A 144,179-nucleotide genomic window follows, 5' to 3' on the forward strand; every position below is an offset into this window, starting at 1 on the left:
GCCCTTAGGTCAAAGACCGGTGCCCTATTTGAGTCTAGTCTTACCTGCGTACGTTCTAGTTCAGCAGGAACTTATCTAACTTTTTCTTGAATCCTGGAGGGTGTTTTCCCCTATAACAGCCTCTGGAAGAGCGTTCCAGATTTCTACCACTCTCTGAGTGAAGAAGAACTTCCTTATGTTTGTACGGAATCTATCCCCTTTTAACTTTAGAAAGTGCCCTCTTGTTCTCTCCACCTCGGAGAGGGTGAACAATCTCTCTTTCTCTACCAAGTCTATTCCCTTCAATATCTTGAATGTTTTGATCATGTCCCCTCTCAGTCTCTACAGGACAGAAATGGAAACTGGATTGTAGCAACATTTATTAGTTTGATTATACACCTAGCTCAAAACAAATATATGAAAAAGTCTGGACTCTAAAGTTGATGTCTCTATATTAAATACCAATCCCACTCTCCTAATTTTTAGTTCAAAACTTTTTTTTATTAATCATAACCAATGATAATACAAAACAGGATGTAAACAATTTCCTCTATAATCTCCCACCCAGCATCTATCCCATCCCCACCTCTACATATGGGACAGTACACAAACCTTAGTTCTTTTAGCCTGCATGCAGTCATTTAATGACAAACAATAAATAGTGATTCCAACCGTACCACTTTCACACCAATCCTCAACCTCTCGCCTTACTTTAACCTTCCCTTCTGTTATGTGCCTGCCTATATCTGCAATCAGGAATTGGGACACTCCAAATTCTCACCCAACATATTAAATATCCAGCTTTGGGAATAGAAATTGGATGTAGGTATCCCAAACCTCTAAAAGAAATTTCCTCCTTTTAAGGATTCTCATATCCTGGAGTTTCCATGAGTTTCAAGTGTGAAACTTATTTCACTAGTACCAAAAGAAAGGCAATACATCCTGAGTCCAATATTGAAAAATGCACTTTTCCCCACTAACCAAGATTAACTTAAGAGGCTCTTCTGGCCTTTTCCAGAAATATGACAAGTGAGGATATATTCAAACAGGAATCCATGGGGGGGGGGGGGGGGAGCTAGAACTAATTTGTTGCCTGATTAATTGTTCTAAATATTGGGTAATACTTCTCCAAAAACATTGTATTACAGAGCCAGACGGCATGATCCAGCATATTTTACTCAGTGCCATACTTAAGGAAAATGAAAGAACCAACCCAACCTACCTTGTGAGCTTGTATTTTTGGATTTGGTACAAAACTCTAAACTGGCATTCATAAGAATAGCTTTACTAGGAAAGACCAATGGTCTGTCTAGCCCAGTATCGTGTCTTCATGGAAGCCAATCCAAGTCACAAGTACCTGGATGAAAATCAAAGAGTAGCAGCATTCCTTCTACTTCTCCCTTGTCTTTCTCAACAGCAAACTATGGATTTTTCCTCTAAGAACTTGTCCAAACCTTTTTTTAAAACCAGCTACATTAACCGCTCTTACCACATCCTCTGGCAATGCGTTCCAGAGCTTAACTGTTCTCTCTGTGCTGGATACCACCAAAGATATTACCATAAATGGGGGCTTTATATTAAGAGATACTGCAGAAAGCTGGAGGTCAATACTCCACCTGGTTAATCTAAAATCTAATCTAATCTAAATTTCTGTATCGCATTTTTCTAATATAGGTTCAAGTAGATTTACAAATGAAGAGGCCCATATGATGATATGGGGAGTTAAAATGACAATGATAAATTGATTACAATCTTGTGAGTTTGTGTAAGTAGTCACTTGGGCAGGATGTGGCCAAGGAAAAGCCTTGGGGTAGCAGTAGGAAGCACATGTCCATCCCTGAAATTGTTTTCAGAGCTTTATGAAGCAGAGAGACTGACAGCCCACCTTGAGTATTAGTATACAAAAATGCATGTAATTTAGCTGCAAACCTAGCATTAAATCCAACCACAAGTAGAGATTTGAGATAGACAAACTGGCCTCCCTGCTGAATCAAGGTCCTCTGTTGCAGTTTGGCATAGGTTGTAAGTTGGCCATCCTCCTTGAACAAGAGTTCCAACAGAATGATGCCAGATCATACCGAGTGTGTACAAAGCCTGGGTACAAAGTCAGTGTTAACATAAGAATTGCCATACTGGGACAGACCGAAGGTCCATCAAGCCCAGTATTCTGTTTCCAGCAGTAGCCAACCGAGGTCACAAATACCTAAGTAGTAAAACAGATTTTATGCTGCTTATCCTATGAATAAGTAGTGGATTTCTCCAAGCCATCTCAATAATGGCCTATGGACTTCTCTTGTAGAAAATTATCCAAACCTTTTTTAAACCCTGCTAAGCTAACTGATTTCATCACATTCTCCAGCAATGAATTCCAGAATACACATTGTGCTAAGAAATATTTTCTTCGGTTTGTTTTAAATCTACTACTTAGTAGCTCATTGCATGCCCTTTCCTCCTGTTTATTTTCTGCCTCTCCATATTTTTGCTACCTTGTTTCTTCCTGACTTCCCTGTCTTTATTTTTTAGTAGCTTTTTCTGTGTCCACTGTTGTTGTACTTTTCTTAGGTGGCGTTTATTTACTGTATATGTCCTGTACAGAATAATACAGGGTGGTGCGGTTCTTCTGCTGAGCTTTCTAGCAGTGTTCGCCGTGCCTCTCTGTCGGTTTCTATTTGGATAAAGAGACTACAGTCTTTTCTGGTCAGAACCTGATCTCCTTCTTCCCCCTTTTTTGCTTAAAAGCCCTACAAACCCCAGTTCTCAGGCTTGAGGCTATTTTCTGCCTCCCTCTTCCTGGCTGCTCTTTCGTTCTGTCTCCTATTAAAAAAAAATGCTTCTTTTCAGCAGCACATACAGTGTAGCCTTGGTTGCTTCCCTCCCGCTTCCCTCTTTCCTCTCTCAGGGGGGACAAAAGGTCATTGCGCAAATGATTAGTCAGAACTCAGTTGCTGTAGCAACCAGCTCATGTAAGTGGGACAGGCCTGTACTGAGGACACCAGAGAGGGTGAATGCTGCTGCCAGCTCACAGCCCTCCCAAACACTAGCCCCAGGCTGCCTGCTTAACTTGGGCAGCATTGATTTTTAAGAACTCATTTCAATGTACCAACTTCTCTTTTTCAAATCAGCTTTCCAAATATTTTTACTTTTATTAGATGGTTTATGTTTTTTGGACCTGGTTTCATTCCTTCCCTTCGGTTCAAACCCTGACCTTGCTCCGATGGCTCTGTTCTGTTGAAGCAGAAAGCAGCTGGGATTCTTCCCTGTCTTTAATCCAGACTCCTGGCTTAGTAAATAACTAAAATCTTTCAGTTCTTGTTCTTTTGCTACACATGTCAGAACTTGCTGCTCAGTGTTTCATCCAATGGGTGGCTGAAAAAACATCAAGCCAGAGAGTTTGTGCAGGAGTTAGACCAGGGGTCTCAAAGTCCCTCCTTGAGGGCTGCAATCCAGTCGGGTTTTCAAAATTTCCCCAATGAATATGCATGAGATCTATGTGCATGCACTGCTTTCAATGCATATTCATTGAGGAAATCCTGAAAACCCGACTGAATTGCGGCCCTCAAGCAGGGACTTTGAGATCCCTGAGTTAGACAGATCTTTCTGCACTTGTGGGTTTTCTATCTTGAGCAAGATCGTTTCATTTTCTTCCTGCATTTTCCCTACAATGTACAAACATAATCAAAGTTGGGCACATGAATAACCACTATCTGAAGACTACATTAAAAATGTTTAACACCACCACTTAATTCATATTCGTTGCTAATAAATATTGAATATAATCCCTCATATTAACAAGTTATTGCTGAAAATGTTTCATTCAGGAATTCCGGTAGCCATGTTGATTGTTTGTTTGATAGATTGATTTATTACAATGTATACTCTGCCTACAAAATGTAATCAAAGCTAGGGTTACCTGGACATGTCCTCTTTTTAGAGCTCTGTCCGAGTGCCCAGAGGGATTTACAAAACATGGCAGTTTGCCTGGGTTTTAGAGGTTCCCAACCTCAAGTGCAGACGTCAACGCGATGCATGTGACATTGCGTTGATGTCTGCACATGCGTAGATACCCTCCAGATGCAGTCCTGAGCATGGGGAGGTTCATGTGGGGGTGGGGCAGGTCAGAATGGGGTGGATTTGGTGCGGAACAGGGTAGGATCAGATGTACTCTTTTTTATAGAGGAAATCAGGCAACCCTAATCAAAGCAGAATACAACCATACATTCATTAAAATAAGCACAAAGATACTCCACTCTCACTCATTCAAGAACCCTTCTTAAAACTAGCTACACTATCCGCTCTTACCACAATCTCTGACAATGCGTTCCAGAGTTTAACTATTCTCTGAGTGAAAAAATATTTCCTCCTATTGGTATTAAAAGTATTTCCCTGTAACTTCATTGAGTGTCGCATAGTCTTTGTAATTTTTGATGGCATGAAAAATCAATCCCCTGGTACTTGTTCTACTCCACTCAAGATTTTGTAGACTTCAATCATATCTCCCCTCAGCCTTCACTTTTCCAAGCTGAAGAGCCCTACCCTTTTTAGTCTTTCTTCATACAAGAGGAGTTCCATCCCCTTTATCATCTTGGTTGCTCTTCTTTGAACTTTTTCTAGTGCTGTTATATCTTTCTTGAGATAAGGAGACCAGAACTGAACACAATACGCCAGGTGAGGTCGCACCATGGAGTGATACAGAGGCATTATAACATTCTTAGTCTTGTTAACCATACTTTTAAAAATAATTCCTAGCATCTTGTTTGCTTTTTTGGCTGCTGCCGCACATTGGGTGGAAGGTTTCATTGTATTGTCTACAATGACGCCCAGATCCTTTTCTTTGGCACTAACCCCCAAGGTGGACCCTAGCATCCGGTAACTGTGATTCGGGTTATTCTTCCCAATGTGCATCACTTTGAATTTGTCCACATCAAATTTCATCTGCCACTTGGACGCCCAGGTCTTCCAATTTTCTAAGGTCTGCCTGCAATTTTTCAGTCTGCATGTGTTTTAAGAACTTTGAACAGTTTAGTGTCATCTGCAAATTTAGTCACCTCACTTATCATTCCAATTTCCAGATCATTTATAAATAAGTTAAATAGCACTAGTCCCAGTATAGATCCCTGTGGCACTCCACTGTTTACGCTTCTCCATTGAGAAAAATGACCATTTAACTCTACCCTCTGTTTTCTATCCGATAGCCAGTTCCTAATCCACAACTGAACTTTGCCACCTATCCCATGACTCTTTAATTTTCTCAGGAGCCTGTCATGAGGAACTTTGTCAAAAGCTTTCTGAAAATTTAGATACACTACATCAACTGGCTCACATGTTTTTCACACCTTCAAAGAAGTCAAGCAAATTGATGAGGCAAGATCTCCCTCAGCTGAACCCATGCTGACTCTGTCTCATTAAATCATGTTTGTCTACATGTTCAATTTTATTTTTTTTAATTGTTTCCATCATTTTGCCCGGCACTGAAGTCAGGCTCACCAGTCTGTAATTTCCCAGGTCTCCCCTGGAATCCTTTTTTAAAATCGGCATAACATTGGCTTCCCTCCAATCTTCAGGTACTACAGACAATTTTAGCAATAGGTTACAGATCATAAACAGCAGGTCAGCAATTTCATGTTTGAGTTCTTTTGGTACCCTGGGATGTATACCATCCGGTCCAGGTGATTTATCACTTCTTACCTTGTTGATTTGGCTTAATATATCTTCCAGAATCACCAAGATTTTTTTTAGTGTCTCTGCATCATCACCCTTGAAAACCATTTCCAGTTCAAGTAGATCTCTTAAATCTTCTTCCGTAAAGACCGAAGCAAAGAATTCATTCAGTCTTTCTGCTATGGCCTTATCCTCCCTGAGCGCCCCTTTTGCTCCTCGATCATCCAACGGTCCCATGGATTCCCTCACAGGTTTTCTGCTTCTGATGTACCTAAAAAAATTGTTATGAGTTTTTGCCTCTTTTGCAAGTTTCTCTTCATATTCTTTCTTAGCTTTCTTTATCAATGCTTTGAATCTAACTTGCCAGTACTTGTGTCTCTTCTTATTTTCTTAATTCGGATCCTTTTTACATTCTTTAAAGGATTTCTTTTTGACTCTAATAGCCTCTTTCACTTCACCTTTTAACCATGCCTGCTCTCGTTTCCTCTTCTTTCCACTTTTGCTGATACTTGGAATACATCTGGTCTGGGTTTCCACGATGGTATTTTAAAATAACATCCATGCCTGGATTATAGTCTTAACCTTAGCAACTGACCCTTTTAGCTTCTTTTTAACCATTTTCCTCATTTTATCATAGTCGCCCTTTTGAAAATTAAATGCCTCTAAAGTAGACTTCTTTTGTGACGTCACTCCCAGTATTTAACTCAAATGTGATCACGTTATGATCACTGTTTCCTAGTGGACCCAACACAGTTAACTCCTGTACTATGCCTTGCATTCCACTAAGGAATCTAAAATAGCTCTCCCTCTTGCTGGTTCTTGGACCAGTTGCTCCAAGAAGCAGTCATTTATGATGTCTAGGAATTTTACCTCCCCTAGCACTCCCTGATGTAACATTTAAACAGTCAATCAGTACCACTCCATTATACTCTATAAGCACTATCTAAAGGAACCCCCCTGAATTGAGTATATGGCAAAGAGTGGCACAAACCCGTTCCAAAAAAAGACAACAACCACAAGGATGAAGCCCCAAGAACAAAGAGAAAAAAAATAGAGGAAAAAACTTCAGTTTGGTTTTATTGGTTCAAAAAACTCCACTTTCTCACATTTCTTAGTCTTATAAGATTGTGTCATCAATATTCCTCTAGGCACATAAAGTGAAAGCCAACACTTGAAATACAGGGAAAAAGATTCCAAATCTTCACAATATAGGTACAGTTAAAAAAAAATCTGCAAAACAGAAGGCAAAGAGAATGCACATACTTAGCTGCTGATCATGCTTGTCATGCTCATACTGTAACCCCAAATCTCCCGGAATCCTCACACAGGAGATAAAGCACCGTCAGGAGCAGACAAGTCCACACGAAGGACCCACCCATTATTATACTGTTGCTCAATTCTCCAGCTTTCCTAATCTCTGAAAACATATCTTTATCTGTCTGCTCATTTTGTCCCGGGGAACCCTACCTTTATATTCCTTCCCTTCACACATGGAATTTCTATCCATATGGATTCCACACTGCTATCTATGTCATGCAGAATGTTTACTCGATTTGATTCAATTCCCTCTTTAACATATAGCGCAACTCCTCCTCCAATTTGATCTATCATTATGCTTCATCCATTCTCCTACCAATTGTACAAAATATACTAACTGACCTTGAAACCTACTACCACTACTGCAATTTATTATTTCTTTAGCACTACCAGACGCACACAGCGCCGTATATCAAGCGCACAAGAGACAGCCCCTGCTCAAAAGAGCTTACAATCTAATTATGAAAGACACATTGGACAAAAATGGAGAATCAGTATATGCTGCAAATAATCTGCAGTGTGTGAAACAAAACATTCTTCAATAACAGTCTAATAACTGTCCATTTCATCTCACCAGCTGCCCTCTCAGCAGTAAGAGACACATTGATCAAAAATTAGGGGCCATTTCCTTTTTTACATAATCTAATCACCCAAACTAGAGAAAGCTGTACAGGATGTGAGATCTTTAATTTGGCATATCTGAGAATAATCCAAGATTTTCCAAATCCACTAAGGTCCCTTTTAATATGGGACTGGAAGAAGGAAAGTATTTATGTAGAGTTCTTCAGAAAGGGTGGAGACGGGATTAGATCTAGTGCTTTATTCCTTTTCCTCCTAATCCTGAATGAATAAAGAGACCTATGATCATAGTCTTAAAAATTCATAAACTGTGACATCTGTAGATTATTTTAATACTGGTTCAGGGCAGGGATGGCTTAACTGCTAGGCATACTAAGTGATCACTAAGTGTGGCTGTTCCCAGGGGGTGTCAAAGAGTATCTGATGTCAAAACAATAGTCTTTGCAGCCACAAACTCAAAGAACTATCAGAAAATACTTTTGCTTACTGGAAGCATGGACAGTTTTAAAGTAGCAGGATAAAAGTATTTTGGAAACTGCTCTTGTGAGGCCTTTTTATAACAGGATGTTTATGTGAAAAGTCCAAAATGGCGCTTGTCTTATGCCTAGGGTTGCCAGATTTTCTGTGGTAGAAACCTGGGCACATGGCCCTACATCATTCCGCCCCCCCAGCCCCGCCTTGTTCTGCCTCACATCCTGCCCTGCTCCAGCTCCAGTCCTGCCCCATTATGCCTCCAGCCCCACCCCCACAAATCCTCATCTCCCACCTCCAGGCTGTGTCTGGAGGGCATGTGATGTTATCTGTGCATGCTCAGAGGCCCTCCAGATGCAGCCAGAGGTCGGGGCTTTCCAAAACCCAGACAAACTACCAGGTTTTGGAAAGTCCGTCTGGGGACCCAGAAAGTCCTCTAAAAAGAGGACATGTCTGGGTTTTCATGGACGTCTGGTAACTCTTGTTATGTTTGTTTGATAAAGACCACATTAATGTCTATGTGCCTGAGTAAAATAGGATCATACAGTGGCCTTCCAGTGGCACAATACCCATAAGAACATAAGAAAAGCCATGTTGAGTCAGACCCAAGTCCACATGCCCAGCATCCTGTCACTGATAGTGGCAAGTCCGGGTCATAAATAAGTAGTTCATTTCCAGGAATGAACAATGGTTTTCCCAAGTCTACCTGGATAATAATTTTTATGTATTTTTTTATCCATGAACTTGATGAAACCGCTTATGAATCCCGCTTTGATAATCATCTTGACCACATCTTTCAGCAGCAGATTCTACAGCTTAATTAGGAGCTGCATGAACATAATGTTCTATGGTTTCTTTTCAATCATGGTCATTAGCTAATGGAGAGTCCTCATGGTTTTATGTTGTTTGAAAGGTTAAACAAGTGTTCCCATGATTTTATAAACATCTATCTCATCCTTTTTTCAGTTGCTTTTTCTCCAAGCTGAAGACTCTAATCCGTTTCAGCTCTGAGGCAGCTGCAAATGGTATGTGTGCACTTGTATGACTTACAAAATACACACATACATCATATCTCTATCCCTACTCCTCCCAAAATTCTTCCAGGGGATACCCTCATACAGCAAGCATGTGCACATTCGGCTAAACAATTTTATAATACAATACAATATACAATACAATACAATACAAACTTTATTTGTATACTGCAAGTAAAATGTAGAGATGGAGGTCTGATAAGTTCTGATCCAGGGCATCAGAACACAGGCAAGGTCAGCACACAGACAGTTCTTCTCACACACAGAAGCAGTCTCTTTAGCCACTCTGTATTTTAATATTTCTCGGTTCTATTAAACTAATTCCTGCACCTACAACAAGTATCAGGCGGTCGCCCTAACCTGTTTATAAGTTTGGCTCCCTGTTTGATGCTTGCATAACTTTTAACTGGTGTTCCTGAGGCTAACTGATCAGGGGTATATAGCCCTCCAGACTGTAAAGCTCTCCGTTGAGCCTCCATATTATTTTCACTATCCCACATAACATATTGACCCGTAGTCAATACCATGCGCATGTCTTTCCAATCTTGTGGTATTAAAGTATGCGCTCCAGCCATGGATTCAAATAACCTGGCTGTGAAATCACTTTCTGCCTTTTTTTTCCTGTAAAGGAGCTGGCGGTATGATTTTTGGATATGTGTTCTGACTTGAATAGTCAGTGGGGGGGGGGGGGAACGGTTAATGAAACCGTCGACACCTTGGAAGGCGCCTCTGTCCCTACCATTTCCAAGGCACACTCACATTAAGGCCATAACATTAATATGGCTGCCGAGGCCATAGGCTCAGCATACAAAACCTTCCCGATTCTAAGACAATCTTCTAATGTTAATAATCCCTTTTCTGAATACTGGGAGCAGTGGTCTCTTATCTCTTGTACTAAACAGTTTAACTGTGAATCAGAGGCCTCTCTATCTGTATGTCTCAGAACATATGTCAATTCTTTCACATGAGCACGCTGTAAATCTGACAGGGAATTGCCCATACTTACTCGAAGGGATCCCGGAGGATGAGGTGCAAGCAGGGTGAGGGTCGGCGAGAGTCCCTGTTCGGGCACCACTTGTAGGAATGCCACAAAGGAAACACACACATGTAGTCTTAGAATCGGGATGGAGGCATTAGCAGGGGCTAGCTCCGAGTCCCTTTTTATTATGCTTCTAAGCTAATGACATCATAGTAACTCCCTCGTTTACACATCTCATGATTGGTGGGTACAAAGGTACATGGTTTTACATTGGTGGATACAAAGATAAGTACATGCTTATACATCGTGATCACCCTCCCTTTATCTCGTGCTTTTGCCTCGTGATCATCCTCCAACTCAGCACTTAGACAAGGGCCTGATAAACACGTGGACAGTGCAATGCCTGTCAGCTGATATCCTTTTCCAAATAAGTACAGTTCAAATAAGATAAGCATGTGACAATCCAAAAGTTATAATGCATGTTTCTTAAGCTCTCTTGATTAGCCTTAAGCTCAGGGCCTGCACGTAGGCAAAATCTGATTGTTGCCCATATAAGGGATAAGGGTAAACCTGTGTCAGGTTAATATGTGATAAGGGTCTTGTGACAAAATGCTAGCATTTTCCTTTACTTAGAATGGCTGCATGGCAAGAAGGGAGAGGAAATGGGAATAATTCATAATTCTTTCACAGGGGTACAGATCCTCACATGAGGCCTAGATCCGTACACAGGGCCTAGAGCAGTGTGCTGGTCTGGCCTGGTTCAGAACTGCCTGTGTGCTGACCTTGCCTGTTTTCTGATGCCATGGATCAGAACTTATCAGACCTCCATCCCTACACCTATGAAAAGTTCAAAGTAGCTCACAAAAGAAGTAAAAACAATTTACAGGAATAACAATAATTATAAGGAAGCTATACAATTTGATCCTAAGACATCTTTTTTTTTCTTAAATAAATGTGTCTTTAAAGCCTTACTAAAACATTTTAAATTAATACTTTATCAAGTTACCCTATAAGCAGGACCAGTTCAAGAGGTTTGGCATCCTGAGCCAACTTGTGCTTTTGCAACGCCTTTCCATTTTTGGGTACACCGGTGATATCATCAGAGGCAAACATTTTGTGCCCTTTTTCTCAGGTGCACTGCTGTTTGTCTTTCCCCTCCCATCCAGAACTACCCTACTCCATGCTCTTTTCGCCAGCATTCTCTCCTTTCCATAATGCTTCTCCAGCCCTCCCTCCCTCCATGCTGTTTCTCCAACTCCATCCCCTCCCCCACTCTCCCTCTTCCAACCTCCAATGCTGCATCCCCTCACGACCTCTCTAGCTCCTGACTCCCCCACCTACCTTCTCCCTAGGCGAGAGGAATCAGCTATCTGCCTCACATGTCAGGCTTGCCGTTGACCCATGACTCCATTCCCACAGCCAGACCCCCGGTAGGTTTAAATTTTGATATTTTAAAAAACTAATTAGAGAAGTACTCAAGTGTAGACTTTAATATAAACAGAGACCCCCATTTTTGGGTCATTTTTTTGGGCCCCAAAATTTTGGTTTATATTCGAGTATATATGGTATGTTCTTTTGAGTAATTATGTCCCTATAAGAATGGCTTGAAAAATTGCTCCATGTTGTATATTTTTTTAATGTATTTAAAACACTTGTTTACTGACTTACTGAACTGCTATGATGACCAAAGTAGTTTTTCAAGCATATGAATTACGAATAGTTCTGAATTATGTGCAAATGGACAAGGAAAAGGTTCACATTTTTCTCTCAATTTCAAATTTACATTAATTCAATCCTTTTCAGTTAAAATATTTTTGAGAAATATGGTTTAAGCTTTTTTAAATAGTTTGAAAGGGTCCAAATGCTTGCTTGGAATTCAGATGTTTCATGAGACAAAGTCTGAACTCATCCTTCTGTGGAAGAACAGAGAAATTCAGTAACTCAGGTTGTTCTCCCTCACTACCCCTGGTATCTCTAATAACCACATGATATTTTATTTGGGAACAGATTGCAGTGTCAATTCACATTCTAGGGTTATTATTATTATTAAGATTATATCACCTGTCAAAAGCTCTGAGATCTACACATTGCTGTTTATTATATTTATTTTATTTCTTCCATTTGTGTGTCTCACATACCTATACAAGCTCTAGGAGACATTATAGAGGAAGGGGTTAGAAGAAGGTAGGGAGGACTATGGAGGGCAGGAAGGAGTGGAGAGGAGAGAAGCATGTTGAATATTTCATAGAAATTCCTAACTTTACAGATAGGAGTACCATCTATGTAAATGATATCTAAATGAATTAAAGGAATATGTAAAAAGGAATAGAAGGGAGGAATCGTTAAACCAGGGGTGCCCAAAAGATCGATCACGATCAATTGGTAGATCGCGAAGGCAACGCAGGTTGATCGCGTTGTCTTCGCATTCTACTTGCTTCCCGACTTCCCCCACCCAATGTCAATTCTGATGTCGGAGAGGAAGTTCCGGGCCAGCCAATCACTGCCTGAAGTCGGAGAGAGGAAATTTGGTCGGCTTGATGCTTCTGTGTGGGGAAGCAGAGAGAGCTTGGGGTGGCGGTGGTTTGGAGGCCTGTTCCCCGATGGCAGCGGCAATGACTTGGGAGCAGGCAGGGAGACAGAAAGAAAGAAGGGAAAAAGAAAGGGGGGACAGGAAGTTAGAAAGAAAGGGGGGCAGGGAGACAGAAAGAAAGACAGAAAAAAGGGGAGGGGGCAGGGAGAGGAAGAAAAAGTTGGCGGAGGAAATGAGGTCTGGAAGCATATAGCAGGCTGAAAGAAAGGAAGAAATATTGGATGCACAGTCAGAAGAATAAAGAACAACCAGAGACTCATGAAATCACCAGACAACAAAGGCAGGAAAAATGATTTTATTTTCAATTTAGTGATCAAAATGTGTCCGTTTTGAGAATTTATATCTGCTGTCTATATTTTGCACTATGGCCCCCCTTTTACTAAACCACAATAGCGGTTTTTAGCGCAGGGAGCCTATGAGCATCAAGAGCAGCACAGGGTATTCAGCGAGCTCCCTACACTAAAAACCGCTATCACAGTTTAGTAAAAAGGGAGGGGTATATTTATCTATTTTTGTATAGTTGTTCCTGAGGTGACATTGCATAAAGTCATCTGCCTTGACCTCTTTGAAAATCCACAGAATATAAATGATAATTAACATTTTCTTTTTGTACAGTGTGCTTTGTGTTTTTAAAAATTTTATTGTTGATAGATCATTTTGACTTGGTCATTTTAAAAGTAGCTTGCAAGCCCAAAAAGTATGGGCACCCCTGCGTTAAACAATAGAATTCAGGGAAATTTAATTAATAAAATAAAAAGAAGAGGGGTAAAAACAATTTAAATAATTCATAAACTGGAAAAAAAACCCCACAAAATCAAGTAAGTCTGACAGAAGTCAAGTTTCCTGAAGCAGCTCTGTTGCCTCAGCATATTTTAAATAATCCCATCAGCAAAAGTCCAGATGGGACAGATATCAGCTCGGGCTTTCTGACTCATCGCTTCCTGGCAGAAGATGCGCAGATATAGAACAATCCAGCGCCATCGGCAGACAACCGGGAGGAGGAGTCCATAGCATAGCCCCACTCCACGGATCCACACGCAGGTAGGAATGGCCTCTGCTGAAAATTAACCGTTCCAGGCCTTTAGGTTAGTAGACAGTTATGCTGTGATTCTATAACTGTCAAACTCCTCCTATATATGCCTAATCAGAAGCACACATTGCTCTGTGAGACCTGTGAGTGGATATTTTTTGTTGTAGGTTCAGTTCTATGGAATACTTTACTTTTTAATTTATGTGTAATTACTAATATGGCAGAATTTAAGAATCATCTAAAAACATATTTGTGCCAGCTTGCCTATTCCAGTGCTTAAATTACTTTGTGAATAATGTTAATTGAATATTTTGGTTTTAGATTTTGCCATTTTAGTATTTCTTATTTTGATGATTTAATTATTTTTATTTTAGCATGTTTTTTGGGTTTTTAAAAAAAATATTTTAGTATGCTTTATTTATTTATGTGGTTAGTTTTATATCCTGTCCTCCCCAACGAGCTCAGAACGGGTAGCAAAGTTGACATGCATAATGCATAGACAAACAGATTATGAATTTACATGTGTACATATACAGAGAGTCAAGTTTAGCATACAATTTGGCCATTTTAAGTTAAGATACATTTATTTCCATCTTCAGTTAACAAATAGAGTGGATCTAGTTCAGCATACATAAGGATACATATGGTTAGAAGGGAGTGACTGGATTAATGGGAAGAGTTAAGTTTTTATTGCTTTCTTGAAGTTCAGATGCCTTTTGAAGGATCTGATGTGAGGAGGCAGTTGATTCCAACAGTTTGGTAGGAAGTGGGAGTAGGATCGGCATCTGGCACTCTGGAGTTGGAGGGCACGACCATTTGAAAGCGCTATTAATAATTCATCGGGTGGATCGCTGCACCAACATAAAATTGAACATTTCTACATTTCAATCTCAGTTTTACCCATCTCTATTTTAAACTATGATAAGAAATTGTTCTACTGATTGTACTACTGTTTGACTAATTTTATAAAGAGATTATGTCCTTACCTTGATAACATCTTTTCCAGTAGATAGGTGAGTCATTCTAGTCATGTGGCTATCTCCCAATGGCCGCGAGTCATCTGCAGAAGGAACCCTCTCTCCAACTTTCCTCCACCTCAATGGGAGCTCCACTGCGACCTGCACAAAGAGCTCCATCGTCAGCATGTGAAGTAGGGTCACCGATGGGAAGTTTCCCAAGAATCAACTGTTCTACTCAAATAAGAAACATTAGAACAACAAACATGAACAGTCCACAAAAGCATGAAAGGAGCTCAAAAAGTACTCCTGCATGCACTCTGAAAATATATACGGAATTCTTCTAAGTTCAAAAAAGGCCGACTGGCATCCACGCACAAACTTGGAGAAGCATAAACGGAATGAGACAGTAGGCAGGCGCAGGAAGGATTTAAAATTTTAATTCTATTAATATGTTTTACTTGATGATTTTATATGGTTACTGTATTTTATTATTATGTATGTTTGTTGTAGCTCACTGTGACCATTGGATGAAGCAGGCTATAAATTTTGTCAGGTTTTGGACTGGAGGTTAGCACCCCCAAGGGGCAGGGTAGAGGCACAACAGGAAAGAGTCTGGGCTCTTGTAAAAAATGTCAAGATAGGTACAGCCATGCAGGAGCCCAGACTCTTTCCTGTTGTGCCTCCACCCTGCCCCTTAGGGGTGCTAACCTCCAGTCTAACCCCTCTGGGGTCCCAACTTACTGGGTCAGGAAACCATCTTTTCCAAGCTGCAACATAAACTTCATTCCCATCTCCAGACATATTGACCTAAGAGTGCCATGTGAGAGCAGGAATGGAAAAGGGGTTAAGCTTCCTGGCTCATCCTGTTTTATCCCTTACCTGCAGTCCCATCATGGCCTTCCCCATTGGCCCTCAGTGCCGAATTGGCAAGTGAGCACCACCCCTCAGCCAGAGAGAAGGGAGATGGAGGGCATTCCCTCACCAACCCCCTGGATAGGGGCAAAAGAATCTGATTATTAACTGCTTAATTCACTTTATCCAATTGGTATATTTAAAAAACCTCCACACATTCCTTTTCCCTTTATATCCTGGGCACTCTGGCCCATGGAGTTCCTTTAACCCCTGGTGAATGTCTGGTATTGTGAAGAATCCTGTGCGTAAAAGAAACAGGACCCCAACAGCCTGGAGAGAAACCACAATGAAATGTTATTTACACCCAGAATCATTCTCTACTGCAGAGAATAGAAACTTGATGTCACCTTGGATTTAGAACTCTCTTTTATACCTCACCTTTTCTGCTATCACCGGCTCAGATTTGTCTGTTTCTTTCCAGAATTCTTTTTGGGTTTGCTGGTTTCTGTTTGACCTTCTCTCTGTTTATTTTCCTGTATCCTCTCTGTTCTAACACAGTTAATGGTCCTGCTTTCTGTACTGCTGCAGTGTCTGCTTGGAATGATAAAACAGAGTCCCATCGCAGCATGTCTTCCATTGCCTTTAATGCAAAAATTCAATTTCAATTTTACTTTAAACATGTCTCAAATTGTACTTAGAGAATGCCAGATAATGAATCTTTAAATAACAAGCATATGAATAACTAATGGCAAATATATCGTTATACCTTCAAGGAATCAACTTTCTAAAGAAAACTGTTACGTTGCCTCCGTAGAAAGGAAAATGGGCAAAGCTTGGGGTGAAGCAGAGAATGGCATGGGGACAATATTTGTCCCTGTCCCACGCAAGCTCTATCACCATCGCTGCATTGTCTCTGCGGACTCTGTTCTCATTTTCACAAGCCTTGAACACTTATGATTTTATATTTAAATCTTTTTATTAAAGTATAAAATGTCAACAATATTCTGTACAGCTGTTTAAATCACAAATAGAGCCTTCCATTTCGATCTGGTTTTGGTACAACCTCCCCAAAGAGTCAGTTGCCTATGTTTTTACATCATCTGGGAAGGTAATTGGATTGTTTTTCAGACATAGGTATACAATAGAACCTAAACAAGGGCCGGATTCTGTAAACAGCGCCTAAATCAGTAGGGTCTACAAATATAGATGCCGGCCGCTTGTCAATTATGCTTAGGCACTGTTAATAGAATCACGGCTAATGACACCCAAGAAAAAACATGTATAGGCCAGTGTTTTACTAATCTACTACATTGCAGGCGTCTGTTCTTCAGTGAATCATGCCTAATGGTGCCTGAGTCCTGCTCTGCCCCAACCATGCCCACTTAGGCATAAGATGCCATTAGGCATCAAGCTGTAGACCAGGGGTGCCCAAACTTTTTGGGCATGTGAGCTACTTTTAAAATGACCAAGTCAAAATGATCCACCAACAATAAATTTTTTCTTTTAAAAAACACAAAGCACACTGTACGCAGAGAAAATGTTAATTATCATTTATATTCCGGGGTTTTTTCAAAGAGGTCAAGGCAGATGACTCTATGCACTGTCACCTCAGTAACAACCATACAACAAGAGACAAATATATCCCCCTCCCTTTTTACTAAACCACGATAGCAGTTTTTAGCGCAGGGAGCTGTGCTGAATGCCCTGCACTGCTCTCGACGCTCATAGGCTCCCTGCGCTAAAAAACACTATTGCAGTTTAGTAAAAGGTGGCCATAGTGCAAAATATAGACAACAGATATAAATTCTCAAAATGGACACATTTTGATCACTAAATTGAAAATAAAATCATTTTTCCTATCTTTGTCTGGTGATTTCATGAATCTCTGGTTGCACTTACTTCTTCTCACTGTGCATCCAATATTTCTTCCCTACTTTCAGCCTCCTGCATGCTTTCTCTCATCCAGACCTCATTCCCTCTGCCAACTTTTTCTTCCTCTCTCCCTGCCCCAACCCCTTTCTTTCTGCCCCCTTTCTTTCTGTCTCCCTGTCCCCCTTTCTTTCGTTCTGTTTCCCTTCTTTCCTTCTATCTCCCTGCCTGCCCCCTTTCTTTCTTTCTCCTTGCCCTCCCCCAAGCCACTGCCATCGGGGAACAGGCCCCCAAGCCACCGCTGCCCCAAGTTCTCCCTGCAGATTAGAAATGTCAGACTGACCAACATTCCTTTCCCTGACGTCAATTCTGCCGTCGGAGAGGAAGTTCCGGTCCAGCTAGGCAGTGATTGGCTGGCCCAGAACTTCCTCTCCGAAGGCAGAATTGACGTCGGGGAGAGGAAGGCTGATCGGCCTGGTAGATCACGAAAGTAACACGAGTCTATCACAGAGCCCGGGATGGGTTCCACAATCCACTCGCGTTGCCTTTGCATTCTACTGGTTGATCACGATCGACGTATTGGGCACCCTTGCTGTAGACACATTACCTATTTTTTATAACGAGTTTTAATTGGTTTTAAACAATTGGTCAATAACCAGATGATTAAAACCAATTAAATCAATTAGAGCACCTACCACCACCTAACCTACGGCACCATTTATAAAATATGGCCCGAAGTGTCTGTTAAATGTTGAAAATGTTCCTTGATACCAGCATGATGGATGAATCTGTTGCAGTAACAGTAAGATGCTTAAGCAGCTGGGCACATGATGAAAGGAGGAAGGACATTGCAGATGGTAGGAGTCTGATCAGCAGATAAGACTCTTATTAACACATCAAAGGCAGACAAGATACAAATGATGTCATTTAAGAGTAGTTCCTTTAAATCCAAAAACAGCTTCTGCAGATTATTTTAATCAATGAATTCAGTTGCAAATTGTCTAAGATGTGTTATGCTTTTACATATTGATACTAGTCTCAAGTTTAGAGAATGATATGGGACAAAGTTTGTCCCTGTGGGCTCCATCCCTGTCCCCATCCCCACCCTGACCCATCCCCACCCCATGGTTAACCATAGGTACTCAACTCTGTATCGTTCTCTACTCGTCCCCGTATTGTTCTCTAATGTGAAGTGAATCTCTGCTAAAAAAAAATGGCAGTTTTGGCAGACTTTGAAAGACATGTGATGTGTTGTGGGGAGGGATTATCATTTTGTATATTTCCATAAGGATGGGGCAGTTATATTCTGATGGAAGAATCCATTTGTGACTTTGCACAGCTGCTTCTCATGTTGGATTGGAAGTGGAGGGAGGCACAAGATTAAGGATGAATGGGGGTGGCTCTATGGCAGTGGTCTTCTTTCTTTTTTAAGCTGGGGCCACTTTGGGCTGAAGGAGAGCCACTAACTATCTTCCTATGAGAGGACTTGACACTTCTGATCAATTTATGTCAATGACATCTACCTCACCAGCCTGTCTTAAATTTTTCACTGGGGTATCTCCTCAAGGAGGTGACACGCAGCTCCTGATTGGTGAGGCCCGACTTTAGTACAGGAAGCATACCGTAATCGGAGCATACCGCGGTCGGAGCATACCGCGAGTGATTTCCTTCACTCGCCGGTGCTCCAGCTGCCCTCTCCTGCTTCCCCTTCGCAGTCGGAAAATACCGCGAATGACCGGGACTGCAGACCGCGAATTTGAGGGAGAACACTGTACACAGAGGGAGAGGGTCTAAAGAGAGGGGGATATACCAGACTGAGGGGGGGGGAAGGGAAAGAACTAATGGGTCTTAAAACAGAGGAGAGGTAAAGAGATGGTGGACAATGGAAAAGAGGGAGGGAAAAGAAAGGGAAAGAAGTTGAACCCAAGGGATGGTGTGGTGGGAAGGGGGATAGAAATACTGGATGGAGGGCGTGGTCATTATAGAAATACTGGACTGTGGGGATAAAGACAAAAAAAGGAGAGACGCCAGACCTCCGGGGGAGGGAAGGGAAACTGAAGGGGAGGACAGAGATGGAAGATGGATGGTGAGCATGGAAAAAGAAGAAAACATCAAATGGGCAGGAGACCCTAGCAAGCAAGCTAACAGAAGATAAGCAGAAACCAGAGCCTGGGATCAACATGATTTGAATAATGACCAGACAACAAAAGGTAGAAAATATAATTTTATTTTCTGTTTTCTGATTACAATATGTCAGATTTGGTTAGACAGCAAATGTGAGCTAGGACCTAACAGAGAGAGGAAAAGTCTTTTTTGTTTATTTTGTTTACACCACTGCTCCAGCGTGGGTAAGATAGGGCAAAGAGGGTGGGATTGGTGAAGAGGCTACAAAATAAATCCACCAGGACATTTGAAAAAAAACACCCATTTGGGCAGGAAAATCAAATTGAATCGAAAAATCAATTCAATAGGCCAAATCGAATCAAATTGAAAAATTTTCCCCTGAATTGGGCAGCACTAGTGGGAAGGAGAGGAGAAATATCCTAGACCATAGGAGGGGCAAAGGGGTAAGACAGACGTCAGACCATAGGAGAGGGAAAGAGAGGGAGAAGATGGTACACAGGGGTGGAGGGGAAGGGGAGAGAGGGAGCAGATGGTGTATAGGAATGGGAGAGATGAGGAAGGAGAAGGGAAGAGCAAGGGAGGAGATGGTGCATAGGGATGGGAGGAATGGGGAAGGTAAGAAAATGGATGAAATGTTGTTTATGGATAGATGGGAATAGGAGAGAAGAAAAAGAGAGAAGATAGTACACAAGGATAGATGAGAAGGGAAGACATTGAAAAGTAATAATAATAATAACAATTTATATACCACAGGACTGTGAAGTTCTATGCGGTTTACAATGATTAGAAATGTTACAGATTGAATGGAATAGACAAAGTACAGACTTAGTGATTGATAGTTCTAGAGATCGTTTGTTGAGGACTAAGATTGTATAGGTTGGTTTCCTAAGTATTTCAGGAACAGATGTGTTTTTAGGTGCTTCCTCTGCTGTACGAATCATTGTGTGTTAACCATGTGAGGTTTAGTCCATCATTTGAATCACGCTCACCCGTTATTAGACATTTGTTGTAAATTATCGTTGGTTCCCTGAAGCAGGAACGAAACGTGGCACGTCGGAACCTGCAAGCTATAAGAAAAGTTTGCAGTTTTCTTTCCATTCTAGACGTACACAAGTTTAGCCCTAATGACATGTTATAAGTTTATATATTTGAAATATTTGGTTCATCTGTATATATGTGATGATTGGGCGGTGAGGTTATGGTACCAGGGGGTTTTCTCCCCAGTTCCTGCCTCCATGATTTTGAGCGTAAAACTTAGTAAAAAGCTATGAATTACTAATATAGTAAGTTTACAAGCAACATAAGAGTGATTTTTTTGTATTTTGCAAAGATGAATGTAGGGCAGAAAATGAAGGAGAGAAAAACAGCAATTGGATAAGAAGGCCCTGGAAACATACTTAAGAGCATAAACAGAAGGAAGTGCAACCAGAGACTGGAAAAAGATGAATAGAAAATAAAATTACCAGACAACAAAGGTAGGAAAAGTGATTTTATTTTTTATTTAGTGATTGAAATGTGTCAGTTTTCAGAATTTACATCTGTTGTCTATATTTTGCATGTTCACAAAGAAATGTATTTCTTTCTATTTCTCTGATGTTGTACTGCACACAGAGCCTGGCATCTTAGGGTTTTGTTTGTTGTCCTGTATTTGCATAGGGTTTATCTGTGTTCTGCACATGTGACCATGGCCTGGTGTTCTGGTAGGAATGAATGTCATGAAGCATTATTGGTGTCATGGCCCTAAGTAGGAAGATATTTGTTGGCAGTTTGTCTGGGTTTTGGAAGGCCCTGAGCTCAGGGCTGCATCTGGAAGGCCTCTGTGCATGTGCAGATGTTGATGTGATGACATCACTGCATGTGTACATGAGCGTGATGTCATCACATTGACATCCACACATGCGCAGAGGCCCTCTAGACGTGTCCCGGAGCTCAGGTTTGTGTGGGGGTGGGGCTGGTGGTGGAATGGGGTGGGGCTTGAGGGTAGAATGGGGTGTGGCTAGGAGGAGAATGGAGCGGGGCCAAGTGTCCTCTTTTTTTTTAAGAGGAAATCTGGTAACCCTACCAATGGTATAAGTAATTTAAGGATCCAATCATAGAGAATATTGGATCACATATCTCATGTATTGTAGCATGTTTGAGATATTAGATGAGAATGTGAATTGGCTTCCCTGATGCAGTTTCCTTTGGCGAAACAGTGTTATGTCAGAGGCTTCTGCTGCTGCTTATGCCTACTCAAAGAAACTTCTTCTATGCGAATGCTGATTGCATTTACTTAGGATAAGTACTGATTTATGCATATTTTTTTACGTGCCATGAACATATATGATTGAGCTGCTATTCAAGATGTAGTCCACCTATTAGGAAGACTTGAGATTATGGTCTATTATAGTTTATAAATACACATTTGAGATGAACTATAAAAGAAAGGACTGATGATGATGATAAGATATGCAATCCGATATTCTCTGTGATTGGATCCTAAGGGAGAAGTCTTAGGTGCCTGGGCCAATCAGAGTCTTATGCCCTTCCCCGGTGCATCCTAGGATGCACTGGAAAGGGGAAGACCCACCATTTTGAAGAGGCGAGCCTGCCAGCCGGAGGGAGTAGACATCCCTCCGCCTGGCCTTCAGTGCAGAGGACTGTTGTGGGGGGGGGGGCAGGGGCAGGGGACCTCAGTGGGGAGGGAGTGGGCATCCCTCTTGCTGGAAGTGTTGGGGGTCTGTCAGGGATATCAGAGCATTGTCAGAGGGTGGGGGACCCCGGCAGCAAGAGGGAGTGGGCATCCCTCCTGCCGAGAGTGTCAAGGGGCTGTCGGGGGTATTAGGGCATTGTCAGGGAGCAGAGAACCCCAGTGGTGGAAGGGAGTGAGCATCCTTCCTGCAGATCTTATATAGGGTGTGGGGGGCCTGGGCAGCGGCAGATAAGGGGAGTTGTCAGTAGGAGGCAGCAACATTTCCTTCTGCTGCTCTCCCTATCGGTCAATCAGCTGAGCTGGCCAGACTTGGGGAGACCTACGACTCAGTTGATTGGGGCAGGAAAAGCAGCTTTGACAGAAGGGAGGAGCTGTGCTTAGTGATTGCTCTTTTGAGAAAGCACCAGGCACAGTTCCTCCCTCCCCCCATCTTTACACATTGATATTCTGCACAACTAGCATGCATATAATTTGCATGCTATTATGTATACTAAGAATCGCCCGTAAAATTTAAATTGCTCCCACTAGGGCCACTACATCGACTTGCTGGATTTTACTGGTGAGTTTTGAGAATCCGGCCCTCAGTCTCTTGTCCTCCTCCTCCTTCCCCCATGTAGATACAGGGGAACATATGTGGCTTCCATTAGCATCCCCTTGGTCTCTGGTAAGGTTGCCAACCATCAGTAAATAAAACAATCACAAAAAAGTATCTGTAATAATAATTTTGTGTCTTAAAACCATTGTGCGTTATGAGCTCTGTGTCTGTTTCTGAGGGCTAAGGCTCTGTGAGACTGTATTTCCATATTTAAAGGGTGCAGACCTGTCCTGTACCCTTGTTATCTTCACTCCATTTCAGAATGACCAGCCTCCCTTCCCTCATATAATCCTATTTTTCCAAAGGGAGGACAATTTAATTCCTTATTTTATTTTCCTCCCATGGAAAATCATGAGAGTCAGGCCACTCCACATTATTTCCTTTTACACAGCTAATTCTGGCAGCCAAATAGATGAAACCATCCAGTCAAATAAAATGACATAGAAAAGGGGCAAAGGCCCCTCTTGTGCCCTGCTCTTCCAATCTACAGAGAGCTATTTAATCTCTGGTTTTACCCTCCTCACTTTTCCAGCTGGTCCTCTCTGTTTATCCTTTAGAATTCTGTTACTGGGCTTCTCTGTCCCATCCCCAGGGAAGCTGTTCCATCAGTGCAGTGAAGAAAGATGTTTTTGATGATACTCTTCAGTCTACTGGCCTTCCCCCAGTCCAGTCTGGTATCATGGAACCTTACTCTAATCTAGAACCACCCCTGCCCCACCCCTCATCTATATATTGCAGTGACCTTAGTACGGAAAATATATTTTCATACAAAATTAGTTCATATTTTCCAGCATTCTGAATGGTTGCAGGGCTCCTATTTTTCTGCATATATCCTAGCAAAGAATTTTCAGTTTTTGGCTTTGCCTTTTTTTGCAGTGTGTGTTAAAGCATAGCAGAGCCGCATTAGGGCTGGAGTGATTTCAGCTGTCTGAGCATTCCTGTGAGATAAAGGGCTGGTTTGATGTGCGGTGGGGCTGCTTTTGCCTTGCTCTCTCGCTTTCTTTATTCCTGGAGAGAAGCCTGGCGCCAGCAGTCTGGAACCAGCCTGACAGGCATTTGAGTTATGGAGGGGGAGGGAGGGGAGAGGCTCAGAGGAGCAGGAGGCAGCTGGGCTGCGGGGGCAGGGAAAGACTTACTGCAGAACAAGGGCATGGGAGCAGTTGGACATTTCTTGAGTCTAGTTCATTGGAAAATCTGAACATGTTTAAAGGGAATAGGTTTAGCTCTGGTTTATGGTTTGCTGTGTGAAGAGGGTGGGGAGGGAGGGATCCGTTTTGGGAATAAGATGGGCCCTCCATTAATCTGCAAGGAAGTTTTAAAGAGATTGAGGCCCCGATGCTCTAAAATTGCTGTTAAAATCCTGTGGGTTGCTGTTGGGCCAGTAAATTGTACGATTTGAAAACAGCAATTGATGTTCACACAACTTCGTATGCAAATGAGTTTTGCAGAGGTCTACTGTAATTCCATCCGATCGGTCGTAGGAGAAAGCGACTGACACATGCACAGAATAGTAAGTGTGCGTATTCACCAGGAAAAGCTACGTCGTAGTTACACATGAGTGTCAATCAAAGGCGTGCTTTATTGTAGGGAGGGTCATTGGTGTGGGCAGGGAGGGTCATTGGTGTGGGTAGGGAGGGTCATTGGTGTGGGCAGACTTGGTGGGCCTTGGCCCTTATCTGCCGTCACTTTCTATGTTTCTATGTTTCTATCATAGGTGCGCATCAAATGCATCTATAGCTATAAGACACTCATATCGTGAAAGCGATTTTAAAAAACTAGCGCTTTTTCCTGTTCATCTGTGTTGTGGTCGTAAACGCGATTTATGGCCCTGTTATTTCAGTTTCTAGAATCTGCAGCCCAGACTTTCTGGTGTACACTTTGATGCACATGCACATGAGATGTGCCTTTAACACACGTGCCTGAGACGCACTTTTAACAGACTATCCGGCACCTCCAGATCTGTTGGTAATTTTGGATCATTAAAGGTCAGCGCTTCATTTAGTGCAGTGGTTCACAACAGGGGCGCTACCGCCCACTGCTGGGTGCTGAGAAGTCTAAGGGGGAATTTTATGTCCAAGTCATATTGAGGGGGCTGCCGCCCCCTTCAGCAATTGCTGAATCCAATGGCCACTGATGGCAGCACTGCCCCCAAAACTTCTCCTCTGATGCAAGCCACCCAGGTAGAAACAGGAAGTACGTCAGAGAAGAAGCTTTAGGGAAGTCGCGCGGGTCTTGGTGAGAACATTGACACGTCCGGACACCTCAGAAAGAGAAAATATGAAGATCGCCTGCGAAGGGGAAGGGAAGTTAGGAAGGTGGCACGATGAGGGGAAGAGGTTGAGTGGCGCTGAAGGGAAGTGGAGGGAGGGGGGGTAGGTAACAGACGCTGAAGGGAAGTGAGGAGGGAAGAGAGAGGGAAGCAGATGCTGAAGGAAAGTATGTACAATATAGTTTACCCAAGGGGGACGCTATCAAATCATTCACTGAAAAAGTGGGCTCTGATTCAAAAAAGGTTGGGAACCTATAATTTAGTGCATCATCAGGCAATGTTAGGGCATTGCTGAGTGCTCATTTTAATATTAATGACCTCATTGTACTACATTTGCATAGCTGGGTCGAAGGCTGCTACAAAGTATGGAAAAGACCGCGCGGAGCCATTATGAGCATCGATAGATAAAATACTTCAACACTAAAGTGGTTTGAACTGGTTTAGCGTCAACTGTTAAAGGCACGATACGTTTTAAACATCGAGGCCTGAAAGATTTGAAAGAAGGAGATTCAAAGTGGCAGCATGGGCTGTGTGTGTGTGAGGGGAGTGCAACAAAGCAAACAGAATATTAAGAATTATTAGGAAAGGAATAGAAAATAAAACAAAGAATATTATAAAACCTCTGTATTGCTCCACGGTGTGACCTCACCTTAAAAATTATGTGCAGTTCTGGTCATCATATCTCAAAAAACATAGCAGAATTAAAAAAGATACAAAGAATAAGGGTGACTAAAATGATAAAAGGGGATGGAAGGACTCTCAAATGAGGAAGAGTCTTAGGGCTCCTTTTACAAAGGTGTGCTAGCGTTTTTAGTGCACGCACCGGATTAGCGTGCGCTAGCTGAAAAACTACCACCTGCTCAAGAGGCGGTAGCGGCTAGCGCACGCGTTATTGTAGCGTGCACTATTCTGCGCGTTAAGGTCCTAACGCGCCTTCATAAAAGGAGCTCTTAGACTCTTCAGCCTGGAGAAAAGATAGCTGAAATGAGATATGATAGATGTCTACAAAGTCCTAAGTGGAGTGGAAGAGGCAAACACAAATTTATTGTTCACGCTTTCAAAAATACAAAAACTAAGGGATGTGTCATGAAGTTACCTAGTAATATTTCTGTGTAATATTTACCTAGTAATATTTTGCATCCAACCACAAATACCATCAAACAACAGATATAATACTTCATCATAGATCATACAATCTCCAACTATATATTCAATAATTACAAAGTGATAATCATGTGGCAGCTTTAAGGTCAAAACCTACTATCATACCCATCTCCTTTTTACATTTATTCCACTTCCACACGCTATTCTTAAAGATCCAGGATCTCTTGTGTTGTTTTTTCACAGTGATCCCAAAGAAAACTGCTACCTCAAAACTTTAACCCCACCACACAGTACTCGCAGCTCCCCAGCACCCTCCCCCACTCCCCATGCTCTATAGCAAACATTTAACAAATATCTTCATGCCCTGTGCGAAAATCCTTCACAGACAGGTGACCAAGACTTTTGAAACATCCTCTAGGGGCTCTAGTGAACCCCTTTGTTTTCAGTCTTTCTAATTTTAAGAGATGATATGGCTCATTGCTGCAAGTTTCAAGTTTATTTAGGTCTTGATCAATGTTCCCTCGAAGCTGAGCGCATGAGCGATCGCTCACTATTTTCATTGGCGTCGCTCATATTTTTTCTCGTGTCGCTCACTATTTTAAGTTGAAAGATGCAGTGGCGGCTCCTCTCAAGATCCCCGACTGCATCGGACTTCCGATGCAGGTGGGGATCATGAGAGGAGCCGCTGTGACGTCTACAGTGTAGCGGTGCGAGAGGGAGGGAGGGGTGGGAAGGGCGGGAAAGCAGCCAATCCACTGGCGCAGAGCCGGAGCCTGCCTCCTCGACGTCCGGGAAAGGAGGGGCTCCACCAATGGGAGCGCTCGCTGGCTTGAAGTGCTACCAAAGCTTGTAGTCATTTGTATTGGCAAGTCCTTTGGTGAAGAACGTAGCTTGCTTGTTCTCTCTTGCTTCTCTCTCTCTCAGCCTTACCAACACGCTAAAGTTTTGGGTTTTTTTTTTTCTTTTTTAAGGGACTGCGCAACAACGCGAACCCCAACAAGTCTCACTGTACTTCTCTTGAACTGTTTGTTGTACAGACATGTTGCGTGGAAAAATGTGGATAAAGCATCTCACACAGCCATCATCTGCCCTGTGAACTTACTGTTTGGCCACCTTTATATCTGAAAAGGATTTTTATTACTGCAATAACTCATTGAATGTAATTGTTCTTTCTGATTTATTTCCTGGATACATGAAGGATCAAAACCAGTGGCGTACCAAAGGGGGGCGGTCCGCTCCGGGTGCAGCCTTAGGGAGGAGTGCACAGCTGGCCAGGTCCGGATCTGACCGGCTGTGCACCCCCCCTAAGGCTGCCGTTGGAGAGGAAGTACGGGCCAGCCAATCGCTGCCTGGCTGGGCGGAACTTCCTCTCTGACGGCAGAATTGATGTCGGGGGAATGCTGGTCAGCCCAACGGTGGGAAGCAGAGAGAGCTTGGGGCAGCTGCAGCGGTGGCTTTGGGGCCTGTTTCCCCCGATGGTGGCCAGAGCCTTTGGTCACTCCACGGATGCACCATGGAAGGGCATCCCTCTGGCTAGCCATCGTAAGCAAGGTAAGGGGGGGGGGTGCTTGATATCGGCAACGAGAGGGAGTGAGCATTTCTTCCACTCACAGGGGGAATGTCAGGGGGACGTTGCTTGGTGGTGGGAGTAGGAATCTCTCTTGCTGCCAGAATAGGGAGGGGGTTAGCAATGTTGGGTGATTGAGTGATGTGGCAGGAGAGAGTGTGCATCTCTCCCACTGCCAGGTGAGAGGGTGTCAGGTGGGGGGTTGCTTGACTTTGGTGGCTTGATTTGTTGTTGTTGTTGGGGGGGGGGGGTTGTGTGTTTACTCTGTGCATTTGCTCATCGCTATCACCAGCGACGGGCTTATGCAAATTTAGCGAATCACTACTTTCCACCAACCTCATTTGCAAGAGCATTTTGTGGAGAATGACTTGCTTTTTTAAATTGATACAATATTGGCTGCGACAGCGGCCCATCGGTTTTTAACGTGAATTTTTGAGAATCTAGCCCTATGTCTTTAATATAATATCTTCTACAAGTCCATTGTTTCAAATATGATTTGGAATTATCGGTCCAGATGAAGATCTCTTTTGCCCTGCAGGGGAAACAGTATAGATTACTGAGGCGAAAGTTTCATCAGCTTACACAACCAATGCTACATCTGTCTCATAGATTTCAAAATGGGCTGTGGAGTAACGGGTAAAATGGTATGAGACCGCTGAGCATGCAAATAGGACATTAAGGAGTAAATTCTCTATTAGTACGTTTAACTTAGGCGTGCTTTGGACGTCCGGTAAACGTAAATAACAATTAACTATATTTAGGCGTGAGATAGACGTCCCGCAAAATAGACGTGCGCAAAATAGACGTCCCTCGTCGCGCAAAATAGACGTCCCTCAAAATAGACGTCCCTCGTCGCACAAAATAGACGTCCTTCATGGACCCGTGATAGACGTGAGTACGGGTTTGTTTTTTGTTATTTGTTTTTTTTTTAAAAATTATACTTTATATATACTCTTTATTATCACACATTCAGCATTGATAAGTATAGGATGATGAAAAACATAACTAAAACACTGTATCAGAATTGTACAATTTACCATTAATACAAGGAAAAGAAATATGTTATGTTTCAAAGGAAAACTAGAAAATGAAACGTACCGAGTGGGTGTTGAACTTACATTATCAGTAATGGAAGGTGGGAACCAGTAGATGTGTGCTATACAGAAAGCTATACAGAAAGCTATACAGGAATGTCATACTCACCTCCTATTAGAAGTGGAAAGGATAGGACTTTGAACACCATATAGACTTTTTATAAACTTCGTATAACTTCCACAAAGACTGGCAGGAAAGGCACCCTAACTCATCCAATAAGCTTTCTCTCGATTTGCCAGAGACATTATTTCAGAGAGGATAGTTTAGAAGTGATATCTTGCTCCAAAGAACACTCTCCTGGTCTTAAAACATTCCTACTATCAGCTCATTCTTCACAACAAGAAACACAATCAAAACACAGATTCAACCTGAATGTGGCTTCCAGTTCACAGGAAGAGGAAATAGCAAGCAGCACAATGCTGATCTCATTGTGACATCATCAAGGTGCACCTGGAAGGTAGATATGCCACAAGTAAAAGACAAGCCGGGACTTGAACTCACAACCTACAGATGATCGAGATAGTGCTTTTACTCACTGACCTACACCTGTGTCTCTAATTCCTCTGTCATAGCATACCTTAGTAATGTGCTAAAGTATACTCTACTTAGCTATCATATCACAGTCAGTTGAGGCTCAATGGTGTAAAGCACTGTTGTCACGGATGCAACACCCATATTCTTAAGTATGGTTCAATAAATGTAATACAGAGTCAAAATTATGCTGTTTATTTTATCAAACCCAAGCTCAACTTTTTAATGTATTGTGTATAGTCTCGCTAATGTGTTTGTGATGAAAATTAGATGTGATACGTGTATATATATAAACCCTAGCCACGCATGCGCACATACCTGCGTGCTTCTGTGATCTCTGCTCTGTGATCAGTAGGTCTGTGGCCAGCAGGAGTGCAGATGCAGCAGCCAGGTGACTCCCCCCCTCCCTCCCTCCCTCCCTCCCTCACCACCAAAATCACCACCGCCAAAGCTTCCTCCTTCTGGCCAGGCGGGAGGAGGGCTCCGAGTCGCTGAAGACTGTCCCAGATCGCTCATAAATTAACCTTTTCATCTGAGGTGTGAGGCTGCGGTGACCTTGCTCCCCGGCTCACTAAGGTTTCATCTTAAGAAATTCAAATGCATTGTAGAAAATGCAAGTGACTATTCTGTGTCATCCTAGACACCCCTGCAACACCCTCCTGCAGCATAAACCCCTCATGTTATAATCAAGTAAAAGACAAGCTGCGAGTTGAACTCATAACCTATGGATAACTGGTACAGCTTGTTTACTAACTGAGCTACCAAGCTACTTAACTGTAGCCCTAACCCTAACCATAAAGTAGCATCTGACATTATAGAAGCCGTTAGAATTTTGAAATAGTTTTGGACGTTCCTTGGGTGTTCTTAGATCAAATATACCTGTAGATACTTGCAATGATTACCCCTTGTCAAAGCTTGTACCTAAAGCCATTTCTGGAGACTCCCATTCCCAAGTCCCCAACATAGCTCAGTGCTTAAAAGCACTGCTTGTATCTTCCCCAAAGGTCAGGGGTTCAAGTCCTGACTAAGGTTACCAAAGACAGAATATTTTTTTTTTCCACCCACCCACCCAAACATGCATAGCTAAGCATGTGAACCTCTTCATTTATTTAATTTATAACGTCACTGTGTTTGGGGGGGAGGTGAAGTTTCATTAGGTTTACATGGTAAGCTTCTAAGCTTGTACCTAAAGCCATTTCTGGAGACTCCCATTCCCAAGTCCCCAACATAGCTCAGTGCTTAAAAGCACTGCTTGTATCTTCCCCAAAGGTCAGGGGTTCAAGTCCTGACTAAGGTTACCAAAAACAGAATATGATTTTGTTTTTCCACCCACCCATGCATAGCTAAGCATGTGAACCTCTTCATTTATTTAATTTATAACGTCACTGTGTTTGGGGGGGAGGTGAAGTTTCATTAGGTTTACATGGTAAGCTTCTAAGCGTTCTGCTGTACATTTTTGTATAACAGCGATATCGGCGTCGTTGCGCATGTAATGAACTGTATTGATGTAGAGTATAGTAGCTGCTTCAAGTACGCTCATGAGGCATATATACGTCATCGATGTTTTTTTCTATACTTGTTCTTCACATGCAGTTATTTCCTATAAAATGGCAGCCAGGACACAGCCAAACCAGGCTCTTCCTACCAAACGAGCATCACTACTTTGTAGTGCCTGGCCATCACAGGTCATATCTGCAATTGAGAAACTCCTGGATTTGCCTGACCTGGTGGTATAACAGAAGAGCCTCATGTCCCAGGGAAGTGGAAAGGATAGGACTTTGAACACCATATAGACCTCATATAAACTTCGTTTAGGTTCCACAAAGACTGGTAGAAAAGGCACCTAAGTCATGCAATAAGCTTTCTTTCGATTTGCCAGAGACATTATTTCAGAGAGGTTGCTTAAAAGAAGACTCTCCTGGTCTTAAAACATTGCAACAATCAGCTCATTCGTCACAACAAGAAACAGAATCAAAACACTGATTCAACCTGAATGTGGCTTCCAGTTCACAGGAAGAGGAAGTAGCAAGCAGCACAATGCTGATCTCATTGTGACATCATCAAGGTGCACCTGGAAGGTAGATATGCCACAAGTAAAAGACAAGCCGGGACTTGAACTCACAACCTACAGATGATCGATATAGTGCTTTTACTCACTGACCTACACCTGTGTCTCTGGTTCCCCTGTCATAGCATACCTTAGTGATGTGCCAAGGTATAATCAGCTTAGCTATCATATCACAATTAGCTGACACAAAAAAGTGGTAGGTCAATGGTTTAAAGCACTGCTTTCACTGACTCGAAATCCATATTCTCAAGTATGGTTGAATACATAGTTCAAAAGTGCTGTCTTGATCACACACAAATTCAACTTTTCAAATGTTTTGTATCTGGTATTGCTAATGTGCTGTTTCAGATGAAAATGAGATGTGATTGGTGTGTATCTTGTAATTTTATTCAAATGAGTATTGTGTCAGCTGAAGGAGTTGAGGGTGTTAAAACCGAACTGTACTACTGAATGAATCTATTCCGTTTAGGCGCTTAACATTCGCCGTCCTATATGCTACAATAATGGCATTCCTTTGGTAAGTAATCACAACATCCTTAAGTGGTTTAAGATTTTTATTGTAGAATATTATGTCATTTCATTGACACTCAAAAGTCCAGAAAAGCGGTGTGAAATTGTAACACATGCAACTGCAGTTTGCTGAGATGGATCACAGCTACACCGGTATACAGAGTAAGCCCCTCCTAGGTCCAAATCAACTCCCAGCCTACAGGAGGAAAGGGTACAATGTCAGTGCATGTGAAATATTAAGATTTGCTCATGGTAGGGTAAGGCAGGATGTAGGAAAAAGACAGGAAAGTAAGGAGGTCAGAGAATAAAGGCCAGAGGTTTATGCCAGAGAAGCAAGGGAAATAAAAGCCATCCTCCTTGTTACAGAGTCCATATGTGAGCTAATAACCTACACACACTGGTTGGAATGTTGAAGGTTAGTAGAAGTGAGCACAAATGTCTCATACCTACCTATGCACAAGTATCAGGAATACGTCACAGGATCCGCCCGTATCACAGGAACAGCTTCACGATGAGATGCTAGCCACATGAGGAGGAGGAGGAGATCAGCTGGGCCCGAACACCTGCAAAGAGGGGAAGCATGTTAATACATTGGAAAAGTCCCCCACCTCAAACTGTTACAATACCTACAGTTATCCTATAGCTTCAGTTGAACTTGAAGTACCAGCATGGAGAAGGGAGGGGGGGGGTGCTAGTCTTATTCTACACAGAAACTTGTAGACCCATACCATCATTAACTCCTACAAGGTGTGGAAAGCTGAGCAGCATATAGGCTTCTGATAGCCATAGTTTTAACATTTTAGCAGTATAACTCATCCAATCTGCTTTCTCTGAGCTCCCAATATAGATGTCATTTATACCTAAAACTAAGGGGGTGTTCAATCAACACACATGCTAACCTAACACCAGCATGTGTCGATATACAATTTGTTGTTGGTAAAACAACAAAAAACCAAGAGGTCCTAAACTGCTAGCTCATACCAGGCCATCGAGAAGCACATTACGATGCCCTTGTATGGTGACGATGAAAGTCTTGGACATCCAACCTGCAACAAGAGTATGAAAGCTGTTAGCTATTTGACATGTGGGCAATTCATCATAAAGCCTGCTAATGGAATGATATACAGGAGCAACATAGTGAATGAGGCCAAAAACAAAGATAGCTTACCTATTATTCTACCTTTAATACTTGAGCTGCTACCAATAACTTCTTGCTTTGCTGGTCAGGGACATCTGAACTTTAACTTCAGCCTAGAGAAAGAGGCATCATCACATTCACTCACATGAGACAGAGACAGACAGAGAGAGAGAAGCTGTTTGGGGTTCACATAAATATACTCACCATTATCCCAAGAAATGGGCTCTTATTAGGTTGTCCCTGACCACCTGCCCTCTCCTACGCTCTTCTTGCTCAGGTAGAGGCCTGCGTCTAGCTTGGATGTCCTCATCATCGTCACTGTCTTGGACCGGCTCAGGAGGGTCTGGCATCCGTCTTCTCAGCGCTAGGTTATGTAGCATGCAGCAGGCAACAAACATCCTGGACACCTTGTCGGGCCTGTACAGCAGTTGCCCTCCTGAGCGGTGTAGACATCTAAAGCGGGACTTGAGCAACCCAAACGCACGTTCCACGATGGTCCTTGTGGTGTTCAGGGCCCGGTTATATCGCTCCTCCTCTGGCTGTTGGGGACGCACAATTGGGGTCATCAACCATGTCCTCAGGGGATAGGCACGATCACCTGCAAGGAGAAACAATATTAGAAAAGGGGCACATATCTGTTGTCCATTGTTCTGCATCACCTCCAAAGTTAGCCATGACCCTGTGGTAAAATGAGAGAAAGGCGGTTAATGTAGCAAAGCTTTATCTGCAGTAGTACGTTAACTCACCAACCAGCCATCCACCTTGGATTTCACCCCTCTGGAACCTGCCACCTAGGCCAGAGTGGGCCAGGATATAAGCGTCGTGGCAGGACCCTGGAAAGCTGGCACACACATCTGTCACCTCCATGGTAGCACTACAGACCACCTGCATGTTCATGGAATGATATGCCCTCCGGTTCCTAAATTGCCTTTCAGTTTCAGCAGGTGGTCTGAGTGCTACGTGTGTGCAGTCTATAGCTCCCAGGACAGAGGGGAAACGTGCCAGTTGAGCAAAACCCCTCATTGTGCGTTGCCGCTCTGCCTCACTCATTGGAAACTGGATATACATAGCAATACGCCTTAAAAAGACTTCCAAAAACTTATTGATTATCCTGGATACAGACGGTTGACTGATGCCAGCCCCAGCTCCCAGGGGCCTTTGGAAGGTTCCTGTAGCCAAAAACCCCAGGGCTGTAGTTACTTGTACATAAACTGGAAGGGAATGTCCCCTAAGAGTGGTGCGCTCCAAATCCACCTGCAGTTGCTCACAGAGATGAACTATGGTCTCCCGATTAAATCTAAAGAGACCAATACACCGCTCATCTGTCATATCAAGGAAGTTTGCCCTGGGCCTATATACCCTGGGGGCCTGGCGTCGGCGTCGGCCTGGGCCTCTGCCTCCAACCTGGCCACGCCCCAGGGCCACAGCCGGACCTCTTCCTCTACCTCTAACCTGCCCACGCCCCGGGGCCGGGGCCAGGGCCAGGGCTGGGGCCGGGGCCGCCACCAGACCCCTTCCTCTGCGCAGCAATCTATCATGGGCCACCACATGTAAGACAAACTCAAACTCATCAATCATCTCTCAAACCAATACCAGACCAAAGACACAACTGACAAGTACACAACAAAAGGGAGAAGATGGGGGAAAGGAGAAACAATACAATCACAGTACAAAGTCACACTATCACAAATCAACCACCAGAAGCACGAACGCACGGGAGTCTAAAGGAGACAAAATAATGATTTTTTAAAGATCCTTATATACTCTCGACGCCGATGTAGCGTCTGACGTCATAACCGTTACAATTTTGAAATCTATTTGCACAGTCATTGGGTGTGCATAGATCAAATACACCTGTAAATACTTGCAATGATTACCCTTTCTCAAAGCTTGTACCTATAGCCATTTCTGGAGACACCCATTCCCAAGTCCCCAACATAGCTCAGTGCTTAAAAGCACTGCTTGTATCTTCCCCAAAGGTCAGGGGTTCAAGTCCTGACTAAGGTTACCAAAAACAGAATATGATTTTGTTTTTCCACCCACCCATGCATAGCTAAGCTAAAATATGTGAACCTCACTTCCCAATCTTCATTTATTTAATTTACAAATTGTCATTGTGTTTGGGGGAGGTGAAGTTTCATTAGGTTTACATGGTAAGCTTCTAAGCGTTCTGCTGTACTTTTTTGTATAACAGCTATATCGGCGTGGTTTAGGATATAATCTATAGTGTTGATGTAACGCGGAGCGGCTGCTGCAAGCACGCCCAAGCGGCACAAACACGTCATCGCGTTTTTATGCGTTGTGACGTCATAGAATCGCCCGTTCTTCATACGCAGTTATTTCTCCTAAAATGTCTGCCAGGAGACAGCCAAATTTCTCAACAGAGGACTCCAGGCTGCTGGCCAGGCTCTTTTTGGTACATGAGCACCACTATTTTAGAGTGGCAGGCCATCGCAGGTCATACCTGCAGTTCAGGGACTCCTGGAGCCGCCTGACCCGGCGCTACAATCGTAGAGCCTCCTGTCCCAGGGAAGTAAGTATTCCAAGTCAGGCCCTCACAAATAATCATGTAAAATGTAATGATGGAAACCTGTCTCAATCAAATTGTTCATGTTTTTGTGGGTAAATTTTGATTCCTTTTAAAAACTACAATTGTGCATAATAAATCTTTTACATTGAATACTGAAATTAAAGCACATCCCAAAGGAGCAGTAGTAGGATTTCAAATGACAAATTCAGCTCCTAGAAGGCATCTATTCCATTCACAACATGCACACAACTAATTTTTGGGTCACAAGCTTCACATTTGTAATCGAAACATCTTGACATCAACTTTCCCAAAGTGCTGCTATGTCATTTCAAATACCTTAAACACTCCTGTATCAATCTGCTGGTCTAGGGAGATAGTGGCATGACGTTTAAAGTGACAGCGTCAGTACCCTGACGTCAGGGGTTTCAAGCCACGCTGCTCCTTCTGACCAAACTATTTTATTGCCCCTGCTGCATGATTGTAAGCTCACCAGGACATGCTGTAATGTGGGGCAGTGCTGATAGGCTACAGCCTCAGCACCCTGGGGTTGTGAGTTCAATCCCACCTCCTCCTTGTGATGCTGTCCATGTCACCTCACACACCCCCTCCCCCCCCCCCCCCCCACTGTCCCAGGTACAGTAGAGAGATAGCGATGCCTCCAGCACAGAAAGGGGAAATGCTGGTGTACGTGAATAAATTCATGTAAAACATGTGGCAGAAGGGGGTGGAGGCAGACACCAAAGCGGATAGGGGCTCTTGGAGGGCAGTGTACTCCATTTTTTGTGCTTATAGAGGTCAATACTTAAGTAAACATGTTATGCCATAGTGCTAGATGGCACTCATCATATCCCTCCCTCTCTGTTCTTTCTTTCTCTCTATTATCCAGGTTGAGGATCTCAGGAAAAGGGGGCGACTGCTGAGGCGCCAGGAGCGGGCCTTCCTTGAGGGGGTGAGGGAGGAAATGCGTGCACAAGCCGGTGAGTAATGAGTCCAGTGTGTGTTTCTTTGTGATCACCAGAATAAATAGATGAAAATGCTTGAGTAGCTGTAAACCATTCTTAATCATAAAATCTGCAGTAAAGCTGCTATTGTGATATCATGTCACAATGGCTTTATGGTGTTCTACTTGCCTCACTTACTTACGCTACATTTTGATGTTTACAGTGGAGTAGGTGCTTTGCATCCTGTTATTAGCATTTGAAGAAAATAACGTAGTAAATAATGTCATGTTCAAAAGTGTTGTGGACATATCTGACTGTATCCTATTTCTCTCTTGTCAAGCAGCAGCGCAGGCACCCCCTCAGGAGGCCCCGCAGGTGATGGAGGGAGCCCCACCCTGGTCCTCGGCAGAGGAGGAAGAGGAGATGGAGGAGGAAGAGGAGGAAGAGGAGATGGAGGAGGAAGAGGAGGAGATAGAGGAGGAGATAGAGGAGGAGGAGGAGGAGGCCTGGCAGCCCTCAGGACCGCCCACACCACCACTGCCCCCTGGACCTCCACCACTGCCCCCACCACTGCCCCCTGGACCTCCACCACTGCCCCCACCACTGCCCCCTGGACTGCCTGCCCCACCACTGCCCCCTGGACCCCCACCGCCTGCCCCACCACTACCTCCAGGACCACCACCACCATCCCCTGTTGGACCTTCCCCTTCCCCCACCCATAGCCCTTCCCCTCACTCTCCTGCCCTTCCTGTTCCCATCCCACCCCCTTTCCTTGCTGTTCCCCCCCAGGAGCAGCCCGACCAGCCTCAGGAGGGGGTGGCCAGGGAGATGGCAGCCTACTCTGCCATCTTGGAGGAGGTGCAGGTATTGAGAGGGTGTGTGGAGAGGATGGAACATGCCCTCTTGCGGCTGATAGCCGAAAGAGGGCATGGTGCCAGCAGCCATACACCCTCTCAATGACTGCACCTCTTCTGCCCCCCTCGCCTGAGGTAGCTCAAGCTGCTCTTGGGGGGCACCCACCCTCTTTCCCTGTGTTATGTGTATGTAAATAGTTATTTAAAAAAAAAGTTTTCCAAGTTTTAAAAAGTTTATATTTTAATTAAAAAGTTGGTTATGGTTTAAACTTTCCTGTGTGGTTTTAACCTTGTAGCATCAGAAGTTTAGTGGACAGAGTCCAAGGTAGATAGGGGTTCAGGAGGGACTGCTGAATGGGCCCTTTTCAATATAACAACAAGGTGACATATAGAAAGTTTGACAATCTTTATTGGGGTCTGTCATTCATTCTATTACCTGCTAGCCACTTTGATGTCAAATCATTGCAGAATCTAGGAAAAAAGTAAGTGAATGCAAGGGTATATGCAACTGTAGGTAGATGACAACATCTCAGCTATGATGTGCAAAGTAAGCCAGTCCCTGTTCCAAAGTAAATGGCTACATAAGGAAGAGAATATAAGTCACTCTGGTAGATTTGTTGTTAAGGAATAGGGTTATTTCTAGTAAGAGTTGGCTCCACACCAGGAGAATCCAAATGAGACATGTGGGTTTTTCTTCATTTCACGGAAGGTGATGGAAGTAAAGGCCAGATACCTCAATCTATCCTCCTGGTTCAGGTGTGGAAACCACAAAGATGCTCACAGCTGCACTGCTCTCAGTACTATAAAAACTCCATCTGACAATACTGCACTTGCCTGTCTAAGACACCTGAAAACAGAAAAGAGGAGAAGCTGGTTTACACAACGTTCACAAACAGGGGGGTTCAACCCCCAAGGTCCTCCCTTCCCTGAAGCAATGTGTTAACCTCATATATGTTGAGCTGTTTAGATGTCACTGTGGTATAGGTGTTAAGGCAATAACCTTAACTTGCTGATGGTGTGGGTTAGTATCACCTGTAATCCTCCACTGCTACTGTTTAGAACTCATGTGAGGGAATAGACTAACTGAAAACAAAAAGTTTGTGTGCATATAACAGCAGGAATGCGTGCCATGGTGTTCTATGAGGCCAACATTATCAATTTACTATTGTTCCTGAAAGTCATTAAGGATACCTGTGTGAAGAGTGACTCAAGAGTAAGCAAATAAAGGTTACCATATATCATTCTCACCTACAACTGTTTGGCTAGGTGCAAACTGGTGTGCTGAGCTGCTGCTCTGGTCTGAAATGAAGAATACAGAGAAACTGTTAACAAAGACCTATGTCTCCTAAATTAAACACTGAAGTTGTGGCAGAACACACACCTAGAAGTAACAGAGCTGCTAACATACCTTTAGAATCCTTATTAAATATGGCAGCCATTAGGCACTCATTAGGAGTTTTCCACCTGAACCATGTTGATTGGATATCCATTGAATGGCAGTGTTCCCCCCCCCCCCCAACATACCCGACCTATTCTTATCAATGAGTTAGTACACAGAACCATTCCTCACCTGATTTTAATTTGCCTGTAATTAGATTCTACAAAGAATTAACTTTAACTCTGAGTAAACCCTCTCAGATGTATGAACACATCCATTTTACTTACATATCCATTTGTGTACCAGCAAAATATATACCAGTATGGTCTTTATCAGTCTTCTCAGTCATTTTTATCAGCCCTGTGGAATGGAGAGTAGGAGATATCAGAAATAAAATAACTAGTATAAACAATAGCACACAATGAAAGGCCATAAAGAGAAGTCACTTTTGGTTGGTTAGTTTCTTTAGTTCTATGATAGTTCAAAGTAGCTTACAAAATATCATTCTCACCTGGACTTACTATCTGAGCTGCTTCTAGAAAAGATAAAACCACATATTAGAATGGCCAGTATTAATGGCTCTGTGGAATAGAGGGAAATGGGAGGCAGAGATAGGGAAAGAAATGTAAAAGACTAAGACAGAGTAAAGTCTGAAACATCTGCATAAGCGATAGGATAGTATAGAAAGGAAACGCTGCTCACCTGGACCTTCTTATACTCATGCACGCCTATGTAGCGTGAGACGTCATCATGGTGGGAAAACTTTCTCTATGCCCATTGGGCGCCGTTCGGGTGCGGTTCCTTAGCCCGCTTCCTAACCACGCCCATCACACCTCATTGGGTGTTGTACAGGGGGTGTTTTTGAACGTGTTCTATAAGTAGCCTGAAAAGATGGCTACACCTTGCAACATGGCTTCAAAGCGAAAATCGAATTTCTTGCATGGAGAGTTGCAGATCCTTGTGGCCCAAGTTGGGGCCAACTATGATTCCCTCTTTGGGAGGGAAGCTGATAGGATTGGGATAGAAGGCCAGCATGCTATCTGGAGAAGAATCTGCAGTGACATAGATGCTGTATACCATCAGGGCCGTGATATAGAGGCTCTGAAAAAACGGTGGCGTGCCCTGCGGAGAGAGGTCCGGCGGAAGCAGGAACGAATTAATGCGCAGGGTCCTTGCGGCAACCTCCAGCTGACTGTCCTGGAGAGTGAGGTGATGGACATAGTGGGTCCTGGAATAGGTCCTGTTGTGGGAGCCATTGATACTTCCCTGGGGCACCAAGGTAACATCACTTTACATAGAAGCCATTGACTTGTTGGTGTTTTTTACTCATATTTTATATCTTTCTAAACTACAACAGTACTATACAACCAATGCAATTCATAGTAATATAATAAAAGCCATTGCCTGTTTTGATACTCTTGGAAGCCTAACATGTGGAATACGTTGCTAATGTTCCATATGTTAGCCTGCATAATACCTTGTAAATGACCAGATGTACAGTATTGTGACCTGTGATGCAATTCAAATGATGTTCTCAGATGTTACCGCTTTCAACTAATACCAATGTGTATTTTCTTGTCTTTTTGCAGAGGCGTCCCATCCTCCTTCTGCTGCTGCTAGGGATGAAGGGGATGAGGAGGAGGAGGAGGAGGAAGCAGTGGCTGGAACATCATACGCCACCCCTCCTCCTCAGAACACTGCTACACAAGCTGCACCGGCGCCCCCCCTTCATCCCCACGATGACAACAGGGCAGTAGAGGAGGGGGAAGAGTTGGAGGGGGAAGAAGAGGTGGATGAGGTTGGAGCCCTGGGGGAGGAAGACTTCCATCAGGGTGATGAGCTGGAGGCCCCCCCTGATGAGCTCCACCGTCAATTGGTGGAGGTGGGTAACCACCTCCACCAAAGACAAACTTTGCTCATCAGGGAGGTGGCTGAGATAAAAGAAGCCACACATGTAATGAACCAGCACCTGGCCTCCCTGGTGGCCGAGCAGTCTGCAACACGTGCTGTGCAGACTGCAATCCTGGAAGAACAGGCAGGGACTCGCCGGGCGCTGGAGAACATGTGTGGCATTCTTTCACAACTTCTCCCCCAGCTCATCACCCAGACTGCCTCCCATGGGGATCCTGGACCTCAATCCACCTCCCAGACCTCCTCCAGCCAGGCTCCCACCAGGCAAGGTTCCCCCCCGGCCACCCGTGGCCGGAGTCGAGGCCGTGGCCGGGGAAAGGGAAAAGGAAAGGACCGCCATTAGGACCCACTATGTCCTCTGAACACTCCCAGGCCAGTCATGCCGCATGGACCCTGGGGCTCCGCTGGACCTCCTCTGCATGTACACGCCACAGCCTCTATATCACGGTTCAGTCACTGCAGATCTTTCATCCAGATAGCATCCTGGCCTGAGTGCCAATCTTCATCAGCTTCAACTCCCATCGAGGGCATCATAGTTGGATAATAACTATTACACCCTTCCAAGGATCTGTAGCTCTCCAGGAGCCATGTTGCCGACTTCATCTTAAGGTGCAACCCGTTGCCATCTGTTGGCAGCCTGGACATTTGCCTGACTTCATCTTAAGGTGCAACCCGTTGCCATCTGTTGGCAGCCTGGACATTTGCCTGACTTCATCTTAAGGTGCAACCCGTTGCCATCTGTTGGCAGCCTGGACATTTGCCTGACTTCATCTTAAGGTGCAACCCGTTGCCATCTGTTGGCAGCCTGGACATTTGCCTGACTTCATCTTAAGGTGCAACCCGTTGCCATCTGTTGGCAGCCTGGACATTTGCCTGACTTCATCCTTGTCACAGGAAATGAAAACTTTTTTCTTTGAACCAGGAAGCATTTAATAATTAATTGCACACAGCACAGCGGGTTCTCTGAAGAAGCCTCCTTGGCAAAACGCGTCTGAACCCTGCCGGACCATCGCTGTATGGACTTTTAAGTTAAGTTTGCTTGCACGTTTTGAAAGTATATTTTTTGGAATCATTGAATACTCACCTATGTTATGGACATGCTAAACAGAATGAAGCACTTTCAATGACCAATCTCTTTAGGGGTTTGTTCCCCATCCTGAGTTTTTTGTATTCCATCCGTGGATTCTGAGCACCATCTGAGTTAAATAAGGTATTAAATACTTCTTCAGGCTTGTTCCCTTTTGTTTTTTGTGGTTGCATCCTATATTATGCATATTTCCATCTATTATGTACAACAGCAAGTCAATGGATTTATGTTTTACAATAAAATCCATCAAATAAATGAAACATATATAGCTGACAGTGTGTTTGTGTTTCAGCTTATATTGTATTCGTTAGGTGCTTCCCAGAGCTACATTGCTGTATCATGTGGTTTACAGAGGTATGTCCCAACAGTGTCATGAACGACCACTAGGCCAGTTAAGGGTTTGAGGATACCCCTAATGGATATGCATCGTGGTAGATTTGATGGCTGACACCTCCATTAGATGCAGGTCTCTCATGCATGCTCATTAGCGCTATCCCTTACAATCCTCTTATCCCACCTTTCACAACCTAGCTCCCTATGCATCAACATCTGTCCCTCTCTTTTGTTATTTTCCTTGATGCATACCAGGGGAGGGGAGGAGAGGGCTGGAACCTACATGCCATCTCTCCATTCCACCTCAAAACCTAGTGTTACTCCCTAATCTCCTTCCATCCCCAGTGGCAACCTTTCACCCTTTCTGTTAGCAAATACCCTTGCATCCCTAATCTCTCCTTGCCTCCATGACATCCTCCACCTCTTGCTTTTATCTTTTCTCATTCAAGACTACTATCCAGCATATCTCTGCTCCCCCCTCCTCCAAGTCTGGCCATATCTAGACACCTCTCCTGCATTCAACTTAAGAATCTCATTAATATGTATCCCATCTGGTGCAGTAGCTGCCTTGGTTGATGACATATTTCCCATATTTAAACAAAGGTTCCCATCCATTCCACATGGAGTTAATTGAATGTTGTAGGCCCCCTCTGCTCTTTCTTTTTGGTGTACTCTGCTACTATGGAAAATGGAGGTGGGGCAGACAATGACATTATGAAAGCAGGGAGAGTGGTGGGTGTGGGCATCTGTGTGTAACCTGACCTGGCCCCTTCTTTTCCCTAACAATTTATTCCCCTCCACACTTAACACAAAATTTAAGTCCCCAACAATCCCTCACACCAACACCCAGAAAAATCCATAAACTAAGGAAATACAGATAATGGGGGAGGGGAGGAGTGTCAAAGGCAGAAGGGAGTATAAAGGAGAACAGGCAAGTCATAGCACAAAGTTTCATCATTGAGGAAACAGAACACCACAAACACCAACTCACATGAGGGGGTCTTACATAGGCAAAATGGCTGTGCCAAAGCTTTCTATATACTAAGCACGCCTCATTAGCGGCGGACGTCATAGAAACCGTTAGGATTCAAATCTAATTGGATGTGCATTGGATGTGGTTTTGCAATATACAGCTGTAGTGACGTTGTAGTCATTTCCTTCACATCTCTAAGCTCTATGTTCTAAACAAAGTTACCTCTATAGCTCTATGCCTTAAGGCATTGCTTTTTTTCATCGTCCATACATCAGGGGGTTCAAGTCTTGAGTAAGGTTAGCAAATAGGTTATATTCATTTCTCAGCCAGGACACCTGGTAACTCTTTAGCCTTGCCTTTACATATCAATATTTTGCTTCAGCTTTTATTATGTGCAGCCCATTGTCTAATAGTTAATGCAACCTGTTCTCTCTCATGCTGAACACCCTCCCCCCACCAAAAACATCCCCCCCTAACTGGATCATTCTTCAACACCTGTCCAAGCCCTCTGAAGTTTGATTTAACTCATAGAAAACAAATATGAAATATGTATTAAAGAATTGCAGCACAAATAACGCCTAAACGGAACAGATTATTTACAGTCCTATATGCATTAGTACAGTGCTCAGAATGAAGATTAGCGTGTAAGAAAAACAGAGCTCCACCTCACATGCATTCAAGCACACTTGGGAATATGGGTTTGGGGCTCAGTGAAAGCAGCGCTTTTAGCCATTGAGCTAACACTCTTTTGTCTCAGCCTACTATGACATTATAGCTAAACTCCTTTTCCCTTAGCACTTCACTAAGATATGATATGACAAGGGAACGAGAGGAATTGGAGGTGTGGGTCAGTGAGGAAAGGCACTCTCTACCAATCGTGCGGCCTTTAAGGGTTCAAATCCCAGCCTGTATTTTACTTGTGGCGTATCAGCTTTCCAGGTGCACTTTGATGATGGTTTCCACTTCTTATAGGAGTTGAATATAACATTTCTCCATTTAAACATGGCATACGTTGTTAGTTTTGATCGTGGTAAAGTATACATTTCTGAAATGGTGAAGAAACAATAAGCGGTATAAGCAAATCCAAACTGCTATAAGCGCAAGAAAGCATTTGTAGCTCAACACGCTAATGCTCCTTTTCTGAGCTTTGCCATCTAAAACTCCCCGGTTTGACTCCCACCTTTGCTCATTTTAATAAGGTCCTCGTTTTTTCCTATTAGATCTTATAACATTTCCCTTTGCAGGCAAACCTATTTTCAACTTACCATGGCTCGGACATCCTACGCAGTGATGAGAGCACATTAACCAGGCGATCCACAAATGTCATCTTGCTGCTTATCACTGCTTAGGATGTCCGAGCCATGGTAAGTTGAAAATAGGTTTGCCTGCAAAGGGAAATGTTATAAGATCTAATAGGAAAAAACGAGGACCTTATTAAAATGAGCAAAGGTGGGAGTCAAACCGGGGAGTTTTAGATGGCAAAGCTCAGAAAAGGAGCATTAGCGTGTTGAGCTACAAATGCTTTCTTGCGCTTATAGCAGTTTGGATTTGCTTATACCGCTTATTGTTTCTTCACCATTTCAGAAATGTATACTTTACCACGATCAAAACTAACAACGTATGCCATGTTTAAATGGAGAAATGTTATATTCAACTCCTATAAGAAGTGGAAACCATCATCAAAGTGCACCTGGAAAGCTGATACGCCACAAGTAAAATACAGGCTGGGATTTGAACCCTTAAAGGCCGCACGATTGGTAGAGAGTGCCTTTCCTCACTGACCCACACCTCCAATTCCTCTCATTCCCTTGTCATATCATATCTTAGTGAAGTGCTAAGGGAAAAGGAGTTTAGCTATAATGTCATAGTAGGCTGAGACAAAAGAGTGTTAGCTCAATGGCTAAAAGCGCTGCTTTCACTGAGCCCCAAACCCATATTCCCAAGTGTGCTTGAATGCATGTGAGGTGGAGCTCTGTTTTTCTTACACGCTAATCTTCATTCTGAGCACTGTACTAATGCATATAGGACTGTAAATAATCTGTTCCGTTTAGGCGTTATTTGTGCTGCAATTCTTTAATACATATTTCATATTTGTTTTCTACTTGAAAACGTTCCAAATCTTTAGGCATTCCTTTGCTTAAACTTATTTGAGTTCATCCTGATATGATACCTAATGAAGCACAGACAGCTCAGTCAAACAGCTGTAGCTCTATCAGTTAGGAGCCCAGCCTATGCTGCTAACATCCAGAGGTTGTGGGTTCAACACCCACCACGTCTTTTAATTGTGGCATATTACTTTGGAAGATGCAGATTGATGAGGTCACAATGAGGTCAGTTTTGTGCAACTGAACACCTCCATTTTGCAATGAGGGAAGCTGGAATGTTAAGGTGTGTATCTGTTTATTCTCTTTTTAAGTGCTGATAATGTGTGCTGGTTTTTCTTTGCTTTCAAAAGAGAGCCGATTGCAGTGCTGTTTGTTGAGACAAAAAAGGGGGTTGTAAAAGCCATGGGAATATTATATTATGGTTTGGGCTGAAATGTGGTTTGTTATCCATGCAATATAATGTGTTCCATTGTTATGGTGTCATTCTATTTATTAGGACAGAGAAAAGATGAAACATACCTATTGAAATTTACTATTGGAATTATTGATACAAAATACAGCAGACGTCTGCCTCGCGTGTAACAAAGAGCCGCAATTACGATAGTTGAAACGGCATTGAAATCCAAGTTAGACCAGGGTTTTTTACGTCTACATAATTCACGAGAGTTAGACGCACGCGTTCGCCCAAGTAGCGCCTATCCAGCGTCCCCACTTGGCACGCCCATAGACCGCCCACGGAACGCCCACGTCCAGAGCTGCAGACGGGACTATGCTTTCGATAGACGTTAGTTCCTTATGTACTACCTAGGGACGTCTATGTGTCGTCTATTACCCAATTAACATTAATTAAGACCCTTAACTCCATGATTATTCACTTATATCCGACGTCCAAAGCACGCCTAAGTTAAACGCAGTAATAGAGAATTTAGGCCTAAGTGTATAAGACTAATAAGCTGCTGTTCTAGAGATGTAGACATAAAAATTTGTGTCCTTTGATCCAGTCCACCGTATATCTCATTAGACACATCACATTATATCTCCATAAGTCATGGAGGGCTAAGCCTTCCTGACCCATAGGTAGAGAAAGTTGTTGTAGATCGGCTCGCGGTTTCTTGTTATTCCACAGTTTAGGTGTCTGTTAGGAACACAATGGGAAAGTCTGTAGTACATATAACCTTATTAGAAACCAAACCATTTTGAAAGTGCAATGTGACCAAGTAAACTTAGTCCACAAAATTATTCATTTTATTTATTACAAATTTTCTATCCTGCTAAAACTACATAAACAGAACTAAGCGATTTACAGTCTAAAAATAAAGCGAAAAAGGAGATCTGACTCAGGAGCTTCAGGGTAAAATCACATTATTCGCCGATGACGCCAAACTATGCAACATTGTAAGTGAGAACACTTTACCAGACAGTATGATGTAGGACCTACTTCTATTGGAACACTGGTCCTTGACTTGGCAGCTAAACTTCAATGCTAGAAAATGTAAGGTCATGCACCTTGGCAGCAGGAATCCGTGCAAAACTTACACACTTAATGGTGAGACCTTAGTTAGGACCAAGGCGGAACGTGATTTGGGGGTGATCATTAGAGAAGACATGAAGACTGCCAATCAAGTAGAGAAAGCTTCATCAAAGGCAAGACAAATGATGGGTTGTATCCGTAGAAGTTTTATCAGCCGGAAGCCCGAAGTTATAATGCCGTTGTACAGATCCATGGTGAGGCCTCATCTGGAATATTGTGCTGAGAGTTGAGTCGGTTCAGCGAATGGCCACCAGGATGGTCTCGGGACTCAAAGACCTCCCGTATGAAGAAAGGCTGAATAAATTACAGCTATACTCACTCGAGGAATGTAGAGAGAAAGGAGACATGATAGAGATAGCACAATACAGTGGAGACATGATAGAGATAGCACAATACAGTGCTAAAAAAAGCTAGGAAGAACTTCTACGGCGACAAAATCTCCAGATCCAACAACCAGAGCAGCACACTATTCAATATCTGGCACTCCTTAACCTCCAAAAAAGACCCCATCTCGCTCCCCTCCTCTCCCTCCGCTGATGTTCTGGCAAAATTCTTCAATGAAAAGGATTCTACCCTGAGATGTTCCTTCCTACCTTCGGTCTCCTACAACTCCCTGATACCCACCGACCCCAATCCTACCCAAACGATCTCCAACCCCATCCTAGTCGACAGATCCTGTACTACCTTTGAACACGTATCTGAATCCCTGGTTCTCAAACTCTGCCTCAAACTGAAATCCTGCAACTGTTCCTTGGACCCATTCCCCTCCTACCTATACGAGAAAATTCCCGCATTGACCATATCTGCTATTACCAAACTCATAAACTCCGTCCTACATTCGGGCCTTTTTTCCCCAGAAATGAGTCATATTGCCTTGACCCCACTATTGAAAAAATCTGACCTAGACCCCTCCACACCATCCAGCTATCGCCCAATAGCAAATATCCCTCTCTTAACCAAGATGCCAGAATCTATCATATCTACCCAACTCTCATCATACTTAGAGAGATTCTCTATTCTTCTTCCTTACCAATACGGCTTTCGTCCCAACTTCAGCACCGAATCCCTACTGACCTCCTTGATCTCAAAGGTTCAACAACTTGTAATAAGTTTGCTTAACTCCTACAATTCGACCTTTCCACCGCTTTCAACGTTGTCAACCATGATATTCTCATTTACCAACTCTCTGAGATAGGCATCAACTCCACAGTCCTAGACTAGTTCTCAAAATTCCTACGTTCTCGTTCTTATGCTGTCAACATGAATGGCACCTCATCCTCCCCCTGGAAGCCGATATGTGGAGTCCCGCAAGGTTCACCTCTATCCCCCATCCTCTTCAACATTTATATGACCTCCCTAAAACTCCTCCACCTATCCCCCCTTGAAACAATTTACACTTACGCTGACGACATCCTCGTCCTCATCGAGATTGATTCGAACCTCACCAACCTTCCTGAGAACATAGCCTACTGTATAATGAACCTCCAATCCTTGGCCCGCACCGTTCATATGAAACTAAACGAGTCCAAAACAAGACTCCTTTGGCTTGGTCCAAAACTTGACCAACTATCCCCCTCCATCTCTCTGCCCTCTGGCTCCTCTCTACATCTTGGGTTCTCAAGCAATGTTCTGGGCATCATGTTCTGGGCATCATCATTATTATCACTGTCCTTCAATGACTACCTCAATTCCTTGGTAAAAAAAATGCTTCTTTAACCTTCATATGCTGAGGAAAGTCAGATCCTGTTTCCATCAAAATCATTTTACCGTCCTTGTCCAATCCATCATCCTCTCCAGATTAGACTATTGCAACTATATCTATTTAAGCCTAACTAAGAAAAACCTTCACAGACTCCAGCGGATCCAAAATGCCGCGGTCAAGCTGATTTTCGCGAAAAGTAAATTTGACCATGTCTCCCCGCTTCTTTCCAAGCTTCACTGGTTACCTATAATCACCAGAGTCCACTTCAAATGCGCCTGTCTAGCTTTCAATATCCTACATGGGATCCTCCCCCCATGTATCCCTCTTTCTTGGAACTCCTCTAACCCTAATTCCACCAGATCCACCAACAAATTAAGAGGAACTCCTCTAACCCTAATTCCAACAGATCCTTCCCCTCATTAAGAGGCATTTCCCATAAAGGAAAACTAGGGACATCCCTTCCCTTCAGAATCACCGAGCTCTGGAACCACCTTTCCTCCCCTCTTCGGAACCTGAGCTCTATCCAACTTTTCCGCAAACATCTGAAGACCTGGCTATTCTCAAAAATCTGATACTTACTCCATCCCCGACATTCTAAGCCCTCTAAAACTCTTCATACCTGGACCTCTAACCCTTCATTGTAGTTCCTATCTATCCCATCCCCTGTAAACCTCTAGTTTTCATTGTAGTTCCTTTCTATCCCTTCTCCTGTAAACCGTGTCGAGCTCTACGAATGTGGAGATGATGCGGTAATCAAACCGCATTATTTAGATTTAGTTTAGTTTAGTTTAGAGACGTTTAAATATATCACAGGCCGTATTGAGGTGGAGGATGATATCTTCTTTCTTAGAGGTCCCTCGGCTACAAGAGGGCATCCGCTGAAAATCAGGGGTGGGAAATTTCATGGCGACACCAGGAAGTTCTTCTTCACCGAAAGGGTTCATTGGAATGAACTTCCACTTCAGGTGATTGAGGCCAGCAGCATGCCAGATTTTAAAAGGAAATGGGATACACATGTGGGATCTCTAGGTGGGTAAAAATAGAAATGGGATATACATGTGGTATCTCTAGGGGGTAAAATCAAGGGGGTGGGGTCGTTGATGGGCTATGGCCCTTTTCTGCCGTCATCTTCTATGTTTCTAACACAAAGAACAGAAATGAATACAAAGAGAGAGGTCTCTGCAGAAGTAATCCAAACTGCTCTGTGAAATTCTAAAAGTCTTGAAAACTTATGAAAAAAACTAGGTCTTCAAAGCTACCTTGAAATTCTTAATCAAAGTGATGCTGCATATTAAGATTGGCAAATTATTCCATGTAAATGGGGCCTTGAAGAAAGATGTTCTGTGTCTAGATGTCTCAAACGGGCCTGTTTTGGACTAGGAAGGTGTGACAGGGTAAAGTTCCCTGTTACTGGCCAGCCAGTAGAGGGAGCCTGAGCAGTGAAGCTCATTGAGAAAGCCTGAGCAGTGGGGTTCATTTGCATAAGATCTGGCAAAGGCTGCTGGGAGCTGTCCATTCAGCCTAAGTGAAACAAGTGAAACTTAAAATGACTGTTCCCAGGCTGAGAGCTAAGACATGCAAGAGCTCATTCGGGAGCTGGCTATCCTTTGGGAGGAGGTTGCTGCTGACTGGTGCTGATAGGGAGGCCTGGTGCAGCGGAGTAGAGTGGCCAGGCTGACCAGTGCTGAAAGGGAGCCCAATACAGGAGAAAGAAGAGTTGGGAGACAACCTGCAATGAGAGGCAAAAGGGTCTGGAAGATGAAGTAAGCGGAGGGCCTGGTAGAACCTGGAGTATAGGTGGGACTCAGGATTGATGACTGGCAGTGGGACCAGTGAAGATTCTAGGACCCATGGGAACCCGAGAGGCCAGAGTCTGGTAATGGCACCGGAGGACCCCCCAGGGAAGAAGCCTGATAGACCTGGAGACCATTGGCCAAAGGTCTGGCAAGTAACTGGTGGAGGGACCGGTGGGGAGTGACAGTGGCAACTGGCGGAGAGACCGGTAATGGCTCTGAGTGCTGCCTGATGACTGGAGGGTCAGGGAGGACTTAGAGAAGACCCAGAGGGCCAGTGAGGAACTTTGGAGTCCAGGGAGAACCCAGTTTTGACCAGGAAGACCTGGAGGGACCTGGTCACGGGATGTATAAATGTTTTAGCTATATGTTTTGTTTAACAATGTTCCAGAGATGCCTGTGGTGTGGAGAGTGACAGGTAATAACTACTCGGCCCAATCACATGATGACAGGAGGCTAATCGGTGATTGTTCAGAGAGTGCAGAATGTGAGCTGGACAGTAGGGGATAATCGTGACTGACAGATAGTCCAATTTTCTCAAAAGTCAGAAATAGTATTTTGTAGACAAATTTAAGTGTATAGATTTTCTCAGCAATGCTATAAAATTTACCACATAGGCTTCTGCCACATCTCTGTGATAGACTCCCACCCCCCCCCAGGTATTTAAGCTCACTGTTCACTTATTTTAAGAGGAAAAGAGGTGTTCCAATCTTTAAGGTTATACCCTGCATACCCACATGTACCCATAGGCAAGCAAGTAAAGGCTCCAAAAAGAGAATAAACAGGACGGAGTAGTCTTGTTGAGTGCCTGTCTCCAATGGAAAGAAGACTGACAGCAAAGCATCAGTCATTACTGCCATCACGAGCTTGGTGTACAACACTTTGATGATTTCTAAAAAATGGACCCTACTTATTTTGGACAAAACCCCACTTGATCTGGATATATTATACCTGATAATAATTTAGCCAATCACATAGCTAATATTTGTGCCAATAGCTTAAGTTCACAATTTATCAATGATATTGACCTGTAGAAGTCCAACTTTGCTGGACTCTCCTACCAGATTTGGGCAATACCATCATAACAGACTGATTGGCATTAATAGGAAGAGATTTGTCTGAGAATGTCCACTTTGAAAAGAGCCTCCAAAGGCAGGGAGACACATTGCTATAATATTTTATAAAATTCAATGGTCAATCCATCAGGGTCAGAGGATTTAGCCAGGAGAACCTGTTTAATAACCGCCAGGATATCATATGCTGAAATAAGCTTATGTATAGATGGCAAATCTTCCTTTCAAAATGTTGGAATCTGCAATGAGGATAAATAAGAAGCAATAGTTTCATAGACAATATTTTTGTCCCAGATAAAATGCTTTGTAGTAATGATAGAATAAGAAAGTTGGCAGGCAACATGAAGAGGGCCATCGAGAATGCTTTAAACTAAAAGACAGGGGAAAGCCGACAGTCGACCACCAGTCGATGGTCCGGGCAACAGGATGCCCTGAAGAAGGAACCACGGACAACTTCTCAGACACAGGAGGGGACGACCACAAGGCAAATAAGGGAGACAACACAGGAGTAGAAAGGGATACGATGCAAAAAACAGTAGAGACTGCTAAACTTAGAAAGTCCAAGAAGGTAACACAAAGGGAACTCAAATGTATGTAAACGAATGCTAGAAGTTTGAGAAACAAAATGGGAAATTGGAAGCAATAGCAAAAAACGATGAACTGGAAATCATTGGCATAACAGAAACATGGTGAAATGACGAAAACGAATGGGATACAGTACTTCAGGGATACAAACTGTATAGGAGAGATAGAGTGGGGCAGAAAGGTGGAGGTATTGCCCTATATGTTCGGGAAGGAATAGAATCTGTGAGAGAGGCTACGACAGAAGAAAATGAGAAGCTGGAATCCCTCTGGATCAGGATTCCCAGGCACAGTGGTGCTGACACAAAGATTGGCCTTTACTATCGACCGCCAGGATAGAGGGAGGAGACAGATTCGGAAATGATAGAGGAAATTAAACATGAATGTAAGACAGGAAATGTCATATCTTGAGGGATTTCAATTTCCCGTGGATAGACTGGGTCCTGGGAACCTCTAACTGTGGCAAGGAGGCAAAGTTCCTGGAAGTACTAGGGGACTGCTTCCTGGAACAAATGGTAGGAGTCCCGATGAGAGGAAACGTCACCTTGGACTTGGTCCTAAATGGCATTGTGGGACCGGCATAGGAAGTAGAAGTCACGGTCCCGCTGGGGATGAGCGACAACATGATCAACTTCAAACTTGATGTCGGGAAGGGGAAAACCTCAACCACAACTTTAAACTTTAAAAAGGGAAGATACAATAGTATGAGAGCCATGGTGAAACAACGGATCAAAAAAAACAATGGCCAAAGTCAAAACAGTAGAACAGGCATGGTCCCTACTGAAAAATATTATCATGGAAGCGCAAAACCTCTACATTCCGCGGATGTCCAAAGTAAAGAAAACTAAGGGCAAACGAGAGCCGGCGTAGCTTACCAAAGAGGTGAAGGAAGCCATAAAAGAAAAGAAACGCACGAAAACATCCGAAGCTTGGAACAAACACAGAGACGATCGGAAGAAATGTCACAGGGCGGTGAGGGTTGCCAAAAAGGACTATGAGGAGAAAATAGCGCAAAAGGCCAAAAATTTCAAGCCCTTCTTTAGATACGTAAAAGGGAAAAAACCCGCAAAAGAGGCAGTGGGACCGCTGGACGACCTGGGAGGAAAAGGGTGCATCAAGGATGACAAAAAAATTACAGACAGATTGAATTCCTTTTTTGCGTCTGTCTTTACAAAGGAGGACACCGCTACAATACCTGAAACAGTGAGAGTGTTCAAGGGGGGGTCGTAGAGGACAGCCTCACCACAGTAGAAGTGGACTTGGACCAGATTTACCACCAGATCGACAAACTTAAAAGTGATAAATCTCCTGGACCGGACGGAATTCACCCGAGAGTCTTAAAAGAACTGAAAGTTGAAATCGGAGAACTATTGCAAAAACTTGCCAACCTGTCAATTAGAACAGGACAGATACCGGATGACTGGAAGATCACGAACGTCACGCCGATATTTAAAAAAGAATCGAGAGGAGTGCCAGGCATCTATAGACCTGTGAGTCTCATGTCTGTCCCTGGAAAGATGGTTGAGGCGCTGATCAAAGATAGCATAGTCCAGCACTTAGACACACACGACCTAATGAGAGCCAGCCAACATGGATTCAGGAAAGGGAAATCATGTTTGACGAACCTACTTCAATTTTTTGAGATAGTGAACAAACATATTGATGGTGGAGAACTGGTGGATATTATATACTTGGACTTCCAGAAAGCGTTCGACAAGGTTCCACATGTAAGACTTCTCAGGAAACTACAAGGCCATGGAATAGAGGGAGATATCCTAAGATGGATAGGCAAATGGCTGGAGAACAGAAAGCAGAGAGTGGGCATATATGGGACGTTCTCAGACTGGGAGAAATTGACTAGCGGTGTACCCCAGGGCTCGGTACTTGGGCCCATCTTATTTAATATTTTCATCAATGACCTAGAAGGAAGGAACATCCAGTGAGATCATCAAGTTTGCAGACGACACAAAGCTATGCCGGGCAAACAGATCGCTGAAGGACAGCGAGGAACTCCAGAGCGTCCTGAGTTGACTGGAGAAATGGGCAGAGAAATGGCAGATGAAGTTTAATGTGGAAAAATGCAAAGTGATGCATTTAGGCAGAAAAAATAAGGAACACAAGTACAGTATGTCAGGTGCAACTCTGGGAAAGACCGAACAGGAAAAGGACCTAGGTGTACTGATAGATAGGACCCTGAAGCCGTCGGTGTAATGTGCGGCAGCGGCGGCGAAGAAAGCAAATAGAATGCTGGGCATGATAAAGAAGGGTATCTTGAGTAGATCGGAGAAAATTATAATGCCATTCTACAGAGCAATGGTCAAACCACACTTGGAATACTGCTTCCAGCATTGGTCTTCATACCTAAAGAAGGATATAAAACTGATGGAGAGGTGCAGAGACGAGCAACGAAGCTAGTGAAAGGTATGGAGAACCTGGATTACGAGGAACGACTTAGGTGACTGGGGTTGTTCTCCTTTGGGAAGAGGAGACTGCAAAGGAGATCTGATCGAGACTTTCAAAATACTGAAAGGAATCGACAAAATAGAGCAGGAAAAACAGTTATTTACAATGTCTAATGTGACACGGACAAGAGGACACAGACTGAAGCTGAGGGGGGGACAAATCTAGGACAAATATCAGGAAGTTCTGCTTCATGCAGCGAGTGGTGGACACCTGGAATGCTCTCCCAGAGGAAGTAATTGAGGAATCCACTGTTCTAGGATTTAAGGGTAAACTAGATGCACATCTCCTTAAGAGTGGCATAGAGTGATACGGGTATGGGTAAGCTGGATGCACATCTCCCTAATGAGTAGCATAGAGTGATATGAGAACCAAAACTATGCCAGGGTACCCCTGGCGGGGCCGCCGCGTGTGCGGATCTCCGGACTTGATGGACCTAAGGTCTGATCTGGAGATGGCGATTCTTATGTTCTTATGTAATGTAATGTAATTTATTTCTTATATACCGCTACATCCGTTAGGTTCTAAGCAGTTTACAGAAAATATACATTAAGATTAGAAATAAGAAAGGTACTTGAAAAATTCCCTTACTGTCCCGAAGGCTCACAATCTAACTAAAGTACCTGGAGGGTAATAGAGAAGTGAAAAGTAGAGTTAGAGGAAAAATAAAAATAAAATAAACATTTTAACAAGACAGCATTGATCTAAATACTTTGGAAGGTAGAAGAGAGGAGAGAAAGGAATAGAAGCAGAAGGGGGAGCCGTTGAACAGTAGAATTCTGGAGAAATTTAAATGATAGAAATAGAACAAAACAAAGACAAAAGGCAAAACAATAGATAAGATTAAAGATAAATCATAAGCTGGAAAGAAAAATAAAATAAAACTTTGTCTTCAATCCACGGTTTCATATGTACTTGATTTTGATGAACTATCGCCCTTGGAGAACTAAGGACCTTGCCATGGGACTACAAGATGGGCTAAAAGTCTACCAATTCAATTTCCACAATGATACAATTTGTGCTTATAATAAATATTTGATTTATTAACTTCCTCATGTACCTTTATGTTCAGTGCCACTCTGGTGGCATGTAAGTTGTCTTTGGTGACCTGATTTGGAAAAGATATGTTATGTTAATCAGGTTTTCTATTCCGCCTTTACCTATTCAGTTCAAGATCAGATTACATTACAAGAGGTTGGGTCAGTTACCCAGGAAGTTACAATGTTCATTTTGACACAGACATTCAATAGAGTTGCTAGTACAGGTAGATCAGTATATTATTAATATAGTTAGATCATTTTTAAAATCTGAGCCTCCAAATATAACAGCACATGGACAGTCTCCCTCCTCCTCCTAGCTATGTATGCTATAGTCTCTTCTCGGAGAACTGCCTATGCAGTTTCCAAGAATAGAGCTGGGGCTGAAACATGTTCTGCATTATCTTCTGTATACTGCTTCCATTTTAAACAATGTATGGTTTAAAATGTGGGTCTTAATAAAGGTGTTTCTTAAATCACTTTCTGCCCTGGATCCCTTTGCCTGACAACCCTATACCTCCAAGCAACAAAAGGGAGAAACCCAACACAATCTGCAGTGAAAAGAGCACAAGACAAAACAAAGGAAACTGCAGACAAAAATGCAGGCTAAATTTATTACATCAAAATCATGAATACAGTTAATGTTACCACCTTGAACCAAACCAAAGGACCCGACACAGTCTGTGTTTCGGTGAACATGCCTTCATCAGGGGTCCTAATGGATCAAAATAAAACATCTCAATTGTACATGATAAATAAATTATATAAAAAGTATATATGAAATTGTAAGATTTGTGAAAAGATGTAAATATCACAAGTAGTTGGAGTGACATAAGGAATAAAATATGGTGTTATGCTGAAATTCCTGTGGTAACCATCAACATGATAAAATGTTGTACATCTGTCTACAGTTTCCTTTGTTTTGTCTTGAACCCTACACCTCCAACCATATCATCACACGGTCTGATAAAGTGTTACACAGCAATACTTTTAAAACAAATAGGAAAGCTCTGGAACTCAGTGCTAGAGGATGTGGTAAAAAGCAGTTAATGTAGCTGCATTTAAAAAAAGGGTTGGATAGAGCCCCGGAGGTAAAGTCCATTAAGGGGGGGAAGTTATCGACTTGGTCTACCATTAAGACAGGTTATTTTACCTACCTACAAGTTGGGCAATTTTAGCACAGGGTCTCATTGCATAAAATGGGACTCTGTCCTAAAATAACACAACTTGTGGTAAAGTAATCTGTCTTAATGGCAACTTATGTTAATAATTTTCCTCCCTAGTATTATTAAGGTAGATCCTGGGAAAGTCACTGTTTATCCTCGGGGATAAGTAGCATGGAATTTTGCTACCTCTTGCGATTCTTCCAGGTAATTGTGATCTGGAATGGCCACTGTTAGAAACAGGATACCTAGCTAGAGGAAACCCAGTATAACAACTCTTATGTTCTTATGTCCAGCTTCTTCTCCATTTGTTCTAGTTTGCACAGAACTAGAGGTTAATAATTGAAAAAGCATATCTATCTATGAGTACCGTATTTTCACGCATATAACGCGCGCGTTATACGCGTTTTTACCTACCGCGCATACCCCTCGCGCGTTATATGCGTGAGCGCGGTATACAAAAGTTTTAAAACATAGTTCCCACCCCGCCCGACGCCCGATTCACCCTCCCAGCAGGACCACTCGCACCCCCACCCCGAACGACCACTCGCACGCGCTCCCACCCGCATCCACGATCGGAGCAAGAGGGAGCCCAAGCCCTCTTGCCCGGCCGACTCCCCGACGTCCGATACATCCCCCCCCCCCGGCAGGACCACTCGCACCCCCACCCCGAACGACCGCTCGCACGCGCTCCCACCCGCACCCGCATCCACGATCGGAGCAAGAGGGAGCCCAAGCCCTCTTGCCCGGCCGACTCCCCGACGTCCGATACATCCCCCCCCCCCGGCAGGACCACTCGCACCCCCACCCCGAACGACCGCTCGCACGCGCTCCCACTCGCACCCGCATCCACGATCGGAGCAAGAGGGAGCCCAAGCCCTCTTGCCCGGCCGACTCCCCGACGTCCGATACATCCCCCCCCCCCGGCAGGACCACTCGCACCCCCACCCCGAAGGACCGCCGACTTCCCGACAATATCGGGCCAGAAGGGAGCCCAAACCCTCCTGGCCACGGCGACCCCCTAACCCCACCCCGCACTACATTACGGGCAGGAGGGATCCCAGGCCCTCCTGCCCTCGACGCAAACCCCCCTCCCCCCCAACGACCGTCCCCCCCCAAGAACCTCCGACCGCCCCCCAGCCGACCCGCGATCCCCCTGGCGACCCCCACGACCCCCCCACCCCCCTTCCCCGTACCTTTGGTAGTTGGCCGGACAGACGGGAGCCAAACCTGCCTGTCCGGCAGGCAGCCAACGAAGGAATGAGGCCGGATTGGCCCATCCATCCTAAAGCTCCGCCTACTGGTGGGGCCTAAGGCGCGTGGGCCAATCAGAATAGGCCCTGGAGCCTTAGGTCCCACCTGGGGGCGCGGCCTGAGGCACATGGGCCCAACCCGACCATGTGCCTCAGGCCGCGCCCCCAGGTGGGACCTAAGGCTCCAGGGCCTATTCTGATTGGCCCACGCGCCTTAGGCCCCACCAGTAGGCGGAGCTTTAGGATGGATGGGCCAATCCGGCCTCATTCCTTCATTGGCTGCCTGCCGGACAGGCGGGTTTGGCTCCCGTCTGTCCGGCCAACTACCAAAGGTACGGGGAAGGGGGGTGGGGGGGTCGTGGGGGTCGCCAGGGGGGTCGCGGGTCGGCTGGGGGGGCGGTCGGAGGTTCTTGGGGGGGGCGGTCGTTGGGGGGGGGGGGGGTTTGCGTCGAGGGCAGGAGGGCCGGGGATCCCTCCTGCCCGTAATGTAGTGCGGGGTGGGGTTAGGGGGTCGCCGTGGCCAGGAGGGTTTGGGCTCCATTCTGGCCCAACTACCAAAGGTACGGGGAAGGGGGGTGGGGGGGGCGTGGGGGTCGCCAGGGTGGTCGCGGGGCGGCTGGGGGGGCGGTCGTGGGGGGGGGGGGGGTTTGCGTCGAGGGCAGGAGGGCCTGGGATCCCTCCTGCCCGTAATGTAGTGCGGGGTGGGGTTAGGGGGTCGCCGTGGCCAGGAGGATTTGGGCTCCCTCCTGGCCCGATATTGTTGGGGAATCGGCGGTCCTTCGGGGGGAGGGATGTATCGGACGTCGGGGGGGGGGCATCAGGCTTTCAGGATGGGGACAGACCTTCAAGGGGGGACAGTGCACGGAAGTCAGGGGGGGTGAACGGAGAGTCGGGACAGCGCACGGAAAGTCAGGGCAGTGCACGGAAGTCAGGGGGGGTGAACGGAGAGTCGGGACAGCGCACGGAAAGTCGGGGCAGTGCACGGAAGTCAGGGGGGGGTGAACGGAGAGTCGGGACAGCGCACGGAGAGGCGGGGCAGTGCACGGAAGTCAGGGGGGATGAACGGAGAGTCGGGACAGCGCACGGAAAGTCAGGGCAGTGCACGGAAGTCAGGGGGGGTGAACGGAGAGTCGGGACAGCGCACGGAAAGTCGGGGCAGTGCACGGAAGTCAGGGGGGGTGAACGGAGAGTCGGGACAGCGCACGGAGAGGCGGGGCAGTGCACGGAAGTCAGGGGGGTGAACGGAGAGTCGGGCAGCATGCGCGGTATAATCGTGAGCGCGTTATACCAAAGTTTTTGTGCTTATCATCGTGATTTCTGCGCGCTATACACGTGTGCGCGTTTTATACGGGTGCGTGTTATTTGCGTGAAAATACGGTATCTATCTATCTCTCTATATATAGAAATTTATATCTACATATATAGAAGTACATATCTCTTTTTATTGTGCTAATTCCTTCTGTTTTCAGTTTTCCATTGTAGCATTGTTCCCCTAATTCTTTTTTTTTAAGTCATGGTTTTTTTTATTGTAAAAGTTTTACAATCAATAAAACAAAAGCATAGTAACAACAACAAACCATGTGATAGGTAAATACAGCTACAAGCATGAAAAAGATTGATATAACAATTCCTTGGAAACAATCTGACATAGGAATAAACAAATCACATGAGTAAAACATTATCTATAATAAAATAAAACAAAAAGGAGGGAAGAAAAGAAAAGAGGAAGATAAATGAAGAATAGAAATTTATATCTACATATATAGAAGTACATATCTCTTTTTATTGTGCTAATTGCTTCTGTTTTCAGTTTTCCATTGTAGCATTGTTCCCCTAATTCTATAATCTTGTGCGTACATTTTCACGCATAGCATGCAAAATTGTACATGTAGGTTATAAAATACTGGTAGTTACATACGTATGTAGCTTAATTGGCAAATTGAGCTATAATTGATATTGACAACCAATAATCAGTGCTAATTGGCATTCATTTGCAGTTACACTTGTAACTGCGCTTAGGCCCTGATGTTCTAAAGGTAATGTTAAAATCCTGTGGGCCATTGTAGTGCTGGTAAATTTTCCAATTTCAAAAAGACGAGCAATGCTGCAGAAACTTTGCATGCAAATGAGCTCCATGGAGGTCCATGAAAATTCTAACAGATCAGGCGTTGGAGAAAGTGACTGACACGTGCGCAGAATAGTCCATGGCAAGAGGCATAAATGTGCACATGTGCCAGGAAATGCTATGTCGTAAGCACGTATGAGCGTCAATCATAGGCGTGCATTATTGTGGCGCATCTTGGGTGCACGTCATAAGCGTCCATCGATGCCATAGGCAAAGGGGAGGGGCGGAGAATTACTAGCAAATCACGCAAATGCTTTTTTCCACATTGCTTCTGTGGGACCTATATGCTGCCTCGATATTTTTTTTTTAACTTCCACCTCTCATGCAATCAGCAGCCCCAGACCTGCTGGCATATGCTTTTAATGAACACGTTTAAGTCACACCTTTAAGTCACGAACATGAGACAAACGTTAAACACATGCATATATGGCACCTCCCCCATCAAGCATGATAAATGTATCATCATCTCACAAACAATCAGCAGCCCAGACCTGCCGGTGTACACTTTTGATGCACGTGCCTGAGATGTGCTTTTAAGACACATGGTTCAACGCTACTGGCACCTCCAGACCTGCCAGTAATTTTGGAGCATTAAAGGTTAGCGCTTCATTTCATGCATCACCAGGTAATGTCTGGGCATCACCTGGAGTGCTCATTTTAATATTAATGACCTCATTGTACTACATTTACATAATATTTTCAGAGGATACTATGAAGCACGGAAAAGACTGCACAGAGCCATCATGTGAATCAGAAGCTAAAATACTTTGACAATAAACTGTTTAGAACTGCTTTAGCTTCAGTCGTTAAAGGCATGGTAAGTTTAGAACATCGGGGCCTTAGTCAATATTCTATAAACTTGCTACTCAAAATCTATAACACGTAACTGCAAAGGTGTGTCCACTTGGGAGGGGCATGGGCACGTCAGGGCTGTGCCAATTTCTAGAACCAAGTCAGTTTTGCGCACAGCTGTAATATTTTAGTCATGGACATTTACATCAGCCTTTGACATAGTGTGTAAGTGGCCATGCCTAAATGTTGGTGTGTAAATGCTAACTCTAGCACTCAATTAATTCAATTTGCAAATGAAGGTATACACCAATGTCTAATTCAGCTGGAAGAAGTTATCCAACAGCCTTAGTTGACTTCATTCAATAAGTTTTTTTGTTATATATTCACTGGTCCTCAGTGGGCCACCACACACTCAATACACTCATAGTGAATGGCTTTACGCTCCCACTCGTCATTGGAACCAGCCCGACCTTATATTAAATTTTAGCTACTGAATTTTGACTTGCATTAATGATGGTGAATATATAAATACTAAAAGTACTTAGCTTCTAGTAGAGTGCTGTGCAGGGAGAATGCGTTCTAAACATCAACATGTTTCGCCCGTTAAACTCATTGGGCTTCATCAAGATATATACTCCCTTTAAATAAACTTGCAGCCACCATTGCACAAACGTGAAAGGGTGTGTAAATGCTGACATATTGTACAGTATGCTTGTGTTCTATAATTATCCAATCTACAAACGCTCAAAGTCAGCCTTTGTTGATTGGATAATTTCATAATATAAGTGAGTTAGAAAAGTTTGAAGGATGTGTTCTATAATGGCACATCCCAGACTGAAGGCACGATCAGTAGGCATTGTTGGCTAGAGCGCAAGGACCTTGTTGGGGTATTTGGCAAAAGATGTGAAGATAAAAACAAAGGAGAACCCAAATGTAAGATCTTAAAAATCGGCAACAATGTTCAATTTGCAACAATGAAGTCACATGATCAAACATTTTGGCATTACAAAGTAATTTGAATGCAAAATTTTATATTACGGCAATTGTAGCCTCTTGATCTCTCTCTGGCCTACACCCCCCAGGATTGCATTACAGGCAGTCCCTGGGTTAAGAATGAGTTCCATTTTTTTAACCGTTCTTAAGTTGAATTTGTATGTAACTTGGATCCTATACAGTCTATAAAAGCATTAAAGAACTCCATTTTGTGTCCCAAGTTCATGCTTCCTCCCTCCTTTCTCCAAAATTTGTGCTCTCTCCCTTCCTTCTGTGTCCCAATGCAACCCTGCCTCTCCCTTCCTGTGCCAACGCGCCCCTTCTTCCTCCCTTCCTGTCAAAATGTGACTCTCCTTCTCCCTTTGGTGTCCCAATGCACCCCTCATCATCTTTCCCTCCGTTCAGCATACCAAATTTGTGCCTCTTGCGGGTGTTTACCTTGTCTGGCCAGCTCTCTCCTACCAGTCACACTTTGCAAAGCCATGGCCACTAGTTCCTGCACGCAGCTTGCGGCTGACTCAAATCAAACTGTAAAATTAGTGCACCCTTCCCTAGGCTAAATAGATGGTAAAGATAATCCACCAAGGAAGCTAAAACTGTTTCCATACTATGGTATGGGTGGAAACCAGATTGGGATCCATGCAAAATAGAAAATCTATCTAGATAATTCAATGTTAACTAAACCTTCCATCAATTTAACAAAATATAGGATATTTGCAATTGGTCTATAATTACTGATAGAGATGAAGATTCCTTCTGATTTTTTTTATAGGTGTAATAATAATATGGCCTACCTCTTTCAGAAATTCTGCTTTATGTAATAAAGCGGAAATCCATTCATAGATTTCCACTTTAAGGAGCAGATTTCATAATCGCTGGAGGACAATTATCTAATAAACAGTATAATTTCACATATTTTATGTAAAGCTTGAGAAATCGATTCCAATCAGGAGTTTCAAAGAACCCCCAGTTCAAATCAGTAAGAAAAGCATCATTTGATTGGAGTATCATCAATGGATCATTAACAACAGTTCCCATGGAAGTTATTTATTTATCTATTTTATTTATTTAAATTATTTATAATCCACATTATCTCTGTATTCTACGTGGAGTAGCTAAATAATACACAATCTAAAACCAATTATAACCAACAGACAAAAACAGATAAAAACATATCAAAATAAAAAAAATCAGACCGATTCAGATCATATGCTCAGTCCTTGCTGTCTCTCAGTTATTATCTTGGTTGATATCATACACTTGCTGAAAGTCTTTAGTTCTTTTTTTAATTGTCCTTTTGTTTTAATTTCTTGTATTTTCAGAGATAAAGTGTTACACATCCTTAGTCTAATAACGAAAATGACAGAGGACCTGCAGTATATTGTTCCAAACTAACTAACTGGGAAGTCTTTTGTTTGCTGATATAGGAAATTGTTGACCCCTACAAAATATTTGAAAATGTATCTTTTGTACATTAAGCAATGAGATTCCAGTTGGCCCAGGTGCCTAAGGCCCCTCCCCGGTGCATCCCATGATACACCGGGAAGGGGCAGGCCCACCATTCATGAGAAGGCATTTTAAGGTAAAGGGAATTCCAGGGGGCTGGGGGGATGCCCGCAATGTTCGGGGGGATAGGATCGGGGTTCCAGCAAGAGGGACTGGGCATCCCTTCTGCCGGTGAACTTTGCATGGGGGGGGGCCAGCAGGAGGGATTGGGCATCCCTCATGCTGGCAATCTTTGGAAGGGGGGTTTCCGGTAGGAAGGACTGGGCATCCCTCATGCTGGTAGTCTTCGCGTGGGAGGGGGGGGGACAGGTTGCTGCTAAACTTATCGCAGCAGGGAGATCCTGTGACATGGACACCGGTTAGAGAATTGGGTTATTAGGTGGGCTTAGGCATCTGTCCGTGAGGACAGACGCGATTTTCTATAGGATGGGTGTCCTATACAGAATCTGGCCCATACTGTATACATATATATTAAACAGCATGGGTGCAAGAAGGGATCCCACAGAATTCAAAGGTTTGCTGGAGAGATAGGAGCAGTTGGCTCCCTATTCCTACATCCAGATGAGATAAGAACAGCTCATGATCTATCATATTGAAAGCTGCTACCAGATCTAGAGATAACAGGAGGACAGTTCGTTTATTGACCAATTGTGACTGAATGTTTAGATGCATACCTAACATAGCTGTCTCTTTGCTATGATGGGATGGAAACCCATCTGGTTAGGATTTAAACCTTATGAATTTCCACATATTCTGTTAAGTAGTCTGCTATAACATATCCAAAGACTTTAGAAATAAAAGGCAGCTGAGCTATTGGCCTATCGTTAGTTAAAAGCTTCCTATCCTGACGAACATCTTTGTGGGGGTTTTTTTTAGCATATAGTAGCTGCTTTCTAAACTGATGACACCAGACACAGCTGCAAAAGGTGTTAACTCTAAGAGTAGATATTGTGCAAAGGTGTGTGTGTGTCTCTTTATTCTCTTTTACCATTGTAGTACTACAATGGTACTTTATTCTCTTTTACCACTGTAGACTTTATCTTCGCCACATGCCCTTGGAGACTGCTTCATGCATTCACCACTCTTTCCTTGAAGAAATGCTTGCCCATGTTGTTCCAGAGTGTATTGATAGTCCAAAATTTTGATGAGGCTGAAGAAGAGGAAATATATTTGGAGCATCCTGTGCTTGAGGAGGGCAATACAGATGCTTTGGTAATTTTCAATTCCTACTTAATTGCTTTGGAGTAGGGTTACCGTATGGCTCCAAAGAAAGGAAGACAGATTGAGAGATCCGGGTTTTACTTCCATTGAAAGCAATGGAAGTAAAACCCGGATGTCTCAATCCATCCTCCTTTTTCTGGAGCCACAAGATAACCCTACTTTGGGGTTTCTAAGGGTGCTATGGGGAACTACTGGAGGATTTTGGTGAACTTGCCTTATTTAGATTACTGGCTGAAATACTGTAGTTGAATTCAGTACAGGTTTGCCTTGTTCTAATATGTCTACCTGTTTACTGAATGTTAAAACATGTGGATGTGGGCATGAACACTTGTTTTCTGTACATAAAGATGGATTCACATGCATACATCTACAGGCATACGTCGTCTGCAGCATACCAAATGTTTGAAGAAAAAGTTTCAACAGGAATAAAGCGGGAGAATGACAGCCTGCAATCTCTCTTGAGTGCCTTTCCTTATGAATATGAATAAGTCAGTAATTAAAATGCATGGACACAGCAGGATGGATGCAGGCGCTGCCTTGGAGCATTGGGAACTAGGGAGGTGCAGCTTTTTTGGGCACATCTTGACTTGGTTGTAATGAAAAGAGGAAGCTGCGGTTTCAGTTCAAATTTGTTTAGATATTTTGACACAATATTAATTGAAGGTATCTTGGCAGTGAGAATCCTAATTGTAATGTCTGGAGCCCTACCAGAGGAGAGAGTGGATAGCACTCAGGGTAGAAAACAAGGACAGAGACTGTTTGGAATGGGTAGATGGTATGGGGCTTAGTACCCCAATTCTCGGCCCCTCATCCAGTGTCTGACACATCTAGAAATGTACAGATTTCTTTATGATTTCTTTTGGATTTAATTTAGATCTGTCAGCAGCTTCACACAAAAATAAATAGATTTTGGGATGGCAGGTGGAGCGGGGAAGGCAGAGGGTTATATTAAGTAGATGAAAGCATATGTGGACTTTTTAGTTGCACACATTCTTGACCACAAAAGAATCACAACTTGTCAGTATATAAAATATGGAAAGCCTTTTAGCTGGGTGAATTGTTATTTTAGTCTAATATCCAAGTTTTCCATTGGGTTAAAACAGTGGTCTCAAACTTGTGGCCCGGGGACCACATGCGGCTCGCCAGATACTATTTTGAGGCCCTCTGTATGTTTATCATAATCACAAAAGTAAAATAAAACAGTTTCTTGATCATATGTCTCTTTAGCTATAAATGACAATATTATTATTAAGACTTAGCCAAAGGAAAGATTTATAAACTATAAAGAGTTTTACCTCATGCAAAATTGTCATTTCTTTAAAAAGACATTAACTATTTTTTCTGTGGCCCTCCAAGTACCTACAAATCCAAAAATGTGGCCCTGCAAAGGGTTTGAGTTTGAGACCACTGGGTTAAAAGGAGCATTCTCAGGTGTGGGCTTAGATCGAAACCAGCATGCTTACAGTTGTACAGATTAGCAGCCTGCACAGAAGGCAGCTGCAAAGTACAGGGACTTCAGTTAGGGGCTCTAGATTGTCAAAGGATAACAATAAGCACAATTTCCCAATGTATGCAAGGTAAAAGTGTTTGTGTACTTCCTAAAATAAGATGTCTTAAACTCCATTTGAATATCTGATTGGATTTCAATGGCCTGCTAAGCTAAATGCCTAAATCCTTGTTACTATGGTCTGTAGGTGACTCAGGAGTCCGAGTGTATCTCGTTGCAACCCCAACCCTAACTCTACACATCACCTTCCACTTTATTTAGAGGACAATTTTATAATCAATTTATGCATGTCGAAAGCTGTCATAGGCACATAAGTAGGCTCTTAAAAATTGCCCTGTGGAACACACACAGAAAAGAATATGCTAGATTGTATAGCTCACATGCTGTGCTATATATATGTAGATATTCCTAAGGGTTGGATTTGTATTTGTGCATGCATGTTCTGAAATACAAGCATATGCATTGTTTTTACCCAGGTCAGAGCAGTTGTAAATGTGTGCCCACTTTCCCTGGGGTAATTTTATATTCAGACATAAGAGCATTTATTAGTATCACCTTTATGTATGTGCATGTTATAAAATTATCCCCCATGTCATCTGACTGGCTATTTGCATACTTCTGTTGTACCTTTCAATAGCAAATGCAAATTCTAGCGTTGGTACCTCTGCCGTGTGATGGTGCTGTCCATGTTTTAATCTTCTAGTCACCAGGCAAAACCTCTTCATGTCTGGGGGGAGTCTCAGGAGGATCTTACTGAGAAAAGATGAAGCTCTTTAACTTATCTTGGGTAGACATCATGCCTGGAATCTGTATAGGTCACTCAAATTTGGACACAGATCGCAGATCTTGGTGTAAACTAAGTCAGGCACTAACAAACAATTTTTGGAATTAGCAAGCACTTAATTGACACTAATTAGGAGTTACTGTATATACTCGAATATAAACCGCTTCTGAAAAGGCCATTGTAACTGTGGCCTACCTGAAAACTACAGATGTGGATGGTATATCCCAAGTGAGATTCATCTTTGGTAAAACTAAGTTAGCACCTCAACCAAATCACACCATTCCACGCTTGGAGCTGTGTGGAACAGTATTAATTGTGGAAGGAGCAAAAATGATACTTAAAGAATTGGACATTCAATTGAACGAAGTCAAATTCTACACTGACAGCAAAGTCGTCTTGGGATATATCTACAACAAAACCAGGAGATTTTACGTGTATGTCAGCAACAGAGTTGAGCGTATAAGGAAATCAACTAAACCGGAGCGGTGGCACTACTTGCCAACTAATCAGAACCCTGCAGATTGTGCTACCAGAGTCAAAGTTGATGGAAACAACCTGGCTAACAGGACCAGAATTTCTCCTAAAATCTGGTCACATACTTCCATCCATAGAGAATGCCTTTGAGTTCATAGATCCTGATTCTGACACTGAAATTTGTCCAGAAATGACCGTTCTCGCTACAAGGGTGGTAATGGACAACACCTTGGGAACTCATCTTCTCAAGTTGGTCAGCACTCCCGAGAGCCATAGCGCACCTGATCCACATCGCAACTACATTCCAGCGACCAGCTGATAAAGAATCTGACATCTGTCACCATTGGCATATCTGCACAAAACTTCTGTCAGTGAATGAGGTGATTCAAGCGGAAGGTACCATTCTGCAGTGTGTGCAATGAGGAACTTATGCAAGAGAGTTTGACTGCATCAAAAAAGGCATGAACCTTCCAAAAGAAAGCCCGCTTGTGAAGCTAAACCTCTACATTGACAAAGAAGGCCTCTTGAGGGTTGGAGGCCGCCTCACCTGAGCAACAGTGGAAGGGTGAGAAGTATCCACTAATCGCTCCAGGGCGACACCACATTGCAACCTTACTTGTGCGACACTATCACGAACGAGTGAAACACCAAGGCAGACACTTCACGGAAGGTGCCGTGAGAAAGGCAGGATTGTGGATCATGGGATCAAAATGCAGCATTGCTTCTGTACTTCACTACTATGCAAAGTGTCACACAAAAAATGGCAGATTTGCCAGCAGACTGACTCAGCACTGAACCACCATTCACGTACATGAGCCTAGATGTTTTTGGACCATGGACAATAGCAACAAGATGTATGAGAGGTGGAGGGCCCAGCCACAAACATTGCTGTACTCTTCACATGCATGAGTATCCAAGCGGTTCACATCGAAGTAATTGAATCAATGGATACTTCAAGTTTCATTAATGCCTTACGAAGATTCCTTTCTATCAGAGGCCCAGTCAAGCAAATCCATTCCGATTGTGGAACCAACTTTATAGGAGCCTGCAGAGAACTAGACATTTCATCTGTCAAGTTGGACCAATCTGCAGTAGAAAAGTATCTAAGTGACCAAAAGTGTACCAGGGTCTTCAACCCGCCCAACTCTTCACACATGGGAGGATCGTGGGAGTGTTTGATCGGCATAGCTCGGCGGATTTTGGATGCTATGGAGTTTTTAAAGGTGACAATATTTACAAACACCAGTGAAAGAAAGTACGGTATCTTACTGATGTTTTCTGGCAGCGTTGAAAGAGAGAATACTTTCCTACTCTCCAACCAAGAATAACCCCTCCCTCTTTTCAAACTTCCTATTTTCAGTCTCTTAAGAGGGAAAAGTTAAACATAAAATCTAAAATTACCTTTTTTAAAAAGAATTTATAAGAAATAAGAGTTTTTGTTATTTTATTATTACAATTCTAAAAGATATATATATCCAAATAACTTTAACATAAAATCCCAAATAAACTTTTCATCATAGAATTTAGTCCTTTCAAAAGATTTTTCTCACAGATTTCAAATATAAATTTTCTTACAGGACTCCGTTATTTATTTTTCACAGCCGTTGGGTACCAGCGCTTCTTTTTTCTTCTTTTGAGATTCAGTTTTGATCATCAGCCAACCTGCTTCCTAACTTAAAGAAATCAAAGGGAACAAAACCCTAACACCCTGAAAAATATGTTTGTTGCTTTAATTTTCTCTAACTACCCATAGAAAAGAAAAAATAATTGAAATTCCCTAACTTTTCCAACCCTGATGTATTTTAAACTATTCTCAAATAAACCCCAGACCAAACTGTCTTTCAAACTGAACTCTTCCCAACTCTTTTTTCCTCCCTCTGGCAGTTATAGAATCCTGACCTGCCCTGCTCACTGCTACGTGATCTCATCAGACCTGATGCAGACATGAACATTCCAGAATTCTCACTCTCAGGCAGGCAAATACAGCATTAAATTACCCAGCTAACAAACAAAACTTTTCACTACAAAATAAAAACTTCTATTTCAAACTTATTTTTGTAACCCATGGTTGCACAAGGAAGAAATGGCAAGACAACCGTCCGAATCTGTGAGAAGGAGATCTGGTACTATTAAAGGACAACCATGCTCAATGTAGCAGTTGACCTATGGGCCTCATCACCAAAGCCTTCCCAAGTGAGGACAAAAAAGTTTGAAATCTAGAGATTAGGACAGCAAACCAAGGAACAGCCAAGACCTTCATTTGACCAGTCACTAAAGTGATCTTCCTCCATCGAGAAGAAACCTGAGAGGAGGACGCCATGGACCATTATCCATTCAAGGAACTCAGACTTTCTTTCTCTCCCTCTCTCTCTTATATGTTGTTTGTCTGTGTTGTCAGTCTCTCATTTCAGCTCCTGCGAGACTGCCATAGAAAATTTGCCTGTATATGGCAGAGAAGTCAAGATAAGCCAGAAGCCATCAAGTTCCAGCTACAGTGATTATGGACTTTGAATGGACTTTACATAGTTTTATTGCATGTAAATAAAGAAAGTGGTATCTACCGATACCAGGTGGGGAATGTTATGCCTCCTGCAGCCTTACCCTGGTTGTAACAGTACTGCAAGATGTGCCTTATGCAATTTGGTATTGTTTTAAGATCTTCCTGATATAGTTATTTCCTGACAGGACATGTGAGATAAGTATTATGGGCAATGTTGTCTGAGAGATTGTATAAACTATACTTCCATTGGTCTTTATTCTGCTAGACCTCTCCTCTCTCTCTCAGCTAAACTTGGATTCCTTTGTCTCTTCTCATTTCCTGGCCATCTCTGACCTCTGCCTGATAAGATCATTCAAGGTGCTTCCTTTCCTTGGCCACCTAGAGCCAATCTCAGCTCTCGATTGGCCTCTCTCTATTGCCCCCTCCTCTTACCTGGGTGGGTTCCCTGCAGTTTTTGTGTGCCTTGTTAGTCATGCTGGAACTCTCTGCTGGAACTCACCTCTAACCATATGTTCTGGCCGCATGGCAGCTTAAATCAGCCTGAGGTCTCTCTTTGATTAGAGGACCCTCATTTTCACTCTTTTCCATCTGACCTCATGCAAGAATCATCCTGTTATTCTCTCTGGCTCTTAGAGTTTTCAGTATGTGCCTCTCCCTCTTCCCCCTGCTCTTCACACCTCATCACCTCTACATCATACTGGAATAAAGAAGCTGTACCCAGAGGGAATCTATCCATCTATCTCTGAGAAAAATCTACTACTGGAAGTATTTATGTTATACAGTATTTACTCAATAAAGTATATCTCAAAAAACAGGAAGAGTATCTGCGTTTGTATCAGCATGGAGGGTTTAACTCTGCTTAAAGTATGGTACATAATCTGGGATTTGATTGTACAAAAGCAGCAAAACCGCCATAAGCCGTTTTGATAATCTGCCGCTAAAATGCATGCAGACTAAACAGCCTGCAACTAGTTTAGCGACCGCATTAAAGTTTTGAGAATATGGCCCTTAGTGTGGATTTTAACGGCACCTAATTTTAGTCATCATTTACTTAATGTGGCCCCTTACAATTTCAGACCAGATTCCAATGTTCACTGGTTATGCAGAACTATAGAGTTTGATTTTGATGCTAATTAAGGAAAAGGGTTTGTGTTTTTTTATATACTCTCTGTTTTCTGTGTGGTAAAGGAACAGAGTGCTTGAGTCTAGAGGTGCTGTGGCTTCAGGCTCAGGAACACTTTGAAAGCTCCAAACAAAAGACATGAGAGCCCCCGGAATTGAACCAGCTTTGGAGATAAATTCATTTTTGAGAAGATAACATGTGGAAAGCAAGTATGCTGGAAGGTGCTGGAAACTTTGCTGTAAAGAGGCAGAGACACTGGAGCTTTTAGGGGAAAATGGAAGAGGCAGGATAGGGGAGACTAGGGCTTTTCTGAAAGGGGAACAGAACTACAGATTTAGCTGAAAGATGTTGAGAATTACTTTGATCACATGGGTTATGGTAGGCTAGTTCTTAGATGAGTGACATCTGGGAATCCTGGGCTTGCAGGAAGTGGATATAATTCTTTCAGAGGGGTTAGGGATGGTTGAAGTCTTTTTAAAGTATTTAGTGTGGCATTGTTAGCCTTTAAAATTCCATGACTGCTATGGAACTTGCCCCCCCCTCCCCACACACACACACACACTCTCCTTCCTGTGGAATTGCAGCACTGTCCACCTTCCTTTCTCTGCTCCAGCTTTTGGTTCCTGCCTTCTGCATCCTGCTCTCCTTTCTCTGCTCTAGCTGTTCTCTTCCTCTGTCCTGTCTATGCAGGCTTCCTTTCTCCCTAAAATTGCTACGGGGTGGAGCTGCAGCTTGCCATTGCTGCAGTGCAGGGTCCTCTCTCCTGTCACTGCCACTGGGGAAAACAAAATCTTGTGGATACAGGTAGGAGAAAGAGAGACTGAAGCAGAGGAGATCCTGGAAGGGGAAGAGAGCCTGGAGGGAATACAGCAAATATGAAAGGGAAGGAAATAATAGGGGATTAGAGGCAGCCAAGAGGAGAAGAGTCAACTACAGTATAGGTAAGGGAAACATTGCAGTGGTGGTGATGGAGTCTTCAACAAAATAAATAATCCAGATGGGAAAAAAAGGGAGGTTATGAAGTATTTCTAAAGTATTTAAAACAATATTTTCAAATAAAAATATGTTTTTGCATGTATCGTACGGAATGTATATGCAAATTGTTCTACCCCTACAGTTGTGTGTGCATATTATAGTGTTTTGTATTTGCAATCCAGTTTGTATTCTGAACTGCCAGTTGCTTTACTTCCTGCTAATCCAAGCTCTGAGTTTGATTGGTCATGCCTTTGCATGCGACCTTTCTCTCCCTCTTTTGGGGGGAGACCTGCCCTGATCTGCATCAGTCTCCTGTCATATGCCCCTTATTTTGGATTGGCCCTGGCTTCAGCCCTGTGGTTTTCTGTTTATACCTGTTCTTTCCTTTTGTTTTTGCAGAAAAGAAGAATAGGAGAAAGAAAGAGGCTCCAACTTGGCTATTATGAGCAGCTCCAACCCTGTCTTCTCCTCCCTCCTTTTTACGTCACAACTCTCTACTGCAGTTTCAATATTGGCTGCAGCACAGAAGCAGACTCAGAAATCTTAGTTCAATTTCATTATCATCCCTCCAACTTTCATGGCTATCCAATGGTAGTGGCTGCCTGCTGTCTATTTCTCTCTCCTATCCTTTTCTTCCTCCTCTCTCTCTTTCTTCCCCCTCCCCCCAACTATTCAGGTTGGCATCTCTCTCTGATCCCTACCCCCAGGGTCCTCCAATCTGGAGTTGACAGCAGCAGTGATGACAAAAGCCCTTTTCGCTGATGAGTCCTGCCTACAGGGTTACTGGTACATTAAAGGAGGCAGGACCCAGCAGAAGAAAGGCTGTGGTATGGCCTGCTGGACACTAGCTGTTGTCATCACTGCCAGCACCAGGTTGGAGGATTGTAGGGGCTAGAGAAAGATGCCAGATTTGTGAGGGGGAAGAGGAAGGAAGGGATGCCAGATTTGGTGGGGCAGGGACTTCAAAGAGATGCCAGACCCAGGAGAGGGGGGGGGGGGGGTAGGCAGATGGCAAGATGCCAGGTCTGCGAGTGTGGGGGAGAAGAGAGAGAGAGAGACCCAGACCAAAAGGGGATGGGAGAGAGTGAGAGAAACCCCAAACAAAAATGTATCATCCTCTGCAATTAGCAAAATTGATAACAAATTGATACAATGTGCACTGTTCCTCCTGAGTGGGAGTCTTCCATCCATAGTCCTGTCAGTGGAGGGTGCAATTTTACAATCACATTTTCAGTAGTGAGAAGCAGGCAATCCTTTGTAGGACTCCAGGGGACCTGCCAGTCCCTGACAATTACTACTACTATTAATTATTTCTATAGCGCTACCAGACGCACGCAGCGCTGTACAGAGGCACAAAGAGTAAGAAAACAGTCCCTGTTTGAAAACAAAATCAGGAAACACTACCCCCACAGGCAGCAATTCATTTGGAGGACTCCCGCTCAATTTAGAGGGAACTCTTGCAGAAAGTTTGCAAGAACTAACTTCTACAAGCCAACTCCTTGTGCTCTGTTTATTACTTGAAGTGTACAAGACTATTTCTAGCACAAAACTAGCTTCTGCAGAGGAAGCTTCTTGCGCTTGCAAATCTTCAGCTCAGATTTGGAAGCCAGCTTTCATCCTATACAGATTAGCCATTTGTTCATAGAGTTCAGCTGCTGTTCTCTGCTAGTGTAACTGGAACTCAAGTGCTTCTTAACAAGCTAAGCCATGGCAGAATTTAATGTAAAAGAAAGTGAATTCAAATATACAAATTGGGTCAGAGAATATGCTGAATACAGTGCATTAAATCCCAGAACATGCTCAGTGTGAGGGAGAGCACAAAAAAAAACGATCCTTCGAGAATGGATAGACCAGGAGCACAAGAGCCTGCTGTCAGATAGAATAAAAGTGGCAGAGAGCAGAAAAGAACTGGCAAAACATTAGGTATCCCAATCTTCCTGTACCTCTGGGCATACATCAAAGTCTTCAAGACTGCAAAAGACAGTGCATTTAAGCCAATCTGCAAATAATGCAGCAGCTGTTAGAGTGTGTGCTGAAACAGAAGCAGCAAAGACATTCTCTGCTTTCACAAATGAAACTGCCTTGAAACTGGAAAAAATGAGGACAGCTGCTGATCTGCAGCAAGAAAGGGAGGCAGCTAATACTGCTGCTGAGGCCCCCCCAAGCCATGGCCCTTGGGTCAGGTAGTGCTGGAAAAAAAGAGTTATTCCAGGGCCGGATTCTCTTCTCACTGGTAAAATTTGATGGGCCGCTATTGCGGACATAAATATAACGCTTTCAAAAAGACGAGCCATTCTCGAAGAACTGCACATGCAAATGAGGTTCACGGAGGGCTGCCAAGTTTACATGAGATGCATCACTGGTGACAGTGATCGGCACGTGAGCAGAATAGTCCATGGAAAGAGGTGTGCATGTGCCGGGATAAAGCTACACCGTAGCCACGCATATCGTGGGTGTGCTTTAATAGAGCGCAATATAGGCACATGTCATAGGTGCGTGTCACATGCAACTGTTGTGTCAAACATAGGCGTGCCAGCACTATTGGATGGAGGGGTAGGAAAGGGAGGGGAGGTGCAAGCATTGGCTTTCAACCTGCACGCATAAGACACGCCTTTAGTACCCGCGCCTGAGATGCATGCTTTTGAGATTTTTTTCCCCCCGAAACTATTATACAACTATACTACTATAATTTATGTGAATAGTGTTTGTTTGTTGTTGTTTTTTAATTTTATCATGGCCATAGCCACAAACACACGCCTGAGACACGCTTTTCACAGTACCGGCAACTCCAGACCAGCCGGTAATTTTTGGTCATCAAAAGCTGGTGCCACACTTTGAGAATCACCCAGCGATGATGGAGGATTGCCTGAAGTGCTTGTTTAAATATTAATGAGCCCATTTTACTACCATTTTAATATTTATGACCTCATTGTAATACATTTGCATGACAGAGTTGGAGGCCGCTAGGAAGCTCGGAAGAGACCACAGTGAGCCATTCTGATAATTGCACGGTAAAATACACCCAAGCTAAACCGGCTGGAGCTGGTTTAGCAACCATGATTAAAGGCATGGTAAGTTTTGAGAATCCAGCCTCCAGAGGTCTGCAAGAACTCTACAGAAAATATGTGTGTGTGCTTGTAGGTAAAGACATGAAGTTGAAGGCTAACTGATTGTCTCCATTGTATTTGTATCCTATTCTGTAGTACACTGGAGCTGAGGTGAATTATCTTCCTTGGTGTGCATACCTCAAGTGTGAACTAGTTGTATTGTATCTAATTCATACATGCATGTGGATCACTGTGGTGCACATTAGGCTGTCTTCTCTCAGACCTGGCAGCCACTGGAGAAGATTATCTGAAAACCTGCCTAGATCAGATTCTATATATACACTGGCATGCTCTGAGACGTGGTGAGACTTGGAAAACTGCTACAATCATTATTACAGTACTGTATTTCTTAGATGGTTTTTTTTCCTGGTTGCTTGAGAGTTCTAGGTAATTGAGTTCCAGTTATCAGAGAGTCTACTATATATGAGCGATTGCTCACATGTTCTGTGTAGAGGGAACATAGATATACATCATCATTCACTTCCATTCCACTCTACCCTCAGGAATGTTGTCTACATGCAGATTGTGTAAATGTAGGTGCACAGTTTCCATAGGCATACTCTTCATGCACATACGCAGTTGTACAATTTTATGAGAATCCTTCTCCATGTATAAAGTAGATTTTATAAATGGAAAAAGTCTTATACTGTAAAATTATCCCCTTAATGCCCATTTCATGTTTCAGTAAACATAATAAAAATATAGAGCTTTACTATCACAATAAAATTAAGAAGCGCCATACAAACACAGAAGAGAGACTGGACAATTGACTAATTCTCCAATCACTCATTTAACACAAATGTATCCTAATCTCAGGGAGAACCAGAGATGCCCAGTTCATAACCAACCACAGCTTCTGGTGACCTTTGGCAAGTTACTTAACCTTATACTAGGAGGCACTGCCCAGGAAAAGGATTTAGGTGTCATTGTTGAGGATACGTTGAAACCCTCAGCTCAATGTGCGGCGACAGCTAAGAACGCAAATAGAATGTTAGGGATTATCTGGAAAGGAATGGAAAACAAAGATGAAAATGTTAGAATGCCCTTGTATCGCTCTATGTTATGACTGCACCTCGAATACTATGAGCAGTTCTGGTCACCATATCTCCAAAAAGATATAGCGGAATTAGAAAAGGTACAGAGAAGGGTGACCAAAATGATAAAAGGGATGGGACAACTTTCCTTTGAGGAAAGACTAAAGCGGCTAAGTCTCTTCAGCATTGAGAAGAGATGGCTCAGGGAGGATATAATAGTGGTCTATAAAATAATGAGTGGAGTGGAAAGGGTAGATGTGAATCACTTGCTCACTCTAAAAATACTAGGACTAGGGGACATGCGATGAAGCTACTAAGCAGCAGATTTAAAACAAACCAGAGAAAACATTTCTTCACACAACATGTAGCTAAACTCTAGAATTTGTTGCTGGAGTATGTGGTGAAATCAGTTAGCTTAGCAGGGTTTTAAAAAAGTTTCCTAAAAGAGAAGTTTATAGGCCATTATTTAGATGGCTTGGGGAAATCGACTGCTTATTCCTAGGATAAGCAGCATAAAATATGTTTTACTACTTGGGATCTAGCTAGATACTTGGGACTTGAGTTGGTCACTGTTGGAAACAGGATACTGGGATTGATGGACCACTATGGCAGTTCTTATGTTCACTGCCTCAGGTACAGACTTGTAAAGCAGCACCAAATGTATGTGACACAAAGAGGCACCCTTAGTAACCATTCATATTATGGTGCACCTAACCCATTATAAAAGTGCAAAGTTGGTTTGCCACATTGAAACTTAAGCATAATCACTTATGCCAAGTTAATAGCTGACATAGGTTCATATATCTAAGTGTACCAAGCAGCATACACAACAGATAGTATTCTATAAGTGGTGTATGTCACATGGTGACATACCCATGCTGTGCCCAGATCTTGCTATGTGAGCTGCACACCAAGTTTATAGAACAGCGGCAAAAACTTAGAGCTAAATTCTATATATGGTGCCCAAAAAATCAGCACTGAAACAAGCACTATTCTATAAAGTTGGGCACAGTTTTTATAGAATAGCGCTTATGCAGGATTAAATTGGTGTAAATGGAAACCTGATGCAAATACCCGCACCTAAATCTAGGTGCAGAGGCCCTAATTCTGTAATTATGTGTGTAATTTAAAGCAATGTCTCTAATCTTCAGGGCCTTTTCTCTCTTTATACCTCTTTTCTAAGTGCCCTGATCTCCTCCCATGACTTCCAGTATCACCTATATGATGATGACTCCCAGATCTACTTCTCTACACCCGAAATTTCACCTAAAGGCCAAGAAAAGTCTTAGCCTGTTTGGTTGACATTGCTGCCTGGCTCTCTCGCCGCCATCTGAAACTAAACATATCCAAGACTGAATTGCTCCTCTTTCCTCCTATACCCTCCGCACCTCTCCCTCAATTCTCCATCTCTGTAAATAATATTATTAGTGTTCTAGTCTCCTCTGCTCGCAACCTTGGAGTTGTCTTTGACTCTGACCTCTCATTTTCTATGCACATCCAACAGTCTTCTAAAGCCTGTCACGTCTATCTCTACATCACCAAAATTTGCTCCTTCCTCTCTGAGCACACTACTTGAATCCTTGTTCACACTCTCATAACCTCAGGCCTAAACTACTCCAATTTACTTCTAACAGGTCTCCCACTGTGATGCACAGGGAGGGACCCAAGGCTTTGAATGGGGAGGGGCCAAAGGCATCTGAGCCAGTCAGGGCCTTAGACTCCTCCCTCTATAGATGCCGCTGTAGAAGTCTGAGCCAATCAGAGCCTTGGGCCCCTCCCCATGCATCACATGATGCACCAAGGAGGGAAGGCCTGCCATTTTGGTTCGACAGGCCTTAAAGGTGGAGGGACTGTGCTTCCCTCCTGCTTCCAACTTTGGAAAAAAGTACTTTGGGGGGAGAGTTTGGAGGAGCATCCAGTGACAGGAGGGAGTGGGCATCCCTCCTATGCAGGGGGGGTAGCATGGTAGGAGGGAATGGGCATTTTTCCTGCCGATTTTCGCTAGTGCGGGGGGGGGGGGATTCCCAGTGCCGCATTCATCAGGAGTCATCGGGGAGGGCCATAATTTTTTTTTTTTTAAATGGGGCAGATTTCGTGTGTGTGCCCATTAAAAAAAAGGTTTCCTACCCCGAACAGCTGAGCGGCAGGAGGCTACTTTTAGGGCTTCCCTTCCACTTCTGTGCATGTGTAAGAGTCGTTCTCATAGCGATCTATTGGACGGCAGAATCAGGGATTACGACGAATCTCTGCGTGAATCTTTTGCATGCAAACTTTTTAGTGCATCAATAGCTTATTTTTAATCTGCCAAAAATCAGATTGGAGCAGACCCACATGGTCTTACCGATCCTCTTTAGTGCATCTAGCCCTCAGTTCCTCAGATAAGCTGCTTTTATCTGTACGCTTCTCATCCACTGCCAATTCCAAACTTCATTCCTTTCATCTAGCTGCCTTGTATGCCTGGAATAAACTACCTGAGTTTGTCCATCACGCCCCTTCCCTTAACTTGTTTAAAAGCAGACTGAAAACCCATCTTTTTGACATAGCCTTCAATCCATAACCTGTTTACTGCTTACCACCCTAGCCAGCAGATTAGCCATCTCCCCTAACTGTATTCTCCACCCTGGCATCCTGTCTGTCTCTTATCTGTTTAGATTGTAAGCTCTTTCATCAGGGACTTTCTCCGTCGTGACTCTATACAGCAGCGTTTGGTAGCGCTCTAGAAATAATAGTAGTAGTAGCAATCTGCCCATTTCCATGCCCCTTTTTTGTCTTACACCTAAATTTATGCGCTTAACCCTTAAATGATTCTAATTAATGCCAATAATTGCTTGTTAAAATGGAAATTATCAATGCTATTTGGCTTATTTAATTAAATTGTGCATTCAATGTAGGTATGCAACCAAAGTTGTGCACACAATTTTTGGCGCTTTTTATAGACTTATTCATAAGGGGTTAAACCCCAATGTTGCAGACCTACACTCCTTCCTCACATCACTAGGCTTCGCCAAGCCCCCTCCTACCACAACACACAATAAAGGACACCAGCTTGACATGGTCACCTTCCTTTCCAACTCCCCCACCACTCCAAACATAAATCTTATAAATCAAAATTGGTCTAACACTCCTTGGTCCGACCATCTCCTATGTCACTTTGAACTATCCTGGCAAAAAAAACAACCAGACAGGAAATATACACCTAACCAAACAAAGAAGATGACCTGGACAAGAGAAAAAATTAATCCCGTAGATTTCTGGTCCCACTATACCCCCATTTCCAACCCCGACCCCAACCCCAACTTCCACCTCGACTGGAAACACTTCAATGACCAAGTCTTTAATACCATCGCCCCCCCAAGACTCCGCAAAAAAACCCCTCGGCCCTCAAACAAATGGTTTGATGTGGATCTCTTAGCCATAAAACGCGAAGTTAGGAAACTAGAACGAACATGGCGCAAATCAGGGAACGACAACGACAGACATAACTGGCGAAATAAAGTCAGCGAATACAAAAAACTGATAGGTGAAAAACGCAGTAAATATTACTCCCGACTCATTAACACCCCCTCTCTAAACAGTAAAGCACTTTTTAGATTAGTCAACTCCCTTCTAGACATCGATTCCCACAAACGCTCTAGCTCAGAACTCCTGCCCCCCGCAATAATCCTAGCTGACCACTTTGCCAATAAAATCCAGACCTTAAAATCGTCACTTACTGTTCCCAACACTGAGACAACATTCTCCCTACCAGCAGTAGACACAACAGGTTCCAGGGCCGACATGACCTGGAGCTCTTTCGAAAGCCCTGACTGGAACCTCTTCCTCAAACTCTTTTCAAAATACGCCAACTCCAACTGCCTATTAGATAACTGCCCACCCACTATTATTAAATCCGCCCCCCCCAATTCAAAACTGAACTCTTCAATTGGGTCTCACTATGCCTGTCCACCGGTCTCTTCCCGACTGAACTGGGCCACATTCTCGTATCCCCCCGCCTCAAAAACAACAAAGAACCCATCTCCTCTGCCGCTAACTATAGACCCATTGCCAACATACCATTCTTCCTAAAACTCATGGAAGGCCTCATCAACCATGACCTAATGAACTACCTAGAAAAGTTCAACATCCTTCACGATTCCCAATCCGGCTTCCGCTCAAACCACAGCACAGAAATGGTCTTAGCCGCCCTAACCAATTACCTCCTCCAACTATTCTCACTGGGCAAAAGCGCCCTAGTACTCCAATTCGACCTAAGTAGCGCTTTCGATCTGGTCGACCACGACATCATGCTCCGCTGCCTGGACTCCATCGGCATTTCCGGCCAAGTGATACACTGGTTCTCATGCTTCCTAACTAGCCGTACATATCAGGTCCACAGTAACGGAACCTTCTCCCATCAATGGCGTAATTCCTGCGGAGTCCCAAAAGGCTCCCCATTATCCCCCTCCCTCTTTAACATCTACTTGGCACCTCTTGCACGGACACTAGCCGACCTAAACCTCAAATCATTCATTTACGCCGATGACATCACCATCATAATCCCCCTAACTTCTCTCACCCAACAAACGGAACAACTCACATCCTCCATCCTCACCAAGTTAGAACTATGGACCTCACAATTTAAATTAAAATTGAACTCTGAAAAAACCAAAATCTTCCTGGCTAGCCCTAACCACAAAATAACAAACACCTCCATGAAACTGAACGGCCTTGATTATCCTATCAACCCCTCCATAAAAATACTCGGAGTCATCCTAGATAGATGCTTAACTAGAGAATGACACGGGGAAAAAATCTGTCCCCGTCACCGCCCTGTCACCGGCCCACCATCCTCTGCACCGCCCCGTCACCGCCGTTCCCTTCACTTCCCCGTCACCGTCACCGCCATCCCTTTCACCGCCCCGTCACCGCCACTGCCATCCCATTCACCGCCCCGTCACCGTCCCCGCTGCATCCATATAAGCCTTAGTACTGTAATATTTAGCTTATTCCTTTCTTATAAATCAAAGTTCCTGCTGCTGAACTAGAGAAAGAGATGTTCAGCTGGCAGGGCTTTGTTTATAAATTTTTATCAACACAACTAATATACTATTTTATCTTAAAGCAAAAAATAAATAAATAAATATAATTTTTTTTTTCTACCTTTGTTGTCTGGTTTCTGCTTTCCACATCTTCTCATTGAATTCCTTCCATCCACTGTGTGTCTTCTCTCTGCGTCTTCCATTTGCTGTTACTGTGCCTCTCCCTTAACCCCCCCCCCCCCCCCAATTGGTCTAGCACCCATCTTCTTCCCTCCGCTCCCGCATAGTCTGGCATCTGTCTTCTTCCCACTCTGTCTTCCACATTTCCCTTGGGGGTCTGTTCCTCTCCACCCTCCTTCAATGTCTGTTCTATTCCTTTCCACCACCACCCTTCCCTCCCTCCTTTACCATCTGTTCCTTTCTACTACCCTTCAGCTCCTCTCGTGTGGCCTATCTACCTTCCTTCCTCTTATTTTCATGGCACGTTACAATGTAATTTGTGCAAGCCACTGGAGCCTGCAAGCTCGGTCCCTGTCCCATCCCCACAAACCATCTCGCTTCTGTGCTCCTATTTTCTCCATTTCTAATATCTCCCCTATGTATCTGTCATTGCCCCCCCTGTGTCCATATACCATCCCCATGGCATGTCCCCTTTATGTCTCTGTCCCTATGCCCCATGCACATAATTTCCCCTCTTTCTGTTACCTTCCTGTGTCCAGATTTCCCCTATCTTCCTCTTCCATACCAGTGTGTCTCTTCTTTTCAACCCCATCTAGCTTTTTTCCCTCTTTCTTCCCCCCCCCCCCTGCTTCTAGCATCTGGCTCACCTGCCAGTCCTTCCCTTTCTTTCCTACTGTGGGTTTTTCTTTCCGACTTCATCCCCTTGGCCCAGAATCCTTTTCCCTTTCACTCCGTCCTTCCAATTTGAGCCGGGAACACTAGCGATCGCACGGTCCCCGCAGCCACTACCTGCCTGCCCAATCGATCCTAGTGTTTAGCCAGCTCTCTCCCTTCTCCTCACCTTAGTTTATAGGTTTTCTTTTTCGGCGACCTGCACGCTTTCCCAAAGAGTTGCGCACGCACGGCTGCTCAGTGTTCAATCTTCTGCTCTGCTGCAACTTCCTGTTTCCGGTTGCGTCAGAGCAGAAGATCGAAACTGAGCAGCAGCGGGTGCGCGGCTCTCTGATAGCGTGCGGGTCGCCGAAAAAGAAAATCTACAAACTGAGGTGAGGAGAAGGGAGAGAGCTGGCTAAACACTAGAATCGATTGGGCAGGCGGGTGTGAGCTGCGGGGACCGCGCGATCCTTCATGCCTCACTGCGGGAACAAGACCATTCACCGCCCCGTGGGCGGTGAATGGCCTTGTCCCCGTCGCCGCAGCGACTGCTAGTTTTCTTCCCCATTTTCGGCGGGTGACCCGCGGCTAAAATGCGGTGGCCGCGGGTAAACCGCCACCGTGTCATTCTCTATGCTTAACCTTCGAAGACCACACCAATGCCCAGGTCAAAAAATGCTTCTGCACCCTCTGGAAACTTCGCACCATCAAACACCACTTTGACCACCTCTCCTTCCGCTTACTGGTCCAATCATTAATCTTAAGCATACTGGACTACTGTAATATCATATACCTAGGAGCCTATAAAAACATCATCAAACGTCTAAGAATAGTACAAAATGCCGCCGTCCGCCTCATCTTCGGCCTCAAAAAATATGACCACGTTAGCCCCTACTACGCCAAACTTCACTGGCTGCCGGTGGAGGCAAGAATCACCTTCAAATTCGCTTGCCTGTGCTTCAAAACCTTAGCAGGCTCTTCACCAATCTACCTATCTGAGCACCTTGAAATTACTGGCCTCTCTCGTACCCGAAATACCTATCTGTTCTTATTCCCCTCCCTGAAGGGCTGCCTCTACAAAAAATTCCTTGACCGATCACTAGCATTCCAAGCGGGCAAATGGAACAAATGCCTCTCTACTCTCATCTCCAATTCCCCCCACTATCAAACATTCAGGAAGCTAACTAAAACCAACCTTTTTGACAAATTCCTCTGATTTATCCTCCCTCCTCCTCCCCCCTCCCTCCTTCTGACCTCTTTCCCCTTGACCCTTACCGCCTCATGTAATACTGACATTTATATATACTTCAGCAGGGAGAAATTATCTCACTGCATTAATTACCTTCATTCAGTTATATATTCGTTAATAGTTCATGGTACCTCAGCGGGCCACCACATACTCAAATACTCTCATAGTACGTGGCTTTATGCTCACCCTCCTCATTGGAACCAATATATTTTTTAGTTTTATACTTATTTGCAATTTTATAAGTGTGTAATTCACTACTGAGGATACTTAGCTTTAAGCTGTTGGCTTGTTTAGCAAGACGCTGTGCATGGGAGTTTTTACGACAACACCAACATGTTTCGCCCGTGTATATTAGTGGGCTTTCTCAAGGCTCCAACTCCCGTTCATAAACATTCTGCCTCCAAAGCGCCAAAGCGATTTTTTTTTCGCTTTGGCGCTTTGGAGGCAGAATGTTTATGAACGGGAGTTGGAGCCTTGAGAAAGCCCACTAATATACACGGGCGAAACATGTTGGTGTTGTCGTAAAAACTCCCATGCACAGCGTCTTGCTAAACAAGCCAACAGCTTAAAGCTAAGTATCCTCAGTAGTGAATTACACACTTATAAAATTGCAAATAAGTATAAAACTAAAAAATATATTGGTTCCAATGAGGAGGGTGAGCATAAAGCCACGTACTATGAGAGTATTTGAGTATGTGGTGGCCCGCTGAGGTACCATGAACTATTAACGAATATATAACTGAATGAAGGTAATTAATGCAGTGAGATAATTTCTCCCTGCTGAAGTATATATATATTAGCTTTACTTTTCATTCAAACTGATTTGAATACAGTGCCGAAGTCTACATACTGACATTTATAACACCGCTGTATCGAGCTTACAACAAATGTAACCACTCCGAACATATAACCCAGCTGCCAAAACAACTTCACCGTATATTTATTGTTAACTTGACTGAATATGTATCGTCTAATATTGTAAATGTAACATTAACGAAATTATAACTTCGCTGTAAATGTACAGTCTCTTCATATGTTAACCGCATAGAACTTCCACGGTAATGCGGCATACAAGAATAAAGTTATTATTATTATTATTATTATTAATGCGTACGTGCTAAATTAAAGGCACCGATCCCAAACCTAAGTGTCTCTATTCTGCAAACTCTGGTGCATAAGTGGCACCTTACTTTAGGTGTGCCTTATAGAATTGCCCTTATACTGTAGTTTGTAAGCCCTCTGGGAATAGAGAAATGCATCCTGTATCTCAGGGGTAGGGAACTCCGGTCCTCGAGAGCCGTATTCCGGTCGGGTTTTCAGGATTTCCCCAATGAATATGGATTGAAAGCAGTGTATGCCAATAGATCTCATGCATATTCATTGAGGAAATCATGAAAACCTGACTGGAATATGGCTCTCGAGGACCGGAGTTCCCTACCCCTGCTGTATCTGAATGTAACTCGCCTCAAGAGCTATTATCGAAAAGGCATGAGCCAGGTCGTAATGATAAATAAATACAATGTTAGTCTGTGATGGATAGTTCTTCTATTTGACAGAAGCCACAGAATTTACATCTCTAGAATTTTGAATTAGCACACTTTTGGAAACTTGTGAATGGGGTTGAGCTCGGTAGAGTAAAACAATGCTACAGCGACGTTGAAGTATTGTACCTCGCTATCAAGTCAAAGCTTTACAGGCCGCAAACACCCCAGAAAGACAGAACCCCCCCCCAACACACACATACACCCCAGCTCAATGCTGTTTTTATGTGCTCCTCTGTCTTCCTTACCCCTTCATGGTCTTAGGAAAGGTTTGAGTCTGCTTCTCGCTGTTTGCCGTGAAAGGGTTAAATTCTTTTCCAGCTGAGCTGGCAAACAGAGCTCACACATATTAGTCAGATCTCAGTGGGGGAACTGGAATGGGGGGAGAAGGATAAGGACAGGGAGGTGGGGCCAGAGCTGAGAACCACAGAAATCTATTTTCCTGGACTCAGAGGAGGAGAGGGTACACAGCAGGGGCTGCTGGTTCTCACAAACCTCCTTATTATTATCCTAAACAAAGGCATGCAGAAAACAGTGGATAGCAGAAAGCAAATTTGCAGTGATCTAGAAAGATTATAGAGCTGCTGAGGCTGTGTCTGGAGCTTTCAAAACCATCCAGGGAGCATCTTGCCAGCATCTCACCAATAACAACCATTTCTGTAGCTTGACTTAGATACGCACGCATGTGGTCTTTACCTGACAGAAGAGGTGGAAAGTGTTCAGTTCACCTCTATTAGATGAAGCCAGGACTTCATGTTATTTTTAGACAACATATTTTGCAGAAAGCAGCATGATGTCTTTAAGAAACCAGTCATTTATTTGCAACATAATCGGGCTAAAAAGTGGCATAAAGGGACAGATAGATGGTTTTCTCACCAAACCCTTCCAATTCACTATTTTCAAAATCTGTTTTCTAGACGCATATCTATGCTGTTCAACCGCAGTTCATCTAAATCTCAAGGAGGCATGTTAAGAGGTGTGCGGGCGGGACTAGGGTGGGCTTATGACCTGGACATTTTTCTTCCATAACTGAATAATTAAGAATTCATCCAGGGCACCATTTAGACATCTGAGGCTAGTCCTGTTTTAACAATAAGTGTCAAAAAGGTGCCCAAACTGACCAGATGACCACTGGAGAGATATAAGCATGACCCCTCACACTCTTGCAATGGTCACTGACCTCCCCCCAAAGATGTGAATGAAATAGTACATTCCTGCCCCTATGACAGCTTCAGATGTTATGGCCAGTCCTAGTAGAGCAGCAAGCAGGTTCCTGGAGTATCCTGGTGGGCGGCATAGTGAACCATAGAGATGGGGACTCATGTCCAGATTGTCAAAACTTACCATGCTCTTAACGATGGTCGCTAAACCGGTTCCAGTCGGTTTAGCGTGCCAGTATTTTACCGGCCGATTATCAGAACGGCTCACCGTGGTCTTTTCTGAGCTTCCTAGCAGATTCCGACTCTGCCGTGCAAATGTAGTACAACGAGGTCAATTCTCTATCATCGCCGGGTGATTCTGTAACCTCGTTGTGCTACATTTGCGGGCAAAATTTTCCAGCAGGGTCTGAGCTGTCATAGCCTTACTTTCTGGTCAGTGCCTGAGCGCTGATTGACTCAGGAAAGTAAAGCTTAACGGCTTAGACCCTCCCCCCCCCACTAAATTTTTTTAAAAAAAAGATCCCTGATACCTTCCTCCCTACCTCCCTTCCACCAATCTCCCCCAGAGCTATTTGATGCCCCCCATTATGCTGCTGGTGGACCCCGCCCCCCCCCCAACAACTACCCGCCCCCCTGCACCTTTAAATTGTAGGAGGGCAGGAGGGATGCCCACTCCCTCCTGCCATTGGGGTCTCCCGCCTCCCCCCCCCGACAGCCCACACATTTAAGACAAAGGCCGGCAGGAGGTTAGAGCTGTGTGTGTGTGGCTGAATGCCTGGCTTCTACCACAAGTTCAAAACCACACCCTACTGAAAGGTAATATTATGCTAATATTATACATAGAGAACTTGTATGCTAATCAGAGGAAATCTGCTGGGCACATGCACATAAGGGTTGAGTGGTAAGCACAGTCTCTTGTTCGCATGTTGTGAACGTTATAGCAGAAATTTCTTGCACACACTCTTATTCAGTGGATGGTGCTATCGTCCTCCTTGTCTTGTCAGCTTGCAACCTCGGAGTCATCTTTGACTTCTCTCTTCTTCTCTGCACAAATTCAGCAGACCACCAAAACCTGTTGCTTCTGTCTCTATAATATCACCAAAATCCAACCCTTCCTCTTGGAGCACACCACCCAAAATTTATTATTATTTCCAAATTTATTAATTATTTATATACCACCTATCAATGGAGGTTGTCTAGGTGGTTTGACATTCAGGTACTCAAGCAGTTTTCCCTATTTGTTCCATTGGGCTCACAATCTACCTAGCGTACCTGGGGGCAATGGAGGATTAAGTGACTTGCCCAGGGTCACAAGGAGCAGAGCTGGGCTTGAACCCACAGTGCTGAGGCTGTAGCTCTAACCACTAGGCCACTCCTTCCTTATCTCCTCTTGCCTCGACTACTGCAACTTGTCTTGCTTCTCACAAGTCTTCGTTGTAACCACTTCTCTCCCCTTCAATCCATCCAAAATTCTGCTGCCCAACTTATATGCCACCAGAGTCGCTATACCCATATTACCACTCTACTCAAATCACTCCATTGGCTCCCTATCCATCGCCACAAACAATTCAAACTCCTCTTTCTGACTTACAAATGCATTCACTCTGCAGTTCCTCTATCTCTCCCTATACTCCTCCCCGGAAACTCCATTCACTGGGTACATCTTATCAGTACTGTTCTCCACTAATGCCTACTCCAGACTCATTCCTTATCTCTTGCTGCACCTTAAGCCTAGTGAACGGATTCCCTGAATCACTATGTCAAGCTCTATACCTGGCTGTATTCAAACCCAGGCTCAAGGACCACTTCTTCATGTTGCTTTTAACTCCTAAACCCCACTCGCTGTAAGGCATTCGGGCCTGATGATCTCCCCAATACCCTAATAGTTTGTCTGTTGAGTAGACTGTAAGCTCTTCTGAACAGGGACCATGTCTTGAATGTTCTAACGTAAAGTGCTGCATACATCTAACAGTGCTAAAGAAATTCTAAGTAGTAGCGGTAATAGTAGAAGTATTTAAATAGCAAAAAAGGCATGAAATCCTCTCAAGCAACTCTTCAACACTGCCCTGGACCTGGTGAAAAGTTTCTCATGTTATTCCAGAGTCAAAAGCCACTGTTTTCTTCTGTGCATGGCTGCTGAATACCTAATGGTCTCATTATCAGTAATTTTAATGCAGTGTGCGGCCATGTTGTTCCACGCGAGTTAACACCCGCGCTCAGATCCTCCCTGAATTGCTCTGCCAGTAACATGTGCACACAATCTGCAGTAACCACTTGGTTAGGTTCCCAGTAGCTTTCTGCAAGGGCCTCTATGTGCTTTCTTTAACAGCCACAAGCTACTGGTGACAGACAGCTGGGGATACCAGAGTGGGTTATGGAGCCAGCAGCCTGAGTGATAGGGATGGAGAGGGAAGAGACAAAGGATGGACAGGTGGGGGGGATCCAGGCTGGTGGAAAGAGGATGTAATGACAGATGGATTATAAATAGTTTAGTTCATTTATTGATTTATTTACTGTGTTGATGCTCCACAAATATCCCATGCAGATTATTTATTTACTAACTGCCTTTATGATGAGATTCACCCAAGGCGGTGTACAGCAAGTAGTTTATTTAAAACAAGTTATATCCCGCTTATCCTACAATTCTAGGTGGGTAGCAAAGAACATCAAAAAATGTATAACATCATAAAACCTACAATAATAAAACATTTAAAACTTAGCACAGCCCTGCAAGTGCACATTAAAACTAAAATGCTTAAAAACAAATAATAACTGTAAGGCAAAACTAAAAACAGATTATGAACAAAATGTGTTTTCACCATTTTCCTGAACTGCAACAAGCCCGACACTTATCTTATCTCATGGGGCAATGAATTCCAACTTATCGGCCCTCATACCATCAACATAGTATTGTGATGACTAGAAAACCTCACCATGGTCAAGGATGGCACGGCCAAACACAGCCTGTCTGCCATCATAAAGCTCGTGTGGGTTGATAAAACCACAACAAAGAAGATAAAGCTGGTGGCCCATCACATTTCATCAACTTGAAAATCAAGCAAAGAACCTTGGGAGAGGCCTTAAACAACTTGGGCCAATCAGAGCCTCAGGCCCCTCCCCGGTGCATCACAAGGGGAGGGGAAGGCCCATTTTAGACAATGCAGGCAGCTGGGAGGAGGGAGTCAGCATTCCTCCGGGTCATCTATTTGAGGTAAGGGGGAGGACAGCGGTGGAGCGGGAGGGTCACTTGCCAGCAGGAGAGAGTGGGCATCTCTTCCACTACAGTGGGAGGGGGTCAGGTCACTTATTTTTGTCACCAAATGCCAATGCCACTTTTTGAAAATGGCTTGGCATTTTTAAAGAATTCATTGATGGGCTTATTTCAGTATTGAAGAGCCCATTTGCATGTCAGTGTCGGAGACTGATAGAAACCTCACTAAACTGCGTACAGGCTAAACCGCCAGAAAACAGTTTAGCGACAGCGTTAAAGTTTTGAGAATCTGGGCCTAAGTTTGTACCTGAAGCACTAGAGGGTTAAATGATTTGCCAAAGATCACAAGAAGTCACAGTGTGATTTCAGTCCTGGCTTTCCTGGTTCTTGGCCTACTGCTCTGAACATTAGGCTACTCCACCTCCCAGGAATCTTTCCTGTTGTGTGGATACCATATTTCTCCTCCCATCATGTATCACTAATGTGACCATATGTCCCATTTTGAATGGGACCATCCCGTTTTTAGATAGATAGTCCTGTTGTCCCCAAGCTCCCTGCTTCCCTGCTGCCACCGCAGCAGCAACAAGGCCAGGCCAGGCGTGTGCAGTGACTGCACAACGGCTGGCCCACAAGCCTTCCCCCCCCTCCCCTCCGACATCAATTCTGACATTTTCTCATCAAAGTGTGCTTTGTGATTTTTTTAATTTATTTTTTGATTACCGTTATGAATTAATAAGATATTGTGTGTACATGAAAATGCATGGAAGAAATGGGGGTGGGGCTAGGGCAGGATTGGGGGCGGGACTGAAAATTAGTAGATGTCCCATTTTGAGGAAAAAAATAAATGGTCACGTTATATATCACCCCCCCTAGATTTTAGCATATGGGTGCAGTGAGCCCTTGTCCCAAGGCACTTCCAACTTGGGTAGATACCTGGAGCAATTGCAGAAAGGGTCATGAGGTTGCCAGCAGGAGGGACAGGATACTCCTGGTTGCCATTCCATTGCTTTGGTTTTTAAGACAATCTCCCCCCTCCCCCCTTATTATATAGGTTTGTAGTAAATGTTTAGCATTTTTTAAATGTTTTGTTTTATTAAGGAGAGATAGTCTAATTGATTTTCAGAGTAGCACCATTTTCTTAAGAGATTAGCATTCCATTTTAATAGTGATCTTTTCCAGGTGCCCTTAGAGGTAAAGTACATCTGCTGCTCAGTTGTTGTGGGCACAGAAATCATCAGAGATATGCTGTTCAGAAGTGATATCTTTTAATATTACTATCTATGATAATTAAACATTGTTTACAATGCTGTTTTCATTAATACACAATCGCAGCTTAGTTCAGATATAGAGCTTTTCTCTTGTAGTCAACAGATCATAAGGGAAGCATCTAGTATGGCTGTGTATTCCGCTTGTGCCCTTTGGAGGCTTTAATTCCTGTGTGTTCTCATCTTTTCATATTGCCAGGGGTGAGACACCAGCTGCAGAGTACAAGGTGTGAGACAGACGGGAAACCTTCCCAACATCACATGCAACAGAGACTATATACAGTAGCAATGACTTACTTTGCTGAAGAGCAAAGAACAGGACTGTTTATTTACTGTACATTTGGGTTTCAGTAAAAGTAAGAGAGGTGCTTTGATCAACATTGACCTTGGTCCATGGTCAATGGACCATGGTCCATTGTGGCTAGCAGGAACATAAAAGAATCCAAGCCTTCTGGTTTAACTTCTTTTATCCCTTTCCCACTACCCATCTCCAGACCAATCGTATCCCATTCTTGGCCTTCCTCATGGCCCCCAGTGCCCTATGGTAAGTGGCTACCATCCAGGAAATAGACCATGGGGAAGTTCCTTCCCTTCCCCCAGAAGATGCGCAACATTTATTTCTTTAGATTTATATCTTGTCTTCCTCAAAGAGCTCAGAACGGGTTACAGTTTACATTCACAGTGTTACAATATAGGGTTTACATACAGTGTGTTGCTGATGTGGTGAAGGGTTGAGGGAGTAACTAGACAAAAAGATAGGTTATTACACCGTTTCTAAAGTTAAGAAGTCCTTTAAGGACTCTGATATGAGGAGGTAGGCTGTTCCAAAGGTTTGGTAAGCAATGGGAATAGGATTGTTTCCAGGATGTCTGGAGTTGTAAGTATGCGTATTCCATACTCGGAGTGTAGCGTTCTCTTTGGGGTGTAGAAAGGAAGTTTGTCTGAGAAGTACAGTGGAATGTCTGAGAAGTATCAAAGAAAAGATAAATATCAAAGAGACAGGTTAATTAAATCATGTATTTTTAAAATGAGTATCACTTATGGCAGACTGGATGGACCGTTCAGGTCTTTTTCTGCCGTCATTTACTATGTTACTATGTTTAAGTACAGTGGAACACCAATTATCTGGACTAACCTTGGCAGAGGGTAGTCCAGATAATAAAAAATCCAGATGATTGGATGTTAATTTTTTTCTTTTGTTTTTAATACCTTCAGTGCCCCTCCCCAACAAGAAAAGGCAGCATTCCCCCTCCCTCCCTGAACAGGCACCACCAACCCTCTCCCGGACCCACAGGAAAGACTCCAGACCTACCTTGTTTCCCTGGTGGCCTAGCGGCAGCACTGGAACAGAAGCGATCTTACCCATGATCTGTCAGCGACAAAAATAGCTGCAGAGATTTCCAGGGGCAGAGTAGGACAGGAGGTTCCAGATCCGGTGTGCTGGCTGTGCACCACAACAGCAGTGGGGGGTAAACTTAAATTCAGTCATTGTAGGACCTTCCTGCACCTTCCCGCGGCTGCCAGCTCTGCTCCAGAACAAGGAAGTGACATCAGAGGGGGTGGATTGGTAGCCATAGGGAGGTGCAGGAAGGTCCCGTGATGACTGAATTTAAAGTGTACTACACCTCCCAACCTTGGTACGGCACTGCTCTGAGGTAAGAAAATTACTGCTACTATTACTACTACTATTTATTATTTCTATAGAGCTTACAGATGTATGCAGCGCTGTACTTTTAAACATGCAAGAGATTGTCCCTGCTTGAAAGAACTTACAACCTAAGTTTTGACAAACACACAGGATATAGGGTGGATCAATACATGGTGCTCATGAAGGGACAAACAAGGGAAGAATGAATAGTGAGAGTAGGGGCTAGAGGGAAAGGGAACAGATATAGTGTATTACAACCTGCAAAAGTTAGGACCTAAACACAGCTTCAAAAAAGTGGGCTTTGAGCCTGGATTTGAATACCACCAGGAATGGAGCCTGGCGTACTGATTCAGGCAGGTTGTTCAAGGCATTAATGGAAACGCTTCTAAAAGACATTTATGGAAACCAATTGATTGCAGGACCCAAGGCAGCATGGTTTCACTAGAGGCAAGTCTGATCTCAGCTTGCATAAGGATCCAGCAGGCATTTGGAGCACACTTGATGGAAAGCCAACAAATCAATGACTTTGTCCGCCAAAGGGGTGAGTTGTCATCAAGCATTCGCTAATGATGATGGGCACACTGATGAGGTACACATGTCAGACACTGGAAATTATATTTTTAATATGACTTTGCAAGATGCAATAGAGAGGTTTGTGAGAGAGGAACAAGGTTGCAGCTTAATTGAGAACAGGGCATTGGGGAGGGAAACCACTTCCTCTAGGCTATGCTGGGTTCCTGAGCCTGTAAGTTGGATCCCTGAGGGGCTGTATTGTGGGTGGCACAGTACAGCTGAGGATGGGATGCAGGCTGGCCTGGATGGCTGCCCAATTAGGGCCTTAGCCTGGTTGGCCCCTGAGCAATGGATTGAGGGTCAAGGACAGAAAGTGGCATGTAAAAAGACCTGGTTCAGGAAAGGTTGTCTGGTATATAGACATCCAATAAAGTTGCAACCTTATAAACCAGGCCTTGTGTTGAGTGGTTACTGAGGGTACTGGGGGAGGGAAGGGCACATATGTCTGCCTGGGTTACAGGGGAAACTCAACATGATCAAATATTGATGATAAAATTCTACAGTCTCCATTCCCCTGCAAGGCTGAACTCTGCAAATTAATTTGAACATAAGCCATTGTCAGAATTACTTAAAAACAAGTAATTTGAGGTTCCTTTTCTTGTTTCAGGCGCAAAGATAGCAAATGATGGATGGATGAGTGCCCTCTGAAATCTTGACTGAAAATATATTTATAGCTGTCAGTGGGCACATTATGTTGAAATTAAAGCTTTGCTTTGGTGCATAGATAAACAATTTATCAAAGAAAGTGTCTTAAGACTTTTGTTGGGAGAACATTGGAATAGAATGTTGATAAATCCTTTCTTCTGTGGTTTATCCTTTTGGAGAATGATTTCTTTAACCTTTACTTCCAGCACTGTATGTATATTTCAGGTTACTAAAGTATGTTGCTCTATAGGACATTTTATAAACCCACTTTCCAAAATTTGTGAATCACACTAAAATCTTATAAGAGTAGGCTATCACACAAATATGTAATCACAAAGACAGGTACAGTGGTGCCTCACACAACGAACTTAATTGGTTCCAGGAGCAAGTTTGTTATGCAAAAAGTTCGTTATGTGAAACGCGTTTTCCCAAAACAATACATGTTAAAAAAAATAATTCGTTCTGTAGCACAAAATATGCTAAGATGACATAAAAAAAGATAAATTTTTTGTTATTATTTTTATTTAGATACATCTAAAAACATAATTGTTTTTTAAAACAACACACATTTTTTAAATTTAAAGACAGACTAAGTAGAGTCTAATTTTACAGTGAGAGAGGGCAGAGTCTCAGCGGCAAAAACTGGGACTTAACTGTTCATTTTTTTTTTCTTGGCTTATTTTTGGTTGGCCCGGTGGTTTTCATGTTCTGTGGTGTTAGTTTTTTCTCTTTTTCGGTGCAGTAACATGGCAGCAGAGGTGGTTAAAAGTTGTTTCCGGTGTGGGAAGCGGCAAACACCATCGGGGTTATGCGCTGCAGGGTATGTGGACGCTTTGGGGGAAGATGTAGTAATGGCGCCGGTTGAGTTGGCATTTTCCCGCCCGAATGATGTGCATTCAGTTTCGCTGGCTCTCTCAGTGGATGCAGCCACATCGGCGGTGCAGGACCCACAGCTGCTTGATACCGTGCTTCTTTCCCTGCCGACATCACTTTCTCTTCTCGGCGGGGTGTCGGCTGTAGCGCCAGTGCTTGTTTCACAGGGAGCCAGGCGGAGAGAGGGCAGTTAAGCGCGGTGCCTGCGCGGAAGGATGCAGCTCGGGCGACTTCGTTGTGTGAAACGAAGTTCGTTGTGGGAAGCAAGACATGAAGTTCGTTGTGCGCAGCGTTCGCTGTGCGAGGCGTTCGTTATGCGAGGCACCACTGTATTTCAGAGAGAAACCAGGGGTCTCAAGTGCTCCCAGCCAGAAGCCCGATGTATATTACAAAGTTGGTGGCTTATTCGGTGAGCTATCATCGATCCCGTTTATACTCTCTATACCAGAATTTTATAGTTGTTTTTAACTTTTTATGTTTTTATATACATTTTTTTATATATGCTTTTTTTTGTGCTCTTTTCTACATTTAGCACAGCTGAATTACTAATATATTGCTCTTCCTTTTTAATGAAAATTACTTAGCTTTCATGTTCTTTGGCTGAAAGCATCATATATCAATTTTCTTTTCAACAACGACGGAAGATCTCTGTTTCGCTCCTATTCATTAAACAGGAGCTTCATCAGGAAAACGCCAAAGGCAGCACTAGAAATAAAGCATAACAACTTTTATATTAAATGTTTTTTAAATTTTAAAAAAATTTTAAATTATTATTATTAATTTAAGAACAATACTAACGTACTCAATCACATTAGTGAGCACTAAATACATGTGTTGAACAGGGCTCCAAGACGCTGCTAATGGGTAAAACTTTACAGTGATTTAGAATCTTATTGAGGATTTTTTTTGTGACCTACAAGCCAAAACTAGTCCCACAGCTCTCAACTTAAATTTGAAAAAGGACCTAGCCACAGCGAACAGATGGATATAAAAGAGACTCATTCACACAGCGTACCTGTTAACCCCCTGGCGCTGCAAAGATATCCGAGCTGATATATTGAAGCGACTGCTCCGTAATTCTGGTATAGAGAGTATAAACGGGATCAATGATAGCTCACCGAATAAGCCACCAGCTTTGTAATATACATCGGGCTTCTGGCTGGGAGCACTTGAGGCCTATAGGACATTTTATCCAGGCCTTTATCTATGAGTCTGAATTCAAGAAGGTGTGGAATCTCTTAGAGAGAGGAAGAGATAATAGCTACTGCGGATGGGAGATACTAGATGGGCCATCATATTTCTATGTTTCTAAGTGAGCAAGTGGTTCAGAGGCAAAGGTGACACCCAGGCAAGGATTTGGAGGTACAGATGAGGGTGTAGCCAGAATACCATTTTTTTTGTTGGGGGGCTGGGGGGACTCAGGTGTAGACCTGGGGAGGCATACCTTTCCTCTCATTTCTTCCCATTGCCCCTGGCCTCCAGCCTGCCACCTGTCACTACTGCATCATATATTGCCTAGTGGGAAAGACCAAGCCTTGCCAACTGAAGAGAGTCACCGCTTGAGACCTTGCTCATGCTGCCTGAGCAGTGAGGAAGGCTGCAGGTACTTCAGCCACCAACGCTGGCAGAAGTGCTAGCACCCCACCAATTTCCTGTTGCTCAGGCAGCATGGGCGGGGCCTTGGGCAGTGAATCTCTTTGGCTGGTGGGGCTTGGGTAAATATGCCAACCATGCATCCAGTGCCATAATTTTGTAGGGAGCTTGAGCCAAAAATCGAGGGGCCAGCCCCCCGAGGTCCCCTCCCCTGTGGCTACACCCCTGGTACAGATAAGTCTTTGTTTTATGTTTCTGAAAGTAAAACTTCCATCACATACTCCCAGGGAAAATCTGATTGTAGTTCAGTGCTTTCCTGGAGGATTCATATATTTATCTAATACCAATATTCTCTTATAAAACTTTCTTCATGACATTCATTATTTTTTATAGGAAATCTGTGGTAGGTCTTTTACATCTGAAAATGCTGACTTTAAATTTCATAAAAATTTACAAGAAGGCAAAATTTGAAAGTATTATGCTTGCACGTGTAAAAAGTGTATTTACAGGTGGAAATCAGCATAAACATATAAATAGCAATGTTAGACTGGGGTTCCTAATACATATATGTTGCGACATGCAGAAATTTAAAAGGGATGTGGTTAGAGTTGTCCTTCTAAGTATAGTTAAATAGATTTATTGAGCATTAGGTCAAAATTATAAAATACTGATCCAAAAGGATGTTTATAAACTACAACAAACAATATCTTCTCAAATAGAAACAGGGTCATACTTCCATATAGCATAATAATAATGCAAATCATTCAATATGAACCAGACTCCTGAGTTTCCTACTACTTATCCGCCTTCCTCTTCCCACCCTAATCCCATCTGCTTACAATGCCGCAATTCACCTCATTACTAATCAAGCCAGTGGCAAAGCCACAGGGGAGGGGGACTCGGGATCACCCCCCCACCCATGAAACTGCCTGGTGCAATGAAGTCTGTATCATGTTTTCCAGTCCACTGATGCCAATATTCCTCATGCATGCTCAGTTTGCAAGCGTGAACTGAGCATGTGCAAGAAGTGCTGATGGTGGCTGAAAATCACACCACTGATTTCTGAGAGGACTAGGCCGCAGAGCTTTTCAGCTGATAGGGCTTGGGCACCCACACCAGCAACGGTAAAATTTTTAATGGGAGGAGGAGAGGGAGAGTAGAGAAAAATGGGTGGCTCCCACAGTCTACCCATGCCCCCCCCCCAAATGAGCTGCTGGCTATGCCCCCGTTTCTTACTTTGGGTGCCAATGAGTTCCAAAATGGTTCCCAAATTCACTTAAGTTTTCCCCTTCTGCTAGTAATCATATCACCAACTTCTGTTTTCTAATAACAATAATATCATCAAGGAAGGCTATTGTGATAAGGAAGGAACGTCATCTGTTAGCCAAGTTAGAAGGAACCTTTTCTTTGCTACAGGGCTGCCTGTTTAAGAAGTCCTTGATGCCCTTTGGCGACAGAATAACAATTAAAGGTTCATTAAATAGTATACCAGGAGAGGGTTGCACATGCTATTTACATAGTTGAGAGATGTGGATGCAAAGCATGGTCCAAAAATTGTTAATTTCAGGATATGTGCAAAATATAAGACCCATGTCAGCACGATGTGGTATGCATTTGAGACAGGCATTCAGTGCTTGAGTAGCTTTATACAGTATACTCGATATAGAGTACATACAACCTTATGATAAATTTGTATTGTAACTTTCAGTTTATCCACTGTGCAGTGGGTCACTTCCTCCTCTACTGCCACAGCATGTGCAGAATTCTATGCAGCCTGTGGGTATGAGGAATTCAGCCCAAATTCTGCACTCATAGAATTCCGCTAGGACTCAGAGTAAAATGTACACGTAAATTCAAAGTGTTGCCAAGTAGTGCTGATAATTGATTATTAGCACCCAATTATCGTCACTAATCGGTTTGTTATTCAATTAAATTGTGAGCAGAATTTGGGCATGCACAGTGGGGTAGGGAAACTGCGAGGGAAGAGGCAAATCTCAATTTCATGGGAATTTTTTGTTTGTTTGTGTCCTCGTATAAACTGTCATCTGTATACAGTGAAAATAAGTTTATAGATCAATATTTAGGAAAATTATATTTTAATCTTCTCTTCAAATGTGGGTCAGTACAGAAGAAAGGAAAAAGCATATCAGTATTTAATGTTTAGGTTAAATGAAAAGTCAATTATCAACTCTTAAAAGAAAGGTGCTCCCCAAATAACCCTTGCATGAAGTGCTATTGCTCCCTTCTCTTGCATTGCCAATTGGGTCTTTTTCCTCTCTCTTGTGTTGGTTTTCTTATGCTAGATTTCTGCTGAAATGTCAGAGTCGGAGGTGGGGATGGGGATGGGGGGGGTCAATATTCAAAGCAATTTAAACTGTGGGGGCAGGTTCCTAGCCATTTCAATTGCCTGTGTAGCGCTATCCACTGATATTCAAAGGTACTTAACCTGTTAGTGCTACTGAATATCAGCACTGAACATTGAACTGAAAGTTGACTATTTATGAGGGTCTGGGGGTGGTTATGTGCTGATATTCAGCATATTTTTATGCATCACAACCAAGTGGTCCGGAAGGCTGGGGCTCTTCTCTCTGGAAAAAAGGAGGCTCAGGGGAGAAATGATAGAGACCTTCAAGATCATGAGGGGCATAGAGAGGGTGGATAGGGACAGATTCTTCAGACTGAAGGGGACAACAAGTACAAGGGGGCATTCGGAGAAACTGAAGGGAGATAGGTTCAAAACAAATGCAAGGAAGTTTTTTTTCACCCAAAGGGTCGTGGACACTTGGAATGCGCTACCGGAGGAAGTGATCAGGCAGAGTACGGTACAGGGATTCAAACAGGGATTGGACGGATTTCTGAGGGATAAAGGGATCGTGGGATACTGAGGGAGGAGCTGGGATGTAACACAAGTATAGAAAGCTAACCAGGTAATAAGTATAGAAACCCAACAGGTCGTGCATGTGCAAGACCGGAGGGTTAGGACTTCGATGGGAAGATAGGACTTCAATGAGAAACCAAGGTGGCAAGGGAGCCCCTTCTGGTGATTCAGACAGGTCGTGACCTGTTTGGGCCGCCGCGGGAGCGGACTGCCGGGCAGGATGGACCTATGGTCTGACCCGGCGGAGGCACTGCTTATGTTCTTATGCTCTTAACTGAAAGGTCTCATCTTCTTCAAGACTACTGTTTCTCTGTTATGGTTAGTTTTGGGGTGGTTTGGGGCCTCTAGTCTATAGGAAAGTTAAGTCAAATTAGGCTTTGCTACATAGCTGTCCAGAGCAGGCCTGAACGTTTTGTTTGTTTGTTTTAAGAGAATTAAACTGTCAGCATTATGCAATGTGGAGCTGGATTGTTTATTCTAGGTGAGATCATGGGACAGAAGAACCATGGTGGAAAATCGTTTAGATCATGATGATCTTGGACAATTATGCCTACCCATGAAGGTGGTCAGAGGATAGGTCTGCTAACATTCTCCTTTGATATGCCTATCAGAGAATGGGTTATGTATGCTTAAGCTAGGCCTTTGCATCATAGGACCAATTCATATGACTTAATCTAATCTAATCTAATCCTTAGGCTTGTATACCGCATCATCTCCATGTTCGTAGAGCTCGACGCGGTTTACAGTAGGAGAAATAGGAAGGAACTACAACAGAGGGTTAGAGGTAGAAGTGTGAAGAAAATTTAGAGGACTTGGGATGCCAAGATATAAGAGTTTCCTTGATTCCTAAGTTGGAAGGAGACTTACATTTTTTGAGAAAAGCCAGGTTTTCAGATGTTTGCGGAAAACTTGGAGAAAGCTCAAGTTCCGAAGAGGGGAGATAAGGTTGTTCCAGAGCTCAGTGATTTTGAAGTGGAGGGAGGTTCCTAGCTTTCCTGTGTGGGAAATGCCTTTTAGCGAGGGGAAGGATAGTTTTAATTTGTGGGAGGATCTGGTGGTATTAGGGTTTGAGGAATTCCAAGAAAGAGGGATAAAGGGAGGGAGGATACCATATAGGATTTTGAAAGTTAAACAGGCGCATTTATAGTGGACCCTGGCGATTATCGGAAGCCAGTGGAGCTTGGCCAGGAGCGGGGAGACATGTTCAAATTTACTTTTAGCGAAGATGAGCTTGGCCGCGGCATTCTGAATCCGTTGGAGTCTGTGGAGGTTTTTCTTAGTTAGCTTTAGTAGATAGAGTTGCAATAGTCCAATCTGGAGAGGATGATGGATTGGACAAGGAGGGTAAAATGTTTTGATGGAAGCAGGATCTAACTTAATTCTTATTTATTTATTAAATTTTCTATATTGTTCTCCCAGGGGAGCTCAGAACAGTTTACATGAATTTATTCAGGTACTCAAGCATTTTTCCCTAATTGTCCTGGCGGGCTCACAATCTATCTAATGTACCTGAGGCAATTGGGGGATTAAATGACTTGCCCAGAGTCACAAGGAGCAGTGTGGGTTTGAACCCAAAACCTCAGAGTGCTGAGGCTGTAGCTTTAACCACTACTCCACACTCCCCCCCCCCCATTAAGATGGATCAATCATCAATTGCCAAGCTTCATTATAGCCATATTAGTCTTGTCAACAGTCAATGAAAGGACTCACCATTAATGGCTATGGAGACATTTAACATGGGATTTCCTGGATATTAGCCAGTTAAGTATGAGTGAGAACCAGAATGAGAGAGTGAAAGCATGACAGAATTTGAGAGATAATTGGTGGCCTCCAGCCCTGCAGATGGTCTGGAAAGATGTGCCATGGAAGAGGATGTCTTGCCCAGGAGGGGGGTGAAGTAGTGATCTCTCCTGGAAAGAGGTGAGAAATTTCTATTCAAATTGAGCTAACATCAGAAATGTTGCTCCAGTGAAATTCTGTTTTAAATCAGACTCTCTTTGGAGCAGTACTAGCCTGACAGCAACTAGCAAAGTTCAAGTCCAATCACTAAACGGGGTAAGCTAGAGTGTTAACTCTATGTGGAAACAGACCTAGGAAACCAAGAACTGCCAACTACCATCAGAGGACAACGCTGTGACTGAACAAAAAAAAAAATAGTAGTGCTCCCTTATGTCCAAGGAGTAACAAATCCCATTGAAAAACTGCTAAAGAAAAATAACATCAAAACAGTCTACAGTGCACCACAAAACTTGCATCCGCACTCACACAGTTACCTCTACTCCAAACTCCTGGAGTGTATGAAATCCCATTCAGCTGCAGCCAGTTTTACATTGGTGAAACTGGTCTCACTGTAGAGCAGGGATGTCAAAGTCCCTCCTTGAGGGCCGCAATCCAGTCGGGTGTTCAGGATTTCCCCAATGAATATGAACATAAGAACATAAGCAAATGCCTCTGCTGGGTCAGACCTGAGGTCCATCGTGCCCAGCAGTCTGCTCACACGGCGGCCCAACAGGTCCAGGACCTGTGCAGTAATCCTCTATCTATACCCCTCTATCCCCTTTTCCAGCAGGAAATTGTCCAATCCTTTCTTGAACCCCAGTACCATACTCTGTCCTATTATGCTCTCTGGAAGCGCATTCCAGGTGTCCACCACACATTGGGTAAAGAAGAACTTCCTAGCATTCGTTTTGAATCTGTCCCCTTTCAACTTTTCTGAATGCCCTCTTGTTCTTTTATTATTCGAAAGTTTGAAGAATCTGTCCCTCTCTACTCTCTCTATGCCCTTCATGATCTTATAAGTCTCTATCATATCTCCTCTAAGTCTCCTCTTTTCCAGGGAAAAGAGACCCAGTTTCTCCAATCTCTCAGCGTATGAAAGGTTTTCCATCCCCTTTATCAGACACGTCGATCTCCTCTGAACCCTCTCGAGTAACGCCATGTCCTTCTTAAGGTACAGTGACCAATATTGGATGCAGTACTCCAGATGTGGACGCACCATCGCCCGATACAATGGCAGGATAACTTCTTTCATTCTGGTTCTAATACCCTTTTGATTATGCCTAGCATTCTGTTTGCCTTCTTAGCGGCCTCTGCGCACTGTGCCGTTGGCTTCATTGTCATGTCCACCATTACCCCCAAGTCCCTTTCTTGGGTACTCTCATTTAATAACATCCCTCCCATCATATAGTTGTACCTCGGGTTTCTGTTTCCCACATGTAATACTTTACATTTCTCAATGTTGAACTTCATCTGCCATCTTGTTGCCCATTCCCCTAGTTTTTTCAAGTCCCTTTGCAATTCTTCTCAGTCCTCTTTACTCCAAGCTCCACTAAATAGTTTGGTGTCGTCCGCTTTCATTGTATGCTAATAGATCTCATGCATATTCATTGGGGAAATCTTGAAAACCTAACTGGATTGTGGCCCTCGAGGAGGGACTTTGACAACTCTGCTGTAGAAGAAAGGCTCAAAGAGCACAAGGGACACTACAAGTTATGCAACACAAAAAAATCAGCTGTAGCCCTCCATGCCAAGGAAACTGGTCATATGATTAGATTTGACAAGACAAAAGTCTTGGAGAAAGAAGACCATTGATGGCCGAGAAGAATCAAAGAGGAAATAGAGAGAGCAAGACATCCCAATAACTTCAATGGAGATAAAGGGTTCTCCATAAACAAAGAATGGCAACTGCTTGTCCAAAAGAGATCTAGTGCAAAAAGAACTGGGGTTGACGACAAACGCCTTTTTCCTCCCTCTCAAAGTTTCCAGCCCTTTTCTGCCAGAAATTAAAATTGTGCCAACAGATTTTCCTGCCAGAAATTTAGAATTGTGACCAGTGTTCTTTCCCTGTACAATTCAAATGTGTAACCAACAAACTTTCTCGCCAAAATTAAAATTCAGGATCAACGGACTTTCTTGCCTCAATCACCTCAAGCGCCAGCCAATCAGGTTGGAGGACCCACTACATATAAAGACAAACTGCAGACCTCACAGCATACCCTGAAGAAAGCCACAGCATGATGGCTGAAACGGCTCTATCTACACAAATGCAGTGAGACCTGGACAACTGCAACAATCAGCATAACTTCTTACTGAGACAAAGAAATAGTAAGTTTCAACATATTTTTTAAAATTCTTATGCCTATCAATGGAGGTTGCTTAAGTGGTTTACATTCAGGTACTCAAGCATTTTTTCCTAAAAGTCCTAGTGGGCTCACACTCTATCTAATGTACCTGGGGCAATAAAGGACTGAGTGACTTGCCCAGGGTCACAAGGCACAGCATGGAACTTGAACCCATGACCTCAGGGTACTGAGGCTATACATTACATTACATTAGTGATTTCTATTCCGCCTGTACCTTGCGGTTCTAAGCGGATTACATTAGAAGATAGCTGGACATAACATTGAAGAAAGCAGGTTTCAGGTTACAAATAGAGGTTACATATTGAGGTTTCGGACGTTTTGAGACATTGAGGAGACCTATCAAGCAGGTTACAATACTTTAAAAGAAAGCCGGAATTGAGGATTTAGTTTGGAGACTTGACTAGAAGTTGCCAGAGCAACTAGCTCTAAGCACTAGGCCATGCCTCCCTCCTCTAAGTTTAAGATTGTTAATCTGTGTTACTATTAATTTGAACCAAATAAAAGCCATAATCCCAAGCACTGCTTGTGTATATGCTGTACATATAAAGCATGTAAACTCAATAAAAATACTCTAAGATACTTCCGCTTATTTCAACTCTTCTCTTTTCATACATATAATATGCTATCTTTGCTGAAGACCTCAGAAACACCACTCCACCGTCCCATGTACACAGTCTTTCACGGGGAGAATTATGTGTTGAATCTTCACTGGTCACAGCTTCCAGATTTGCATTTTTAATTTATCCTCAAACTCCATATTTAATGTTTAATAAATTAAATCAATGTGTATTTTTGAATATTTTTACTTATCTTGGCAGTAGTCAACCTCATTTACATATTGATGGACCAAGAAGTTGTATAAACAGAAGTTGTATAAACAGATCACATTACATCTCTTCTTCCAAAGAGTTACATCAGTGATAAACCTTATCAAAAGAGAGAATGGTGATGGACAGGTCCAAATCATTACATGTAGTCACCATAATTCTCAGGAAACAGAGTTTTATGGACCAATGTTCCTGCAATTCACTGCAAAGTTACAGAGTTAAAATCATACCATGTACTCCTGCTGCAAATTTTACTCTTACCAATCTAGTATGGAGGGTTATTGATTCTGGAGAATCAGTCTAAAATTCTATAGTACCTGTCTCTTTCTATGACAATTAAAGAGTTAACGCAATTTTTCATAACTTCAGTTAAAGACCGAATGCAGCTCCCCTGAAGGCTTATTTAAAAGCACCAACATATGTATTTATTTATTAATCTTATAAACCACCTTTGCCAAAAAGATGATGAGTCAAATATCATAGAATAAGAAACAAATTAAAACAATTTAAACATAAACGGGATCTTTATTAAATTCCTTGGCATCCATTCATTTTTCACTGATAAAACCAGTGGATGACCATTTTTGATAGAACATCTAAGCTCAAATCAGAACATCCAAAGTTGGATGTCTAAAATATTGGGTCATAATTGAAAAGACGTCCAGGAAGACGGGACGTTTTGAAAATGAACTAGATAAACGTTTAGATTAAGATTGCCATATAAAATATGTTTTCCTGGACATCCAAGAGTGTCAATTATATCACCCTTAAAACGTCTAAGTTAGAAATCTCATACGTTTCGATTATATGGCTTGCAAGACATCCAAAGTAGAAGTCCCTTTAAAAGTCTCCGATGTCATCAGAACATTATTGTGTTCTCGAAATCCTACACATGTATATATAGCCCTGCACGTGGAATGATGATTCTTTGTAGGTGTAGTTGGTGGTTTAGAGAGGAGAGTTAGTGGTGTAGTGAGAGGAATTAATGGGAAAAAAGAGTCTTGAGACAGTGCTAGTGTGTGAGAGACAGGGAGTGTAAGAGTAACAGATAGATTATGAGTGAGAGACATACAGCTAGAGTTAGCAGACATCCGGATTTACTGAGGGTTCCAGAAAAATAAGCCCTTCTATTAAAAAAAAATATTAAAAAATGGCCATCTATTTCTATGGGAAAAGGAGTTCCAGTTTCTGTAGCATAGAAACTGACATACAATGAAACATAACAAACTGCTCCCACTCTGTACAATTAATCTCCCCTGCAACTACCCCATCCCCAGAACAACCTTCTGCAACTGCCCCCCACAATTGCCCCAGCTCTACAAGCTACCTCCTTCAACTGCTCTGTGCCCCTGCAAACAGTCCCACCCTAGCTGTTTCTGCTTATCAAGATATAGATCCCAGATAAAAAACATTACAATAATCCAATATTGAAAGGATTGAAGATTGAATCAGGATTCTAAATGATATAAAATCAAAATATTTCCTAATAGTACGCAATTTTCAGAGGACAATAAAACATCTCTTAACCAGAGAATCTGTATGGGCCTTAAAAGATAAGGACCGATCTAAAATAACCCCTAAAATTTTCAGCGTAGGAGATATTGAATAAGACTGGCCATTTAAAAGTAAAGTTGTTTCAGTAAATTTTTCATTAGGACTAGCTAGAAAGAATTTTGATTTGCCCGGATTTAATTTCAATCAAAATGTAGATGTCCAAATTTCCAATTATATAGCTTTTGTTCATACACAAGTGGAAATTTGGACATCTACATTTAGATTTAAATTAAATCTGGGCAAATCAAAATTCTTTCTAGTTAGTCCTAATGAAAAATTACTGAAACAACTTTACTTTTAAACGGTCAATCTTATTCAATATCTCCTACGCTGAAAATTTTAGGGGTTATTTTAGATCGATCCTTGTCTTTTAAGGCCCATGCAGATTCTCTGGTTAAGAGATGTTTTATTGTCCTCTGGAAACTGCGTACTATTAGGAAATATTTTGATTTTATATCATTCAATCTTCAATCCTTTCAATATTAGATTTTTGTAATGTTATTTATCTGGGATCATATAAAATAACTACTAGCCGACTAAAAATCATACAAAATACATCTATTCGTTTGATTTTTAATCTGAAAAAACACGATCATGTCAGTGTATATTATCAAAGCTTCACTGGCTACCGTTTGAGGCTAGAGTGTTATTTAAATTTGATGCATTTGTTTTAAAGTTTTATTTGGCTTAGCGCTGGCTTACCTTGTTTCTCATTTTAGTTTTTTTTATTTCTAAGAAAAATATTCGTAGATCTGGTTGGTTTTATTTTCCTTTAGCAAATGCAATTCATTACAAATTTTTGGATTGGACCTTAGCATTCCAAGAAGGATTAATGAATTCATGTTTGAATCTTCTTGTTTCTCCATTTCTTACTTACTATCAATTTCGAAAAGATCTTAAAACCCACTTATTTAAACAATATTATCATGTAGTTATAATGTACTTTTAATTTTTTTATCTATACTTATTTTAGTTTATATTGTGTTTTTTATTCATTAGTTTTAATGCTTGTATTAGTTACTTAGAATTTTATTATGTATAATGTTATTATTATACTAGTCTTATAGCCCATTACATTAACGGGTGCTAGAATATATGTGTGTGTGTCTGTCTTTATTTCTTTCTCTCTCTCTCCTTAGCCGCTTTCTGTATTTCTGTCTTTCTTTTTCCTCGGCTGTCCACCCATTCTCCCTTCCTTTTACCTTTCCTGTGTCCACCACCACCCCTTCACTGTTCCCCTTATCCAGATGCAGCCCTTCTCCCTTTTTTCAATCTCCCCCCTGTCCAGCAGCACCTCTTTCCTGTACCCCTATCCAGCAGTAGGCCTCCCTTCCTTTTTCTCCCCCCCCGTCTCTTCCCATGTCCATCAGCACCTCTTTCCTGCTCCCCGTCCAGCAGTAGGCCTCCCTTCCTTTTTCCCCCCTCCCCCCTGTCTCTTCCCCTGTCCAGCAGCACCCCTTACCTCACATCTGCCCTCCGCCAACAGCCGCCGAGGCCTGCAGCCGCCGACAGCCGCGACGGCCTGCAGGCGCCAAGAGCCGCCACGGCCGACAGCCTCTGCGCCACCTGAAGCTGACAAAACCCTAAGCCGTGCATGAGCACTCCTACCTGCGGGGATCTACAGCGCACGGAAAACGGGAGCACGCAGGTAAGAGTGCGCATGCGCGGCTTAGGGTTTTACTATATTAGATTGTATGCTGAGTACCTATTGTGTAAACTGCTATGAACTGCTGGTTAGGCGGTATATAAAAATAAACTATTATTATTATTATTAAGCTACCAAAATGTAAAATAAAGACATTTGTTTGATGAAAGATTTTGCCACTCCCTGCACATCGCCCCATCTCTACTTATTGGCTCATCTGCTGCCTGTGGTCCTTTGATCATTCCATCCCTCTCTATTCATATTGGTTTGATTTTCATCCCCTTTTTAATCTAGAATGTGCTCAATACATCACTATTATTTTCCCTCAGATCCAAGGCCAGCTTTTCTGTTGGTAAAACTAGGCTATTCTCCCCTTGATTCTTCCTTTACTGTAGGGCTAGCTTATCTTCAAGCTCCATTCCCAGAACTTGGAAGCATGCCATTGTCTTCTTCTCTTGAATTTCTGCCCTGTTTCCAACCTGCCTTTTCTTTCCAAGATCCATAAGAAGATTGTCTTCATTCAGCTTACCCTATCCTGAACAAAATGTTAGTCCTTCACCCATGGCAGACAGCTTTTAGGATAAATCATAGCACTGAGACTATGCTCACTGCATACATAATGAAATCAGACTTTCTATATCAATGTGCTTCCCTGGACCTCTAAGTTGTCTTTTACATTGTTTAAGTTGAAGTTCTTCAAGACACGGTTCTGAACTGATTTTTCTCCTGTCTAGAGCACTGCTATGTTTAGGCATCCTCTGGTCAAGTCCTTTCTAGAGTCCACCAAGGCTCCCTCCTAATCCCTATCTAGTTCAACATTTTTTGGGGGGCCTGCCTTCCTCTGTTAATTCAATCTTTTGGTTATAGTTCCTACATCTGCACTGATGACTTACAGATTCTCTTCATAGTAAACCCCCACCCCCACCACCAAAACTCATCCTCCTCTATGGATATTTCTCCACTTCAGGATTGCCTTCAGGCAGCTGGTAAGTAGCTGAAAGAACATCACTAGATGTGAATCATTATTCTTGAACCTCACTAGATGTGGATCTATTCTTTCTTTGTTCTTGCTCTTCCATTTCCACATTTCTTTTTGTGAAACACTCCTTCCTTTTCCGGGGGGGCCTAAGCATCACTTGATGCCACTCTTCAGTCTAAAACCAGATTATTTTTCTAGGGTTTCCTCCCTCCCCCCCCTTTGTTGGATTAAGACAATTAAGCCCTTTGCTTCTTTTAGTCATCTTTGCACCTTGATTCTGACACTAATAAAAGCATACTTGGACTATTTTAATGCTTGCTATAATGGCTTTCTTATTTCTGCCCTGAAACAGGAGACAGTGTGGCACAATGGTTAAAGCCACAGCCTCAGCACCCTGAGGTTGTGGGTTCAAACCCACACTGCTCCTTGTGACCTGGGCAAGTCACCCAATCCCCCCATTGCAGAGGTATAGAGGCATATTTTCAAAGCACTTAGGGCTCCTTTTACGAAACTGCGCTAGCGGTTTTAAAGTATGCACCGGATTAGCGCGCGCTAGCCGGAAATCTACCGCCTGCTCAAAAGGAGGCGGTAGCGGCTAGCACGTGCGGCGATTTAGCGTGCACTATTCCGCGCGTTAAGGCCCTAGCGCGGCTTTGTAAAAGGAGCCCTTAGACTTACAGTTACAAAGTAACCCATAGAACTTTGTAAATCTAAGTGCTTTGAAAATGAGCTCCATAGTATCTGCTTCTCTTCACGTCTGTTTTCCATTCTTATCGCATTCTCTTTCTTCTTTATGAAGTACTTCTTTTCCTCTCTGTTTCTGTCCCATTCCAGCCTATTTTCTCTCCTGCTTTTATTTTGCTTTGTAAACTACCTGAAGGTTCTTGAATTCCAAGGGCAGTATAAATAAATTAATGAAAAGAATGTGGCAGGCAGGAAACAAGAAGAAAAATATACCAAAAGGGGACAAGGATCAGAACACATGAGAAAGAAACAAGAATGCGGAACAAAGAGGGGAAGGAGTCCTGAAAATGAGATCATATGAGCACACACAGAACAAAGGAGGGAAAATAATCTTACAACTGAGATCATGTTAACACATACAGAACAAATAGGGGAAAAAAAACTCTACAACTGAGAACATGTGAGCACACACGAAACAAAGAGGGAAAAGATAAACTTACAATTGAGATCATATGAAGAGAGAGAGCATCCTACAACTGAGAACATGTGAGCACACACACAGGACAAACAGGAAGAAGCTAGGCAGCTGAAAACATACCAATGCACACACACAAAAGAAAGAAATATAGTCTTACAACTGAAGATATGTGAGCACACGGAGATCAAAGATGGAAAGTATCACAACTGCAAACATATAAGTAGATGCATAAAAAGAGAGAAAAGAATAGTCTTACAAAAGAGAACATGTGCTTATACTGTGTATAAGCAGCTATACATAGTAATGCAAACTTAGAAAGTTCATTTCATGTGAAGATAATCTTCTGGAGATAGTTCTCCAGTGCATCCGCTAATCTAGGCACATGCAACTCTTAGTAGCAGTAAGATCTTGCCCACCACTGGTTATGTGTAATAGATAAAATTTATTTTCATTCAGAATTGTGGAACTGCTGTTGTTATTCTGTAAATATTTTGGTCCCTTGTTTTTGAGCCAGCAGTTTCTACGGTTTCTTTAACCATCTAACTCCATTGGGATAGAGCGGCTGGAGCCTTCGTTTCTAACCAGTTGGGAGGTTTTTTTCCCTTCATTTATGTCTGCACTCTGTTCATGTAGCCCAGTCATTGTAGCAGCATTCATGGCTAGAGCGCAAGCAACACGGTTCCTGCTGAACCTGCAATCAAATAGTCTGCTGAAATCACTAGAATTTGTGTGCAAACTTTAGATTTTATAAAAACACAAACTTATTGTGCACAGAATGTCATATGCATGTTTGTTTGTTTTTTAAATTCCAGTCCTTAAATCTGGCATTGTGTTTCCCTTACATGCTTTCGTACAGACTTTGGTTTTCATCTCCCAAACTGTCTGGGACATTGAAAGATGTACACAGGGGTCCTTGCCTAGAAGGCTTGAATCTAGCAATTATGGTGCTGTCACAGGGTCAATTTAACCATTAGGCAGAGTTGGTGGTCGCCAAGGGCAGTAGCTTCTGGGAGGCAGCAAAGAAAAAAAGGCAGCAAGGAGTGGAGAAGTAGCCTAGTGGTTAGCACTAGTGCTGCCCGATTCAGGGACAAATTTTTCGATTTGATTCAGCCTATTGAATTGATTTTTCAATTTGATTCGATTCACTTTTCCTGCCCAATCAGGTGTTATTTTCAAACGTCATGGCAGGTTTATTTTGTAGTCTTTCCACCCCATCCCCCTTTGCCCTCTCCAACCCCACGCCAGCGCTGTGGTTTAAACAAAATAAAAAATACTTTTCCTCACTCTGTTAGGTCCTAGCTCACGTTCGCTGTCTAACACCAGCTCTGGCAGGATACACATTTCAAATGACATAACAACAAAATAGAAAATAAAATTATTTTTTCAACCTTCCAGTGTCATATCCAACATTTGTTTCTTTCCCACTGTCTACCATCTCTCTCTCTCTCTCTTTATCACCCTGCCTTGTGCCCTGGATCAAACATCTCTATTTCCCTCCATGCAGCATCTCTCCTTTCCTCAAATCCATTATCATGTGCAACATTTCTTTCTCTCTCCCCATACACCATTTCTCCTTGTCCTCCACCCTTGTCCATTTCTCCCTCTCTCTTCTCCATGCATGTCTCCCTTCCTCCCCCTCCACCATATGATTTCGCCCTCTCACCCCTTTCTCCCTTTGTGTCATCTCCCTTCCTTTCCTCCACCCCAACAATTCTTCCTCTCTCCTTTCCCCCCATGTGCAGCATCTTTCCTCCCCTCCCATCTATCCCCCTGTGCAGCAGCACCCCACCAATCCTTCCACCGTGAAACTTGACATTCCTCCGAGGCCTCCTAAATGAGCAGCAACTCTGAACGAGATGCTTCATAACCTGCCCCGCTAGGGCTTCCCTCTGCTGCATCGATGATATCATCAGTGACGTGGCAGAGGGAAGATCCTGGCAGGGAAGGCCGCAAAGCGCCCATTCAGAGCGCCGTCGCTGCTGCTGTTTTAGGAGGCCTTAGAGGAGGGTATGTCTTTTCTGTTTTCCTGTCTGTTGCGGGCTAATTCTCCTTCAAGCATGCTGTCCATTTGTCTTTTCTCCTCTCTATTCCTTCACTACACCTGCCTCTGATATACTGATTGCTCCTTTTTAGTTCTTTCTTTTTTTTTTTTTTGTTCTTTTCTGCCTGTCAACTCAAGTTTCACCCTCTTTCTTACCCTTACCCTTCTCCACCTTTACCTATCAAATGTCCATCTTATTTTTTTCCACTCACTAGCTCTCCCATTTTCCATCTCACTCCTTCCCCAGTACCTTTCATCTTTAATCTATTCCACATTACCATATTTCTTTCCTCTGAAATCACTATCCTCTCATTTTATATCTCTCCTTGCCACCCCCCTCCTGGCTTCTTCCACAGTTTCACCATTCCTAGGTCTTCCTCCCTTCTCCCTTCTAGCCCAGCATCTGCTCCCTCTTTTTATCCTTCTTGTCCTCGTAGCCCCTCATCTCTCTTTCCCCCTGCCCTCTCCTCCATGATCCAGCATCCTCCCTTTCTTCCCTTACTCCCATTGTCTGGCATATCTCCATCACTCCCTTTGGCTTCTGGATTCAACATCTCCCTCTTTCTTCCCTCTCCACCTCCTAAGTATCTCATCCCCCCCCCCATATCTATCATCTTTCTCTCTTCCTCCCTTGTGCTCTGGGTCCAGAATCTTTCTTTCTACTCCCCTTATGCAGAATCTCCCATTTCCACCCCTCCACTATCACTTCCAAAATTTCTCCTTCTCTTCCCCATGCACTCTCTCCCTCCCCTCTACGCCATGTCCAACATTTCCTTCCTCTCATGCTTCCTCCTTCCCCTCCATTGCTGCATCTCTCCCTTCCTCCTCAGTCCTCTCCAAACTATGTCCAGCAATTCTCCCTCTCCCCCCCCAAGCAGCAGCTCTCCTTCCCTCCTTCATCCATCTCCATCTTCAACTCTCCTCTTGCTTCAACGGGTCCTTGGCAGTGGCAGTGATTTCCACACACTACTTGCTGCTAACTCGGAAGCCTCCCCTCTGTTGTGTAGAGAATCAGAAGCTATGAGGGTAGAGAGTGACCAGAACTCCAAAGAAAAGTGAAGCATTAGCCATCTCTCTGCAGCTACCTTAAGGAGGACCAGAGTTGCCACACAGTGTTTTAAGAAAAACACAGACTGTTGTCCAAAATGCATGGACTGTTGTCCAAAATTTTAACCTTGTAATATGATGGTGCCCCTACTGCCCAGCATCTGAGGCCCTGAAAAGGAAACAGAAATTCTACATAATTAAAAATATTTCAAAATATTCTTTATTTTAAAAAACCCAAAAAAACAACTTTACTTATATAGGTAGTTGTCTTATGACCACATCTGCTTCCGAACAACTGGTCATAACCCAATTTGGTCGTAAGTCAAAAAATGGCTGCTGAGTTCCCGCGGCAACTTCATGAGACTGCCAAACCTCACAGCAGTCTTGCAAGGTGGCCGCGGGAACTCACAGCAGCTATTTTTTTTAAACAAAATTGTACCCCGCTGGACCGCCAGAGACTAAGGGGTCCTTTTACTAAGGCGTGCTAGCCCTATTAGCGCACGCTAAAATGTCTAGTGTGCCTTAGTAAAAGGTCCCCTAAGGTAGGCCTAGGGGAGGCCTATGCTGATTCTGGAGGGAAGGAGAATGGCTGCCACAGTTGGGTCGGGTCATAAAGTCAAACAGTTGTAAGTCAACGACTACCTGTACTAGTAATACTATCCAAATTTGTCCAAGTAACTGGATTAAAGTTCATTATGCAACATCATTATGCAACAAGAAAAATGTTACAAAAAATACCAAATTTTTACAACTCTATGCAGGTAAAAAGCAGCAACACACATCATATTCATGTCATGGGAACTGCATCATTCATGTGATTGTTTTGTATCACACAAGCAAACCCATGCTACAGCCATGACCACGAGTCCCCACAGCCAGTAGCAGTCAGCACTCTAATGTTGGTTTCATATGACCTTTATTGAATTATGTCTGCTCTGGCACTGGGACCATGAAAATCAGCTTTGAGCCGAGGAGCATCACTAGACTTTGCCCATCAAGGTTAGGGTAGATTTGACACAAACAAGTTGCAGTTGTATTTGAAAAGGAGGAAGATTGTGAACTGGTGGAAGTGCATGTTGGTCTTCTTTTTCGGTGGTGACAAAGACAAGGTAACAAGTTAGGGTTGGTTGTTTCTATGGATAATGGTGGGTGATGTGCCTGAAAGCATTATATATCATGCATGGAGTGCCTTTTAAAAAACACTAGATTATTGAGTTTCCAGCTTAGCATAATGCTAGCACTGGAACAGTTCTAATAAATACAAGGAAAACACAACAGTTAGGGGAAACCATTAGACATTCCCTATTGAAACAGGTAGAAACATAGATAGGTCCAAATAACAGTGTATATCAAGGATGGAGGGAGGAACCATAGACATGGTATAACCCACTAGTCACCTAAGCAGCAGTTTCTGGAGGGCGCCAAAGAGCAGCTGCAATCAAAGCAAAACAATAGTTCCCGACAAGCCCCAAAACTCGAAAGACGGGAAAGGAAGTACTTTCACCAGCTTATTCTGGGAACGAGTGGTATTCGGGTGATCACAAGGAAAGGGCTTAAAAGTTAATTTCGGGGGGGGGCACAAGTTTTAAGCCTTGCCTAATATGGTTGCACTAGCTGTGCGGACTAATGAAGAGAGAAGGCAATAGTGAAAAGGTCCAAAGATGCGCTACAAGCTCAAGACTGGAGGCTGGGCGAAATCGGAAGGAGAGCGAGCGAAGGGTAGACGAACAGCACAAGCGGAAGGGATGAGAGAGAGGGCGAGGAGGAGAGCGCGCCGACAGATGCCTGGGGATACATCACACTTGGCTAGAGGCAGGCATTGAAAGCCTTTGCTCGCTTGCTCTTTCTCCGTGGAACCTGATCTTTTCCTGCACGTCCCCAGAGGGGTTTTTCCATTATGGTGGCGCTGCAGAATGGTGCAGCCCCCTCTCTCTCTCTCCCTCCCTCTCCCCCTCTTCGATCACTGCTGCACATTGTGTAAATGTAACCTTTCAGCGGGCTCCTCCCACGCCAGGAAGCCGGGGAGGGGGGAGCCGGGGGCTGTGCCAGGAAGCAGCCGGCTGGGAGCTGGAAGGCAGCCCGTTAATCAGAGCCACATCCTGGGGCAACACGTTTCTCTTCCAGCTCCCCCCTCTGCCGCTTTCTTTGTGTCTGCTTCTTCCCCTGTGCCCTCTGTAGGCTTTGTCCTTCCTTCCCTCAGGGAAGAGGCGGCAGCTCTGCGCCTTTAACCCTTTGGTCTCCTGGGCATCTTGCCTACTAACCTCTCCTAAAAGTATATTGAAGTCAGTGGAAAATATACGAGAACAGCACTAAACCAGATTCTGCAATACAAAGGCAACTCAAATAAACAAATAAAAAACTGCATGTGCCACTTCTGATCACACCCCCTTTTCCCCGGAATCTTCCCTTTTTTCCTTAATCTATAGCTTTGGCAACAGGTAGAAAAATGTCTGGCCAATAAAGTTTCTTTTGATTTGAACTGCATGCTGTAGTTTTCAATCAGTAAAGAGGAGATTCATTTTCAGCTGGGATTTCAAAATAGGGAGAGTCAGCAGAAGGGAGAAGGAGAGGTGAGTAGCCAGAGCATAGTGAGTACTGAGGTTGGAGGATTTAAGAGACCAGGAAGGCAGTTTCTCATTTTGTCCTGACATATATGAGGAGCCAGTGAAGTTCTTTAGGAATAGGACAAGTGCGATCACATTTTTTGTGCCACAAGCCAAGGCAAGGCAGCTCACATTCTTCTTGATGTAACATGCAGTGTCAGGGGAGCCCAAGAAACTGCAGAAAGGATATTATCTATGAATACATGATCTGATATGATCCATACAAAAGAAAGGTGATGCCAAGGACTGTAACAACTACAGAACAATTGCATTAATTCCTCACACCATCAAAATATTGCTGAAAACAATACAACGAAGGCTCCAATCACATACGTTGAGCAAGAACTATCTGAAGATCAGGCTGGTGTCAGAAAAGGTTGAGGAGCAAGAGACATTATTGCAAATGTTAGATGGATATTGGAGAAAAGCAAAGAATACCAAAAACCCCTATACCTTTGCTTCATTGACTACAGCACAGCTTTTTGACTGTGGATCACAAAAAACTATGGAGAACTCTAGTGCAAATGGGAATACCCAAATAATAATAATAATAACTTTATTTTTGTATACCGCAATACCACAAACAGTTCAGAGTGGTTTACAATGCAAGAGACTGTACATATACAGCGAAGATACAGAGAATTAATTGTCAAGTATAATGGTAATCAGTTTCAATTACAGGAGAGTACCGAGAGGGGAAGGAGAAGCCGGAGGAAAGGAAGTACATTGGATTGAGGAGGGAGGAAAGGGAAAGACCAGGGGAGGAAGAGAGGTGGTTAAAGTTTGGTCCGTTTGGCCGGGAGGGAAGGGGTTAGAGAAATTTATCAAAGAGGTAAGATTTGAGAGATTTCCTGAAGGATTGGTAGGATGGAGCAGATGAGATGAGGGAGGTAAGGCAAACATTCCATCTGCCAGCTTGGAAAGAGAGAGTTCTGTCAAGGAATCTCCTGTAGATGCATCCCTTTGGAGATGGGTAGGCAAACAGATAGACATTGCATGTGCGGTTGGTACTTGGGAACGCAAAGTAGTGTGAAAATCAAGAAGCTGCAGTGAGAACTGAATAGGGCAACACAGATTGGTTTCCAATAAAACATGGCATCAGGCAAGGATGCATCTTGTCACCTTATCTGTTCAACCTGCACAGTGAAACCATCTTCCGAAAAGCAAATTTGGAAGAAGAGAGCATCAGTTTCAAAGCTGGTGGCCGAAATATAAACAACCTGCGCTATGCAGATGATACAACACTCATCACTAGAGCAAAGAAGACATGCTGTATCTACTGAGAAAAGTTAAAGACGAAAGTCATAACTGAACATAATCTGACCTAATCTGAGATTTCTGAGTCGCACTATGCCTAACCAGGTTCAAGGCAACTTCTAATGTTCTTTAAATGGATATAATTTTTTTTAAATAGTAATACAAAAAGCTCTTAGAAGTATATGAAAATACAGATGTGAGGAGGTAATACAATTGGAGATGTAATACTGTATGTAAGGGAAGCTAAGAGTGGAGAACCTTACAGTGCAATAAACAAGATGAAAATCATGAACATGGAAAATGATGAAGATTTTGAGCTTGAAGGTGATAGAATAGAAGTTGTAAATGATTTCAATTTCTTGGGTTCTTTTGTAAACAAAGAAGCAACTAGCAGGGAGGAAATATTCTGCAGAATAGCACTTGGTCGCTCTTCAATGAAGGTTCTCAACAAAGTATTCAAAGGCAAGAAGATAACACTCCAAACGAAGATCGGACTTGTCCACGCACTCATTTTAAACTAAACTAAACTAAACTAAACCTTAGGTTTGTATACCGCACCATCTCTATAGTCGTGGAGCTCGGCACGGTTTACAAGAATTGTGGTGAGAAAGGAACTCCAAGGAAAGGGCTAGATGAAGATCGGAGGAAAGAAGAATGTTTAGAGGACTAGGATGTCAGAGGAGGAGGGAGTGCTAGATTTTTGAGAAAAGCCAGGTTTTCAGATGTTTACGGAAGGGTTGGAGAGAATTCAGGTTCCGAAGAGGGGAGGTAAGGTTGTTCCAGAGCTCGGTGAATCTGAAGGGGAGGGAAGTCCCCAGTTTTCCTGGGTGGGAAATGCCTTTTCTCAGTAGGCAGTTATGGATGTGAAAGCTGGACGTTACAGAAACAATCCAATCCTTAGTCTTATATACCGGGTCATTCCCCTGAGGGACTTGAACGGTTAACTCAAGGAAACATTAAAAAACAGTAATAGGGCAGGAGAAATTCAACTAATGCAGTTATCAACTAAAAATTTCTTAAACAGATACATCATCTTTTAATTATCGGCTCAGAATTTCTTAAACAGATACGTTTTCAGAATTTTTCTAAAGCATGCCAACGAAGAAAGAATTCTAATATCTGAAGGGAGATCATTCCAGATTTTCACCATAGTAAATGCCATAGAATGTGAGAACCTACCTAAACAAGACAGAAAGATTGATTTATTTGAGCTTTGGTGCTGGAGAAGGATTTTTGGCGTGTCATGGACTGCCAGAAGAACTAACAAATCGATACTGGAAGAGATCAAACCAGCTATGTCACTTGAATCCCAAATGATGAAGTTACAACTATCTTATTTTGGTCACACCATCAGAAGAGAGTGATCACTGGAGAAGGACATCATGTTTGGGAAGACAGAAAGAACCAGGCGAAGAGCCTGCAGTCAGATGGCTGGACACGTTGAAAGCAACTTTTCAGACTAGCACAAACCGATTTCTTTTTAGATCCGCAATTCATCAAGTCACTAGGACTTGAGTATGAGTCGATGGCACCTAACAACAACATGATCCTGCTTAGCCAGTTGGTTGTGTCTCCAGAGGAAAAGAGACAGCATTCTGTTCCTTTTAGTCTGAAGGTGCTCCAACAGCTTTTCATTGAACTCAGACTGGAATCAGAGAGATTTTCACTGCTGCACCCAAAGTTGCAGGTTGCCACTTCATCATTTTCTTGTATTCTCATTGAAGGACTGGGGAGTTCAGTATTTACATATGAAAGACCTATAGCAGCAGAATCAGAACAAATAGAAGTATATTACTTAGTTTTTCTTGTGGTTTCCAAAGTACTAGAGATTTCAGATCAGTTCTAGATTTGAAATTTCTAATCAAATCGGTGAGAAATAATCAATGAACTCAATAGCCAACCAAACAGTCCTGTAGTGTTGGGCATCACAGTTTTTAATACTGCATTCAATTTTGTTTCAGCTAGATGTACTTATTGAGAGCAATGTTGAAAAGCAGGTAGATGGACTAATTGAAAACCCTCCCTTTTTTTTTTGCAGATACGGTAACAGCAGCATGTGCTGATGGTTCTCTGAGTTTGTGTAACTGATAGAATCTTTAACTTAGTTGTTCTTTGCCAGCCCCTTCCTCAAAATCTGCCACTCTAGGTAGGCATCCACTCTTCCTAATGATTAAACTGGCAATTTTTATGAATAAATACTTTCTGATTTCACTTCTTTCTCTCAACCCAGCCTCTTTCTCTCTCTCTCTCTCTGCCCTTTTCCCCAAGTCTAGCATCTGCCCTTCCCCTTTGGTCCAGTTCTCTCTTTGTCCCCTCAGCTCTCTCCCAATCAGCATCTCTGTCTCGTCCACCTTCCTTTTGCTTCATGTCTCTCTCTCTCTTTCACTTCCTGCTGTAGCTTCCCCCCCTCCCCATTCCTTCCCACTCCTGTATGGCCCTGTGTCAGTCTATCTACCCTTTTCTCCCCACACCTGGGTCTGGTGTCTCTCCACACACCTCCCTGCACAGGTCTGGCCTCTGTCGCCCTCCACAATGCTCCAACTAATGCTGCGGGCTGGTTGTGGCAGAGGCAGTGCTGAGGGCTGTTCTGTGCTCAGCAGCACCTTTTCTCAGGAGGAGGGAGAGAGGTCAGATCTATGTGGGGAGCAGATAGAATGGAGAGACACTGGACCTGGATGGAGGAAGGAGGAGGGAATAGAGAAAGAGAAGGCAGAATTTTTGGCAGCTCTGGGCATTTTGCTAAGCTCGCTTAATGGTAGCTATGCTCCTATCCCTCCCCTTGTGTCCAACATTGCCCCATCTGTCCCAATTTCTCTGTGCTCCTGTCTCTGTGCTCACTCCACACCCAGTATCTCTTACATGTCCCCATCCCTCCCCATGGTCAGTTTTTCCCTCTCTTCCCTTTCTCCTCCGCTGCCCAACATCCCCGTTCCATGGTCCAACATCTCTCCTATCTTGGTCCATGGTCTTTCTCTCTCTCTGTCTTCCTTCTGCACCCAAATAGTCTAGCATCTGGCCCTTCCTTTTTGGTCCTGGTCTCTCTATCTCTCCCCTCTGCTTACCCTCCTCCTAGATCTAGTGTCTATCCCCCTCTCCCCCTCCACTTTTCTTCCAAGTCTTTTTTTCTCTCTTCCCCTCCTCTCCTTCATGGGCTGGTATCTCTTTCTCTCCCCTTCCCTGGTCCAGGGTCTATCCCTTCTCTCCATCCCCACCCCATCCAGCATCTGCCCCCTTTCTTCCCTCTTCCATTTGGTCTAGGTCTCTCTCTTTTTCTCTTCTGCTTTCCCTCCCTCTCTCCCAGGTATTTTTCTGTCTCTTTCCTCTTCTCCTGGGATCTCTACAGCTCCTCCCGGCCAATCCTCCATCACTGAGGCAGCTTGCAGCAGAAACAAAGCAGAAGGCAGCCTCTCTCTGGTGCATTGGAGCCTTTCCTCTGCCGTATCCCACTCACAGGAAATTGCATCAGAAAAGCAGGATGTGGTAAGACTCCAGTGCACCAGAGTGAGAGAGGACAGGACCCTTTCATGCTTGGTTTCTGTACTTCAAAAGTTTCAAGTGCAGTTGGTGAGCCACTGCTGAACATCAGTGGCCCATCTTCACCCTGCTTTCTATAAGGAGTTAAAGAAGGCTGCAAGTGATTTAATTTTAATACTTAATATATATCGCTAAAGACCGAAGTGTTATAGAGGTTTACAATGCTTATGTCCCTCCAAATTATTAACTAGCTGCTGTTCCTCCGTGCTATTCTTGGGAAGGAAGGAAGAGGATGGGTTTTTCTGTTGTTACAGATCAGAAGCCCTTCAAACAATGGCTTTGTTGGTTTCTTGGTGGGGGCAGTAGACTGGAGTGAGTGTTTGAGAGAGAGTGAGAAATGGAGCATGTATGCATGACAAACAGAAAGAGAATGTGGCTGTGTGTGTGAGAGAGAAAGGGAATAAAGTGTGTGTTTATGTGAGAGAGACTGAGAGGAAGGGAATACGTGTTTGAGTGTATGAGAAAGCTGGAAAGAATGGCAATACGTGTGTATGAGAGAGAGAGGGAATGTGTGTGTTGGGAGAGGGGGAGGGGAAATGGAAGAGTATGAATAGGGCTAGTGCCGCAAGTCCAACTATTAGGCAAGACTAAGAAGATGCCTAAGGCATCAGCTTCTTGGAAGCAGCAAACAGCAGCTGCAGTCAAAGCAGAACAATAGATTCAAACAGCCACAACAGCAGCACATACTTTAACCTGATTTTTTTTCATTGGATATTGGTGTGATGGTCATGATTGTTGAGTTTCATTTTCCAAAGTCTTGTGGGGAGGCTAGGGAACTGAAAGCTAATTGAGAAGGGGGATATAAGGCTGAAGGTTCAGCTAGCTAGCTGCACACTATCCTAGCACTGGCTCTGGATAACAACAGAGGACAGAAAGATATTCAGCCCTATTAGACTTTGGAAACAGGCCGCTGGCAGATCAGGGATGGAAAGGGTTAACATAGGCTGAAACACTTAAAATTCAGTTTCTTTTTCTCCTCCCCAGAAGCTGCTAAACAAATGGTTTCCTTCTTCCCCAGAGAATCCTCCTCCTCCATCCCTTGTTCTGATGCAGGACCACAGAAAAGCAGAGTGAGCAGCTGTAATTAATCTCCTTCCCTCGGGTTCAGATTACGGCATGGAAAGCAGTTGGGGTGGCTGTGTCCCTCTGTCTGGGTGGGATCTGCAGATGTCTCCCCCCCCCCCCCCCCCCCTCCAGCAGCTTCACTAGCTTTGGTCTCTTTCAGGCCTGCTATTAAGACTCCCTCTCTCTCCTTACCAGAGCCTATGCAAGCTAGCCTCCCTCCCCCTTCCATTTGTAAGTCATAAAGGGAAGCGACTGAAAGGTTCCTAGTGTGTTTTGAATTAAACCCTGCTAGCAGAGCACAGGTTTTCCGTCACACAAAAAGTCATCAGTTAATTCCTTACTTACCAATACTTGTTATGATTTTTTTTTTCTCCAAATGTATGAACCGTTTGCTAAACAGGTTACAAAGCTAGTTTTGCATTAAGTTTATCAAAGCAGATGTATTTGGTTTTCAGTTTCTTCTCCCAAGCCTCCTCTTCAGCTTGTTTTTCTACCTATCAGAAGAATGCTAAGGATCTGGTGGGAAACATTATTTTAGAAAGTCTTTTATTAATGGATAGAACCAAAAAAACCCAAAAAAACTGGCTTAGGAGGATTCTCATAGTGACTTAAGATTTCATTATGATTGTATCTTGTTGCTGTTTTAGTTTTGGCATTTTGTGATGTCTTTAGCTTTGAGTTTTAAAACTATATCATTTATTTTGCCTTTCTTTTGTTAACTCAAGAATGTATTAGTTGTTGTGTTTTGTCTATTTGTATTGGTTTTGAGCTTTTATGTTTTATTTGTAATTTAACTTGTATATGTTGTAAACTGTCCAGAATTTTAGAGGGTGTGATTATATTGTTAAAGAAATTTTATTGGGCAGTTCAAAATACAAAAAGACTTAGGGTCGGATTCTGGAAACGGCACCTACAAAAAGGGCCCTTTCCACGTGTCAATCACACACAGACGCTGTTACCAGAATCGAGCTACCGTTAAACATAGGCCACGTTTTTGAAGGCCTACATTAATGGCATCTATGTATGTTTGATAGGAATCACGTCTACAGAGACTCCTAGCAGTGCCTAAAATAATTTCTGGCCGAAACCACACCTACTTTGATCTTAGGTGCTGTTAAGTGCCTCTGTAGATGCAATTCTGGCACCCTTTTTGCAGGCGCCTACATTTTTTAAAATTTGATTTTAAATGATGTGACCAATTATCGTATATATATATATATATATATATATATATATATACTCGAATATAAGTCGAGACCCCCATTTCCCCCCAAAAAGGAGGAAAAATGGTTGACTCGAATATAAGACGGAGGCTTAATATTCAAGTGCCATGCCCTGCCAGTTTCTGCACCCAGTGTCCCCTCCCTCACGCCCTCCCACTGCCAGGCTTTGCACTCAGCCCCCCTCCCTGCCAGTTTCTGCACCTAGCCCCCTTCTCTCCCTGCCCTGCAAGGCTCTGAACCCAGCCCCTTCCCTACCAGGCTCTGCACCCAGCCTCCTTCCCTCCCTGCCCTACCAGGCTATGCGGCCAGCCCCCCTCCCTGCCAGGCTCTGAACCCAGCCCCCCTCACTCCCTGCCAGGTTCTGCACCCTGTCCCACCTTTCTGCCCTGTATTTTTGTCCCCCTCTGGTGGTCTCGTGAGACCTTGTGGTGCAGGGCCAAGCCGGAGTTCAAAAAGCTTGCTCCTGTGTGCCGGGTGTGCTGCTGGCTGCGAGATCCAGGGAAGGAGGGGCTCAGCGCGGGGCAGGAGCACGGAAAGCTCGCTCCTGCCCATACACCGCTGGACCACCAGGGATGCGAGAAAAGGTACTGGGGGGGGGGGTGTGTGTGTGTAAAAAAATTGTTAGAATCACCCGGGATGGGAGACGGGAGGGATCCCTCCTGTTCCGGCCTACCAGGTCATACGGCAGAGGCCTGCAGCAAGTCTGGGAGGGGGACGGGTGCTCACTGGGTGATAACCCAAATATAGGACAAGTCCCCTATTTTGGGGCCTTTTTTTGGCCCAAAAATCTCATCCTATATTCGAGTATACAGTATATGGTAAGTTAGGTGACAGTGGGGCGTCTATAACCACCTCACTTATGACACCATTTCCTGAATCAGCATCTTAATTACTTCAGGCCAAGAAACAGGCTCACTTTTAACAGTCTTGAACCTCCCACTTCCTTAACCCTCCATACCCTATAAATCCTCCCAACTCCCCAATAACAACAAACCACAAAGTGGAACAGTATTAGAGGGCTTGATTACAAATAAAAGAAGTTTCCTTCCTGTTTTTGTTGAGCTCCAAAATGGCAGGAGAGGCTCAGGTAGTTTTTGCATGGTATTTTAACATATAATCCCTTCACTCATACAAAAAAGAAAGGGAAGTCACTGTACTGACTTGATTTTTGGGAAATTACGTAGTTTGCACTACTACAATATAAGCTTCTAACTCTAGCTAACTGTGCTGTCCCTACAGGAGATGATAACTGAACTTTTCAGTACTGGCAGAAAACAGGTAGATGCATTGTTCAGCTCTAGGGAGTGCCTGAACGGTATGCAAAGTAGGGGTTGATGGAGTTCACTGTATAACATACAGACACACCAGGCATTCTGCTGGAGCTGGCAGAAAAATGCAGGCATGGTAATGATTGGCAAATTCTCAGTTCTGGCCACCTGCTTGAGAAAGTTTTCAGTTAATTTTCCACCACAGCTGTACTGCAGTTTCAGTTTCAAACTTCTTATTTGTAAGGACTCAGAGGAAAAGACCTCATGGCACATGGAGAGCTGTTCTTTTCACTAGAGTTAGAATTGGCTTCCCACTCTGATCCATCTTCAGACCCCAGATAACATCTCCAGCCGACAGAAGAGAAATACCCTGACGATATTTGACCTGTGACTTTTTATCTTGTGCTCGAAAAATAAGATTTATGCCTGTTATAGATGATTTACTTCTGACAGCTAATGGGAGAGGCACAGAATTCCCTATGCATCTAGGATCTCTTCCCCCCCCCCCCAGTGTAGCTAAATGGACTATTCTGCATAAATCTAGGGAGGTTCCAGCCAGATGTGCAGGAACTGAAGGCAGGAATCTGCCAGATGTGGGTGATGTCATGGGAAGAGATGATGTGAGTATCCTGGAAGAAGTAGTCAGTTACAAGAAGGAAATGATGTATTCTCTGGCTAAATGCACAATGAAGCCAGGAGGATTTATTTTCTATTATATTTATCTCACACCTTTTCATTGGTAGCTCAAGGCATGTTACAAGATATTTCCTTGTCCTCAGAGGACTTACAATCTAAGTTCATAGCTGCTGCCTTACCCTGAGTGCTGTAGCACACCCACAGCTTTCACATGACTACTAACTATCTGAATAATTTCTAAATACCTCCAGATTTTGCGTAATCAATGCTAAAGTGATTCTCAGCCAATGAACGGAAAAGACGAGCTACCAATCAAGTGGAGAAGGCTTCATCCAAGGCTAGACAAATGTTGGGGTGTATCTGTAGAAGTTTCGTTAGCCGGAAGTCCGAGGTCATAATGCTGTTGTACAGATCCATGGTGAGACCTCATCTGGAATACTGTGTACAATTCTGGAGGCCACATTACCAAAAAGATGTGCTGAGAATTGAGTCGGTTCAACGAATGGCCACCAGGATGGTCTCGGGGCTCAAGGATCTCTCATACGAGGAGAGACTGAATAAATTGCGGCTGTACTCTCTCAAAGAACGTAGGGAGAGGGGAGACATGATTGAGACGTTTAAATATATCACCGGTCGTATCGAGGAGGAAGATGATATTTTCTTTCTTAAAGGACCCTCGGCCACAAGAGGGCATCTGCTAAAAATCAGGGGCGGGAAATTTCATGGTGACACCAGGAAGTATTTCTTCACCGAAAGAGTGGTCGATCATTGGAATAAACTTCCAGTGCAGGCGATTAAGGCCAGCAGCGTGCCAGATTTTAAGAGTAAATGGGATGCGCATGTGGGACCTCTAAGAGGGTAAAGTTGGGGGTGGAGGGTCATCAGAGTGGGCAGACTTGATGGGCTATGGGATATCTAAGAGGGTAAAGTTAGGGGGGGTGGGTCTTTAGTGTGGGCAGACTTGATGGGCTATGGCCCTTTTCTGCCATCATTTTTCTATGTTTCTAACAGTAAGGTCGCCAAGTGACTTGTATGTTTGAAGACCCATTATAAAATGCAGTGTGCATGTGGTGTAGTTCCTGGTGGCAAACATTTTTAGGCGTGTGCAGCCACACCCTTGCAGTATGGAAAGGTGGCCATAAGAGGGGCCTGTATGGGGTAAGAACCTTGTGAGCTTGGCAACAATGAGGTAACAGAGAGAAAGATTGAAAGGGGGGTAGGAGTTCAGAGAGATTTGGTGAAAATAAACTGTCTTATAAGTCTGTAAGCTCTACAGAGAAGGGGCTCTCTCCTGTTTATATTTGCACAGTGGTGAGTGGGTGTCTGGTAGGACAACAGAAATGAGAGAACTATTAATAGTAAGAGAAGAGACTTGAGAGAGAGAACAGGATGAAATGGATGATGGAGGGAGAAGAGGATGGAAAAGGACAGGCAGTGAAATTTGAACAATGGGACCTAAGGTTAACTCCCACTTTATTTCTGTACAAATATGTGAGCCCTCCTGGAACAGAAATACCTGAATTTACAAGACACCTGCAAGCAAGATGTCAGGCTCCATCTCTGGTGGTATTCAAATCTAGGCTAAAAGCCCACTTTTTCGAGGCTGCTTTTAACTCCTAACTCCCACTCAAATGTAAAGTACTCATGTCTGTTTTATTATTCCCTCTGTGAGAAATTCCCTAACCCCCATTTGTCCTGTTTTAATTAGATTATCTCTTACATGTTAATGTACAGTGCTATTTACATCTAGTAGCACTATAGAAATGATAAGGGAGACAAGAGGAGGGCAATACAGAGAAAAGTGGTTAAAGTGGAAGAGGTGATAGAAAGAAGATGGTGCAGGAAGGTGAGGTGGAGAGAAGGGGAAAGGGAAGACAATGAAGGCTTAAAAGTAAGAGAGGTAGGCAAAGAGATTAAAGCCACAAGCGCAAAATGGAAACAGAAAAGAGAAGACACGTTGAATGAGGAAAACGATAAAAGAAAAAGGTAATGTTAATGATGAAAGAAAAGAAACCAACAAAGAGGAGAGCGAAAAATAGAAAGGAAGAAATCTAAGAGCTCCTTTTACAAAGCCACGCTAGCGGCTTTATCGCACCGCAATGTTTTATCACGCGCTAACTCCTGCGCTATCCGAAAAACTACCGCCTGCTCAAGAAGAGGCGTTAGCGGCTAGCGTGACCAGCGGTTTAGCGTGCGCTATTACACGTGTTAAACCGCTAACGCAGCTTCTAAAAGGAGCCCTAAGTGAAAGAATTAATATAAAGCTAAGAAGAAATTAGAAGACAGAAACAGGAGAAGCAGAAAGGAAAATGTATTAGGCAAGAGAGGATGAAGAAAACTGATATAGAAAGACAGAAGGCTGAAGACACATGTTTTATTAATGTTCTCTTTACTAAAAGGCTTCTGAGGCATACGGTGTCTGCTAGCAGTGGGGAGAGCATATTCTAAAACAGTGTTTCTCAACTGGGTCCTGGAGAACCCCTTTGCCAGTCAGGTTTTCAGGATATCCACAATGAATATGCATGAAAGAAATTTGCATACAGTACAGGCAGTGTATGCAAATCAAGTTTATGACTGACTGGCAAGGGGGTGCTCCAGGACCCAGTTGAGAAATGCAGTTCTAAAACCATCATGGGAGGAGAGGGAATGGGGCTTCTTACAGTAATCGTAAAATATAGTAACATAGTAGATGACGGCAGATAAAACCCAAATAGTCCATCCAGTCTGCCCAACCTGATTCAATTTAAATTTAAAACATTTTTTTTTGTTAGCTATGTCTGGGCAAGAATCCAAAGCTCTACCCGGTACTGTGCTTGGGTTCCAACTACCGAAATCTCTGTCAAAACCTACTCCAGCCCATCTACACTCTCCCAGCCATTGAAGCCCTCTCCAGCCCATCCTCCCTCTAACGGTGGAAAATGTTGATGGAGTTCAAAGAAGAGTGGGGTGAACACAGAGGATCTAGAATCAGAAAATAATATTAAATATTGAACTAAAGCCAGTACTGGGCAGACTGTGCAAGTCTGCCCAGTACTGGCTTTAGTTCAATATTTAATATAAATTATTTTCTGATTCTAGATCCTCTGTGTTCACCCCACTCTTCTTTGAACTCCATCACGTTTTCTTCTCCACCACCTCTCTCAGAGGCGCATTCCAGGCATTCACCACCCTCTCCGTAAAGTAGAATTTCCTAACATTGCCTTTGAATCTACCACCCCTCAACCTCAAATTATGTCCTCTGGTTTAACCTATTTCCTTTCTCTGGAAAAGATTTTGTTCTACGTTAATACCCTTCAAGTATTTGAACGTCTGAATCATATCTCCCCTGTCTCTCCTTTCCTCTAGGGTATACATATTCAGGGCTTCCAGTCTCTCCTCATACGTATTCTGGCGCAAGCCTCCTATCATTTTCATCGCCCTCCAATGGACCGCTTCAAGTCTTATGTCCTTCGCCAGATACGGTCTCCAAAACTGAACACAATACTCCAAGTGGGGCCTCACCAATGACCTGTACAGGGACATCAACACCTTCTTCCTTCTACTGGCTACGCTTCTCTTTATACAGCCCAGCATCCTTCTGGCAGCAGCCACCGCCTTGTCACACTGTTTTTTCGCTTTTAGATCTTCGGCACTATCACCCCAAGGTCCCTCTCTCCGTCCGTGCAAATCAGCTTCTCACCTCCCAGCATATACGAGGGCCTGGGTCCTTTTTTTCCCTTCTTTGAGATTGTGAGATCTTGAGGTTTAGAGGAAGGATTTGCCTGCCTGCTGCCTTATTTGTAGTGGTCTATGGGTAAAGTATTGTAGGAATATATGGGCTGCTTTTATAAAGGGTGCCTAACTTAATTAGCAAAACACCTTTAACAGCCTCAATAGTTGATTTTTAAAAAAATAATGAATGGGGCGTTAGGCGCCTATGCGATTCTATAAAATATAGGCACCTATCGCAATGCACTTAGCGGTGCCTAACGCCTAAGTGGGCGTTTCTGTAGGCGGAGTGTTAGGCACCGCTAAGCGCGATTCTCCAAAATCTAGGCGCCTCAAATGTGGGCCTTTAAAATCCTCACCTACATATCAGGCGCCTTAGGGCTCCTTTTATCAAGCCGTGCTAGCGGTTTAACGCGCGCTAAACCGCCGGCCGTGCTAGCCGCTACCGCCTCCCTTGAGCAGGTGGTAATTCTTAGGCCAGCGCGGGGGTTAACGCTTGATGAAACGTTGCGTGCGTTAACCCCGCTAGCGCGGCTTGATAAAAGGAGCCCTAAGTTTTTATAAGGGTGCCGCTAGATGCGATCCTGTGAACAGCACCTAAGTGTGATTGACACGTAGCTGGCACCATTTTTTATTTTTTTAGGCACAGTCGATTTAGGCGCAGTTTATAGAATCAGCCCCTCTATGTATTTTGCGCATATTTCTTCTCTTGCTTCTCCTGTACTCTATAAGGCGATGCTGTTGATTGAAGCTGACTGTGATGCTGAATTGGGTACTTTGGACTGTGTCTATTAATATCACCCTTTGTGCTCTGTTTTTGTTTTGTTTATTTATTTAAAAATTTATACACCGCATAATCATAATAATAATTTATTCTTATATACCGCCAAAGCCATGGTAAGTTTGAGGCGGTTTACAATAAGAAGATCTGGACAATCTGCAAAGTAGTCACAATGTTAAATCAGCGAAGTAGTCACAATGTTAAATCATCGGATATATATACAGAATAGGAGAGCTAATGAGGGAGAGTCATTAGGTAACAAATCGGTTAAACAATTTATTTTTTACTAATTTTCTAAACCTAAAATAGGATGAGGAGTGCATAATAATGTTACCCAGCCAATCGTTCTGTTTACCTACTTGGAAGGCTAGAGTTCTGTCCAGGAATCTTTTATAACGGCAGGCCTTTATTGTTGGATGGGTAAACATGTGGATTCTACATGTGGGCCTAATAGCACAGTCCACGTTAAAGGGGGAAGCCAGGTATAGAGGGGCCAAACCAAAGATTGATTTAAAACAGAGACAAGAAAATTTAAACAGAACTCTTACTTCCAGGGGCAGCCAATGAAGTTTTTGATAATAGGGAGTTATATGTTCCCATTTTTTTAAACCGAAAATCAGTCGTACTGCTGAATTTTGAATAACTCAGAGTCTTTGAAGGGTTTTCTTGAAGGTTCCCAAATAGATGATATTGCAATAGTCAAGCATGCTTAGAATAGAAGATTGCACTAGTAGACGGAATGATGCTGCATCAAAGTATTTTCTGATGGTTCTTAGTTTCCATAAAACTATGCGGTTAACATATTGGTTACACACATAATATACTGATCGCCCTGTAGTCGCATGGATATGAACAAACAATAGACAAACATCATATCAATAAAATATTCAGCCATAAAACTGTAAAAAGTTAAAACCTGGATATTCGTTGGCACTACACAGACCCTCAATATTCACGGGGTTAGGGGCAAAGCCGGCCCGTGAATATTGAAAAATCACAGATAATTTTTAAGGCTGTCTCTGACCCACCCCCACCTGCCTCCTGTGTCCCGGACCTTCCCCAGACCTTACCTGGTGGTCTAGCGGCGACGCAGGGCAGGATCGATCGTCCTACGCTCCTGTCCCATGCAGAGCCGTCATTAAAATGGCTGTTGTGAGTTCCCGTTGTAGTCTTGAGACTTCAACGGGAACTCACAGCAGCCATTATGAAGACGGCTCTGCACGAGGCAGGAGTGTAGGATGATCGATCCTGCCTGCCCCGTGCAGAGCTGTCATCAAAATGGCTGCCATGAGTTAATGGGAACTCACGGCAGCCATTTTGTAGGACGATCGAATTTGCCCCGCGTCGCTGCTAGACCACCAGTTAAGGTCTGGGGAAGGTCCGATGTTTTTAAAAAAAAATAAATCGCGAATAACCGAATCCGCGGGGTTACTGTATATCTTACAGGAAGAACAAAAGTAGCAACGTTTCATAGAAAAGCATTAACAAAGAGCTACGTTTTCAACATTTTCTTAAAAATGATCTTTCCAACACAAAATCACAATATGCCTGGTAGAGCATTCCAAAGTTTTGCTAACTCAGTCATGCTCCAAAGTTCAAACAATATATTTGCACTGATTTTTAGGACTGTTTGCTGATTGACTTTGCTTTCTTAGGTCTTGTCCCAGGCTCCCATCAAATCCTTCCCTTAACAATCTTAATTGAAAAGAACTACAATTAATATTTTTAAAAAAACAACAACAATTTCCCTATGGTACATAGTTTTCTAAGCATTTTCCATGCGTGTTACATGGCCTTCTGAGCATTGCTAGGCTTCAGTGTGCGTGGAGATACTTTTACCTGCTGGAAGTATGAGTGCTCCCTCACTGTGCACATTCATCTACTCAGATAAGAGCGTATCCTGTGAAAAGAGTGCCTGAGATTTCAACTGCTGAGAAAGAGGGGTTCCCAGGGAATTTATAAACATTCCTTTTCTGTGAGTGTCTGAACTAGTTTAGTAATAAAGTCACTAATTAATTTTTCTTCTCCAAATTAATGGTGTGATTTTTATTTTTTTGTTACTTGCATATTATTTAACTTTGAACTTATGCTATTCACAGAGTATAATAAGCTTGGTAATACAGGAGAATTTAGTTTCCTTTCTACTTGCCGGGCCCAATAGAAGGATTATCCAACAATGATGCACAGGAGGTTTCCTTCTTCAGATGTCCCCTGTGTGTTCTTGTAAGATCACATGAGGATCACTCAGTCATTTGCCTGCCTGATGCAAAAAGGTTGGACCTCACAAGTCATCCGGAGAGTGTGGTGCAGTGGTTAAAGCTACAGCCTCAGCACCCTGAGGTTGTGGGTTCAAACCCATGCTGCTCCTTGTGACCCTGAGCAAGTCACTTAATCCCCCCATTGCCCCAGGTATAGTAGATAGATTGCGAACCCACCAGGACAGACAGGGGAAAATGCTTAAGTACCTGATTAAATTCATGTAAAACCGTTCTGAGCTCCCCTGGGAGAATGGTATAGAAAATTGAATAAATAAATACTACTACTGCTATTTATTATTTCTATAGTGCTACCAGACACACACAGTGCTGTAGATTAAACATGCAAAGAGACGGTCCCTGCTCGAAAGAGCTTGTAATCTAATTTGGCAGACACACTGGATAAAAATGGTGAATAAATATATACAGTTCATGTTGGGAAATGCAAAGAGATGAAAAGATATACAGAGGGAATGACAGACAAATATGGTGCTTTTCAAGTCGGTGGGGTTAAGACTTTTAGCCTGGATTTGAATGCTGTGAGAGACGGAGCCTGACATACCAAGTCAGGCAGGTTATTCCAGGCATATAGTGCAGCAAGACAGAAGAGACAGCGTCTTGAGTTTCAGTAGAGGAGAAGGGAACGGACAAGATAGACTTATTTGATGAATGGAGTTCTCGGGGCGGAGAATAGGGAGAGATAAGAGAGGAGAGATATTGAGAAGCTGCAGAGTGAATACACTTGTAGGTCAGTAAGAGGAGTTTGAACTGTATGCAGAAGTGGGCAGAGAGCCAATGAAACGACTTGAGGTGAGAGGTAACGTGAGCATAACGACACTGGCGGAAAATGAGGTGCACAACAGAATTCTGAACAGATTGAAGGGGAAAGAGATGGCTTAGAGCAGTGGTCCCCAACCCTGTCCTACCACCAGGCCAATTGGGTTTTCAAGATAGCACTAATGAATATGCATGAGAGAGATTTGCATATAATGGAAGTGACAGGCATGCAAATCTGCTCCATGCATATTCATTAGGGCTATCCAGAAAACCTGATTGGCCTGGTTGTCCTCCAGGACAGGGTTGGGGACCACTGGCTTAGAGGAAGATCTGTGAGAAGCTTGTTGCAGTAATCTAGGTGAGAAGTGGCAAGAGCATAGATGAGAGTCTTGGCAGCGTTCTCAGAAAGGAAAGTCCAGATTTTAGCGATGTATATAAAGAAGCAACAAGTTTTGCCGATCCATTGTATATATGAAGAGAAGGAAAGAGATGAGTCAAAGATGACCCCAAGGTTGTGTGCCAATGAGACAGGGAGGATGAGAGTGTTATCCACTGAAATAGAGAACAGAGGAGGGAGAAAGATAGATTTAGGAGAAAGCTAAGGAGTTCAGTTTTGGCCATGTTTAATTTTAGATGGCGGTGAGACATCCAGGTAGAAATGTCAGCCAGCCAAGCTGAGACTCTAGCTTGGATCCCTGTAGAAATTTCAGGCATAGATAGGGAAATTTGTGAGTCATCAGCATTGAGATAGTACTGGAAGCCATGGGAGGAGATTAGAGTTCCAAGGAAGGAAGTGTAGATGGAGAAAAGAAGAAGTCTCAGGACAGAGCCCTGAAGTACACCAACCGATAGCAGAATGGCTCCAGAGCATGCAATGGGAGAGATAGGAAGAAAACCATAGAAATAACAGAGTCCTGAAATCCAAGCAAGGACAGCGTATTGATGAGTACTGTAGGTGGTGATCTACAGTGTCCAAGGCTGCAGACAGGTGTTTACTTATTAGTGGGCTTGCTTCTATGAAATTCTTCCCCCTGCTCATTTCATTCTAAATTCTCTGAAGTGAAAGGGACAATTAGCAGAAAGAATTTTCTTTTTTCAATGCACTATAAATAGTGTGGTTGATGTTCCAAGTGTAAGATGTGGTATACTTAGATTAGAGCAAGGATTTCAACATAATTCTACATAGGTAATTAATTAATAAATTGTATACAAACCTTTATACAAACCTTAAAATGAGTAACTGAGTTAGGAACTGAATGGGGGGTAATAAAGGGTAGTGGTAATAAAGTTCACTTTGATGACGGGGATGTTTCTGGTATTGTGCCACTGAGGGATCTTTTCAACATTTTTGGAGGCTCTATACTATACCCCTAGTGGGGTGCACAGCCAGCCTGGTCTGTAACCTCCCACCTTACTCTACAACAGGACATGCACCTCAGCGCGGCTGCCAGTCCACCCCATCCAACGTACTTATTTTGGAGCTTGCTATCTAGTGATCACATGATGATGTGGTTCAATATTGAGACAGGTGTGGAGAGGTTTCATTCAAAAGTGAAGGTTCTAGACTTTAAAAAAAATAACTTTAACAAAATGGGGGAGTACCTCAATTAATTGTTTGCTGGATGGGAACCTTGGGGAGAAGCATAAAAGTAGTGGACAAAACTGAAAGGAGCTATTTTAAGGACAACAAACCTTTTGAAAGGAAAATAAATAAATGTAAGAGGAAAAGAAGGTTGCTTTGGGGAATATATTTAGTCCTTGTCTCCACAGGGTAGAAGCCAAATATTGAATGTTCTGGGAGGATTGCCGAGGAAAGAATAAATAATTGATGGGTTCTGAAAGGGAGAGAAGGGCAACGGTATGGGAAGGAGGGGTTCTTTCTATTGCTTATCAGTTTTGATCTGGGAGGGATATAAGAACACAAGCCCTCTCCAATTTTTGTTAGAACTAATTACAATATAGAAAGGGGGATGGGAAAGGGAGGGTAGAAGGAATTTGGGGGTGGTAAGTAAGGTGGAGAGAGGTTGGTACAATGTCAATGGGGGGGTTTTTTTGGGGGGGAGGAGGAATTAGTATAGGAATAGAATATGAAAAAATTTGAACTACTCATGCACTTGTTGGCTTTACTGTGACTTTATTGTGTTCAATAAAAATTGTTAGACATTAAGAAGGCCGCTTTGGTTCTCAAAAGAAGTAGCTGATAAGGTAAGAAAAAAAAAGGTTAGCCTTCATAAACTACAAGACATCACAGAAAGAGGAAGACAGGTAACAATATCTGGAAAAGCTAACAGAAGCTGGTAAATTAGTCAGGAAAGCAAAGAAACAAATAGAAGAAAAATGGCCAATAGGTATAATGGCATGTTTTAGATATGTTAGTGATAGGAGGAAGTGGAAAAGGGGCATTGTGAGACTCAGAGGTAAAGGAGAGGAATTTATAGAAGCTGATAAGGAAACAATTTAAAATATATTTCTGTTCTGTGTACAAAGAAGTTCTGAGATAAAATGACATTTCTCTGGGTAAGTGAACACTATTTTACTTGACAGTTTGAATTTTTAAAAAGCAAACTTTATTTACTAATTTCCATAATGTAAAACCCTTTTCTCCATAGTGTCACACTTGAGCATTCTGTTAGAGGTAGGAACTTAATTGTTCCAGCCTACAATATTAACAGATAGCTTCTAGAAGGCAGAGCAGGACCTAGTTAGTCTTCTTTTCCACCCAGCCTTATCACATCTCTTCATTTATAGTCTTAATTTATAGTCAATTATTCTAATTAGCATAACAAGAGGGGAGTTTTTTTTTTTATTACATTCCATTACTGTCTGAGAAGCAAACACTAAATAAATCACAGAATATACCATATGATCTTAAGGCTCTTTATGTTAGTCTAATATCTCTAGTACCTTAATAAATTTTAATTAATTAAATAACTAATAATACTAAAATGCAGATAGCAGTCCAGCAGTGACAGGGGTGCTATCCAGTCTTGAGGACTGAGTATCACATGTATGATTATCTCCTAGTTGGCGAGAGGTTATTTGTGTATGCTGGAATGCAAAGAGCTCCTAGTTCTAAGAGAATGAGTCCAAACTCTTGAAGCTAGAGTAGCAGACTTGGAGGAGCTGAGGGAGACAAAGAGGTACAGGGACGTTGTAGACAAGTCCTACCTCCAGTCTGGCAACCCCTATGCTGCCTTGGAGGAGGGAAATCAACTAAAAGGAGCGCATAATACTGGTGAAGTAGGAAGTAATCCTGTAGCCAGGACTTGCCCACTAGTGAATGCAATGTGTCTCTAGAAGCTTCTTTCTATGAGGGAAATTAGGACAGCTGTTGGTGGTGATTCAGGCGGCTAGAGGATGTAGGAATTGCCTGGTCACTTGCCTGCCTGGTGAGAAGGTGGCAGACCTCACATGCCACCTAGATAGGATTTTAGATAGTGCTGGGAAGGAGCCAGCTGTCTTGGTACTTGTGGGTACCAATGATATAAGAAATTGTGAGAGGAAGGTTCTGGAAGCCAAATTTAGACTCTTAGGGAGAAAGCTGAAATCCAGGGTAGCATGCTCAGAAATGCTCCCCGCTCGAGACAGGCAGAGCTCTGAAGTCTAAATGCGTGGTTGAGCCGATGGTGCAGGGATGAGAAATTTACATTTGTTAGGACCTGGGCAACATTCTGGGAAAAGGAGAACCTGTTCCGAAAGAATGGACTCCACCTTAACTAGGATGAAACCAGGATGCTGGCACTAACATTTAAAAAGGAGATAGAGCATCTTTAAACTAAAATGGGGTGGGATGGGCGGAGCCAGGAGTCGCCCATGGTTTCTTTTGTTGCATTTCATTGTTATCAATAAACAGTTTAAAATTAATAATGAGTGATTTCAATTACCTTTAGGGAGGTAAAATTCCGAGACTTAATAAATGACTGCTTTTTGGAGTAACTGATCCAGGAACCGACGAGAGGGAGCTATTTTGAATTTAGTCCTTAGTGGAATGCAGGGCATGGTACAAGAGCTAATGGTGTTGGATCTGCTGAGAAACAGTGATTGTAACGTGATGAAATTTGAGCTAATATCTGGCGTGAAGTCACAAAAGAAATCTATTGTAGCAGCATTTAATTTTTGAAAGAGCAACTATGATAAAATGAGGAAAATTGTTAAAAATAAGCTAAAAGGATTGTCTGCAAAAGTTAGAATTTCAAATCAGGTGTGGACATTATTTAAAAATATCATCTTGGAAACCAAGACCAGATGTATGCTACATATTAACAAAGGTAGAAAAAAGAGCAACCCACAGCCAGCATGCTTAAAAGGTGAAGTGAAAGAGACTATTAGAACCAAAAGAGTATTCTTCAAAGAGTAGAAAAAGAATCCGAATAAAGAAACTAAGAAGCAACATAAGCACTTGCAAATTAGACGCAAAACATTGATAAAGAAGGCTAAAAGAGAATATGAACAGAAACTTGCCACAGACGCAAAAACTCACACTAACAACTTTTTCAGGTACATCAGAAGCAGAAAACCTTGGGACTGTTAAATCATAAAGGAGCAAAAAGTGCTCAGCACGCACAAAGCCATAGCGGAGAGACTGAATGAATCCTTTGCTTCAGTCTTTACTGGAAAAGATTGTTAAAAGACAAGTTCCTCATAAGAGACTCCTGTGAAAATTAAAAAGTCATGGAATAGGAGGATTAGGAATTGGTTATCCCTTTCAGGACCAAGGGACATATTTGTCCCATAACTTTAAAATCCTATAAATTTTGATTGGGATAGTCTACAGTTCTAAATTTGATATGTACGGATTCCATATGATACTGCCTTTATGTAAACAAACTGGTTCCGACATTCATTCATTAGCGTCGTTGCCAGATTGACGAGAAGATTCACTTGCCACACTGTCCATAAGCCAGAAGTGTGATTTTTTTAAATAAAAATAATGATATTTCACACAAAAAATCAATTTTTTGGCATCTGCAAGCCCTTTTTACCATAAAAATGTCGTCAAAACCACAAAAATTGGCCTACGATCCTTATGGTCCTGAAAGGGTTATTGGACAGAAAACTGTGTAGGGTTAAATGGCCATTTTTCTCAATGGAAGAGGGTGACTAGTGAAGTGTGGCAAAGATTTATACCAGTGCTATTTAACATATTTATAAATGATTTGGAAATTGGAACAATGAGTGAGGTGATTACATTTTAAGATAACACACAACTTTTCTTTTTTATGTTGTCTTTAATTTTTGTTTATTTCCACACACATCCAGGAAAGGGTGAGAGGGTGGGGGGAGGGGGGCTATTTTTATCTTAATCTTAGCCCTTTGAGTATATACATGCAGGGTGGATGGGAGGAGGGTGGGTTTACATTACTATTTTAAAAAGGGAAAGGCTACTAAGCTGCGTTAGCGTTTTTAGCGCTATGCGGCTAGAACTAACACCAGCTAAATGCTGGCATTAGCGTCTAGCGCGCGCAGCAATTTAGCGTGCACTATTCTGCACGTTAATGCCCTAATGTGGCGTAGTAAAAGGAGCCCTGTGTTTTTGTGTTTTTATTGATTAGTCATTGGGTGGGTGGGATAAAATGGTTGCTCATGTATGTCTGTAAGATGAATGTGTTTTTCTTGATTTATTATATGTTTATATACTTGTGTATTGCGCTGTTAAATATTTGGAAAATCAATAAAGAATTAAAAAAAAAAAAAAAAATAACACACAACTTTTCAAAGTTGTTAAAACATATGTGGACTGAAAAATTACAGGAAGACCTTAGGATACTGGAAGATTGAGCATCCAAATGGAAGATGAAATTTAATGTGGACATGCAAAATGATGCACATTGGAAAAAATAATCCAAATTATACTTATCTGATGATAGGGTCCTCCTTGAGAGTCAGCACCCAAGAAAAAGATCTAGGAGTCATTGCAGACAGTATGCTGAAATCTGACCAATGTGCAGCAACAGCTAAAAGCAGACAGGATGCTAGAAGTTAATAGGAAAGAGATAGTAAATAAGACTATAATGCCTCTGTATCACTCCATGGTGCAACCTCACCTTGAGTGCTGTGTTTGGTTCCAATCAGTTCTCAAAAAAGATATAACAGAATTAGAAAAGGTTCAAAGAAGAGCGACCACAATGATAAAGGGGATGGAACTCCTCTCATATGAGGAAAGGCCTCCCATTCTAGGCCTCTTCAACTTGGAAAAGAGACAGCTGAGGGGAGATATGATTGAACAAGTAAAAGTGAATCCATTTTTTTCTTTTTCAAAAGACTTAACATAAAACATTAAAACAAATAGGAGGAAATATTTTTTCACTCAATGAATAGTTAAGCTCTGGAACTCTTTGCCAGAGGATGTGGTAATGGTGGTTAGTGTAGCTGGGTTTAAAAAAGGTTTGGACAAGTTCCTGCTATAGCCTACTATTGAGACAGACATGGGGGAAGCTACAGCTTGCCCTGGAATTAGTAGTATAGAATGGGAGGTCTGTTCAAAAAGTTCCAGGACTGATGTTATAATAATGTATTAAACAATCTTACAACTTATTACATTGGGTCTCCTTCAAAGTACTCCCCTTCCCTACGTATACACGTTTCCCAACGTCGTTTCCACTTCTCGAAACAGTCCTTAAATGCATCTTCAGGAATTCCCAAAAGATGCTGCGTCAAATTTTGCTTTATGTCTTCAATAGTGTCGAATTGCTTTCTTTTCAGTGTGAATTTAAGTTTAGGAAAGAAGAAGTCAGCAAGTGCTAAGTCAGGAGAGTAAGGTAGCTGAAGAAGAACTGTCATCATGTTTATTTACGCAAAATTTGGGAATTTTGACGCATTCAAAACACCTTCCACAACTCATGACATATTCCCCATAAGCCACTTTCAACATTTCGTAAGTTTCTGTAGCGGTCTTGCCTGATTTAAAACAGAACTTCACACTGTAGTGCTGCTCATTGAGGTTGCCCGTGATGAAAAATAGCTGATCACGAGAACACACTTTCACCTAAACTGCTGTAGCTCGGAGACAAAAACAGATATCAACAAACGGAGAAAAGGAGGTTGCTCATAAAGTTTCAAGCTACTCAATGCCGCCTAGTCGAGCAGCACTCTGACTTAATGGGGTGGGACAGTAGAGTGGGCAGACTTGATGGGCTATAGCCCTTTTCTGCCGTCATCTTTCTATGTTTCTATGTTTCTAGTGCGTCTCTAAAGAACCTTCCGTTGGTGTGCAATTCAAAGTGTCCTGGAGCATTTTGAACATACCTCATATTGCTACTCTTTGGGTTTCTTCAGGTACTTGTGACCTGGATTAGCCATTGTTTGGGCCAGATCAATAATCCATCTAACCTAGCATCCTGTTTCAATTTAGCTATTCTTATGTTCTGATGTTCTTATGAAGGGCCTGGAGTGGGTCCACAGAAGACAGACACAAGTAGGATTGGAAGTGTAGTAAACTCAAAAATTTTCATAGGACTGTATTTGTGAGGAGCTAGCTAAACTAAAAGTGGACAAACTGATGGGACCGGATAGTAGCTCTGCTGTCTAACCATTTCAGTAGAGTCAGGAATGGTCCCAGAGGATTGGAGAAAAAGAGGGTGTGGTCCTTCGCCACAAAAGTGGAAGTAAGGGGGAGGTTGGAAAATATAGGCCAGTTAGTCTAAATTCTGCGATCAGTAAAGTGTTGGACAGGCACATAGGATCGCTTAGGGAGAGGAGAAGATAGTGGATGAGGCATTTGACCTTTACTGCCCTCATGTTTATATGAAATGCTTTTAAAACAGAGAACAGTGGATTGTAGGACCCAAGGCATTATGGTTTCACTAGAGGCAGGTCTTGTCAGACAAATTTCACAAATTTCTTTGACTGGGTGGCCAGACAGTTGGATCAAGGGAGAGCACTAGATGTGATATACTTAGATTTTATCAAAGCCTTTGACCCTGTTCCGCATAGAAAATTTATGCTTCAATCATGTTTATTGGAAATGAGAACAGCATTAATGGTAAACAATAGGGCTGACCACAGCATGTAATAACAGAGCAAGAAAGAGCAGTTTTGTATAGCCCCCAAGTTCCAGGCCAACATTTCCATAATTTCAAATATCTGCCCAAGCCATACCCAACCTCCCAAACCCACCTGCGCATTCCCAGTGGATACAAAATAATGACCACAGACCAAAATTAAAGAAAGTTCAGAACTCTGTTTTGTGCAGCATGTGGCATGGAGTCCCCGAAGGGTTCCTAAGTCTGTTGAAACAGTCGTCTTTTAGAGGAGGACAGGGAGTTAACACCCTGTCATTCCAGTGTCAAGAGCGCTATCGTGTGGGTACACCATACCTGCCACAGAGGTGCCTCAGTAGTCAACCAGGCGAGCAAGATCACTTTTTTCCCTACTATCACAGCTTTAGAAAAGAACCTTTGCAATCCTTTAGAGACAGGCCGGATCCCGCCAAGAGACCCAAACAGGAGAGCAGTGGAATCCACCAGTCTACATTTCCAGTGCTGGCATATAAAAGCTATTATAGCAGACCAAAAGGCTCGAACCGCTGAACAATGCCCAAGGTCACCCAAGCTGCTTGACATTTGGGACAGGAGTCACTAGGTCTGTAGGAAGCCACATAAGCTTGGTATAGTGATATGTACAATTGCATTGAGGAATTTGTATTGTATTTCCCACATGAAGGAGCCATTCAGAATAGCACAAGAATAAGTAGCATAAGATCTCAAGAGAGACTCTGGGATAACAAATTGCAGGTCCTCAGTCCATGTCGTCACTAGCAACTGATAAGAAATCGAGGGCGCCACCTGCCAGATGGCAGCGCGATGACATCAAAGAGGTACCCAAGGAATAAAAGAATGACAAACACTCAGGCGCCGCCTACCCTCGCTATGCCACTGCTTGCCACCCCATCTTAGAGGATTGAGCCCTTAATGTAAATGAGCCTTATTAGTCTATTGTGAAAGAGCTGCTTATGTTCTAACAATAATACTAATGTATCAGAAGCAGAGTCACTGTGAATTGCTTCTTACAAAAGGTCTACATTACTCAGCCTTTTCCAACTCAGTCCTCAGAGCACACCTAGTCCCATCAGATTTTCAAGATATTCACAATGAACACTTGTGAGTAAGATGTGCATGCAAATCTATCTCAATAAATCATAAATAGAGGACTGGATATCAAGCTTCTATTTATTGGCCTCAGACCCACCACTCCACCGCCTAGCAAAAACTTTTAGCGGAGAGAATTACATGGCTCTTCATCATCGTCCCAGCAAATTTATATCCTTCAGCTTAATCCTTACACCTAGTTTAAATTTTGCAGTAAATTCAATAAATTAATAATGCAAATCTATCTCATGCATATTCGTTGTGGATTGCCTGAAAACCTGATGGGGCTAGGTGTGAGCCAAGGACTGGGTTGAGAATTGCTGCTCTAACCCTTACTTGAGTTTGGAAGAAAAAAGAAGGAATTTTGATCATACCTTTTCCAGCAGTAGCTCATGGTGAAAGAATATTCAGGTACATTACCGGTAGGTATTTTCCTGACTCTTATAATCTGTCTATATCTGAGGAAATGGAGAGTTGAATGACTTGCCCAAGATCACCAGGATTTGAATCCTAACTTCTCCTTATCTTTCTGTATTCTCTCAGGCTTTCTTTCTTCTAATTCCTTCTTCAGATTGCCCTCAAACACAAGGTAAGACAAGTTATGGTTTAGCTATGGCCTTTAGTTCAGACTACAATCCTCAGTAAGAACCACCTCACAGGTGAAGAGGTAAGGGGAGGGAGGGAGGCAGCATCACCACATGGCTAATCCAGGGGCTGGTTTTAGAGCAGGGGCGGGCACCTCCGGTCCTCGAGGGCCAGAATCTAGTCGGGTTTTCAGGGTTTCCCCAATGAATATGCATTGAAAGCAGTGCATGCAAATAGATCTCATTGGGGAAATCCTGAAAACCCGACTGGATGCCGGCCCTCAAGGACCAGAGTTGCCCACCCCTGGGTTAGAGGAATGCGATAAGGGCAATTGCCCGGAGGGTTTAGGCTACCCCAAGCTAAAGAACATACAGCCTACTGATGAGCTTTCTGGGCCCCCTTCAAAATTTCTGCTCTGGATAATCTGGCAGCCTAGAGACTGTATTTAATGAAGAAAGATCTTGAGTTAAGTGTAAAATGTTAGGATTTAGAAAAGAGCAGATATTTATTTTATATTATTTATTTCAGCTCAAGACCAGATGGGCAGAGTCTATTGACCCTTCCTAGCACTGTCTTCTCTCTTGCTTTGGAGCTGTGTCCTTCCACATTCCTGGGTTTGATGGGGGTTGGGGGGGGAGGGTGTCAGAAGCTGCCATTGCACCACATTAGAGTCGCTAGTGTAGGCTCATCACCCAGACAAGAGATCAATAACTAATTTCACCGCTGCAGCACGAGTGCTTTTCCAATAATTGTTGGTTAGCAGCTGGGAATGAGGCTTACTCTAGCTTGTGCCTGATCAATCCACTCCTTCCTCTGGGGGCCAGAGTAAAACCGTCTTCTTCTTTCTCTGTTCTCCTGTTCCTTTTCAGTTTCTTCTCCCCTGTGTTTTCCTCTTTTCCCCGCTGTTGTGGTAAGGCTGCACACAGTAACAGGACTGAGCTTGCGCTGGGATTCTTGCAGGGCTGCCTGGAAAGAAGCAGCAGAGGAGGTTGCAGACAAGGCAATGCCAGATGCAGGGCATGACTGGTACATTATAACTTTATCTGCTGCTACTGCTACTATTAATTATTTCTATAGCGCTACCAGCCACACGCAGCGCTGCACAGTCACAAAGAAGACAATCCCTGCTCGAAGGAGCTTACAATTTAAACAGACAAGACAGAGAAACAGGATGCTATGGATACAGTTAAGGGAATGGTTCATTTGCTGGCTAGGTTGGAGGGCAGAGGGGAGTACAGGACAATCAAGCCATTGTGACATCACTGATGAGGTTGGCTCTTAGGCATTGGTGGAATGAGGCATTATGACATCACAATCTCAGCTCTGTTTCCCAAAGACTGAAACTCTTCACACTACTACGACTATTAATTATTTCTATAGTGCTACCACACGAACGCAGTGCTGCACAGAGTCGCAAAGAATAAGAAAACAGTCCCTGCTCGAAAGAGCTTACAATCTAAACAGGCAAGACAGATAAACAGGATGTCATGGATACAATCAAGGGGTGGTTGTATAAATTTAATCAAACTGCTCTTGTTTTGGTGCTGTGAGATCTTATTTACTGCCATCTTGATCTTTACATTGATAACAGAATAACAGGGTAAATGATGGCAGATGAGGAACCAAGGTTGTCCCAGTCTAAAAGTGTCTCTGAACCAGTTATGTTTCCTTCCTCTTTAATCCTCTTCCATTCTAGAAAGATCCTGTGGCTAAACAATCTACCTCCACCTTCATCTCTTACTCTGTCTTTTCATTTATAAAAATTTGTATACTGCCAATGGGTGATTCAAAGTGGTTCACAGGTACAGCCATCTCCTTAAGCATGTTTCAGTCTTTGCAAAATGTTTATTTCCACCACTTCTGTCAGTAGCTGATTTAACAATTAAACTGGTTGTAGTGAATTTAGGCAGGTCTATTATAGTAAATTAGTTTAAATGTAGCAATAGACCAGTCATTCCATCTTCCAAACAAATCTTGTCATGGAGATATAGGTATAACATATCTCATTCTTTATTCAATCAAAGTTCTTCCTGATGTAAATTTGAACTTATCTGCAACTCTGGTAGGGCGTATTGCCAAACTTATACCAGCCGTTTCTGTTTAGTAAAGTCCGCTGCCTTTACTAAACAGTAACGGCTGGTATAAGTTTGGCAATACGCCCTGCAAGAGTTGCAGATAAGTTCAAATTTAACTTAGTATATATAATTTAATGATATTAAAATAAGTTATTGATAAAACACGAATTAAGTTATCTGATAAAATAAATTATTTGTTGAAACACGAATGAAGAGCCATTGAGGAGGTATAGCGGCTAGCAAAAGAACTTGTCTTTTATACACATAAGAACATAAGAAGTTGCCTCTGCTGAGTCAGACCAGAGGTCCATCGCGCCCAGCAGTCCACACCCGCGGTGGCCCATCAGGCCCATGACCTGTACGGTGATCATTGTCTGAACCCTTAAATCCCCTTGGTCTCTATCTAAACTCTCTCTATATCCCATCTCTACCTCTATCTGTATCCCTCAATCCCCCTATCTTTCAGGAATTTATCTAATCCTTCTTTAAAACCCTGGAGTGTACTCTGTCCTATCACAGCCTCCGGCAGTGTGTTCCATGTGTCCACTACCCTCTGAGTGAAAAAGAACTTCCTAGCATTGGTTCTAAACCTGTCCCCTTTCAGCTTCTCCGAGTGCCCCCTTGTACTTGTGGGCCCCATTAGTCTGAAGAATCTATCTCTGTCTACCTTCTCGATACCTCTCATGATCTTAAAAGTCACTATCATGTCTCCTCTGAGTCTCCGCTTTTCCAGGGAGAAGAGCCCCAGCCTTTCTAACCTATCTGCATATGAAAGGTTTTCCATGCCTTTTATCATTTTCGTCGCTCTTCTCTGGACCCTCTCAAGTATCGCCACTTAGAGGGTCCAGAGTGCCACTTCTGATGGCTCCTTCGTTACAACAGAAAGAACTTTCATTGAATAAAGAATGAGGGGAGAGTGTGGCGCAGTGGGTAAAGCTACAGCCTCAGCACCCTGAGGTTGTGGACCCTGGGCAAGTCACTTAATCCCCCCATTGCCCCAGGTACGTTAGATAGATTGTGAGCCCACCAGGACAGACAGGGAAAAATGCTTGAGTACCTGAATAAACCCATGTAAACCGTTCTGAGCTCTTCTGGGAGAACGGTATAGAAAATAAATATATCTCCATGACAAGATTTGTTTGGAAGATGGAATGACTAGTCTATTGCTACATCTAAACTAAGTAACTGATTTAAAGCATTTTCCTCCCTCTCGGTAAAGAAGAATTTCCTCATATTCCCCCTAAGCCTCCCCCCTCTAACTTCAGCATTTCGGTCTACACATTGAACAGGCTGCTGCCAGTTCAACCACCCACCTGTTCAGCCTACTGCAAACCCTATGACAGAATCAGCCAAAACTGAACTTCACTGATTTTGCTGCATACTTTGCCAACAAAGTTAAAAAAAATCTCTGCGGGGAAGTGGCAGCAGCTTGATCCCTGCTCTCCGCTGGCTCAGGGCCGATAATTATTGATTTTTCCTGGTTGCCGTGACTTTCCAAGGATCCATGCGATGGCTGACCAAGGCTAACATTAGTTCTCCCCAGGGCTGATGTCGAAATAATGAGCACTCAATCATGCTAAATTT

At 43.2% G+C, this 144,179-nt stretch overlaps 1 long non-coding RNA gene across 1 annotated transcript; it reads right to left on the reverse strand.

The window, feature by feature from the left end:
* Positions 1 to 14,224: 14,224 nt before the first annotated feature.
* LOC117368447 lies at positions 14,225 to 84,850 on the reverse strand. Its single transcript, XR_004540959.1, has 4 exons — positions 84,748 to 84,850; positions 15,887 to 16,088; positions 14,624 to 14,827; positions 14,225 to 14,488 (listed from the first exon to the last, which is right to left on the reverse strand). It is a non-coding gene; the product is annotated as an uncharacterized LOC117368447 (long non-coding RNA).
* Positions 84,851 to 144,179: the final 59,329 nt, after the last annotated feature.

The sequence above is a fragment of the Geotrypetes seraphini genome, chromosome 10 (genome assembly GCF_902459505.1).
Source record: "Geotrypetes seraphini chromosome 10, aGeoSer1.1, whole genome shotgun sequence".
Taxonomy (NCBI): domain Eukaryota; kingdom Metazoa; phylum Chordata; class Amphibia; order Gymnophiona; family Dermophiidae; genus Geotrypetes; species Geotrypetes seraphini.